The 130,526-nt window shown below is 39.4% G+C and overlaps 1 protein-coding gene across 1 annotated transcript; it reads left to right on the top strand.

The window, feature by feature from the left end:
• The first annotated feature begins 21,820 nt into the window (after window positions 1-21,820).
• On the top strand, window positions 21,821-122,784 carry ARFGEF3 (ARFGEF family member 3). The gene is made up of 34 exons (XM_062572483.1): window positions 21,821-21,905; window positions 22,960-23,011; window positions 41,573-41,654; window positions 45,022-45,153; window positions 61,287-61,355; window positions 66,146-66,268; window positions 67,806-67,848; window positions 68,874-68,952; window positions 72,353-72,457; window positions 75,101-75,425; window positions 76,790-76,902; window positions 77,645-78,555; window positions 83,578-83,744; window positions 85,010-85,175; window positions 87,729-87,836; window positions 88,079-88,294; window positions 88,542-88,652; window positions 90,015-90,165; window positions 90,809-91,123; window positions 92,655-92,788; window positions 94,335-94,480; window positions 96,020-96,199; window positions 96,856-97,000; window positions 98,049-98,171; window positions 100,280-100,383; window positions 102,236-102,380; window positions 104,849-104,977; window positions 105,583-105,759; window positions 106,289-106,403; window positions 107,048-107,150; window positions 107,775-107,906; window positions 109,355-109,485; window positions 113,100-114,330; window positions 114,984-122,784. The coding sequence occupies exons 1-34, from the start codon at window positions 21,821-21,823 to the stop codon at window positions 115,173-115,175; spliced, it is 6,540 nt and encodes a 2,179-aa protein (XP_062428467.1). The 3' UTR covers window positions 115,176-122,784.
• The last annotated feature ends 7,742 nt before the right edge of the window (window positions 122,785-130,526 follow it).

Genomic DNA, 130,526 nt, shown 5'->3' with positions numbered 1-130,526 from the left:
GCACTTAACTCCTTGCTAGCTGGCACCCGCCACCAGCACTTGCAGCCTCCCCTTTCCGCTCAAGGTGAGCGGTGGTGTCCTGGGTTCCCCTGCCTTGTGGCAAACTCAGCGTAGGGAAATCCAAAAAAACATCTGCGATATTTTAATCCCCAGAGATGTGCACTTCAAACAGATTCAGCAGGGGAGAAGACTGAAGCGCTCAATCTAAAAGTTGTTGTGCTAAAATGCGGAGCACTGAGTTTTGGCAAGCAACATATCCAGAAAGAAATTCTGCTTTTCTTCTGAAGTTTTCAGTATTCATAAGCATTGTTTCAGTCTCTATGTGGTTCTTCACTCACATATTACCTGTGTTGTTCCATGGATCACTTACATTACACCTGACTCAACAATTCCCAGGAATCGATCTGTCATTCTCTTATCTCTGTGGGAGTCTTGTTGGCAACTGTAATTAAGCAGAGCAAAAATGTTAGTTTCTTACGATGTTTCACGAGCCCTGCCCTCTTCCCTGGTATTTAAGTTCATTTTTTCCTCTCATAACCAGAAAAAGACAGATCAGACTTACGTAAAATTGATAATAATGTTAGTCACTTTGTGCACCGAAAGCTTATGACCTGTTGCTTTACAGTTGAAACGGTCAACTTCTTGCCCAGGTTTTGGACAATTTAATGCAAATGAAAAGGAGAAAAAAAAAAGCTGCTATTTGAAGATGGGAATATGACATTATTAACAAGGAAGCCAGCTCATTTTAACTATCACATCCAGCATTAAGCTTAGCCTTTCTAAGGGCTGTTTCCTAAGTGCTTGGTTGCAGTTGTGCTCAGACTTAACAGCCACCCTGGCCAGATACAGTCCAGGCATGGTACCCAGGAGTCACATGTCCTGACTTCTCTTATCCCATGTCAGGATATGCACCCCAAGAAGATCAGACTGAATGCTTTGCTGCCAAATAACGTGAATGCACGCCCAACAGTTTGGTCATAGGAGAAACACTTCTCCACGATAAGATCTACACATATCCCATCATGTCGCCCCATCACCCAGCACAAATGCAGACTCTCATCATAGGCACAGGCATGGGCCTATCACAGGACTAGGGACAAATGCATTTTGGGCATCTAATTTATATTTAGAGGAGTGTCAGAGGAGCTTCAAGGTCCTCAGCAAAGAGGTCAGTAGGAGAACATTTCTTTGAGGTCAGCACCTGCATGTGTCAGAAGGACTTTCAGGAGAGTGGATGTCAGGGAATAGACTGTGTTGCATCTAGCAAGGTGGATCCAGTTGGCTGGCCGTACATCAGAATCCCTGCTTTACTGGAAAACATGGCCAGGAGGATTTAACTCAGCACTTGGCCAAAATTCTTAAAACTCTGATGCTATATGGATGTTTTTTCAGAAGGGCTGGAAAAGAATTGCATAAGTTTCAAAGAGGAAGAGAAAGTATCATTTTTTACTGGATTCCACCAAATGAGATTTTGTTGCAGCTACCTCAAGCTGCTCAAAATGCGCCCTACATCAGTTCCGCAAGAAACACAGGGGCAGGTGTCTTGTGAGGAGGGATGGTCAACCTCATTTGAATAATGTTGCTGGCAAATGCCAGGGAATGAGTTGTGATGCTAAAAACAGAACAAGGTGATCTCACCATAAGCAAGTTGCAAAAATCTTGGATAGGTTACCTCAAACTATGGGAAGTTTTACTAACCCTCTCAATGTTCTCTTCAAAGATCTCACCAGAAAAATCTAGAAAGTTTGTATACTTGTCTAGAAAGTAAGTTCTACTTGTTAAATACCATTGTGAATGAAAAATTGAACAGTGAGAAGTAATAATTCCATCAATAATGATTAAAGTATATAATTCATATTACAAAGTAACCTTGAAACATTATTTGCATATTTGTTGCATAGCATGTGGCTTTTCTAAGAGTGCAAATGGAAAAAAGTAATCATGAATTATTGAAAACTGAAAAAAAAAAAGATATTCGTAAGTTGTTGCTTTTAAGAATTCCTATATTTGAATACTGAGGCACCACTTACCACTTAATTGTCTCAAGGGCTTTTACTGGCAAGCTCAAATTGGCAAAATAATGAAAGGCTAGTTATAAGATCTAATCTTACTTGAGGTCATCTATCTGGAAAAACTAATGGCCTGCTTATTATTGCATAGTAAGTTGTATTATGAAAAGGTATCAATTTACTATTTGATAACATACACACACATATATATACTTTTATATATATATACACACATATATATATGTATACACACATATCTTTTATTCATAACTCCTCCTCCACCCTTCAGTTCTTGCCACAGTTCCCTTACAATATTGGTTCAAATCATACCTCCTTTAGTATTATTCTTGCAGCCTTCACTACCACAACCTTGTCCCTCTCAGATCCATCCAAATCTTTGCTACCGTACTGCACCCAAAATAATCTTCCTTGTTCATTCCTTCTGGTCATGCCCACTGTTCAGATTTCATCCCAAATTCATAGTAAAATATAGCTGTAAATTAAGTTTGCTTGAACTGCTAGTATGCATAATTCTTCAGCACATAATTTTTGTGTAGAGAACAAGTAAGAGCAGAATGTGGCACCATGATTATCATCTTTTTTTTTCTCACTACAGTAGGACTTCTTTTGTTCATTGCTGACAAGTGATTTTCCATCAATCTCACTGTCAGCAGGAAAGTCACCTCAGAGGTAGATACAGAAGTTATTTTCTTCAGCACAAAAAGCAAGAGTTGTTTCCTATAGTCAGAAAAGAAGAGAGGTTAAATTTCATCCCTATTGTAAAAAATGAAGTAAAAGTTCATCACTCAGGTAGAAACTGTTAGCTTCATTACAAGGGTTAAAAGTTAGGGAATTTCCTCAGTTTTCAAAGGAGCATAGAGCTGGTTACCGTTTTTATGAGTTGCATTCACTGGTATCTGCGTGTGCCTGAGGTGCCTCAGCTCCCCAGAGCTGTAGTATTTTGGAGGAGCATGTCAAGTGCACTGGGGGGCTTTGGGCAGCAACTCCCCACTGTATTGCATTAAACCAGACCCCTCCAAGTTCACCTCTGGCAGCTGTCTTGGCCTACCCTGCTTCTCTCTAATAGAGAAATCTAATGTTCTCCTTTGTTTTTAAGCATCTGGCTTGCCACTGAAGACCAGAGTGCTGTCCTCCTATTCACTCACCTCATGCTTTACCTCTTCCCTCTTAGCAGTGCTACCTTCTGTATGTTAATAATGTTTGTATGGACTTTATGGAGAGGCAATAGCTTAAGATGAAAATTCCCCTTAAATTCTGCATTTCTGAATGTTACTTCTGGAAATTTCACTCAGTGTGAGGAGTTTCCACTATGCTATACAGGGAAAAGGAAAGTCAGCTGGGAAGTCTATCTAAAGCTGAAACATAATATGCTAAAAATTTAATTTTTCTGTGCTCAGGGGCCCACAACACAGTCAATGAAGTCATCTGCCTTCAGCTCTGGTGTTGCTTTGATCTAGTAGTAAGAAAACATATTAAACTAATGAAGTAGTGGTTCCTGTGGCAAAATAGACAGCTCCAATAGCATATGTAGCTTTTCTCACCTCCAGGTTGTGTAGCCAGCATATACAGAGATACCAGATGGTAGGAGTCACTTCTGTGGGACAGCAAAGATACATGCATGGAAAAACATAGTGATATGATCACGAGAAAAAGATGTCTGAACAAAATAAACTAGAGATTTGCTGCACTAAACTGCCAAAAATGCCTAGCCATCTGAATTTATCTGATATTTTGGATCAAATCTAAGCCTTTTTCCCAAATTATTATTTCATTTTGGAAAAGAAATCATAAATAACCTTTGACCACCACAATCTTTAATTATTTATTCTGTAAATAATCAGATAATTTAATATTCTTTCAGTAATCTTTTAGGTTCTATAGCTTATTTTTTCTTTGCAGCATAACAACTACCATTCAGATGGTGAAGTACACTCAGTAAATCATTTACCATTGTATATAATCATTTACCAAGCTATAAGAGAAAATCTGCTGGCCCTGAGTCAAGGTGTCAGCAATGCTGGCTAAGCCAAGCACTGAGCAGCCTCCTGGCACCAGAGAAAATCCTCCCGCCTGAGGGTGTTTGGGGCCTTTGTGGGCTTTGCTGCCTTTCCTTGCTATCTGCAGCAGCTCACACCAGCGCTTGCTGCTGTTGGCCCTGTGTAAGATCAAGAAACAGCAGGAAGAAGATGTTCCATCAAGATGGGGCTTCATCTTCATTTTCCATTTTATCTAAATATATTTCTCTAGCATATTTACTTCTCAAGTAAATTTTTTAGGAAAAAAATGTCTGCAGACTGAATACCTGTTGTAAAATCCAATTATTTATAACTCACGGGTGTTGGCCTTCAGCAGCGTTCTGTCCTTATTTTCCTCCATGTTGAAATGCCCTAATTCTACTTAATCTCTCTTGATGCATCACTGCCATAACACTAATGAGCATCACCAAAACAAGGTAGTCATTCAATAAAAAAACAGGATAGAAATAGGAGGTACTTGGTGTAACTCCCACCAACAATTCCAGCAGTCCTTCGAGATTAAATTTCTATTTCCATATCTGTGCTGAGAAATTGCCATTATCTGAAGTTAAACAAAGCAATTTTTCTGGCCAGCGTTTGTCAGTAGCGCTTGGCTGGATGTAGCTTGTGTAGAAACTCGTCTGGGGCTGACACACCTGAAATAAACTGGCTCTGTGTAGTTGATGCAGTGTTGAGACTGCTTCAAAAGCCAGGTGAAAATACTTGTTTGCAGGAAAAAGCAGCACAGAACACCTGCATGACCCACAGAGGCGTGGCTTTCTCTTTCCAGTGACTGACACCTTATGTGGCTCCATCTGCCTGAGATGACCTAAAAATCTGAAAAATAAAGACAACAAAAAGCCCTCCTCTTTCTCTACACACTGTCCCTGTGATTGCTGTACAGACAATAATGAAGGTGCATGTGTGGTCACTAACTCAACAGCTTAATTTTTCTGCATTTCTGTTATGGCAAAGACCTCTGCACTGTCTCAGAGATGCACTAGGTGAAATTCTGCCTCTATTAAAATACATGGCTAAATTCCTGGTGGCTGGGATTTACCCTAGAGCTTTATAGAGGAATTTGGCTCACTTAGATCATGCCCACACAATACCCAGAGATTCAGGACAATTAAGATCTACAGACACATTGTTGCAGCTTTTCCTCTCCTTACCTCTTCCTCTCACATTTTCAAAATGTAAGAAAGGAAAGCATCAAACAAATAACTGCATCGTCCTTGACATCCATATTAATTTTGCTTCTATCAAGAAGTCCAAGTCTGCAAAATGACCATCTGTATGTGTGATGCTAAAGAGCAGTCACAAAGTGCTAGGAGTTGCCTAGCTAAAACTGAGTTTTCTGCAAGAATGGAAGCTTGGTGCAGCATATGAACATTATTTCTTAGAATTGCTAATATTCCTTTTGAAAATGCCCCCAAAGAATACCCAAAGTGACAGTGTTTTCCAGTGCACAAGGGCTTGGAGTATTTGTTATTGTTGTGTTTGGGTTTTTCTTTATGTTCACCCAGAGGAACCAGAGAAGCTGACAAGTTCTTGCAGAGCAGGTTGGTTATATATATTCTGAGTTACACATTTGAGTAAGTTGAGAGAAGATGTGTTTTTGGAAAGAATCATATTTGTGCAATATCAGACAAAAATCTGGAAGTGTAAATATTGCAACTCTGCCTGATCTATAGGGGGTAGTTATTTTTTTCATGCCATTTTGAGAACTGGATTCAGATTTGAAACTCTGTTTTAGTGAGACCTGATGTTTCCCCTATGATTATACTATTTTTAAGAAAACAGGTGATGCATGTAAGTTCCATATTTGATGTTTACCTGGCATCCAGCCTGAAGGAATCTGGGCTCGCAGTTCAAGCTTCTGGGTATTAGCAAAATAATTCATAGCAGTCAGAGTACTTTGAGTCATGATAGCTTTCTGTCCTGCCCAGAAGACCCAGGAAGGTCGGTGAGATGGTACCACCAGAGGGCAGAAAGCACCTTAAAATGCTGCTGAGCTGGAAGAGCCCTGGAAAGTGGCCTCAGCCCAATGCCAAAATCCTCTCTGGGCAAAGAGGTTTATCCCTTCACAGCCCCTTCAGGTTGTGACATGGAGCCTCCCAAGCAGTTTTGTTTAGCTCGGTGGAGCCCTCTTAGTTTGGCTCATTGGCATAAAGACAATCATCCTTATTTCTACTGCTGAGAAATGAGACATTTATGTGCCTAATTCCTCCTGAAATTGCAGACCTGGAACCTAACATATCACTCAGCTATTTTAGACTTCTGCCTTAGGATGATAAGAGGAGAAATGTCTGTTTTTCTCCCTACAGATGATGGAAAGTCATTCAGTCTATGTGATTAGTTCATGGCTAAACACTTACACCAGAGCCAGGCATAAGGCAGACTCTCCTGCCTTTATGCTTTCCAGTGAGAGCTTGACACTCCCCTGCATTTGTGGATATGAATTTATTTGGGGTGCTGGAAGCTGCTGTCCTGCTGTCCATTCTTAACACTTATCTTTTTACAATATATCGTTTACTTGATATTTTCAAGTAAAGAAAGAGGAGTTTTTCATTCAAATATCTTGAGGAAAAAATGGCTAAATGGATTTACAGAAGCTTTCTTTTCCACTGATACTGACATTTCCTTGCATTAATCCATATTTCCTGTCTCATTTCCTCTTTCCCTTTTTAAAAGCATGCACATCTCAAACCTGCCCACAGAGCACTGTAGGAGAAGACCATCATCTCTTTTGTTCTTTTTCATCTCAGCACAGGCAGCTCCTCTAAAATGATGTCTTGGTTCCTAGCAGTGGTATCAGGAGTTTGTGGGATGAGTTTAAGCTTCACATGCATGTCTAGAACCAGACAGGGTTTCATTGCACAGTTCCACATTGTAGGCCCTGTTTATAAATGATTCATCCAATAGTTCAATATGCTGGGGCCTGACTTCAAAAAGGCAGTTTGATCTTTAAAGTAAATGCCTAAATGAGAGATCTCAATACTTTGATAGTCTTCCCTGGCACTGACCCTTTTCTTATTAAAAATATGTTCTTATTAAAAACAATAGTTACAAATAATGCTGGCCTCCTCTCCCTTAGCACTGGACAGAGTGGAGATATTTGTTCTGCAGCAGAAGACTCATCTTTCTTCAAATCAGCCTGATCATGCTAACAAGGTTAGCTTTCCTTTTCAGAAACAGTTCTGTGCCTCTACTTTAAAGATCGTCTCTTTCTTTAACAGCTTGCTGTGATAGAAACAGAAGTAGCTGAGTATAGGAAGATGAAGGAGGACTTTCCAGAAGATAGTGTCCATAAATACTTAAAAAATGGGACAAAAATAATTTAAAAAATACATACACACACACACACACACACATACACACACACACATGACTAAGAGCAACAGTGTTGGGAACAGTAGGAAAAGGCTGAGAAATGGAAGAGAAGGGAGAAAGGAGTAAATTAGTGGCACTGGACATGGGGAAAATGTTTCCATCTTGGTAGGGGTGCTGTAGAGAAACGTCACTTTAGTTCATGAAGTAAGACAGTATCCACACGTGTCTTTCAAGCATTGGAGGGCGTATTCTGTAAATACTTCTGTTATTTACACTAGTAAGCACTGAGATGGAAGCATCAGATCTGTGCAGAAAAGAGTGAAGATGAGGGATTTAGTTTAAATGTTGTCACTGATAATGAGTAAGCACTGAAGATCTCTGCTTACAAAAAAAGAAAAGGATAGACTGGGGAAAAATACTCTGCTCCTCTCTTCCTAGTTTATACATCATATGCTAAATAGTAAGTAAATTGAAATAGAATCTGTGGTACACTGTGATCAGTTGGGAAAGTGAGACCACAAGAGACTTCAAGTGAACACACAGAAACAGATGGGGTAATAAAACCTGGGACAATAAGGAATATTTGTGGAACAAATGAAAGATCAACCTCCCTTCTGTTGAAGAGGCAAGAAAATAGGCAAGTGTTAAAGAACATTCTAAAAGGCAAATTGATGAGGGAAGGAACATATGGCGAAGATGGAAAGTGTTAAATACACACAGAGGAAAATGTATGTTCTTAAACAGTCTTTACAGCATGCCTGTGTCTAGCCTTTGCATGCTTTTGCTTACCACCATTTGTGAAGGAGCAATTCCTTGGATCTCTGTGCTCAAAGCACAAAGGAACTAGGTCCAAAACATAGGTTCAGGAAAAGTTTAAAGAAAAGCACAATAGACTGAAGGAGGAGAAAATGAGGCTTTACCGCAACCAGTCTAAAGAAAAATACTATTGAGATCTTTTTTCCTACACCTATCATTTTAAAGGGGATTGTGCCATTCTATAGAAAGGTAATTAGAAATTGGCTCTATCTCGGCATTATGCTATACTTTTCAGTACCATATCTTGACAGCAATGTCCAGTGTACTCCATCATCCATAGTGCTGGGAAATGAAGAAACACCATACGCATGAGAAGCATTGATAAACTCCTTAAATACTGGAACCTCTTTCAGACTGTATTCAGAGTCTGTCAGCACAGCCTGTTGCAGGCCAGTAGAGTCTCGCAGGCAAAATTTGGTGCCCAAGCAGAGGAAAAGCCTGCATGGGCAACTCCAGGCACAGAGTTTGCTCATTTCCTCTGGAAAATGTAGCACAAAAGTGCAGCACAGACTGCCCAGCGCATCCAGCAACCCTGCAGTCGCCAAGCCATCTGCAGCCTCTTTGCGCTAGGCACCCAGCTCAGCATTGTGCTCACCACTGTCCTTAACACAACTCGTTCAGAGCAATGTGGATGCAGCCAGCAAGTCTCAGGCAACAGTGGCTGCTCCTGGGCCTGTCTGTGTGAGGTTCATCGCAGGCTCAGCACCAAGGAATAGAGTTCCTAAAATGTCTAAGTAATTTGCTTTTAAATGTATGACTGAGCAGCATATTTCAGTAAGTTAGACATGGCCCTGTTCTGCCATGCCTAACTCTTAGCTAGGAGAGTCCCTCAGACTTCAGTGGGACTCTTCTATACTTAAAAGATAGACCTGCTAGTTATCCGCCAGTTGCAGGATTACTCAGAGTGCCAGAGCTCTGCCTTACACATATGCACTCCTCACTCACGTATTGGGATAAGAAGAATGGATGTATAAACCCTCTCCAGTTCTCACAGCTGCATCTTGCCATCTGCAATTCTTTGCAAGATTGATAAGTACAGTTGAAATCAGAAGAAATTTTTTTCTGTACTTCTGTGGCTTATTTAAACAAGTAGCCCTTTTTCTTTATGCTGTAATTCCCCCATTTTAAGGTAGTATAAAAAAGCAAGTATAAGCAAATGAAAAGGAGAAGTCCCTACCAACAATTCCATTTGAATGTACCATAATGAATTTTGTCGTTCATGGTAATATGAGACTGGCAACATAGGTAACAGCAACACTGATGCTTATCACCTGGGCTATGCCGCAAAGCAGTGCGAGCTGTACTCTCAGCAGAGCTGTTTCTGGGTTATGACTCATGCAGATCCCTGCTTTGCTACTCTTCTCCCACCTACTCTGAAAAACAAGAGCTTTGCAAATTAATAAATAAATAATAAGCTATTATTGTCAACCAGAATTCAATAAAGATACCATCACATCTCTTGCATGCAAGAGATCCTGATCCTGGATCCTGAATCCAACGTCACAGCTGTATGCTGGCCTGGAGCCTTGCCCCTTCTATGCTGAAGCCTCAACCCAGGCTCCCCTGATTCAGGCCTTCCTTTCACTTAATGTCATTTATCTCTTATGGTAGGCCAGCGAAGAAGGGAGGTTGCAGAGGATTCTACAGCCAGGGAAGAGTAGGTGGAGAGGTGGGAGGAAGAGATGAAAAGCCTACGTGATGCAAGTAGGAGGGTAAATCAGAGACAAGTCTGGGCAGTGGGAGAGAGCTTGCTGACAGAATCTTTCTCTCTGCAACCTTGTTTAAGATTTTTTCTATGATGAAGATAGGGCTTGGGGATTATCTGCAAGGATTTCACTTTTCTCTCTTTTAAAGATGGACATGCCTACATGTCTCAGCATAGTTAAAGGTAATCAAAAGGAAGCTGCAAGAGTATAGAGAAGTGTATCTGAGATCAGTGGAGAGTATCCTTCACCATACTAATTCATGTGCTTGTAGAAGCAAAGCTGAGCCTGCAAAGGCTTCAGCGGCTGATCACCTCCTTATGGAACAAGTGGTCTTATACTGTCCAGTTAATTTAGACAAAGTTAGTAAGAATAGGAGGCATCTGCGCCTCTGGACCTCAGAGTATCTGTGCCCTGTGACTCATGCACATGTACCTGCTTTCTGTCTCAGTTGAGTCTCCACTGCACACCTTCTTTTTGTCAACTTAGTACGTCTTGACATAAGCCTAAAATCTTCAGTACCTGAGAGTAGGAACTGTCTTTATAAGGCCCACCAAAAAAAGGATCTCAATGTCTGCTTGAGATCTCTAGACACAATAGGAAGATATAATATTTCAGCTGTTCATGTAGGAAGCATTAGGACCCAATCAATTTGACAGCCAAGTGATTTAGCTTTGCATTAAGATACTTTTGTCGGGAGCCCATTAAAAATCAACTATAAATTCATTCTTTTGGCTGAAATGATGCCTTTGCACACTAAAATGTAGCTTAGTATGTTTCAGTTGAGTATAGCAACAGGTTTTCATTTTCTTGCATGTTAGGCTTTTGTGTTCATCTTTCTGAAATACTTACCCGTTTTCCACTCCTCCAGTCATTTTATGTTCCTCTTTTTTTTTTTTTTTTTTGGGGGGGGGGGGGGACTGTTTTTTTGTGTGTATGTGTGTGTGCTAATGTCACAACAGTGAAACTCTTCCCTCAGGCTGCTTTTAATTTATGAACATCTGAAACATTTGAGATCAGATTACATACTGGCAAGTAGGACAAAGGCATTGCCATAAAGAGCTGGAAGCTAATTTATAGGCTTTGCAGATGTGAATGCATTAGCATGCAAATCATGACCAGCCCCTGCCCATAAATAAAAGAACCTACCTTGCCAAGAGATCGCTGTCCCAAAAATATAATGAGTACTATAAATTATAGACATGTGCCAGATTTCAGCCTCCTTTGTGTTCTTCTCTGTAGTTCTCTAAAGGAGTATTTAAACATAAAATGTATAATACAATGCATGGCAGAGGCAGTTATAATCTTTGCTACCCAGTGCCATTATTACCTTTTGCCAGCTGCCACTCCTTTATTTGTAAGGAAAAGAGTTATTAAGGCTTGTCAGCAAGTTCAAATAATATGTTATTACATGGTAGCACTCTGAAAAGGAAAGATGAACTGTGGTTAATGCACTGAACTGTAACTCAAGAGACCTTATGTGTGGTCTTGGACAAGTCATTTAATTAGTCCATGTCACCATTTCTTTATTTAAGAAACAAGCAAAAATAAAGTTTGCTTAACCTGTGCTTTCTGTTTAGATAGTTACTGTTTTGGGGCAGGGCTTGTCTTTACTACCTAGCTATAGAGGGTTGGCACACTCTGGGCACTTCTGGCAGCAGATGGTGCTGTAATAGGAATTAACAGATCACTATCATCCTTAGACCTTAGTTATAATTTCAGAAGATATTTAAGAATTCACTTGAATCCCACGGGAACAAAAATCCTAGTTTTTCTTTTGATGAGAAGCACTTAATGAGACTGAACTTACATGATCGGCTCTGTCAAGTCATGAATGCATGCCGTGGTGACATTCCTATGACTTTGCCAGCTGCCTGCCACTCCCTACTTCCACTCCCAAATTTTAAATGACAGAAGAGTAGAAGCAGTAAAAATGAGGAAATTCTACAAAATTTGTCAAAACACGTTGCCTTGTCGAGGAGAATCCCCAAGTAGCACCTTCCTCCTCTAAGAGGGAAGCTCTATAGTTGAACTCAAACAGAACTGCAGAACTGTAAGTTTTGCTGCTCTTGGAACTACTTGTTTCTTCCCAACATCATAATTTTAGAGGTTCATTCCAATGGAAGAAAAGCCCTGCTGAAAGTGGAATAAACTCCTGTTGGAGAAAAGGCTCACTGACAGCTCTGTTTATTTTATGGACATGTTACATTAAGCTAACCCTTTGCCATCTGTTCTGCCCCGTGATTGTAAATGCAAAAAAAAAAAAAAAATCACAAGAGCATCAAGGAGATAAAAGTGATTTAACTGCCTATATATGCTCCTCCAACAATACAGCTTGCACTGAAGATTTTCTTTCTCATGATTCAGACACAAATCATGAGGAGAACAGTTCATACATGACAAAGTAAATTTTCAGCTGAGCTGGAATTTTCTTTAAGCAAACCTGATTCCACAAGGGGCTTCAGCCATACTTATATCAAATTATGTGAGCTTTATGTAAAGAGGGTCTTTAAATATCTTTTATATTGTTTGCTGCTCAAGCAGCAAGACATTGGGGTGTGAATTATTTAAGGGCTAATGCCCTTAAGAATATGTGGAAGAATATATGAGGTAATAAATGGCTTTTGTAGGTAGTTGAACACCACAGTAAGGCTGTGAGATAGCTGAGAAGCACAGAAGGCATTCATTGGAATTATGTCCAAGTGCCATGTTCAAAAAGAAAAAAAATAAACAAAAACAAATGTGAAGATTGTATGTTTCTGGCCTTTTGAGGATTTAGGAAACCTATGCAGCTACATTGCTAGAAGAATAACCTTCAGAAAGCATCGATGTGAATCGATGGGGCAAATAATTAGGAGTGCCTTTGTGGAAAGAGAGTGATGAGATTCAGTATACACAGGTGTCAAGAAAAATTCATCATCCATAGGAAGCTTGCATTATGCATTCTGTGATAAATCCTCATTGACATGCAGCTTGTACTAAAGTATTCTTGTAGCATTGTTACACACAAAGACAAAAGACATGAACCTTCCAACATGCCAATAATCACTTGTATTGCCCATTTAAGCATTTTCTCTTAAGAAATAAAATTACAGATCCAATGTGTTGTATTCATTTGTGATGAATAAAATCTATTGTATTCTTATATAAGTGAATACCTATTCATCTACAAATTCCTATAGAATTGCAAGAATAATGGCCAAAGATCATTCATCGACAGATTAATAAGGAGCATATCTATTCCTCGTATTTCTCTTTAAGTTAATTAAATTAATAAAATATTAGTATCAAAAGATGTTTACTTTTTTCTTTGACCAGATCATGAACTAGAGATTTTAAATTGTGGTTTAGATATGCTTCAGCATAGCAAATATATGTCTGCCTCTTCTGATGGTGTAACTACTGAACTATTTTCTGTGTGGACCTGTGTCAGCTCACAGCATCCAAGGAATTGATTGCTCATGATACAGTTCTGTGACATGCCTTGAATGTCTTTCTCAGAGCTGCATATTGATTGATGACAAGGCACATAGAAAATATACACAAACAGTCTTGCAAAAACGTTCAGTGTCTAACCTCTATTTACGGCAGTAGTCTTTAAGAACAGCAGTAGAGAATACAGGAATTACTGCCAACTTCCTCACGGACAGAACATACATACATTGAAGAATCTGGTGACTGCATGAAATACCTGAGATATGTTAACTCACATTTTTGGAGAGGGTTGTGATAACTACAGAACTCACTTCCGCTGCTGAAGAGAAATCCTATAAAAGTGATTGGTCTTCGCTGCAGAAAGGTGTGCCTGGATTCACTGGCCAATAACAGTTAAGGAGTTTACAACATCAGGCTGAATGGGAACAAGCAGAACTTGGGAGCTTAAGTTTTCAAAAAAAAAAAAAGATGATTTATATTTCATACACATTGTATTTATATATATGCTTAAGTGATATGACTAAATTCTCTTATTCTGATAGCTGTACTGCTGTTCATTCATGTGTCAATGATGGTCTGCTCTTCTGCACCATGAAGATCAAACTTACCTTTGAGATGGGCAGTTATTGGACTAATTTGTTCCTGGATGAAGAAATCATTCAAGTTAGACACTTGGTATTTAATAAAATGTTTTAATCTCTCACAGAAATCAGAAAAGGCACAGTAAATGAAAAGAATAAGATTCTGATCATTAATGTGATGTTGTGACTGTACAAAATAATGATTATTTCTGTGATATATTTGCAATTTATAAGGTTGGCTGGCACTATAGGTGAAATTTTTTTAAGATTACCTGGCAACTGCCACAGTACTATCTCATTTTCGCTTGCACTGCCAAATATTAACTGGGGCTGACATCTTCCATCTGGATGGGAGCAGGGGTGATTGCTTTATATTTCAACTAGATTAGTTTCACCATTTTCAGACAAAGGAGAGAAGATAATGTTTTGCCATTGTCCATACAATCTGATTACCTTTGAGAAACTGTACTGTCCATACGTCTTGCCATGGATAACTAAAATAAAGTGTAACAGTGGCTTGTGTATCAAGATTAAGCTTTCTGCTGCATTTCTGAAAACTAGTCCAAATCTGGCTAAATGTCAGAATATCAGTCTATATATGGGGGACCACTAAATTATATCAGCTAAAATCTCTGAAGAGTATCTTTATAATTATGTGCTAATGCTCTACACTGCAAGGGGCTGAATATGAGTTTTCCTGTATTTGTATTACACTGTACTTGTATTTGTACATGTACTGTAATATTGTCCATGTAATTTAGCAATGCCCAGCTTAGATGTAAATTGGTTACTTTGTCCTAAAAGGAGAGTGCTGTAGCAACACATAGCTCAGCCCAAGTTATTCTAATCTAATGTAAAGTAGAACTGCTCCACATGCAGGAATATGTCATCTAACACTAAAGATGATCTGTGAAGGGACAGATTTTTATTTTTTAAAGAAGAAAGGCATAGGTAGAAGAGCTGACTGAGGCTGGTTAGGCATTGGCAAGGGGTAAGAAAGACCAGTACTAGTACAATGGGGACTGTTCAAGAGGTCTGGGATAGGAAGATGGTCAAATTAGCTGAAAGAATTTACAGAAAGAGAGAAGAAGCACAGAAGAGCTGGGGCAGAACCAGGTCAATTGAACAAGGAGGATGGGACTCTGTGGAAGCAAGAGATTGGATGAGTATCTTGACTTTATCATAATGTATATGCGCAAAGTGAATCTCAATGTTCTTTTAATAATAGTGCTTTTGTGTGTATATGCTAACTAAATACTAGAACAGGAACTAGGAAGACAGAATACCAAAGACAGATGAGAAAGAAAAGAGGACAGAGCCATCACCTCTTGTAAAGCAGCTGTCAGGAAATCATGGCATCATTAATCCAGAAGATTGTTTATTCAAGCTAAACCTCAAATATTATTCTACACATCTGAACATACATTTGTGTTTAAATTTTACACAATAAAAAAACAATTGTTTTCAATCCAGAGAGTCTGGCTTCCTATTACTCCTATCTCCCTATCCCTTATGGGCCTAGGAGACAAAATGGCCTGTATAGAAACCCACAGACACCATAAAATCCATTTTGACTATTAGAAACTAGATGAATCTGCAGCCTTGATTATGAGATCCTTTTCCCTACACCTTTTTTCCCTTCATGTTTTTTCATTTATAGACCAAGTATTTTTGATCTGGAAGCTAGTAAAATTCAATCACAGAACTCTGCAATGCTGTTCTTTGAATTCTCTTTTCGAAATAGATATTGGGAAACACTGCGTCTTTCAGCTAGATTACCCATTTTAAATAAGAACAACTTCCAAATGAGGTCTTTAAAAATGTAAGTTTGAATATGAGAGCTCTCCTTCTACCCTACAAAAAGCTGTGTGCTTGGCAGAAAGATGATTACAGTGAACTCCTATTGCTGTAATAAGAGCTTTAGTGTGGTTCAGTATCCACTTAGCATTGGATTTTCAGACTATGACTTAAAGGCAATTACTGTCTACTCATAGCAAGTTGGAAGCTGAATGCTATATTGCCCAATTATTTCTCCAGAAAGGATATGCCGATAATAATCTGAGCACTGATTTCACATTGATTAATACTAGTAATAGAATATGAAAGGGCATCACTCAACGTGCAAGTTCATCGGTCAGTTCATAGCAGTGCTCTCGTGGAGAAGAATGCTCCAAACATGTGACCTTACCACAGGTCAGCTAACAATAAGGCTTTACTGTTAATTTGCAGATTTGCGGGGTCGAATTTAGGAATTCAATCCTGTGCCCAGTCAGATGGCGAGGTAAATATATATGCAACTGATAATCTCCTGACTCATGTTAGAAGCATTGAATATGTTTTACCTTTGAGATGATGAGAGGTAGTGCCTGGACAAAAGCACAGGGGTATGATAGATCATTATGGCCTTTCGAAGAGCTTCAGAAATTCAGGACTTACCTTTCTTGAAATAAGTTTCTACTTACTATTGTGAAGTAAAAACATACTAAATAGAAATCCAAGTATGTTCTGGAGCTAAGCTGACCTCTTAATTCAGAACATTTTCAAGTCTTCTAATTTAGTCTTTTACACTGGCAGAACAAGTACCACTGATTAGCAGAGTCAAACCATATCTCAGAGAATACTGGGGGTAGCACAGGGAAGGAAAAAGAGAAATTTTTCGATGTTTAATCTTTATTTGTGGATATTATATGAATGCATAAAAAGGAGGCTCAGATTTGAATTTTGTCACTTGCTCTGTAAAACTGACAACAATCCCCTAAAGCTAGGAGAGTCATTTCAGATTGATCTGTCTGGCAGATAAGAAACTTCAAATCAACAGTATTAAATAAACCTCCAGTTAACCTGTCTCCTTCTATTTCTGCTTACTTCTCACAATACTTAACAAATTTAGGCATCTAACTCAGAGGAGTGATGTATTAAAATTTGAAAGACTGGTAGGAAAATCTATTTTAAGAAGAACATATTAGGTCAAAACCTAATACAATTTCAGCTATTCTGGAAACATTTCTAGTATTTCATCCCATTTATTTATATGCTTAACACCAAACAGGATATGTAAATTACAATCCATTTCCTGGCTGGCAGAGATGTATTTAGTTAGGACTTGCTGACCTTTTCTTGACTGTGCTTTACTAGTAGCTGACAGCTGCAGATGCCACAATGTCCTTGTTTCCTCATAATGAGAGACATCTTTTCTCAGTTAAAGGCCACAACAGATTTCAAAGTAGTATATGGCCCTGCAAATTATGTATAATGCATTTGTAACTTTGAACGACCTACATTTTATACAGCAACAGTTCAGTCTCTTTCTAGACTCAGCTTCAGCCAGGTTGGTTTTGCCAATTTTTAGCTTTTCTAATATATCAGGCCAGATGGTATAATCCTTACTTTTGCATTCAGCTCTTGAAATTAACAACAATACTGGTGTTAGTTTTTAACTCTCTTTGCATAAATTAAGTCTATGAGAATCCTCTGGATATGCAGCCTAGAGCAGAAATATACTCTATATTTTCATTATATTGATTTATATCTATGTAGCAAAAATCGTATGAGTGAGGTAAACCTATGTGAAAAGGACACCAATAATAAAATCACACAAAAAAGCCAACCGGATGAATAAGGCAACTGCATCTTTAGAGGAAGGCAGCCATACTGATGCTTTTGTTCCCTGTTGGTCTTAATTTTTGAAGCAGACTAAAAGATTTCACTGGGAGAAAGGAGTTGAAGCATCATCATTCACCTTGTCCCAAAGGTAGTCAGAGACAGGCTTTGAAAGCTTTGTAGCTTTGTTGTTTGTTGTCTCATATGCCCAATCATTATAGGGAGAAAAGTGGATACAATCCTCTGAAGTTTAAATTTCTGGCCAACTTGGAGTTCTTGTGATATTAAGTCTAACTCCTTAGTTACTTCTGATTTCCCTTCCCCTTGAAGCCTTCACAGTAGAGTCTGACCAAAGAAAGAGAACTATCATAGTTCAAACCTTTGTGCTGTCTTTTTCGCTCTTCTTTTCCAAATTCTTTTATGTCAGAGTAGAAAAAGAACTGCAAATGGTACACAGAAGGGCAACCAGTATGACCAAAGATCATGTATGAAGAAAAGTTAAATAGACTGGTCATCTCTAGACTGGAACAAAAGTAGCTGAGGGAGAACATGCATGAACAGAATCATGAATGGTGTGAAGGATATGAATGGGGAACGCTTGTCCAGTGCTTCTCGCAATATAAGAGCGAGCAAATGTGTAATTAAGCTGTGGAAATTCTTGCCACAGGATGGTGGTGGAGGTCAAAAATATAAAAAGGTTCAGAAGGAATAAGACAAATTCATGGAAGAAAAATCTGCCAGGTATTATTGAATATATAAAAAGATACACTGCTGGCTCAGGAAATACTGAGCCTGCATATTAACAGAAATTGGGAGAGTTTAGCAGAGGAAGAGGCATTATATACTTTCTTTCTATCTTTAAAAATATTCAACCAACCTTTGTGGGTTGTAAGCTATTGGGCAAAAAGGACCTGTTCTTTCAGGCTCGGAATAGCCACTGTGTTCCTGATACTCTCTTTGATTATCTTTGCAATTCCTCAGGGTGACAAAAATATTAGATAGATTCAAGGTGGCTAAGGGGATTTTTGCTTTTCATCTCTCTTTGACTTTGCAGAAAATATGTCTTAGCACGGCCAGAAGATCTTGTCTCTTATTTCTATCCAGTCACGGATGTTACTAATTTACTTTTGCTTCAAGTGTTCTTTACAGAGCAAAAGAACTAAGGTAACGCTGAACAGACTGTGCTGAAAATATGCTAGTTATATTTGCAGCTCCCATCCCAAACAGTTTTTCTCCCCAAGTCTGCAATCCCTGCTCTCAGCACCACTATGTCACTGAGCTTTGCAATGCTTTGCCTTTGTTTAGCAAGGTCATGCTGGGAGTAGGGAGGAAGTGGGGAAAGCAGCAGCACTTGCTCAGGAACAACATTAAATGAACAGCATTCAGCTAGTCTCTGGTAACTTACTGTGTAATCAAGCAAAAAATTACAGATGCCACCCTATCATCAATGATGTGATTATAATCTAGAAAACCAAAACTGAAAGCAAACCCACTAAAGGTCCTACTTGCCAAAGTCTTGCTGCCTTCTCATCAAGGAATGGAAGGGACTCTCGTATCAGATGTCAGAAAGGTGCTGGTGAGCCCCTGTCCCGGGTATGGCTCCTTTCACTTCATGTTTTCTGAGCAGTTTGTCCTGCACAAGGAGAGCCAAATATACAGAGTTTTCTGAGGCAAATTGAGTACAGGATTCTTTTGCAAATCTGGTCAGTCCACTGACAGGGCAAGCTTCTGGGAGAAAAACAATTTTGAAAAAAATTGGCTCTACACTCTTTTTGAATCCTGGAACCAGGCATTTTCCCTGTCATTGAAGGGCATTTCTTAATATTTTCTAAATAGACTGGAAGTTCTTCGGGACATGGCCCATCTCTCCGATCTACATTCTCCAGTGTCAACAACGTACAGTGAAATCCTGACCCAGCACATTGTTAGTATGGCCAGAACACAGATAATACATTAATGGTAATGACAAACAGCAAATATATGATATTACCTTGCAGTATAACATGTCTCTCTTTCATACTTCTCCACTGCACATTTGGTTCCTTTTTAGGATCTTAAAGACTACAGTGACAGGAAAGGCATGTGGGTAGAGGGTATGACTATATGCTGTGGGAAGACATTTGAGCTGGTACCAAAAAGCCTTGCTTGGGTACTGAAAAGAGCAGAGCCACAGTAGTAATGAGATCCCTGAAGGCCAGCATATACTGCTCTTTAACTCTGTTTACTAGCCTACATGAAGAATTGGGTTCCTTGAATAGTTTGGCTTTGCTTACACACAGGTATAACCTGTGTTCAAAGCTGTGGATATATTCTGGGATATAATCTGCAAAAGATCAGTAGCACTGCCAGGTGAGAGTCCCCAAAACACCATGCACACCTGTCACTGTGAGTTAGTGGACATATAACAACTGTATCCTGCAGATACTAGGTCTGCATAGGATCCTTTAAACTCCCAATGGACAAGATTTGAGATGGTGTAAGCCATCAACTGGGATGAGTCCTCTCAGGTAGCCTCTATCGCCATATAAGTCTGCTGGTTTAGGACAGCAGAGATAGTTTTTTCATTAAAAATACCAGAAACATCATGAGTCCTTATTGTTGCTTGTCCTACAGGAAAAACATGAGAAGACCAGAGAAGCCAGAAATTGTTTCTCATGCTCATTCCACTAACTATATCACAGAATAAAGAGGAAATAGACAGGTTGGGAAAAATTCATCACCACTGCAATTTGAGCCTTGAATTACAGCATCATACTGCTCTGACCCCCTGGCTGAGAATACTGTTTCTAGCTACTGCCAGTAGCAGTTCATTCCAAAGAAGATAGATGGGCCTGATCAGAGAAAAGAAACTTTGGGTTTTCCAGGGTCTTGGAAGCTGGTTTATACCCTGGAATCTGAAGCTTAATGGTCTTTCTTTCAGAGCATTTGCTTTAATCCATATTATTGTGACTCTAGACATTTTCCATCCAGCGCCAGATCATTCTGGCATCATGCCAAATTGTTGTCTTCAGAGATGAGTTTTTACACTCTAGCTTTAAAACATAGCTACAGATTATGAACTCATTATATTTCCAAAATGCAAGCAGGATCAGCCCTGTCAAGTATTTGGATAAGGGATTGCCTCTGAAAGCCCCCAGTCCTCTGGGAAATGCTGCAGCTGATCCACTAGGTGCCAATGTAATGTCCAGTACCTCACAGCTGGTGCTCTTCCAACAAGCAATAGCAGACATCACCTCTAATACAGCCAGCTCCTACCTGGACTGCTTTTCTTATCTGTTGCCTTTCGGGTCCTATCCTATTTGTCCTCCCTTTCCTTTCCAGAGATAAGGTATATTCTACAACAAGACAACAGCGTTAATATGGTCAATTAACATTAACTGATAGAGTCACAAAAAGGGCAAGCAGCATTTCCCAGTGATAAGGCAAGGAGACAACAAACTGAAGGAGGCAGGCGTTTCAGTGGGCAGAAAGCGTAAGGACTCAGCGGCGCGAGATGGGGGGAGACCGGAGCCAGCTGAGGGACGGCTGCCTGTGCTGGGGGCGCACAGAGGGGCCCAGGTGGAGGGCCTGCGGCATGTCCCAGCTGGGAAGGAAGGTCTCGGGCCCACACTCCGTAGCCTCTCATCTCCCACCGTGTCAGGTGGAGGAACGGCCCCGGGGACACGCCAGCGGCCTGAATCGTGGTGCTCCCTCGGCAGGTAACTCTGCGGGAAGCCCAGGGAGACGGGGCCGCGGCGGAGGCGACCGCGGGGACCGCACCAAACCCAGGAAGCCCCTTAGCAGGAACTACTGGGCAACAAGCGCGGGCGAACCCCCCAGAGCCGCCCGCCGGGCCCTCCGCCGGCAGCCGGCGCAGCCGGGCCCCGGGGGCTCCGGCCCGGCGCCGCCCGCAGGCCGCGCCGCAGTCGCCATGGCGACCGCCCGAGCCCGGCCGGCCGCGCCGCCTCCAGCCGCGTCTCCCGCCGCAGCGCCGGGGAGAGGGGGGGGGTCGCGGCGGGCGCCGGCCGCGCTCCGCCGCCGCTGCCTCCCCGCGGCGCCGCCTGCGCCGGCGGCGGGCGGGGCGAGGCGGGGCGGCCCCCAGCCTGGCTGCGCCACAGGGGCCTGCCCGGGGTGGGAGCGCAGCGGGAGGAGGAGGAGGAGGAGGAGGGACTCCGCAGCGGCCACAACTGACGTGTCCCCGCCATGGAGCTTAGCGTGATTCATCAGCGGCGGCGGGGCGGCCGCGGGCTGCTGCGCACCGTGCCCGCGTAGGCTCGGCGGCGGCGCCAGCCCCGGCCCCGCTCTGCGCCGCCGCGGGGGGAGGCAAGATGGAAGAAATCCTGCGAAAGCTGCAGAAGGAGGCGTCGGGGAGCAAGCACCGGGCCATCAAGGAGAGCTGCACCGGGGCCATCGGTGAGCGGCGCCGGGGGCGGCGATGCGCGGCGAGGGCCGGGGGCGACCTCGGCAAACTTGCTGGGCGCCGCCGTGCCGCGGCCACCAGCGCCGGGGCGCTCGGCGCTGCGGGCGGGCGCTGGCGGCCCCCCGCCCCCACGTCCGGGGGTCGCGTCGCGGGTCTCCGGCCCCCCGGGACGGCGTTTGCGCCGCCGTGAGCGCGTCTCAAGGAGCTCCCCTCGGTCAGCTGAGTGAACGCCGCGCATTTAGCGCCGTTTCCGTGCCACGACTTCACAGCCAGTTTATCTTGGGGTGGCTGTTTTAAAGGCTGGATTATTTTTTTTTCTTTTCTTCCTTTTTTTTTTTTTTTCTTTTCTTCCTTTTTTTTTTTTTTTTTTTTTTTTTTTTTTTTTTTTTTGGATTCCATGAGCTCTTTTAGCCTTGCTGCATAATGGAATTAATAATTGATAAAATGAGGTTGTGTTTGAACTGAATATGAGCTTAGGTAAACTGGAGCGTCCACCCATTTTCAGAGAATGGCTGTGGCTTGAGATGCTTTTGGCACAAACTACCTAGGGTAGTACTAAGCATGACCCTTAATTTATGTCAAAGTAGCTGTAACACTTAAAATCACTTTAGTTTTTTTGAGCAACTACACATTTTTGGAGTCCATATGTGTTCTTACAAGGTTACAGCAGAGTCCCTTGTAGTTAATACCTGTTGCTGTCGCGTTCCCGGCTTTTCAGCTCGGTGTTCTCTGGATCTCTTCACGAATACGTGTGCCGTCCTTGCACGGCGGCCATGCTCCTCTCCCCTGTGTTGTTCCAGTCTTATGTATACATGGTACTGAAGTACTGGCCTAGGGGAGGGAGTTCATGGAGGAAAAGATGGTACCCAGTGCCCTGATAGATCCACGCAAACCTTTGGAGACTTGGAGCAGTTGTGGTTGTTGTTTTGTCAGCTGTCTCGGAGGTAAACTTTAGGATCATTGATGCAGAGGTTGCAGGCAGGTTTATTACTGTGGCTGAACTCAAAGTTATCTTAAAAGGTCTTACTGTTTCCTTTGATTATACAGAAACCTTGGATTCTCCCGATGCTGCTACCAAGATACCTCCATATCAGCTGAGGTAAGAATATATGATTTGAGTTCTGTAGAACAGTGCGTATTTGTAAAATCAAATTCAGAAATTGACTTACAAGTGAGGTAGAGGAAGGGACTAAATGTATGTATTTTCATTAGTTTTTATGTACATATATGTATATACAGAGAGAGGGAGAGAGGCTGGCAGTAAATGGATAATTTGCTGATATGCCCTCAGTCTCCAACCATGAATGAAATCTAAAGAAAAACATAAAAGTAGACAGAAGTATAATGCAGATATTTAGTTAGAAAGGAAATTTGTTTTATGATCTGGCAGACCATAAATTACATTCCAAATTACAGCCTTCAAAATGTAAGAGATGATGCTTCTTAGTGTTCTCAATGCATTTATTTACCTTGAAATTTAGATCAGTTTTTGTTTTACTGGAAATAAATATTCTAGAAACTGTAAAGTTATATCATTGTATTGCTGTGTGGGTAATGGAGTAGTAAAGTCTTTAGCCTGCTGGATTATTAATGAGTAAGCCTTGTTACTTCTTCCTACTTCCATTTGGCCATCTTGAAGGAAGGGAAGATGGTGCTGCCCCCATTTATAAGCCTATTTAAGATCTTGTTTTGGAAATTCTGACCGTTGTGGAGAAAGTAAATAGGTAAAATTGTTCACAGTCCCTTCTGAAAGAAGTGTTAGGAAACATGAAAAGAAACTAGCATGTGTAAAGTTCAAAACAAGAGGATACTACTTCACACGGCTTATAGTTAAGACATTAAATGCTTAGGCTTCCCTTGTTAGAGAATGTTGTGGATGGATTGAAAAAGCAACACAACAAATCATGGAAGAAGTTGGTTGAGATTGTTGGATACAAAAGTACCTCTTCTTAGTCAGAAATCTTTGAATCAGAGGTCATTGGGGCTGTAAGAGAACTTCTAGGAGTATTGTTGTAAATTTGTTGACAGAGACAACTTTTTTTTTTTTTTTAACTGCTGTAGGACCGTAGTACTTTCTGGGAATATTTTTACCACCTTATAACTCTCCACTGCTCCTCTTGGATGTGTTTGGTGCAGCTTTGTGCAAGGAAAATTAGGGGATGTGAGATCTAGTCACTCCAGAACAGCCATCAAATGGGAAGAGAATAAGAGCAGTTTCATTGCTGCTCTAAACTCCTGTCAGTTACAGTCCATGAGGGACTTCATGTCAGTAGGTAATGGCATGACATGACCAATCACGGATACATGCATTTCCAGACAAGGTTAAGCAGCTGAGAACAGCTGCATGGGTAATTCCCAATAGCTCCATTAGAATTAGATTATACTTACTTTGCACTGTGATTGTAGAAACTGGACTCTTTATCTTCCCATTTATCAGCCTTCATCTCTAATACAGTGTATATTGTCTTTGTTTGCTTTTAAGCACTGTTCTTATGCCCTGTGAAGTAGTGAGCTAGCTGTTAGCACATTTCTACCTTTTTGCCTACTGTCTCTTTAAAGATATGTCCTCCTTTTTCATTTCATTCCCCTATGTTATTAATATTGTGTTTGTTGAGTTGGCTTCTTCCACTGTAAATCCTAATTTTTTGAAATAAAGCTAATAGCTTGACAGATGTAGCTATGATGAAGTAAACTGTAATGTTAGATTTATCAGTAACAGTGCACTTAAAGTTACTAGGTTTTTACAAAATGAAGGGTGCATGAGAGAGTTTGAATGAAAGCTTTGGTTGTGGCCTCCTTGGTGTGGCATAAATACAGCCACACTGAATGTCGGAGAAGCAGTGTCTAGGAGATTTTGTTTTCACCAGTCGTCTTTACTGTGGGCTTACTCTTCATCTCTGCTAATAAACCACTGCCAAACTCCAGATCTGCCAATGGGACCACATCTTGGGCTATAGTTTGCCTGCATGACATATCAGTGCAGATTAGAAGAAAGCTCATCTTGGCTTGGTATTTGTTCAAGAGCAGCACTGTGAGAGCTGGTTCCTGACGCTGTAGAAGAATAGTCTTAGAAACAATGTGATGACAGTGATCAGAAACAGCCTGAGACAGGTGCAGCACAGAAAGATCCTGAACGCGCCCCTTCCTGCTTTCATGTATCAGCAGCAGATTGCATCATCTGATTTAACACAGAACAACCCCTGGCTGCTGATCCACATTGACGCTGCTCTTCACCCTTTCTGCTATATCATAGTTGAGTATAGAGCCTGGGGGTACAGTCTGGAATAGTCCATGGTACTCAAGTGAATTATGGATCTTTTTTCCATCAAGTGATGTTAGTCCAACTCAGATCTGAAATCTATAATGGCAACATATTGATAGCGTTAAAGGCAGTGTGGCAAATAGTTCGGTGGAAAAATATATTTGTGCAGTCTCCTCCAAGAACAGCAGCTAATGGAGTATTTTTAGTACTGTATGTGCAAGGAGAAATGCTCTAGTTTATTCACTAGGAAAATTTGGTGTGTTCTTAGAATAGATTGAACACAAGGAAAATACTTAAGCAATTCTCTACATTATATTTTGGCAAGTTCACAATCTAGGGCACACTTATACTGCATAAGAATGTGGGACAGAGAGATTCATGAGCTGTCACATCCTGTTGGGATGGATATTGGCTTGGTTCAGAAATAGCAAATCTAGTAAGTATCCCATCTGTACATCAGTATTGTTTCTGTTTTTTCAGAAGGCAGCACCTGGCTTCTAGTAGCAAGTTATGCTGCTGTTAGTGGCATTTAACAGGACAGCCATGCCCTTACTTAAGTCCCCTTTTCCCTTCTGGAGCTGAAGAATGATATCTGCTCCTGAAAAGAAGGAGATGTCATCTACTTACTGGCCATTTACTGGCCAACTGTTTTTAGACCATTTGCTGCTTTTGAAGCCATAGAAGCCCTTCATAATGCTTTCTTTTAAGGTCCTGGTGTGAGAATAGAGAGGACAATGTATTTCTTTCTATTCCCTCAAAGCATGACTGGTTGAGAGGGTTTTTTTTGTTTGTTTGTTTTGGTTTTTTTGCGTGTATCAGTGACATTTATGTACACCATACTATTGGGTTAAATTATTACTATGTTCTAGCTTGTTCTTGACCTATCCATAGCTTATTGAACACATGGCAGGTGAGGCAATATGGTTTTCTGAAGCCTCCACAATTAGGTAGTTCAGCTGTAGCATTTGTATGGTAGCTGTTTCCAGCATTCGTCTGGTAGCAGTTTAGATAGCACATGCCTGCTACATTTGGAAGCATCTGGGATACTTTTGCCCTGAGGGCCAGCAGTGATTGGACATTCAAACTGTAATGTTCTTCTTTAATTAGTTTAATAGAGAACGGTTGTGTGCATCTTCAGAGAACTAAATGGGGCTATTTTGCTGTTCAACTTCCTTTGATGTTAATTGGACTTATCCAAATCCTAGTTAATGACCTTGAATATTAATTCTAGGAGGGGGCATTATTTAAATCTCAATAGAGAAATACAAATCTCTGTAACAAATGTGGATTTCCCCACAGAGTCTTGACAGCTCTGCCTTGAGGTGGGAGTGTGTGTGTGCTTTTTCAGTACTTTATGATCAGAGTGTTGAGCTATGGTAGTAAATAGCAAAGAAGATGAAAATGACTAAACATGGAAATGACCGTAAGTCAGTTCAAGGTTTTGTCTCACATTGCCTCTGAAATCTTGGGAGAAGAATGTCTCATAAACCACCTGGGTCATTGCTGCCAGATAGTAAGATGGTGTATTTGTCTCTAAACGGGTGTTGTGAAGATTAAATATATAGTAAGTGCTTCAGGAGACTGGATGGATGCCTTATAAATAATGAATTAAATAAAAGGAATTGATGTGCTGATTTTTTGATTGATGAATTGATCAAATGGAAAATAGCTTAAGAAAACCTCATGCAGTCTGCCAGCAAGCTGGCAGATTGTGCTGGCTCTTATTTGCTACTAAGTTGGGCCACAGTATTTTCAAGATGAAAAGTTCTGTTTAATGCCAATCATTTACACTAAGCCAGTCTTTTTTTTTGGCTGATTCCTGGCCAGTTTGTCCAATGTGATTGTTGGAGGCTGAAATATGGTCTGTGAGATGTAACTGAATAGATGCAAGAAAGTAAGAGAATGAGGATTATATACTAGAGACTAAAATCAGAGGCTAGAGAGCATTTACAGGCCATACACAACCTTGAAAAGACTTGGTTATGTGAATTTTTGTTGGAATGCTCTGTGTAACTAAGTTATGCCTTACAGGCTGTATAAAACTTAGTGGATTTCAATCAATGTGGATGCTGTGCTGCAAAGAGGAGATTGACTGGGAATTTTGAGAGGTCTGTGGCTTGTTGGATAGTTTAGCTGTTGAGTTTTTGTGTTGCTGTTCTCACTGGAATCTGATCTCTTATATACAGAATTTCTTATCATGTAACATGTTTTTCTTTGTTGGGAAATATTTTTTGATAATCCTAGAGGGACCTTCTCATAGTTTTGAGACATTTGCTGCAATTTCTAGATCTTATTGCTACCCTGTTATCACATTTGTGATGGAAGAATGGCAAAATAAATTTTTTGCCTCTCTGTCAGTGTAGCAGAAGCATTACTGCAGACTTAACTTTGAACTGTTCTGTGGAGCTTGTGTCTGTTGTCTGTTTACTCCTAGAGAAATGTGATTGAGTGTAGAAAATGATGCAGAGGCAAGATTTTCAATGGTATGAATTACCATGCTGTTTTTTTTCACTCTGTTATTTCTGAAAAATTGTTCCTGCTATTAGAATCTACTACTTTGGGCCTAAATGTATTATTGGTGACATTATATCATTTGTTCTTTGCTAAAATACCTGAAATAACTTCTCCTTCTGTAGTGCTTATGCATCTGTGTATTTAAAGAGAACTTTGATATTTTAGCATTAGCCCAGCAAAGCTAAAACTTAAGTTCTTTTAAGCTCTTTCCAGAAACTAGACTGTCTATTCTCCTGTTCACCTAATTGACTTTTCTCAGACTCATTTTGTTTCATGTTGTGGTCAGACCAAATTGTATTGTATTTGGTTGTCCATTAAAGGTATGCAATATTCTGAGAATTTACAGGACTGACTTTGGAGAGCAGTCATTAGAATTAGCTTGGAAGCTTGCCGTATCCCCTTCATCAAATCTACCCTATAGAAGAAGGGGAATTGAAAGAAGAGACCTGAAAAAAATGATCTGCATTTATTTTCCCTTTTTTTTTCTTCCCCCTTCATTTGTTTAGAAGATTTTGTTTTATCAGCTTATTCCTCCTCGCCAAGAATTTTATGATTGCTGTGTATTTTCTTCAAGAGTTCTCTGTTTATTTCATTTTGAATTCTTCATTGTTAGGCGGGTGGCCAGGTTTGTAGTGACAAACAGTAAAGTAGATCTTGTCTTGGAAACTCATTCCAAGATGAAGAGGACTTAAAGTAAAAACCAAGCAGGCATGAGTTTTACAAAATGGAATGAGGCTGTGTAATAATGCTGTATAGCCATTTGGTGTTGAGAAACAGAACTGAGCGTGCTGAATCTCACTCATCAAAATTCCATGTTTGGCATAACTTAACAGGTTATTTCCTGTTCTGTTTCTTCTGTTTGTGTCCCAGTTCTGCCCCCCGCCCCCCGACACTCTCTGCTATAGTCTGGTGCCACTATGGAATATTGTTAAATCATAGACAACAGGAGACTAAACTTTCTACTGTTCAGAAGTTTTTTATGAATGTAACAGATCCCCTGCATCAAAAAGAAGGAATAGGGAGGAAGGAATAACTGTATCTGCCCTTTTTTGGGGGAGGTGTTTCGAGCATACCCCTTTCTGTATCTTTCACACTTGGCAAGATACTGTTAAAATAGTTTCCCTCCTGCTCTTGCTGCCACAGCCACCTGATATTAAGAGCTCTTGTGCTTTCCTCCTGAACTTGACTGCTGGATATGTGACTCATGCTGCACAACCATTACCCAGTCAGTCTCTGGCATTAAAGCAAGTGATTGATGAGTTGCCTGGGAGTCATCTGGCAATGCTGAGATCCTAGAGGCAGCGTGGAATTGCCGGGTAGTGTGCCCTATGTTGTCAGTGTACTGGCTGAATCCAGACTTTTGGGGGTGTTTATGTGGCCCATTTGGTGTACTTGAATGGCACCTGCCCTGATTTTGATTAAAATGCTGCATTCCTAATCCTAATATTTGGCATGGGATGGGAATCAGTGGCGAGCAAGGCAGTACAGAATTATCCGATACAGTGTTTGGATCTGTGTTTTATCTGATGTGTAACTGACTATATTTGTTGTCTGAGGGGCAGGCATTTTTTTTCTAAGCAGGGCTCTGTGTCCCTGAGATCACAAAAGATCATGGTGTTAGAGAGGATAGGGGTGTAGGGGGTCAGCCAGCAGTGTGCATACCTGAGTTCACACTATCTACTTAAGATTCTAAAAAAGGTCAAAGACTTCTTGGTCTTGGATTCCCTAAAAAGACAGTCAGAGCAGACTGGCTCTTGAAGGCTCTTGAAGGTATCAAAGAAGGTTTGGCAGTGTCATGGGAAAAACTGGACGATTTTTAAAAGAAGATTCTGTTACTCTTAGTTGTTGGGTTTTTAAATGAAACAGAGCCAGCTGTTTTGTCAAGTAGTGAGCCTTAAAATTCACCACTGCTTTTGGTTGCTTTGGTTTTGTGTGTGTGTGTGTGCGTGCGTGCGCACATGCCTTCTGTGGGTGTTTTTGGAAGTCTCTTCTAGATCTGTGAGTGTACATTTACAGTGGGACTATAATTCATTCCATTTAGGAATATCACCAATAAAAGATTAGAGCAGTCATACAATTTTTGAGTATTAATCTAGTTTCTAGCAACAAGTGCAACTGAAATATTGACCTCCAGAGAGGATGATTATTGAGTATCAGCAGTGAGTGTTTGTTTGTTTTATGTATCTGAACACTTTTAGTACTGCAAAGGAGAAGAAAATGAGAAAGTCAGGAGGCTATTGATGATTGCTTTAGAGAGTGAACTATAGGGAGGTAGGGAAGCAAGTGAATGGAAGAAGAAAAGCGGCACTGAAGCTGTGAGCTGTTTGCCTATTAAATGCTGCTTGAATCTGTTGTGGTCTTTGTGTAATGCTTTGCAAGTCATGGCAATTCTTTGTTTAAAAAATGAAGGGATGGGTGGGAATAATGAAACTGTCTTCTCACCATTTTTATTTACATTTTGTAAAAGGCAACAAAGCAGCAGGAAGTACACTACGGTGTTTGGTTTCTTTGAATTATTTTTTGTTCAAGAAATTGAGTATATTAAGGAGCAGCTAGTATAAAAAGCACAGTGCACTGCAAACATGGTGGTATTTTTAACAAACATCCCGTAGGTCTGTGAGGATTTAAGATTGCTCTACTTTGAAAGTTGAATGTAATTGCAGGTTGCAGCATTAACCTTTAGGCATAGCTAGTAATAACTAGAAATACACTTCATCCTCTTCTATTTCGTCATCAAGACCTTCTCTAAATTATAGAATCAGTAAGGTTGGAAGGGACCTCTGGAGATCATCTAGTCCAACCTCCCTACTCAGCAGGGTCACCTAGAGCATGTTAGAGAGGGTTGCATCCAGGCAAGCCTTGAAGATCTCCAGAGAAGGAGACTCCACAACCTCTCTGGGCAACCTGGTCCAGTGCTCCGTCACTCTCACAGGGAAGAAATTCCCCCTCACGGTCAGGCAGAACTTCCTGTGGTTCAATTTCTGCCCATTGCCTCTTGTCCTGTCACACGGAAAAACTGAAAAGAGTTTGTCCCTGTCCCCTTGACACCCTCCTTTCAGGTACTTAGACACATTGATAAGATCCCCCCCTCAGTCTTCTCTTCCCCAGGCTAAAGAGGCCCCGCTTTCGCAGCCGTTCCTCATAGGGCAGGTGCTCCAGCCCTCTGATCATCTTTGTAGGCCTACACTGGACTCTCTCCAGTACCTCCACGTCTCTCTTGGACTGGGGAGCCCAGAACTGGATGCAGGACTCCAGATGAAACCTCACCAGGCCTGAGTAGAGGGGCAGGATCACCTCCCTCGACCTGCTGGCCACACTCTTCCCAGTGCACCCCAAGATACCATTGGCCTTCCTGGCCACAAGGGCACATTGCTGGCTCATGGTCAACTTGTCATCCACCAGCACTCCCAGGTCCTTCTTTGCAGAGCTGCTCTCTAGAAAGTCATCCCTCAGCTTGTACTGGTGCCTGGGGTTATTTTTCCTTAGGTGCAGGACCCTGCACTTGCCTTTGTTGAACCTCAACAAGTTCCTCTCTGCCCAGCTCTCCAGCCTGTCCAGGTTTCTCTGAATGGCAGCACAGCCCTCAGGTGTGTCAGCCACTCCTCCCAGCTTGGTATCATCAGCAAACTTGCTGAGGAGGCACTCTGTCCCCTAATCCAGGTCATTGATGAAGAAGTTGAACAGGATGGGACCCAGCACTGAGCCCTGGGGGACGCCGCTAGCCACAGGCCTCCAACTGGACTCCACACCACTGATGATGACCATCTGAGCTCTGCCTTTCAGCCAGTTCTCAATCCACCTCACTGTCCAAAATAATAATTAAAAATAATAAATTAATATAAATTAATTTTAATAAAATAATTATTAATTAATTGTTAATATAATTATTAATTATATAATATAATTATTAATATTTGGAATAATTAAAATTAATAAAATTAAAATAATTAATTCCAGGCTATCCAGCTATAATGGACAAAATAAGGTAATCAGCGAGATGTCTATGCTATAGTACATTTGTGTCTCTTTTCTCTGTCACCACTGTCCCAACTATCTCCTCCCAGCCTTGTGCAACCTTTCCTGACAGGAAGTTTAGCTCTAATAAGATGTTTTATTTGTTATTTTCAAGGTAACTGAAATTTTCAAAAAAAAAATAGTTTCACTGGAAAATCCTCAACTTCACTTCCGGCTCACGAAGCATAGAAAAGAGAGGTTTCATGGAATAGGCCTGACTAAAAGCAGTGCTCTAAATTGGTATGGATTAAGTTGGAGGGTTTTCAAAGCTTAGCAAGTCCAGTGTGTACTATACCTAAGGCCAAGTACACAATGTACAGTAAGGATGGGTACTCTGAACCTTACTTCATCTTCATGCTGTGCTTCAAATAATCCCTTGAATGTTGCTCCTCTGCTTTTTCTTTTTTTTTTCTTTTTTGCTTTTGTTTTAAATTGCTAGGGCTATTGAGTAGTTGCAAATGATAAGCAATAAAATCACCCAAAAGATAGAATCATAGAATGGTGAGGTTGGAAGGGACCTCTGAAGATCATCTAGTCCAACCCTCAGCATAGCCCCATACAGGGACTGAACCCACAACCTTGGCATTAGCAGCACCATGCTCTGACCAAGTGAGCTAAACCTGCCAAGAATACAGATTGCTCTATAATGAAGATCTTAAGAGGTTTGCATGTGTTATCAAATTCCTTAAGAGCAGAGTTATCAAGAGGCTGTCATACCTTGTACTTACAGTACAAATACTGGGGTGGACATTTTAGGGAGGGTGATGGTTATGTATCACAAAGAGATTTGCACTAAAGAGAGATTTGCACTAAAGCTTTGGAGACTGAAAACATCCTGCTTATTATTTTGGCCTTGTCCACTTTAATATTGCTTAGTAGCTTTTCACTATCTCTATTTCTCTTCTCTCCAGCAAAGGCATGTAGTGTGCTTATGTTTGGGGGAGGGTGTGTGTGTGTGTGTGTGTGTGTGTGTTTGGGTTTTCTGTTGTATGGTGGGTTTTTTTCAAATCTTGACAACAGTATCAGGCTACTGTCTGGAAACTGTATTTGTAAAATCCAGGTGTTATTAGAAAGTATAGCAGGTAACAAATGACCTTAGAAGTGCTCTCTAGCTGAGCAACCGTTTTGAGATATTTAGTTGTGATAGCCTGCATGAATTCATAGAATCATAGAATCGGTAAGGTTGGAAGGGGCCTCTGGAGATCATCTAATCCAACCTCCCTGCTCAAGCAGCGTCACCTGGAGCATGTTAGACAGGGTTGCATCCAGGCGGGCTTTGAATATCTCCAGAGAAGGAGACTCCACAACCTCTCTGGGCAATTCTGTTGTCTCTGCTGCTTTGGACTGAATGGAAGATGAAGCAGTTTACATTTGCCTTTCCTATCATGCTGTTATGACAGATTCATTTCTCTTGGAAGGTACCTAAATCACAGAAGAACAGAAATATCACTGTCACTTTTTTAATACCAACTTGTTATTAATTGCCATGTCATTCAACAAAATTTCAGATTGAATAGTTGTTCTAGCTAACAAACTGTATGAAGTTACATTTAGATGTTATTCCTTTCTCACTGTCCCCACAGTTATAAAATTTCCTCATAGGAAATTTCAGTCATATGTTTTCCTCCAGAGGCAGATGCATTTTGGTGTTGGATGAAGTGATTACTCTGTGCCTTGGTTTGTAAATCAAAAGGATTCAAGAGAAGAGGAGACACATGAAGCAAGGAGGAAGGAAAAATTAAATACTGAGTTGGAGGAGAGAGACACAGGGAGAACTCCAGGGGAGAGCTGGCAGTGGAAGCAGAGGTGAGAGAGAAGATCAGACATGGAAAGAAAAGGAGAACTAAACCTCTTGTCAGATGAAAGAACCCTTTAGGTATCTAGATAAGTGGATAAAAGTAAAGAGAATTTTGCAGTGTATGGAGTGTAAAAGAATGAGATAAAAAGAAACTACAAGTGATGAGGAAGAAAAATGAAACTACTTCAGCCAAAAATCACTAACCTTTCAGTAATAGTAGAAATACAACTGGTTATGTGAGAGGCGTATCTCTTTGCAGGGGAAATGTGCTCCCAAGTGATGCTACAGTTTTGTGAGCATCTGGGGCAAAATCCTGGACCTGTTCAAGCTAGTCAAAATTTATGTCAAGTTCAATACAACAGCAGAGCTAGTTTTGTGTGTTTGTTTGCTCGCTTGTTTGTTTTTTTTTTTTTTTTTTTTTTTTTTAAGAAGCTGTAAATTGCGGCACTGGGTGTTCGTTATTTTTTATAGTGCTGTAACACTGAGTTTGTCTCATTGTCATCATGCAAAGATACAGGACCATAAAGATAATGCATGTAAACTTTTTTTCCCTTAGAAAGGATAGATTTTTGATGGAAACTTCAGCTCTTGTCCTTTGTACTGTTGTTCTAAGAGTTCTGTGCGTGTTACTTGCAAACTCTTATTTGCATGGAGATACAAATTTTAGTGCTGATGAGGAGCGGTCTGTTGTAGTCCTCTGGTCTTGACTTGCACTGCAGTGACTTGAGAACTTGCCTTAAATTCTTATGCTGCAAGCTCTAAATGTCCGTCTGAGCTAGACTATAATGCCCTTGATAAGTGGGAGATTCATAGACAAAATTAATCATTTATCTAGAATGTGAACAAAGATTAAAAATCTTTCTTCTTGAAGGGCTGTTACTTGAAAAAGGCTGTGTTTATTTCTCCTCCCTCCTCCATTTTTCTGTACTTTGATTTTCAATCATAAAGCTGCTAGTGGAGTTTGAGTGTTTCCTAAGCTAGGAAAAGAAGTATATGGATATTTCTACTTTTATATACATATGTGTTCGTGCTTACACTGTTGGAATTTGTTTTACACAGATTAAGTCTTCCCATTTGGGTGGGGAGAGTGTTAGCTTCTGTTGAGTTTATTTAATGGTAGCAGCTGGGAGTATATCAAGAATTTTGAGAGTTCATCTTTAGTATCTATTTTCTCTTGGTCAGCCAAATTTTCTGCTTCAGTAAGTGAAGCTAATGGAGTTACATGCTTGATAGTTTGTTCCTTTTAAACTGCCAAGGCTAAGAAGCTTTGCACAACTGTCAGTGTTACTCTGACCGAAAAATGTCAGACTCTCTTTGACTGTTTTTCCTTCTAACAAACAGCTTATCAGAAAATGGCAATAGCTGTGAATCAAATTCTTATCTGTTCTTTGGCTGGGCTGTGGATTATGCTATGGAATGCAAATTGTATGCTGATAAAGCCCTGAAGTTCAGAATTTTGCTTCTATGTAATTTTCAGGAGGAAGGAAATGCAGAGGGATGCCTTATTTTTAATATCTTTTTAATCCAGCTTATGAAAGTTAATTCAGTTATCACTATCTGCATGAAGGGAAATGGCAGTGACTTTTATGGCAGTGACAAGTATTTTGTTTAGAGTGCCCCTTTCCCTTGGCAGTATGGTGGAGTTGAAGGTGGGCAATGAGATTGTGTTCTAGACGCTAACAAGAAAGAATTAAGATTGTGCCATTTCTCATCTTCGTTACAATTTTCATCATGAGATTGAATTAATGAGCTGTTATTCTCATTTCACTAAAGGCTTTTTCCACTACAGTGAGGATAGAAAGGTTTTTATGATCTCATACTTAACAGTCATCTGTCTTGTTCTGACCTTTCTGGCGGTCTATTTTGACTGGCCTCTCATAGCATCCTTTGTGACAGACCTGCAGGGAAAGAACTAGGTTGATGAGCCACGGCAAATGCAGACTGTTAGAAAGGTCACTGTAACCCAGCGTGCTGAATGTAAAAGCTGTTTACATTCTCAGGACTTATTCTGCAATTGACAAAGATGAAAATAGTGGAGTGGGGTAGCTCAGGAAAGGCAACCTGTGCTTCTGAAAATAGTGGTCCTGAATTATGCCTTTGGTTCTTACACTGGCTTTTCTGCTTGACCTAGGGAAAGTTGCTTATGATTCATTCCAGATCCATGCAGGTCTAGCGACAAAACTCCAGATGGCCTCGATAGCAACAGGACTGAGTTGTCGTCCTTGGCTTTCTCTGCTTATTCTGTTTTGCACATAACAAAGTCCACACTTACGAGATGCTCTTTTCTCTGATAAGGAGTTCCTGTGAGTGTAAATAGCTGCTGGTTTTTAGTGACCCCTTGCATCTATACGTATATATGTGTGTGTGTGTGTGTGTGTATTTTTAGTCATTATGTATTTTAATTGGTCTTCACCATTCAAAGTCTGGGAGAAAGGTCGTTTGCATTTTTCGTCCTGAAGGAACAGGATTGCCAGCATATTATACTTGTTTGTTCAATGTGGTAGTGTTACCAGATTTGAATAGGAACACTGTGATTAGGAGTGCTGTTTCATGTCTCTGCAATACTTCCTGTGTTCTGTGTCGGAACACCGTTCTTCCAAATCCATGTTCTGCAGAGATTCTCTGTTGTTGGTCTCTCTTACTTTGTTTATATTTTTTCAAACTGAACTCTTTTTGCGGACACTGCTGGGTAGATATATGCAGTGTTTTCCAGAAAGTAGTGTAGATTCCAGCATAGGTAGACTATCTGTATAGGACCACATCTTCCCTTTCCATTCCTTGGTTCCATCTGTCTACGTCCAGGACACCTTATCCTTAATCTTTTGATAGATCCCCCTCCTTCAAGTCAAAGGTGCCCCTTCCCTTTAGTGATCCCTTTGTGTTGTACCTGACTCATCTCATTCACGTTAAGATAATCTTTGTGCCTAAAACTGTGTGTCTCTGTATGCATACACATGAATGTATGGAAATGAAAGCTAAGAAGTTCCAGTGTAAAACTAATTTCTGTACAGTAATGTAAATGGAAAACGCTATTATGCATGTGTTGAAGTATCAGTGTACACTAGCCTATTCTGAATACTCTGCATATGTAAAATATGTCTTATGTGTGTAACACAAGAGAGAGCACTGAACTTGAAAGAATTGTCACTTGACAGTATGGGAGTGCAGACAGGAACTAAGCAATGAGTTCTCAGGTTGTGAGACCACTCAAAACAGGGTGGAATTGTGAAAGGGCTGCAAAGTATAAGAGGAAACCTCAATCCCTTTTTTAATTATATTTCAAGGCCAAATTCTGATTTATAATATCTCCCATGCAGCCTTATTGAACCTGATTCTTGAATGTGGTAGACTTTAATAATGACCAACTGTGTTAATTTACATCATCCTCTCCCATTCTGCTTAAGGATTGTCTGCCTTGTCTTTCTGTGAACTCATACTAGCAGATGATACATGTAAATGGCAGATCTGAACTGAAGTGTGGAAGATGCTCAAGTTAATCAGCCATTGTGAGGTATCTTTACTGGTGCTTTGTAGCTGTAGCATGGAAATGATAAAGATTTAATTGACTGTGTGTGTAACAAGAGCAGGAAATGACACAATGGCAGTTCATTTTCTCAGAGAATACAGTGGGAACAGAGGCTCCAGCAAGCTTAATTAGATTTTCAGTTAAATGTTTTTAGCAAGGATGGGAAGTTCAGCTAATTGAATTTGTTCTAATTTCCATCCCTCTGCTTGTCATTTTTGCTCTTCATTTTGGGAGATATCTCAAGAAACAGTGCTCATTCTTCTCTGCTGATTACAGTATGTGACTGCAGATGGCAGGCAACATACTGATGCGCAGGGTAGCTACATGGAAGCCATAGGAGCTCCCACCTGAATCATTAAAATGAATCAGAACTGGATGCACTCCAGTGATTTATGGCTGCCTTCCCTTTCCACACTCTTCCCAGACTCTGTCCATTTCAATACAAGAGTAAGTCTACTGTGCGTTAGTAATACCTGAAATCTTTATGCGTTGTTGCAGTGAAGAGTGGAAAGTCTACAGGAAACATGGTGTTCAGCCTTGAAGAGATGCAGGCCTAAATAACTGGGACTCTTTAGCATACCTACAGTTAGTACTGTACACTACTGTGACGTGTCCCCATGCTTGTGACTAGTTGAATACCAGTTAATGCACAAGGACTTCACTTTGGCATTTGTTGATCTCCTAGTATCAAACATTGAGTTCATTCACAGAAAGAGATTGTGATTTTTTTTCTTTCTTTCTTTCTTTCTTTTTTTCTTTCTTTCTTTTTTTTTTTTTTTTTTATGAGAGAGAATGTCCAAGTCTCACTGTAAAAGTTAGCACTTAAGGCCACTTTATGTGCTAGAGATGTATTTCTCTGCCACTTTTCTGAACTTTTACAATGTCCTATCACAACTTACCTGCATAATACATGTGTTCCAGATGTGGGCTGGCAGTAGATAGAATCACAGAATGGGTAAGGTTGGAAGGGACCTCTGGAGATCATCTCGTCCAACCCCCCTGCTCAAGCAGGGTCACCTAGAGCATTTTAGACATTGATAAGACCCCCCCCTCGGTTTTCTTCTTCTCCAGGCTAAACAGACCCAGCTCGCATAGCCGTTCCTCATAGGGCAGATGCTCCAGTCCTCTAATCATCTTTGTAGCCCTACGCTGGACTTTCTCCAGTAGCTCCATGTCTCTCTTGTACTGGGGAGCAGAACTGGATGCAATACTCCAGATGAGGCCTCTCTAGGGCTGAGTAGAGGGGCAGGATCACCTCCCTCGACCTGCTGGCAATACTCTTACTAAGGCACTCCAGGATATCATTGACCTTCTTGGCCACAAGGGCACATTGCTGGCTCATGGTCAACTTGTCCAAATACAGCTTGTTGTCCAGATACGTAGAAGGTAGCCAGTTCTGTACTGGCTAAAGTTTATTGTCTGAACACTGGCTTAGATGTTTTGGCAGTTTTTGCCAAATAAACACTCTGAGGAAATATTTCCCAGATGCTTCATAGTTCAAGCTGTTTTGAATACTAAACTCACAGCTTGTAAAGGAGTGCTCCTAGCTGAATCTATTCCAAAAACATTCAAGAAAGGAGCTTTTGAAAAAAAATGAGCTTTTTCCCTGTCTGTTTCTCACAATATCTTAAATGAAGCAAATGGTTAGCTTTTAGTTAGAATCTTATTTTGAGAAACACATTTAGTCTACTTAAGGTTTCTTAGAAAGTATAATTCAGAATTTCTAAAAAAGTTGCATTTGGTCTAAAAAGGACCAAATGTCCTTTTACAAATTTCCATAACTTGGGAAGAAGGTACAGATTTGAAAAAACCTGCAGATTCTCAAGGGATCTTTGCCAAGTACAGAAGATTACTAGATATAGAAGCTTACTGGTTTGCTTCTTGCCATGCTTGTGACATTAAAATCCTTAATTTGTCATTAAAGAAAGGAGTTGTGTTCTGAAGAGCAGTTTTCAGTTGTGTGCCCCTTCAGGATAGCTTGTGATTTGTGTGTCCTGTTAGGAAGGGGTGGGTGGAGAGGAAGGAATACTCACTGAGCACACCTAAAAAAGAGCTGATTTTTCACAGAGTGAACATTGAGTCCCCTCTGCAAGTAGGATCCACTGAAGGAGTTTCAAGATAGTTTCCACAAAGTTGAGGTGACCATTGTAACTGGTTTGGTAATCTCAGCTTTATCTTTTAAAAAAGAAAATTCAAGTTATAGACTGCTGGTTTTGAAAGGAGGTCAGTCTGTGGCAAAGCATGACATTAGGTAGCTTTGGCAATAGATCTGAGCCACAAACTGCAGTAGCCCCTGCTGTGCCAAGATAGGGCTTCTGCTCAGCTAGTTACGAAGGGCGGATTTGTGAGAGGAGCAGGCTGGTCTACTGCCCTTGCTTTCATTTATGTCAGAACCTAGACTCAAGCCTGCAGAATTAAGCATGTGGCAGAGCTTGTCAAGACTTGTATTTTTTTCCATACACTTTTCAGTAAATAAACAATTTGTCATTGTGTCAACCAAGACTAAGTGAATTCAGATCAAATTCAGCTCACAGAAGTAGTATCAAGAGAATTAATTTCAATATTTTAAAATTTTAAAACATTTTTGACTTCTTTGAAAAGAAAGAGTTTTGTGTGAGTATTTATTTAAATGCTTGGAGACTTAACAAAGAAAAATACTCCAAATGGAATATGTCAGTGCTTTTTGGTTTCTACTTGGGTAAGAAAAGTTGTCTTCTGTGTCTTCTAGCTGTCTTCTGTTCATTTTTACCTCCCATACATTTGTTCCTATGGGGAGGGAATTCATGCAAGTGATTCCTGGTGGTGCCATGCAGATAGCTGGAGAGTAAGACTCTCAAGGTCTGACACAGAACGGTCTGCCTTCAGGAAGAATCTCTGTACAAATACGAAAAGGACTGTTTGTACAAGTGAGTGCATGTTATGATAGGTGACCTAATAGAATATTGCAAGTATCTTGGAAACTATGTAACCAGTGGGAAGACCACTTTGCTTGCTCCTTTTAGCTTAAATGGAGAAATGCAGTAAGATTGTCAACTCTGACAGACTCCAAAACTAAACTCCCTTTTTTTGTTGTGTTACAGAAGGCAAAAGTATTGTGATGGTGTTGGTTTATTGCACGTGTTTAGTATGAATGCAAAAGGTTCATACCTTTTGAATGACAGAACCAGGAAGAAGTCTTGCATAAAGTCAAATAGGAGGATTAGAGCAGAGTATCTGGAAGAAAAAGAGAGATGGAGAGGAAAATGATAGAGGAGGTTGTGGCTGTGAGCACAGATAGGGGTGTGCTGAAAGCTTCTGGCCCTAAAATAATTTTAGATGTTAATGTTTTGGTTACTACCTAATATGCTAGCAAAGTTATTTACTGCCTAAAGTATTAGCAGAGTTACTACTTTGAAGTAACATTCACATGGAATCCTACTAGCTAAGCTACATTCTTGGCTGGTATAGCCATTTGTGTGTCTGTGACAACTACCAAGAAAACTCAGTACAACATCTGGTAGTACCTGATGCTATCTTATGCTGTTTATGAAACTCAGTTCTGTCTCTGTAATCAAAACTCTTCCTATTTGCTTTTTTAGAATAAATAGATGTGCTAACCTTATAACTTACCTGATATTGAGCAAATCTAGCACATGCCAGAAACACAGCATAAGTACTATGCATAGATGACTAGATGACCCCTCCCCCAGCCTAATTGGACCTGGGCTGAGTATCTCTGATCAGGAAGGACTTTGATGCCAACTAGCAAGATTTACTTAAAGGTCTTGTTGCCAGGTGTTCTCTGGATGCTGCAAACCTTCTCTGATAAGGAGGGAGGAGTAATGAGAGGTCACAGGTCCAGGCGTTGTTTTGTTCAGTCAATAAATAAAAAATTCTAGGCCTGAGCTCTGAGTCTAATCAGTTACTATTCTAATTAGTTATGTCATTTTAATATGCAAAACCTGATGTTATTTTGTGATTAAAATACAACTTAGTCATAGCTGAGTTAGCATGTACTAGCACTATAAACCATAACCAAAGTGTACGTTTGCCTGTGTCTGCGCCATTTGTAGTTGGAGGGAGTTGACATGAGAGGACAGACTATATTGTAGAAGAAGTCGTAGAGCAAAACTCAGCCAACAGAAAATGGAATATGTGACCACTTTTCTGGCAGCCCCAATATTAAACAAATGTCTGAAGTACAATGCTTATGAGACTGAGGTGAAGGAACACTAGTGATTTGCAGATCCTGTCATTATGCTGTGCACATTCATGCACACACAGAGAGCAAACAGTTGGACAAGTATTTTGTGAAAATCTTCTTCAATTAAAAGGCTACTCTTAAAAATAAAATGTGAAGAATAATACTAGCTTTCTTAAGAGGGGAAGAGTGCCTCTTAGAGTTGTCAAATTTTCCTTGATTCCAGTATGCAAGCATAATCTTATTGAATGTGATACAGCCTTTCTGGAACTTGATTCCTGTGAATGCTGATTTTTTAGTGTCATTTTTCTCTCTCTCTCTTTAATTATTTTTTTTTAATTTTTCTTCTTTCCCATCTTTGTTTAGGGAGAAGTGTCTCCTTCCTCTCCAACTGGCTCTGGAATCAAAGAGCGTGAAGTTGGCCCAGCAGGCTCTTGCAGGGATGCAGGTATGGCTTGAGAGTGGGATATGCTAGTAGGTAGCAGATGGCATGGTAGAAGGCTCTTGTACCTTTGACATGTCAAGGAAATCTAGGCTTTTCTTCTGAAAAATACTGCAGAAAAAGCCTCTAGCCCTCAGTGGTGGACCTAACAATAGTGTTCATGTTTTTGTGGTATCGGTCAGGAGTAGAGGTAAAGGCTGGCGATTCTGTAGAAGCTAAAAATGTTTTGAAAATAGGTGGAATTCCCGACTTTGCGTATTGTGATGAAGATGGAGAGGTACTCTTCCTCATGTGGCCCTGTGCTCATGCGGGCACATATATATCAGTAAGCTTTACCACTGCTAAACTTCAAGAAACTAAACTAACTGAAGTCGTACTGATTTCTTTGATTAGATGAGAGGGCTGCAGTGTTTGAAAGATGGTTAATAGAGGGTCTGGGAGCTGCATTCTGCATGTATGGGTGTTTTCCAGGGTTTTTTTGCATGCAGAAAAGAATAGGAGCACCATGTGATTAGGAGGCTTATGAAATTGCAAAAGAAAGCAGCAGTGCAACACAAACAGTAAAGAAAGGCTTTCTTTTGCTTGATAGTAGAAAAACAAAAAATGTTTACCTGTCTTTTAATGGGGCAAATGAATATGTATCGATAAATGCACTAGGGGGATGTTAGTTATGAAAAAGGCAGTATGCTGCTGGTGTGTTCATAGCATGCCAAAAAGAAAAACATTTTCCCCAAATTTTTGGAATTTTCTCTTTCCAGGAAAGAAATGTCTCCCCTCAAAGAAAAGGTATGAGGGGTTTCTTAGAATATAAGGCCATAAATGGGATCATTCAAATTCACTTAACTTAGCAAATGAGATGTCAGGCATTTGGTTAGAAAGAGTGCCCCATATTCGGGCACTGTATGGGCGAGAGGCAGTGGTAGAAGGCTGTAGCTAGGGGAGGGCTTTTGTCCCAGAACAGCAGTGAAGTCAGAACGTTGTGAGTCATGGTGGCTTCAACACAGGGAGCAAATTGGATGGAAACCTCGAGCAGAAGAATTGATATTTCTGACTGCTTTGATCATTGCACCAGGGCTCACTTCCTGCATTTTAGAGCTAGAAGAGTGTGATGTTGCATATGTGGGTTTTTTGTTTGTTTGTTTTAAGTAAAAGTAACAGCAAGCCAGTGAGACGTGGAACATATATCTGCTCTTGAACCAATGCAAGAACAATAGAACAATATTATAGATCAATGATCAGCCAAGTGTAGTGGAGGAATTTGGAATCAATCACTCTCCACTGTAGTACGACTTCCTTGGGAACACTCAGTCAAGATAAAATTTGCTATCTTTTTACTCTTCTAATTTGCTATGCATATACTTGAGTTTTGCAAGAACTGAAGTTACAAAGTTACAGACTTTGAGCGTGGTGCCTTAAATAGTGGCATTACCTGCTATCTAGAAGCATAAAAAAGAAAACCAGGCAACAATAGAATCCGTCATCTGCATTTATGATCTGTGAGGTTTTATGAAGAATTTTTAAAAAAACAAACACCTGGTGCTGTGGGGATAGATTATAAGTACGGTAAAAGTGAGATGAAATGTAACTTGAATTTACCAAAAGTAGGTCGTACTAGACTAAGGAGAATCTCTCTCTCTCTTTCTTTTCTTTTTTTTTTTTTTTTTTTTTTTATATAGAATAAAACATTTTCCTTGTAAAGTGAGTTAAATGTCATCAGGGTGGATACTGATAAAACACTTGAGATGATGTTATGTGAAAGAATTCTTTAAAACCTAAGAAAATATGAAGTTAGAATAGCCAATGAAATGTGCAGCAGGCTGAAAGCTGTGAAGCGACGTGAGTACAGAAATGTTGCAGAATGTACAGGGTGAAGTGGACTGCTCAGAATTGGGGCAGGGCAAGGTCACCTTCCTGAGAACTAAAACAAGATGTTTTCACTCCATGGTGGGAGTTTCTAAGATGACTGGAGCTGGAAAAAGACTTGGGTGGGTATATCTGCTGCAGGATGACTGCCACTAATAATAACATGCGGCCATGAAGCCGTGAATGTGGCTGCAGAGGCATGAGAAAATAGTGCCAGTGGGCATGTCCCTGTGAGAGCGTTGTCTGTACATGATTCTGATTTAATTCTTTATTCTTCTATAACTGCCCACTGAAAATAGTCTGGAAAAGACCTGTTAAGTGTTTGAGACAGTGAGTTTGCCTTCCCAGAGAACACTAATAGAGCATGGCTTGTTCAGCTGAGTGAATTAAAGCAAGAGATGTGGCTATTCTTTTTGGAGGGAAAGAAAGAAACTTACAGGTTAGCTATGGAGGAAATACTCAGGAAAAGTAGTATGTAGCATTTTGTATTGGTAGATGATAATTTGTGAAAGAGCTTATGGGTATGAACTGGCTGTAAATAAGTTGAGGCTGGAATGTTAGAGGAAGTTTTTCAGAAATGTGTTGTTCTTTGTGGGAGAAGTGTGGAAAAATAACTGGAATCTTGAAGTGCCACCTGGTCAGCTCAGGGAGGCGAGAACCTGACATGGTAAGCTGTAGTAAGAGATGCTGTCCATCAGTTATGTATTCAAGAGTGAAAATAGACTCCAATAAAAAACTAGTGACAATCTTTTTGATTCAACTAATACTTTCATGCCAGTCCCTCAAGTTAACCTTCAATCTAACATAAATACGCTTGTTGAGAGATATATATGTAATATTAGCTTTTTCCAGGCAAATGGAGTCTGATCAGTCTAAAAAAAAATCAGTCTAAGTTCAGTCTGTATTAAGCCCACCCTTGGGTACCCTTGCAGATATGTTTGTGGTCCTCCCATCAGATGCTCATTAACAGTATTCATCCTTTCTGAGGACCTGATGACACCTCTGATTAATCAGCTTCTTAGTGACATAAGACTGCATCCCGCCAGGGATCAAAAATGCTGCTTCCAGATACCTGCCAGGCAGGGCAAGTGCTAGCATTAGTTTGAGGTCAGGACTGTAGCCTGAGGTTTTGAGATTTTCCCCCCGACACACACTTCTAAAATAATGAGAGGTTTTGCTGAGGCCATTGTTTGGAGTAGTTTGCAATCTCTCACATCAGTTTCCAAAGACTGCTTTCTTCTGGATGCTGGAATAAATGAAAGGCTGGAGTGGGAAAAGAGAATACCAGAACGGCAGATGACTCAGAAGATTTTAACTTTCTTTGTATAGGGGCACGAATTCCCCAGTTTTTGCTATAATTTCTTAATTCATATTAGTGGATCACTCTGAAATTCTGACATAACATCCAGCCAGTATGCTACCAAAATAATAGCTTTGGGTATGGTATTTTACAGTAGGGTTAGGCAGAGGCATTTTTACCTCAACCTGTCCATTTCCATTGTGTCTGCAGAAGCTGCTGTCTGATGAGAGGTTTGTATCCGTGGAAACAGACTCCGATGAGAAGCAGTTGCTAAATCAGATGCTGAATGCCGTCAAAGTGACTCCCTCGCTCAATGAAGACCTGCAAGTTGAAGTGATGAAGGTTAGTGTTTGATGCACGTCAGTGCTTGCAACAGAGGTTGTTTGACTGAATAGCTGGGATTTTGCAAATAAATTAGCTGTTGTCTTAGAAATCTTCAGCTTAGGACAATACATAATTCTCTCCTTCCTGTTGGCAGATGTCAGTTGTTTTCTTTGCTACTTGGCTTGTATTTCCTCAGGTTAAATAGGAGATAGTTTATATAGAGAGTCAGTACCCTGATGGTCCCAGTTTTAGCAAACTGAAATAGGACAAACCATTCACTCCCCTGGAGCGCACAGATGAGTAACTTGTAGGCTGAGAAGTTTGTGTTTGGTATTGAGCATGAGCACTCATGAATTGGGTTATACAACCTTGAATTATGTGTGCCTAAGTATGTGTATGGATGTTTGAGTGTAAACTTTGTATTGAGGGTGTGTTGTGCTGTAGCCGATCGCTGGTGGAAGCTCGTTTTAAACAAACCTAGTGGTCTTTTCTCTGTGTTCGCTGTACCTAATATTATGTGTTTGGGCCAACTTACTTGAATGTCCTTTGCTTCTAACCATGCAGATCAGAAACTTTCCTGCTTTCCTGTGGCTGGCACCTTCTCTTGGTGAATATATGTTGCCCTCTCTGAAACTGCTGGGTATTGGTCAGAGGTATAAATTGTTTCTTTTCTTGGTTTTGGCTCAAAGCCAAAACAAAGCCTCTTTGCCCTGCAGCTGACATTGCTTGTGTGGAGCATGCATTTTGCACCAGAGCATTCAAAAGATTGAGCCAAGCAACAGGCAGAAGGGATGAGCATTGTGGGTGAACTGATCCCCAATTTATGGGAGCAGGCCTTTGCCCAGCTGTAGGTGTTACTGTGACACAGATCTGCAGCACCCCCTCAGCATGCTTCTTTCCTGCCTCTTTTGTCCCTGCAGTGAGAGAAGACAGGGCTAAAAATGCAGAGCTAAAACTGAGCGCTGCTAAACCAGCAGGCTGTCTTGGTACAGAGGACTTCTTTGCTAGTCTTTTTCAGCCTCCCGAGTATTCCAGATTCAGAATCTCCACATGCCAGGTTTCTTTGAAAACTGTGGCATGCATTTGTAACAGATTGTCCTCCACACTGTCCAAGAAGAAAATGAACACTATATTTCACCAGGATTATAAGTGAATATCTTTTCTTGAGTTGTCTTGATGGGTAAGAAATAAAGAAGCATACCAGTGAATGCCAGAACTAAAATTGGACTTATACTAGATTCTTAACATGTTCACTTCGGCGCCAATTCAGGGCAAAATGTAAAGAGTGTAAAAACATTCTTGTTGTCAGTGCACTGAGTGGAATTTTGATGTAGAAATGCCTTTTTTTTTTTTTTTTTAAGGTTCTGGTTAAAAGAATGGCAAAGTTGGGTGTAGAACTCTGGCTTTATCTTTACATTCTGAGAACAAACAAGACTTCTATTTTGATTTGAACATTTGTAGCTGATCAGAGGACCAAAAGGGATCATGAACAGGGCAGTTAAAACTCAAGAGGTATTCAATCTGAGCCTTGCCTAAAAACCCATTGAAGCAGCAATCTTTTTACATTGTAACCTGAAGGTTACAGATGCAGTTGCAATAGTGGAAGTTGTTGCAGAGAACTCAGGTTTGGCTGAGTAGTGTTGGAGCCTCCAGGGAGATTTCAGGCAGCTCAGCAACGCATCCCTTTTCCTGAATGTGCGGAAGCGTGGCCTCAAGGCAGCACATGATTGTGAACAAGATTGGGTTTTTCCATCCAGAGGAAGTTAAATACATCTTTATCCAGGGCTGATGTTAGACATTCCTGAGTGTCAGCATATTGGTGTGAAACTGGGTCAGCAATGGTACTGCTGCATGGTTGTTCCAGTCTCCCAGGTGTTAGAAATGCAGTTATCAAAGGTTCCACAAAAGCTTTAAGTTATGCAAAACAGGTGTGAAAAATAGAGGGTGCAGGAGTAGAGTCTTCACTGAGAGCTGCTGGCATGTAAGCTCCTAAGTCACTTGCATGCTTTCTTCAAGGTCCTATCCAAACTATCTCCTGCTGTTCCTAACAAGCATCTCCCAGAAAGTCCATCAAGCACCTACTAGAAATCAGAAGTTCACCCTTCACGGTTTATCCAAAGTAAAGGAGCCGAATGTTTATTTTGATGGTTCTTTGTCATGTACCTGCATGGCAGAGGTGAGCGTGAAGAGATCTCATTAGCTGAGGGGAGCATTCTGACAAGCTTTTTACGTTCAGGTGACTGCAAGCTGGGGTTAGTATTGAAAGAAGGAATGAGGCAGTAAGACATGGGTACAGCTAGCTGCCTTGTTTACTGTGCTTTTGGGAACAGTCGGTTATAAAGGGGCAATGTTAGAGGGAGTAGAAGAACTGCAATGGTTGCAGCAAATGAATGGAGGGGCGTGCTAGCTGGATCTGTGCTGGCACTTCACTGAAGAAAGGGAGCAGGTGGGGCCACGGCTGTGACGGTGGAACAACACTTATTTATTGCAAAGTACCTGATACTTCTTATTCTTAAGACTGAGCGCCATGGCATACTCTTTATACGGCCGGACTGGAGGATCACAACAACAGCACTTTGATGATGTTCAGACTTCAGGGTTTGGGCTTGGCCTTGGGCTGAGGCTGATGCTGGAACATGTGCTGGGCAGTCAGGGAAGCTCTGGACTGTCCGAATCCAGCTGCCAAGATGAACTCAAAACCTTAATCTCTCAAAATACCTCTGTCCTCTGCAATATGTGGCATATCTCTTACCCTTTCTGTAAACTTAAATGTCCTGCTTAAACTTCCAGAGAAGTGATATGCTGAACTCCTTGTTTATCTTTCTGCAAGAGACCCCATGATGTCAGTGCTACAAAGCACTGGGTAATTCCTATGTGAACAGCAGCTGGGTGCCCAAGTGGAGGCTCTGATCTTTCCAGTGAGAAGCAAAAAAGCCTATGAATTCTCTGTGACGCCAACGAGCACCTACCCACAAATAAAAGTGTACTAGCTGCATTTGATTTCCTACATATACACTGCAGCGCCTTTAACAAATTTTGTGTTCAGACTTGCATGTTAGTTAATTAGTATTTTAGTATTTCTTCAGAATATCTCAATACCATCTGTGTGTTCTCTGTAACTCTAATACGTTTAATGATTTGTTAGTATTTTCACATTGGGTACTAAACTGGGGTTACTTAGGTGCTTTTACTCATGTAAAAGGATACTGAGAAACCAGGTAATCCGGAAACTGTAAGCAGAGGGAGCAGTGTATCTGATGCAAGGCTGGCTTAGCATTCACTTTGCTGTTGCCACGATACTTTGTTATCACATTGAAAAGTCTTCTAACATATGTAGTATGTTTGTGCTTTTATGCTTAACTGGCTGCGTCAAGGGAATGCAGAATCATACCATCATTCAGTGACTTATTGATCTCCCTGTAATACAGCTGTAGCTTAATTGCAGTTTCAAATGGAATAATATACATATTTTTATTTGTATACTTACATCACAGTATCCATTTAAATTGGGAAGGAAGCAATATATTGATCACTAATCATATTCCATATTTCGTCAGTGATGCACCAGAATAACCCATTAGTCTATTTACACAGCTGCAGATTTATAGAAAAAGTAAGGGAAGATGTCATTCAGCATTTAACTTCTATCTACACAGTCATGGAATATGGCTATCTCAGAAGTGGGAAAAATTTTTGTGTGATATGGAATCAAGTTAAAATTGAGTGAAATGCAAAGGTGTATCTTATGCGGAATAGGGCTAGTTTTGGTTGGCCTTAGCACTAGAAGAGCAAACAGATGAATAGGCTGGAGCAGACAGGGATACTGGACAAGCTCTTCATTAGTTGAAGATGATCATTATATTTGGTTTTGTTCTGGAGTGGGTTTTCTTTAGTGTTTTGATCCTTTTCTTGATCTGATACTTCTAATTTCTTGCTTTAGATACTGACCAAAGGTTTTTTTGCTTTGTGTAATCAGACCTCTTTAGTTGTAGGAGCACATATGGTGTTGATAAAAGCACTATCAGATACAGTCAGATCAGAAGTGGAAAGGAAGCTCATCTATAACCAAGCATTTTGTTTTCTGTCTTTGATTTTGGTAATTTCTAAACTGTAACCCTGACTGTCTGTCTTAGAGGAACTAGAATTTAGCTCTGAACATAAATCTGGTGCCAAGGCAAGTGTAACCACATATGACCCAAGTGGGTAGGGTGGAAAGAACACAAAATTGCAAGGACTTCTTCTCTCTCTCACTCTCTCTCTCTCTCTCTCTTTTTTTTTTTTTTTTTTTTTTTTTTTTTTTTGTGACTTCCATTTATAAATTGACAGCCTTCTTAATAATGCAGTACCTCTTTCTGTCTTTTTATTCTTTTTATCTCTGTGGTAGCATTATTCTCAAATAACAACAAAAAAAAGTTTAATGAGCAATCTCAAATTAGCAAATGAGTCGTCACTCAGAGATCAGCTCTACAGATAAGCTGGACACACCATAATGAATGCAACTGTCATTGACAGTAAACCACCCCTTATTAGAAAGACATGGTTAGTATTTACAATTTGTCTTTCTCCTGTATCCTTTTGTTCTTTTTAGTTACAGACAAAATCACGTCATGTAATCCTATGCATGTCATTTCAATCTGTGCTTGGATTTTTCAAGAACTTCAGTGGGAAACAGAAGGTGAAATGGAAAATTAAAGTTAGATACAGACATTTCAAAGCAAATTGAGAATAATGACCATTTCTGAAGGAAACTCTGTTGTCCTTTTTGAGCTTTTTAATATTTGGTCTTTGTTTCACTATTTCTAATTAATAGTGTTATTATATGCTGGACATATGATAGGAATATGTATTACAATTCTGTCAATGGGACTTCCTATCTTTGTTTCTTACAGGCTCTGAGAAGATTTATTTACATGGTATTTGTGGCCACTGTACTGTGCTGTGCTTTGAAACAGATTTGAGTTTTGTCTGGAATAAAGAGATATTCTTTCAAAGTGATTTGAGAAGGAAAATCCCCATATTTACTGGTTGCTCATGGTGACCAGCTGTTTAGTTTAGGAAATGTTAATTTATTTCCAGAGACTGCAAGGTGAGTTTGTTAGTAGATTAGGTGTAGTGCTTGCTGGTGGGCATAAATTTTCCTGTCCTGTTCTGTAGGCTTTCAGTGAGGAGTCAGCCAAAACTATTTATTTGTAAGAGAAGTTTAATGAACCCTTGCTAAATCTGGTATGTTAAGGCAATCTTTTGTCTGTATCTCTTCACTGCTCCATTAACACAGCACTTGGGAACTCTCCAGCAATAATGCCAGGCAATCTTTTTTGTGATTTCAATTTTCATTCTGACTATGTCCATGCAGGATATGAATTATGAATTAGAGCTCTGTGGTAAAAATTGGCTTCTGTAGCAACAGGCAGAATGGAGCCAATAACTCTGCCTCTGAGATACTGTCTTTAGGTCAGGCATTCATAACTGTTCTAAGGTTGCTACTATAATGCTCTAAAGAAAAGCTATGTGAAACTTCGAATGACAAGAGGCATCTTCTAGTCCTTTGTCATGAATGTTTTATCTGTAATGACTAAATTCATTGGCAAGGCCCTGATAACGAAGTCACATTAGTCCTTGAGAAGATCCCTATTGAAGATGCATAAGAAACAGTAAGAAGTTTGGGGCCTATTTTTTTTTTTCTTTAGGTGTTTATTTTTGTTTTGTTTTACTGTTTTGACAATCATAGCTGGCCTATTTTTGGTTAAATACTACTATGTGGTTACATATCTGGGGAGGCAGTCCTGGTCTAATGCAAATGTTGGACTGACGTGGATTGTGTTTGAGCAGTGGAGCAAAACTTAGGGTTAGCTTTTTCAGCAAACTTGGCAGGAACTTTGTCACTGTTAAATAAGAAGCCTAACTTAAAAAAAGAAAAAAACAAAAAAACCCAAAAAACCCATTTTTTTTTTTTAAGACTTGGAGGGACTAGTCACATTTTTTTTTTTTTTTTTTTGGTTTTGCCCTCTGTGGCAGTGAACAAATTAGATTATAACTATTTTTCAGATACACAAATTATTTGATCTGAAATTTTGTCAGAATACAGCTGTAAAATCTCAGCCTCTGTGGGAGATTAAATTCCACACCCTGTTATATATTGGTAAACAAGCTGATCAGCAAAATAGAAGTGTGCATCTTCCCATTGTTTTAAGGTTAGTGTTTATGAAATGCATCTTCCTAGCACATACAACTTGCTTATGCTTAATAGGATGTCATTTGCAACTATTCTGCTTTGCCTTGAGCTGTAAAATAAAAATGAAGAGGAGGTTGATGGAAATGACATGGATTTAAAAGTATTTGTAAACTGTGTTATTCTGTATGATGCCTCTCTGAGATAAAGCATGTGTATCAGTTTTATTACAGGAGTAAAAAGAGTGATTTCACTGCCCATCAGAAATAAGAATTCATTAGTGCAACAATAAAAATGTAACTGGTAAGCGGAGGTAGAGAAGAGAGGAGCTGTGAGGAAGTCCCAATTACGTATATGAGAATCAGCAACACAATTACTGGTATCTGCTGTTAATATACACATTTTAATTAATATATAATTTTGGAATAATCACTTTTTCCTCTCAATATAGAAATACTATGTTTTAAGGAAAAAGCCAAAACAAAACTAATCCTCGGTTCCTGATGTAAATAGAATATAGCACAGAAGCCTATAGATGGGCCACTTGTATTTTGGGAAGAGGAATAATCCTTCTTACGCTGAAGATCAGTTATGAGAAAAATACTGTTCAGTTTTTCCTTTTCTGCAATTCATTATTGCCAACTTTTCCCAAAGTCACTTTACATTAAGTGCGTTCCAGCGAGAACAAGTCCCTTTCTGAATAGAGAAGGACCTGTTTCAAATAAAGTAATATAAAAAAATTCAATATTCAACCTTATTTGCATGCTTTAATGCAAAACTGGTTTAAAATTCGTACTAATAGTGAATATTTAACAGATGAAAGTTTCACCTGAGTGTATTCATTGTATCTTGTAGTGATGGTGCCTGATATGATCTGTGATAATAAATGATTTCTAACCAGTCTGTATTTGAGAGATGTATTTGCACTGTCAAAGAAGACGTAAAGACTTGCGCAATGTAATGCAAATAGCACTCTTTTGAGATCAGTCCTATCTAGGAATGCTATCTGGAGTTCTTAATGGCTCGTCAGCCTGACCTTTCAGTAAGTTTAATTGTTTTAATGTAGGCTAACTACAAATCCAGACTCTTGAGTTTATTTTTCTCTTTTTTTGCTTGTTCTTAAATGGAAGCATTTGTCTTGAATTAGAAACTAAGCCATTTTATTTATGTAGCTTTAACCAGGTTAACTCCAGTGGATTGAGTCACCTTGTGTGCTTCAAGATAAGGACATCCTTTCCTGAATCAATTGGGACGATGATATATGTCTGGTTTCCATACGTGAGACTGTGATATTCCTATGTAATTTAGAAAGAAACTCCCCAAAGAAGTTTGAATATATATTATTATATTTATTATATAAATAAATACCCGAGCTTCCTCCCCAATGGGTACAAAAGGATAAATATGGTAACGGCCTGGATGGGAGCTGCCTAAAGTAATCAACTGCCTAAAGTAATCAGCTTGGTATCTCCAAAAGCCACATTCTGGAACTAAAAAAAAAAAAAAAGAAAAAAGAAAAAAAAAAAATGTCTTTTAAAACATTTCAGCTGTAGATAAGTAAGCTTATTTCTCCCTTGCCTGAAGAAATTATTACCCACAACTTTTAGTTTTCCCAAAATTGCCACATTTGTGAGATTATAAGGCTGTTTTGGCTTGACGAACACGTTCATTCTGTCATGTGTAGGAACTGTTCCAGTTTGTGTATAATTGAAATCATTGGGATCAAGGGGAAAAAAAAGCGGAAATTAGAGGAATAATCTACCCAGGGGGCTGAGAGAATGGTGGGACAGGTAAGAGCGTAGGATTCCTGTCCTTGGTCCTTTATGGTCATTGCTCTTGCAGTCTCTAGCCTGAATGAGAGAAATGTTCTTTCTTCCAGGCTTACTTAGCAGTGGGATTCTTTCCAGGTTAGCTGATGAAGGAATGGTCTGTGAGGAGATTTATTTTTTATTGCCCATGATCCACTGTGATCAAATATTACCTTATAGTATATGCGCTCAGAGATAGAGGTAATACTACCCAGCTTTGTATGTTCATGTAGAGGTTTTTTGTTATTTTTGAGTGCTTGCAGCCAGCATGGTTTTTGTAACAGTGCAGATTTTCATACAGAAAAACTCTAGCTCAAAAAAGAGAAATGAGGAAACTTGAGCAAGGACTTTTATCTGAGAACTGTTCTGTGCTGTGCAGCATGTGAAAGCAATGAATCATGGGACTGTACCTGCAGATTTTCATATACCGTGTGGAAAGTGTCAGGCTCTGAAACATATAATGCCTACCTGGTGTGGAGGGGAACCAGGTGTTCTTGCGCATTTTCTTTAGTCATAGACATATACCAAGAACCTAGAGATCACTTAACATTGAAGAAATTAAGCTGGCAAGACACTGTATGGGGACATAAATGGATATAAAAACTCTAACCTTCATAAAACCCCATTTCATCTTTTCACTGCTGTCAGACATTATTTCTTATTGGTGGCAACAGTGCCAAATCAGGCCAGAAAAGTGGGCGATGTAACTCAGCACAGTGGCAGGGAAGGGTCACTTCCCAAAGCTTTTAGGCACAGTTGTACATGTACTGCAGATGTGCCACAGGCCATGTGCACGCAGCTTAGGCCATCTCCACTGATGGGCTTCTCAATGGATGGAGGCTCCTAGGCAAGGGCTTCTGCCACCACAGCTGTTATCATAGCTTGGTCCTGGGCACCCACATGCTGGAGCAGCTGAGAAGCAAGCTATTGCCCAAATGGGCTATACTGATGCCAGCTGAGGCATCTTCTCTGGGGCTGCTCATGTGTCCCTCTCACAAAGGGCAAAAAAACCTGGAAACTTAAGTTGCTATGGTGGCTGACATTACTACTAGAAAAATGGTTTGTCTTGCTTCTTTCAGTGTCAGTTTTCTGGATGCATATCAGGGGAGAGCCAGGGGCAGGCTGAAAGGCTCCATCTGAACAGCCTGTGGGACATGGTTTCTTAGATTGTCTCCAGACTATCTTCTTGGCAGTTAAACTGTTGTCTTCAAAAAGCAATCTTAATTTGTTTGTCTGTAAGTATGTTACTGTGCAAGAAGTTTCCTAAATGTAGTTTTCATGCAATCTTATGTGTATTTGAGAGCAAGGAAGTTCCTTTCCCTCTCTTCCACTCAACAAATTCATGTGTCAGGAGAAAATGGCAGCATTTTGTATCCAGAGATAAAGTACTGAAAAGTTGTATCTCTCAGAAATGATCTATGTTTTTAAACAGTTCTTAAAGAACATTTTATCTCTGAGAAACTAAAAAATACTGAGCAGTGTTTTTAACAGTTGTACTTTTTCATAGAGTTTTAACAGTCATACTTTTTCTCCTAAACCAGATAATGAATATGTTGTCTCTATATCAAGTCTGATAGTAACATGGTTTATGGTCGGGGGATATGCTTTTGAGATGTTGCTGTAGATTTTATGGTTCAGATACTCTATTGGCCTTGGAGAGTAATTCTAAATATAGTCATTTTCTTCCAGGATCCCAGAGAACCATTTCAAGCAAAATACCTAGAGACTCCCCAGCACCAGCAACTTTCCTTCCAGTATTCAGAATCCCTTTTCCTAGCTAAATGGCAATAGATGCTGCAGAGGGGTAGAGCAGGCTTAAGGGAGCTGGGGAGGACAGATGTGGAGGACTGGGAGCATGGGGACAAATGGGGCATTTTGCCTCCTCTGGGGACAGAAGAAGGGAGAATGAGGGAATACACTGGCTCCTGTTCCATATCAGCTCTGCTTCTACTTACAGATCAGTGTGTTGTCTTCCTTTCTGATCATTTTAACAGTGGATGCATGTAACTTCACTTTCCTTTGAGAAGCAAGTTCAAAGGGATGGGGCTGCAGCAGAGAAGCAGGGGCTTTGATGTATTGCTTTTCGTTGCCTGAGCAACGCTTAGGGCTCTTGGTATAAATTGCTGAGTGATTGAACAAACTAATCTAATACAGAAAGGAAAGCTTCAGCTAATGTCAGAAAATAGTGAAATTTATATCATACACACATGCAACCTGCATTAGTCACTGTGAATGGGTGGGCACTAATTTCCTTCTTTACTTGGCCTTTTTCTATAATTTCTTCTCTATTATCCTGTCACTTTTTTAAACCAACATAATTTGTGCTATGGAAACAATGAAGAAAACCCAATTGCTTATGCTTACCTGTATCTGAAATGATTGCCTTAAACAAAGAAACAAAACTTTCTTTTTTTCTTTTATATAGTCAGTAAATAGATCTATGTTTTGAGGTTTGTTTGGTTTTTTTGTTTTTTAAAGATTATCAGCTTAAAGATTCTTTCTGTTGGGTTTTACTGATCTCCTAATTAAATTTTTTTTATGGTGATAGGCTTTCTCTTCTTTGCATTTTCTATTCTTTACCTCACACATAATAATACTGTCTGCTCCAGTTTTAGGGGAAGTTCCAAGCACCCTGAGCAAACTGAATAGCACTTTATTTCATGACTGATCTATATAAATCTCTCTTAAAAGTGATATTCTTCCTTAACAAGAAAAGTAACATTAGAGCTGTATTTTTTTACACTTTTTTTGAGTTTTGTATTTCTTCTGTTTCAGTTTCATTCTGCTGATAGTTTAACTGTCTTCTGTTTGATAGAATAATGTGATATGCCCAAATATGCTGTAATCTGTGAAATGGGAAACTTGATCCCAGCTTTGCTGGTCAGCCTTTTTTTAATCTTCCATGCTTTTAAGTATTATAATTCAAAAGACAAAAGCCACTGCCAGAGCTGTTGAGCAAATCTGTTAAATTTCTATTAAGCAATTGCCTTAAATCATTTCTTTTCCCTTTTACAACTGTCCTACATAAGCAGAGGTTTCGCTTGGTTTCAAACCGCCATAAATAGTGTTCAGCAGTAGTTCTGTTTTAGTCTCGTGAATTAATGAGTATGATCTTCTGGGAATGTTCAGCATGTCACCACTGATAATTTGTGAGATTATTCTATAGCAGATACGATTCTTTTGTTTGAAGCTCTGGTGCACTCATAATGCTGAGTACCAGTTGCTTATGATAGCAAGGCCTTTTTGGGTTCACTGGTTCATGGAAGACACTGTCTCCTTTCTCCTCTTAACGAAAATCTGCTGTGTTTTACAGTGATACACAGTGGCACAGTATATCTCAGTTTATTAATGCTCTTCATTTCTTTTGTTCTTGTTTTCCTTTAAGGCCAAGGGATGCAATATGACCAGGTTACTCTATATTCTGCTTACTATGAAAACATCTCCTGTCCAAATTATTTTGCAGAAACACTGAATGTTTACTGTAAATGTTGAATTGAATGAGAACAAAAGGGTAGTCCTACTGTCTCTCCTGGGTGTGTTTTCTTTTTTTTTTCTGAGGGATGGAGGAAGTTTGAGGGGGTCCCCTCTCACACATATCACACAAGCGTACTAGCCCAAAAGTAAAATAAGCCATTAAGCACTCTCAGAGCTGAAGTGGCTGTGTGCATCCCAGCTAGGAGAGAAATGGATGCTCAGAGGATTTTGCCAGTGGGACTTTGAGTGCTGGACTAGATGCAGGATGGCAGTAGTGTGTGGATGTTGTACTTGGGCATTTAAACACACTGAAGTGCTGAAGTATCCTCAGGTGATGATAGATTAAAATTGCTTTCAAAAGTATTATACCTTATTCCTCCTTCTCATTTTTGAGGGAATATTGCTTAATTTCTTAAATACCATATTTATCTGATGTGACCCCCACCATAAGCTCTTCAATGTGTGAATGACCTTTTACTTCAAATAGGTACTAAGCACTTGGCTGACGACACTTAGCACTCTTATAACCTAGAAAGGTTCCCTCTTTTACAGAGCTTTTTACAATTATGGAGTAGGCATTGTAATGTCAATTAAATTCTGTTGAAGTTGGAATACTACACAATCATCTGATGTCAACTAACTTACAGTGTATTATCAAAAACACATATTTTTTTTCATGTTACCCACTGTGAAAACTCTGTGCGTGCAGTGTTGTACTGCTATTGGTATCCTAGGACTCTAGAGAATAGAATTTGTATTTTTTTTTCCATGACAAGCGTAGCCTCACCAGTAACTAAAATGTTTTCATGATGGATAAGTCATTTGTGGAAATTTGATCTCATCCACGCATTTACAAGACAGCACAAGCCAATTAAAGCATCCTGGAGGTTGTATGACTTTGAAGCAATCTCTACTGTCGTACAGGTCCATCCTTAAGAAACTTTAGACACTGTAGCAATGAAGATCTTGTCACAGTAACACATGGAGGAAGTTGATTTTCAATTATGTTTTGTACTGGAGGTGCTACTGGGAATTGCTTTGTAATTTTTTTTCCTGTTTCTGCTACCGGTGATTACCAAAGTAAAATGTCATTGCACAATAAAAACTATCTCCCCCCTCCCCCCCAGCCAGCCCCAGTACAGACTGCTTGAGTTACTGTGTACTTAAGCAGCCTATGAATTGTACTGTCTAGAGACTTGGTGTTTTTAGTAGATTTAAACACTTAAGTTGTTTTTCTATCCCACCTTTCACCCAGTAATCTCAAACGGAAGACTGAGGGAAGGCTGCCATCTCCCTGTTTGTTCTGTATAAAATGTGGAGACACACAAGTTAAAATGTCTGAAACATGGTCAGAGCTGTAAGTGAACCCTGCAGCAGCGCTGGTGCTGCTGGGAGCAGTCTTGTGCATTGGTCAAGGAGCATCTTTTTGATCTTAGGAGTGATTTGTTAAAGGAGACTTTTTTTTTCCTCTCTCTGAGATTTAAGTCAGCTTGCATTGTTTAGCTGTTGGAGCAAGCCAGGAATATGCAGGGAGTCTAACTGATGACTTGAATGTTTCTGTGATGTGATCAGGTCAGAGCATATGTCCTTTCTGTAGCTAGCAGGTTCCCTGCCCTCCTCTTAGACAAACAGTAGCATTCAGAACTTTGCAGACTTTTTGCTGAAATTCCCTTTTGCTTCAAAGTAAGATTTTTCACTGTCACTTCCTTATTGCCTTTGTACATGATGCAAGACTTTTCTATCATTCACCTGTTACAAACAGGTTATTAGTACATGTGACAGAAAAGGTTAGGTATATATCCTAACTGCTTGTGCTGCAGTTCCATAAAGATAGCAGATTTATTTATTTTCAAAGTGAGAGGAAAATAGATAGGGATTGTCACTTCGAAAGCAAAGGCTTATAAGAGTGCCTGTACTGGTTTTGTACTCCCCTGTACCATAGTGTATGGCTTCAAATTTTTGATCTGTGGAAAGCATTAAGCATTAAAAAGCTATACAAAGTAGAGATTGTGTAAGAGAGCAGAAAGTCACAAGAAGCAAGCAAATGTTGCCCAGTGAAGAAAATCAAGATGTGCAAACTGCCAAATTAGGTTCGTCATGGTTCTGGCTGTCCATCTTGTCTTTTAGTATGACAGCACAATATTCATCAGTGGAGGTGATATTGTTGTCTGTCTGGCTGATGAGTTGTATGCTATGCCTGTGTTTTACACAACATCGTAAGTAGAAAACAAATTGGAGGCTGTCATTACCATTTTTTTTTGACAGATGTTGAGCTCTCACAGTTTAATTAGTAATGTCAATAAAATAGTAGTCAAGCCCATAGTTGGATGCAACGCTGGCCAGTAGCTTAGAAATCACTCATTGCCAAATTAAATTGCTCATTTTTCAAGTTTTTAATGTTGCTGGTGTGAACTGAGCACTAAGTAAAAATGACAACCCTGAGCTTTTTATAATTAGCTGTTTACTTCCAAGCTGTTCTGTAGGTTTTGTCCTGTGGGTAGAAGAACAGCTATCATTTTTCCTCTTTGTTGGCATTCATCCATGTCCCAGCATTCAGAATTTCAGAGAAATTTGCTGAGTTTATATCAAGAAACCCAAACTGTAACAGTCTTAATCATTTATAATGAGAAAGAGATTTCCTTTTCTGGCAGTTTCAGGAGTTAGTGCTCAGGGACTTTTATCTTTCCTCCTACTAGGGAGATAGGATCTGTAACACTTAAAGATTAGAAAATCCATTTTGCCCGTTTTACAGGAAAAGGAAACTATGAAGAAGAAACTTACTTTCCTCTAATGCTAAATGTCCAAAGATCAGTCGGTAGTGAAATGCAGTTCTGCTGAGTAAAATATTTGTAAAGATGCAGTGCATTTCAGTGCATAGAAACTTTTCCAGCTGACTGTCAAAATACTGGAGAAGCATATAAATGTTTTCCTTCACAAAGTGGGACGTTCTTCTATGGACAGACTGTTTCATCTGAATTGCAAGAGCAAGTAGCCAATGTCCAAAGCCCCTCTTGTACTGAGTTCAAACTCCCCTAGTTATTGAATGCTTGCTTCCCAGTAATGGATTTTCCTCCCTGCTCTCTGGAGCAAAAGAACTGTGCAGAGGAGTCATTTTTCGAGAAAAAGATGCCATAGTAATGATCAGTGCTCAGTGGCTGTATGCTAAGCAGTACTATACTAAGGAATTGCCTCTTTCTCTTAACCCATAAATCAGCTTTTCTTTTTTCCCCATGAAGGCTCTAATGCAGTTTTGGAAATGGTCACTACCAAGTAAGATGATCCAGCTTGTGGATGCAGTCTGATCTAGTCTGCTGCTTCAAGTTGTTAAATTATAATTTTTTTACCATTTCACTGTAATGTGCAAACTGCACAACACAATAAAAGGTCAGAACAAATCATTCTTTAAAGAGACCTACAGGCAATAATCTTCCCAAACATACATCCCTTCACCTTTTGTTCATTTGTTTGTTTGCAAGTTCTGGTCTGACAAAGTTGTTTATTTGTTCTTCTTTCTAGGCTAAGGAGATTACCTGGGGTGGCATGCATCAGTAGCCATCAAGGAACCTACCTATAATATAAAAACCTATTACCACTGAGTGGCCTGTAATAAATAAGAGAAATAATTAACAATCAGTAACATTAAGCTGATGCCTCAAATTTCCTTGTGAAGCAGAGAACTGGAGGTTCTTGGGGCTGAGGAAGTTGCAGGAACCTCTACTTTAGTATTAATGTGATTGATATTTTCCTGGTATACTTATCCCAAGAAACTCAGGCTATATCCAGCAAGGCATAAATTCCCACACTGAGAGAATTTTATTCTTTGAAGTGGAGGGGATGGTAACTCAGACTCTGACAGTCTCCCTTCGTGTTGGAGGGCTTAGAAGGGGGGACCACAGTGTTGGAGGGAGAATATCTGCAGACATTGGCAGTATCACCCCACAGCACTCGTCACCACACCACCCTGTTTACCTTCCACACTACTCACCCTTAGATCACAGCACATCCCTACTCCTCTTCAAAGTAAAATGTTGGACAGGGCTTTTAGTCCTTATTCCCACTGCTGGGTTCAAGGTGGGTGAAACCTTCTATCATGGTTCTATTAACATTCTATCAACGCAGTGGTTTATGAACTATTTTTTAGATATTCTTTATCAGGTAACTGTAAAACACTGGAAACAATCTAGACTTAGAAATTCAGTCCATGCTGAGCAGTGAGCAATGGTTAGTTTCACATAATATGTTTCACATATGTATGTACCCATGTCATGTGAGTAATAATTTGTATTTTATGCATTTTTTTTCCTCCTTCATTTGTAAGACTAATAAAAAGAAATAGAAGGACTGATCATGAATTGTGCAAAGCTCATGGATAAAATATGATCTGATTTTGTCTGTCAAATCTAAGAGTAGAGTTGGTCTCTGAACTATCTTTTCTTGGCTAGATATAAGAGACAGCAAGTAATAATCCATTGAGTTGCCCTTCTGGGGCTAACAGTTACAACTTCTCAGGAGGAGGCAACTCCTTACTCCTGACTGTGCCATCTCCTTCATCCCAGTAACATGTGATACCAGAAGGCATCTGATGTCTGCTCTAAGAATGGAAAAGCTGTGGCTAAAGCACATGGGTAGGGAAGGAAATTGAGGCAATAACAGAAGAAATTTAAATTTTGTGCCTTTCGTCTCTCTCTCTTTGGTTCAAGGTCTTGCTCTGTATAACATACACCTCCACATTTGAGCTGAATGGGAGTTCAGTGTTGAAGATTGCTGAGGTGAGTGCCTTCATCCTGACATTGCTTAATGTGTCACCACTAGCTAGAGTGTGTCTTCCATACATATACTGAAATTGAACTAGTCCAAGTCACAACTACTTTCTTAAGGACCGGTATTACTTTGTTACTCATGTCTAGTATGATGAAATAGCTGTAAATTGAACAAGGCTGTTGGCTTGCATTGGAAGGCACACTTTTGGAAACTGAGTGACAATTGTATGCTGTAGTGTTGCATTTTTACAGTTGCTCATGTTTATTTTACTTTACCTTTCAGAATAGGAAAATGCTGTCTTTGGGTTCTTTATAACATAGCGCTATGATGATTCTTTACCTGGTGCAACATTAAAATTAACATATTAACATATTGATGAAATTAACAATTTCATCAAGAGAGGTGTGTAGGTTGTAATATGCCTTGTTAACATGCATCTTTTTCCTAATGCTTCTAAGGAAAGGATTTACTGTACCTCCAGATATATGGTGTTGTCCTGGTGCCACTAGTCACCCTTTTTTTCCCATTAGATTTTAGTCTGAATTAGATTTTAAAGGAGCTTTTGGTATAGGAAAACATACCTGCTAAGGGCAGGTTATTAAGCAAGAGTTTGTAGAAGTGTGATATCTTCAGTACAGCTGCAAATTACTATGCTGTTTATCCAGGTGAGAGATGTTATTGTTAACACGGTAAAGGGGAGAGGTAATACCTGTAGAGCAACATAAAGGTTATATAAAAATATCACTGACCTTTCAGGCACCATCCCTTTACCCCCAACATATATTGTGTTCTTTTAAAAGTAATGTGCATATAGCTAGTTTTACCAGGAAGTTCAAAAATTTCTAAGTTTAGAAATAAAATAGATCTTGCATTGTGCTATTGCAAGCTGAAAACAGGGTATGGGAATAAAAGGGAACTGAACAAAACTGGTTCACTACTGTCCTAATTGATTGCCAAGATACTGACTTTAAAAGGTGGGAATGCAACATAAATGGCTTGTGTATAATGCGTGTGGGGTAAAAAGTAGTATTCATTACATATGTCCTGCACAATTTAGAATGTTTTTCCTCTTGTGCTATGTGAGACTCAAATTCATGATGGGTGACTTTTTTGGAGGTTCTTATGAGCCCCATCAGTAGAGGCTGCAGCAGGAATGAGCTGAATTAGTATTCGTAGCAAGCCACTGTTTTTTCAGTTGTGCTAAATCCCAAACTGGAGAAAATGTGGATAATTTCTCCTGCTGCGGTTTTATGCAGCAGACTTTCTAACATGGAAGGCAAAAAGTTGGTGAAACCAGCTTAGTACCTGTCTGTGTACAGATACATGCTGGGAAAAAACATGCTGGGAAAATCATAGCTCTAAACCCTTCAGACTTCAGTCTTTCAGAGCACTACCTAAAACTGGGGAAAAGCGATCAAGCAGCCACACTTTTCTGCTGTAGACTGTATTAGAAATCATGATTTCTGTTCTGTCTGTGAACATGGATAATAATGTTCCTGTTATTCATTTAAAGCATCCTTAAAATTGGCAGTTTGGTTTCATAGGAGGAGTTAAATCCTACTGTTGGTAGTTGCACCACGCTGATTCTCAAAAGGCCAGGCTTGCTCTTAAAAAATCTTTGCTAGTAAAATAACATCAGTTAGTGCAATGATAGGTTGTCCTATCTCTTTAAAAGGAGCAAGAGCCCCAATGTAGATACAGTAATACTGACAAGATATGCCAGCAAAACCAATAAAACTTTTATTTCCTTCAAGAAATTTGGATAAGCAATCCATATAGAGCAAGTGTGTTTCCTTTGTGAATATTTGCAGGTATATCTGTTTTTTCCCACAGTCCTCAAGAAAATTCTGCCGTAGTGAATGCCTCGCTCCTCCTGTTTTGCAAATTCCTCTAGGCACATACATGCTTCCTCAAGTGCCTCCTGGCTAGGTTTTAGATAAGGCAAAGGCTTTAAAAATTGTGCTTAATTCTCCTTTGCATCTGAATTCTGCCATCTGTAAGCAGTAGGGAACAGAAAATGATTTTCAAGTCCAGCACTTTCTTGACTTCAGCATTTATTGTCTGTCTTGCTGTAATGGAAGGATGACAGAGAGGAGCTCTTTAGCTGCTATGCCCCTACTACTCAGTATTTCTTTCCAAGTAAGCCACTTACTTTCTCTAGCCTGCCCTACACAGCAGATTGGAGTCACTGCAGAATGAGAAAGCTGCTGCCTGTGCATTGGTGGGGTTACCTCTCTGAGGACTCTCCCTGACAGACACCGCTAAAGTCTGGCTGTTTTGCACATTCTCAGTTTGTGGATACAAAGTATTTCTGAATATTTTTAGCCTCATGTTAGTGAAGTACCCAATATGAAGAGTACTATATTTAGTAGCTTGAATATTGCTAGTATTGAAAATGGAGTAAATCTTGCTGTGTGCAACCTCTCACACTTGCCTGCACCCCTGCAAGAAAGTGTAATTCATGCTCTGACTGTCGTTTATTTTTATGTGTATATTTGTTATTCCCATCTACCTCTTGGTAGTTTGTTTTTGTGACTCTTTTGTATTGCATTTGCTAACCCTTCTGTGTTTTGCTCTTAGTTGTGTTTTGCATGCTATAGAGCTGGAAGTCCCCGAATGCATGAAATGATCAAAATGTCCATTGCACACCTCTTTGGGGTCCTGTGCTCTCGTATTTTTACTGGTGCTTCTTCATCAGTGGCTTTTCAAAAGGTATCTTGGTGTTTTTGAACACAGGCCTTCTGTCAGATTGGAGCTCAAATGGATAGTACTGGTGCCCATTAGTGGACATGGGAAGGGGAGAGAAAAAGGAGGTATCAACCATGCTCTTTCCAGAAAGTCAGCCTGCCTCTAAGAATGATATTTCATCAATTCTTTCAGTAACTCAGAAAAAGACATACAGCTAAAGAGTACGATTACGCAGCCTTTGCAGTGGGCTCCACAGCACTGGAATGGTTTGGCTCTTCCAGCTATGAGGTGAAGTCACTGTGGTCACTGAGCTTCAGGATTCTCTGTCCACTGGACTTCAGGTGATAACTGAAAGATGGGAACAGTTGCTAATAACAGCTAGTTATTAGCTAGTTGCTAATAATCTCTAGATTTAGTTGACTACTTTAAGGGAAGATATAAGTCATAATGTAGGTAACTCACTTAAAATATCATTATATCCAAGAAATTCAGTCATGCTTTCTTGTGCTCATGGCCCAACATAAAAAGGTCAAAAGAATCTTAATTGTTCTTCATTCTGTTTTAACAAATACAGAAGTGTGCCAGCAGTATGTCCATCTTCAACTTCATAGCCTTGAACTCTCAGCCCCTCTCTCTTAGTCAGTGCTCTAGCTTTGTTTCCTTTCAGTAGGAGTTGGAAACAATCAAGAGTCTTGTCCAAGCCTGTATCGATAAGGATTAGCCTATATAATCAGGTCACTTTCATGTTCCCCTCTTAAAACCTCATCCTCATTGGGGAACTGCAAAAATGATTTTACGTTGTATAATAACCTTCTCATTCAAGAACATCTGTACACCAGACACATTTATACATACTCCTCCTGCATATCATTGATAACATTATATGTATTTCACAGATAATTTAATCTTTAGTCATGATCCTTCTTGCTACAAATACATTTGAATGATGGCAAAGTGAAAGCGTAAAGCTATATGTATACGAGCATATATATGTACATATGTACATATATTTGTATATGAACAGTTTTCTGGTTATTGTCGATCATAAAGGTTGGTGTAGGCCAAAGGGACCAAAACTGCTTTTTCAGATCACAGTTTGAGAAGATTGTATTTTGCAGTTCTGTCTGAAACCCACTAAGCTGCATCAAGACTGTTACCTGCGTGGTAGTTACTGAGCAGTAGGTATAATGGTTACTAGTACTTACAGTGGTTCTTCCAGAGGCCATCACCTCCCGCAGCAAACCTGAAAAGGGATAGCACACTGCCAGCTGCAGTTTCTATCCCCAGGATCCTAGCTGCATTAGGCTTTGGTAACTGATTGCCTAAGGTCATCTTGGGGCAAAGGTCAAGAAGGATTCCCGTTGCAGCACAGTGTAAAAAATCTGGAAGCAGCTAAGGGTCAGCAAGAACCTGTGAGCAATGGATTGATGTCCTTTCAATGCGACCTTGGCACCTCGCTCATCTCCAATCTGAGAAATCCTCTGGTTGACTGCCAGTTGTTAGAAGGCAGTCAGCATCTGTACCATTTATGATAAATTGTGATTGTATTTGCTATGTTTGGAAAGGCTTTCAGGTGCAGGTATGTATCTTGTAGTATATAATAATATATGCTATTCTATATATAATACTATATACTATACTACATATGTGTATATACGAATACGCTACAGTATTTAGAAAAAGTGGTAAATATAGCAGAAGCAATGGCCTGTAAGAATTGGAAGATACTTACATCAGAGGTACAGAATTGCAGAATTATGATTTCAGATAAATATCTAGAAATAAACAATTGAAACAACATCTAAAGAATTATCTACAGCAGAAGGCATATGCCAAAATCACTTGGATTTGACAGCAGGGGAAGAATTTGCCAATTTTGCCTAACTGTTCCATCAGCTTTGAGACTTATTAACTGGTAAACTGAATGCTGCTTCTGGATGCTACTTACTCAGTTATTCATATCACTGAAAAAAATTTATGTGCTTATAAAACTGTGGAGCAGTAGAGAAGGCTGGCTTTCTGCACAAAAGAGACTTTGGTATCCTCCTAAAATGTGTTACTGGTAAGTTACAGCTCATATTTGTATACTGCTATCTCGTTTCTTCATCAGGTTTGCATTGAGACATATATATCTAGCTGTCACCAGCGGAGCATTAACACCGCTGTGCGGGCAACCCTCAGCCAAATGTTGAGTGACTTGACTTTACAGTTACGGCAAAAGCAAGAAAATATGGTGAGCCTTCTGGCATCAACAAATGGTTCCACATCCTTGACTGTGTACCTTTTTGTTTCTCTGAATGCAGTGTGTTGTAGTGGCTTGTTGTGCCGATGGCTTTTATTTGAGACTTCCACAATTAATCCTATTTTAAAGCTTTTTTGAGCTTTGATTCAGTGCCTGCCTCAGAGCAGTCTATCAGAAACACAGCTCGCCAATTGTCAGCTATACTTGGCTGATTTTTTCCTCTTTCCATAAACAAAAAAGGCTTTGTTCTGAGGTCAGACTGCCCTAACCTTTTTCTTTTTTTTACTTGTTTTCCTGAGATTTACTGAAATCCTTTTGCCAAAATGTTTTCATGACAAATATTTACATAAACCGAAAACACTCTTTAATGTTGAAAGTTTAACTAAGGTGGATTTTTTGGTTTTTTTAAAAAAAAAGGTAATTTAAGCAAGTGAAGCAACTTGGCCCATGGAATTATTTGTCTGCTTAATTATTAGCAAAAAAAAAAAAAAATACTTATTGCCTTTATTGCATTATTAAAGTCTATGAAAGCAGTTTGTGGTAAGTCTCAGCAATTTGTCAGTGAAGCTGTACTATAAATGGTCTCAGCAAATGTGAAATGACTTTGGCTTCATGTATTTAATCATGCTGCTTTGGATATTATCAAAAAAGTATGATTCATAAGGACCATAGTTACGTAGATTTTTTTCCTTATGTCCGTTTTGAGTTAAGACTGCTTCAATTTGGGGTTTTTTAATAAAACAGTGTAATTGTTATCCTTATAAGCAACTACAAAACAGAATTCTTAGGTTTACACATGCTCATACTCTGTCTGTGTCAAGTGGCTTTGTTTTACTAGACAAAACATTTAGAAAAAAGAAAATGCAGTTTTGAAATTTTGCTTTCAAATGAAAAGGTCTAAAGATTGAATTTTGTTAGTTCTGGTCTTAATCTGCCAAATAGGTGAGAATATATAGGAGCTGCATTTAATTTAGTATGTTGTTGATACTCGGGAAGAGAATTCAGCTTGATCTTGTCCGTGGTTTGTGCATTGATAGGAAGAGGCCTATCCTGCAGCTGAACTAACTGGCCTAAGAGGTCATTTCCATTTCCTGACTGCCACAATTGTCTTGGCTCTCTAACGTTAGTGATGAGGTTGTGATAAACTATACTCGAATGACTCTAGTTTCTAAGCACTTTGTGAGTCTAGACTATACTTTCAACTCAGTTCCTTTCAATGAACCTGCATGCCTAGTCGTTACTGTGTTCTCGCAGGTATATGAATTCCCTTAAGGACTTGAGAATTCTAGTCCAACTCAGTGAGAAGCAAATGCCTCCAATCTCAAAGACTGTTTGAAACAGGTTTTAGTATTTTTGAGAACATGTTGCAGAAGCCTCACTTAAAAACCAAAAAACAAAAAAACAACAAAATAGAACAGATAGAGGGAATGAATTTGTTGAGGAAGAAAGCTTTGCTCTTAAAGTTTTGCTTTAACAGTGTTTTTCTACCACTTGTATTGATTATACCACATTTGTCTCTCTTCAACAGACAATTGAGAACCATGATGCCCTGCAGAAATTCAAGAGTCAAGGTATCTGTACCACATTTTTAGTGATTCCTTCTAATCCATTTTTTTTATTCTTCACATTCCTTTCATCAGCTACTACTGCTGACTTCACAGGAATTGCATCTTCAGCTTTTTTTACTTCTTCATACCTTGATGCTATCTGTGGTAAGAACTGAGACAGCCCTGTTAGCTCCTGATATTTTCAATTGTGTCTTCATCTGAATCATGTTAACAGCATTGCCTAGCATAGTAATAGTAATTTCGAGGTGCTACTCCTATATTTAAGGAGTTTCAGTGCCTTAGACAAAGTTTAAATGAAGTAGATTTGCTTCCTAAAATTGAAACAGATTTGTTGAGCAGGATGTGGAGCCTGGAGATGACTGTTGTATTTTAGGTGAGAGATGCCATTTGTATAATGAGAGGTTTTTGAAGTGCATCACTATGTTCACACTTCTCATGCTATTGTTTTACAAGAGACATTTTTCTTCTTCTCTTCTGGCTTAACTTCCGCAGCCTTGCTTGATAGTTAAAAACAACTCCTGCTTTTGATTTTCTTATTGGATTTCTGCAGGAGGACTTGTGTGGGTGCGGCCAGAAATCTTTAAAGTACACAAGCATTCCCTTTCAAGATCAGGACTTGACCAGGCATTAGAACCTGTAGCAGAGAGAAACTGCAGGGACAGCCACATACGTGCTTGAGCCAGTGTGTGTCTCCCTTTCTCTCCCCACTCCCTCTTTCTCCCCCCTCCCTCCCTCTTCCCCTTCCCTCTCTCTCTTCTTCTTACCTGAATCCAATTTTAAATCTGTAAATGCAAGTAGGCAGTCAGCACTCTCTCTGGGTTTAATACTACTGTTTATTCGTTGTGCAGAAATCACTTTCCAGTTTAGAACTTTCTGCTGTATCTGTGAATTTTGGCAGCCCCTCCTCATCATTAAGAAGCACAGATCTGTGTCACTGGGGCTAGGGGAATTCTGAAAGTCCATGTGGTGACTTGAGGATGTAATTCAGCTGCACATATGTAATTCCACTGATCTTTGTCCTTTTGGAGGTACTTCTGCTGAATCTCTTAGTGATGATGTTGTATCTGTCCTCACTGTGCTCTGTGAGAAGCTCCAGGCTGTCATAAAGTGAGTTATTTCAGTTTATAATTTGAATTTGTTGTCTGGGAGATTGGGAGTTTCACTGACATATGTGATTGTTCTGTACTAGTTCTGAGATCATGGAGTAAAACTGTCCATTACATTAAAAATATAATGATTATCAAAGAAAGCATTGTTCATGATGCATTTATTTAATCCTCACTTAAGATGAAAAACAAATTTATTTTCTCTGTACACTGTTTAGCTTTAAAGAGCCTCCAATAAATCACAGTGACTCCAATCTGTAAGTAACTTCTCTGTCTTGCTGGATTTCATGAAAGCTGTCACTGTAGAAGGAAGAATAATTATAAGAGATAAGGGAAAATATAATAGAAATACTTAATATGCGGAATGAATTAATATGTCCTTCTTAAAAAGCATCTATCAGACTGAAATAATTTGCATTACCAAAGTATTCCTTAAATTTAGGAATATCATATAGTCTAAATACTTGCTAATGCATGAGCCTAATTTTTAAATTGCCATTCTATGCAGTCATAGGGTGTTAAATTGTATCAAAATACTGCAGTCTCTTGTTGGCCAATACTCTTTAACAGTAACTACTTGTAAGTTTAAGGATTATTCCCTGTGACATTTTAGCATAGTTCTACTAATGGTCTATTAAGAAATAAGACAGAAGAAACCTTAAGTGGCAGAGAGGAGACTGACCAAAAGCAATATAAAACATTATTTCAGAAGTATAAATATAGCAAGCTAGAAATAATTTTAAGATTTTAAGTTAAAAGCAAGTTTTCGCTTGACAACATCAGTTTTGTATTAATAAATTAAGATATAACTTGCTACTATTGCCAGTTGCAAAGAGTATCACCTGAATGGTAGTGAAAAGGGTGATCTCAAGCTGTTTAATTTGTAGCAAAAGATTGTCTCTGTGGTTGGACCACCAAGCTCAGTACATCTGTGATATTAGCCTATGTGACAGACTTATGACAGACTTATGGATATCTCTGACAGTAGCCTATGGTGCATTCAGGGAAAGGGGAGAAATACAGAACACACATACACTGGTACTTCTTTATATGTTCTACCATATTCAGGAAAACTATGGCTTAAGAACAGTCAGAGCCAAAGATTGCACTTGTGTCTTTTTGTGTGATTTCTTGGTAGATTTTTTTCTCCCATGAGTGTCTCTAATTAGCGCATTGCTTAATCGATATCCAGATTCATGAAGATCAGTATGTTTTGGGGATATCAAGAGCATGTTTCTGAATCTTCTAACAGAATGTTTTTGGAACTGTGTACAAAGTTACAGGGTAATAGTAAGAGATCTGCAAAAGTGTATGTCTGAAAATAGCAAGTGGGGAAAAGAGATGAAACATTTGTTCTTTGTATCAAACTGGAATTTTGCCCATGTATGAAGCTGTAAATAGCCATTGTCTGATAACTATTGTCCACAAAGTGATAACATTTTGAATTAATGGATATGAAATAATTAAACTACCTGACAGGATCTTTCAAAATCACTTCAAAGGCTTAAAAAAATCCCAGTTCCCCATGAAACTGTACAGAACACATTGAAGCATGCTGTAGTTAAAGCACAATAAGAGATTCGTAGGACTTGAAAATACTCACAAACCGTGGTTTACTGCATGCTTGTAATTATGCATCTAGATTGTTTGGGTCTCTAATTAACAGCAAAACATAATGAAGGATTCTAATTGAATGTGCATATAATAAATTTAATTAGAATTACTCTCCTGAAGAATTTAATTCCATGAGTTTCCAAGGGAAGGAAAGAACGAAGAGCCTTTATTTCCTTAACCCTGCTGGGTCAATGAAGTGAGGTTTTGATATGTTATACTGCCATTCTAATCTCTTAGTTTGAAGACCAGTGTATCTCCCTCTCCTAAATTTCAGGTTTACTGGAATTTTGTTTTAAGGGAGGCCCAACTATGAGTGATGAGGAAGAGTGCAGGGAGATGAGGAAGAGTGCAGGGAGATGAGGAAGAGTGCAGGGAGATGCATTTTGTCTCAGGACTGCAGGAATCCTTGGGACTCTGGAATTTGCAATAGTAGTGATGCGAACAGAACAGCTACACTGAGGTGTGCAGGACTGCAATGTATTAGTCCATTATACATGAATTTCTTACCTGCAAGAAAATGGTTTGATGGTGAGTGGGATCAAAGCAGTCTGTGAGAGCACGATGCTCTATGCGCTCTTATGCAGGTATGAACTGCAACATGTTGATAATATACTTTAAGACATATATGAAAAACTGTCAGAAAAGAAGGCCTGGAATGTGTGCATCCCCTTTCAGATAGGTATGGACAGTTGTAAGGAAAAAGCTATCACCTTTAAAAAAAGATATAGGTCAGCACTTATAAAACTTTTAAAACTGCCATATCATAGAATTAGGAACCTAATTTCAGAGGCTCCATGTGGTGTGTGAAATGGACACTGTTCTGCTCAGAGGAAAATTCAGCTAGGTGAACAAAAGGCAATCAGAAAAGCAGAGATTTCTCATTCTTTAGTTTCAGCTAAGATAAATCTGTTCTTTTTAGTTTTCTTTACCTACCATTGTACATCAGCAAACATATTCATCCAGCACTCGTTGGGCACCAAAAGAGAATGGAAAAATCCTAGTCTTTTTGGAAAGGAAAAGTAGAATGTGAGTGCTTTTAGGATGGGGAGCTACCTTCATAAGGCAGATGTCAGACTGGCTTGTCACTTGAATCCTGCAGCTAATTCTGAAAATCGGTGCAAGTACATTGTACGTGAACAAGTACATTGATTCTGAGTGTTCACACTGTCTTTCCTGTTCTTCCTCCAGAAGCTCACTTTGTTGTTCATTATTTTGACAGAGTAACTGACAAGGCCCCAAGAGTAGCCTTGTAATCATGCAACTTTCTGCCTATAGACATTGACTTTTGACCATTTTGACTGTCATCAAGAAAGCATAAAAGATAATCAGAAAAGAGTGTCCTTATGCCCTTCGGTTTGCCTGAAGGGACTAGGAAACTATCTTATATCCCCAGATCCTCTGGTATCTCCTTTTCCTCTGCCTAAGGGTTCCTTCTTCCTCAGGTTTTCAGACTGAATAGTTATCTCTATTTTCTTCCTCTTCTTTCACATATGTTTCTTTTCTTATTCCTCACTTTTGAATTTAATGAACTAAATCTATTTTTATTACCTTTAAATAGTAGTAGGTCACTGCATATGATCAGTATGAAATAAATGGGATGATACACATGGATCACAGATGGAAATCCACAGGCAGATGCAAAATACGTCAATGTTATAAATTATATATATATTTATATATATATATAAATTATAGTATAATTTTCAAGTGAACTAATGTAGTTCTTTTTAAAAATTAAATAATCTTTGTTTCAATGTGACATGAACAGTGTTTTTTCTCTTTGTCAGTGATAATCGACAACTTCAGCTTCTTTACTTGGAGTGCATCCTCTCCATGTTAAATAGCTCCTCTCCCAACATGCACCAGCACAAAGGATTCACTGATCTCATATGGTGAGTACATCTGAAGAGTGGCAGAAGTATTCAGGACTTTCCCTGCCTCCCTTGCAAACAAAGCTGTAATAAATCACCAATATGAGGGGAACTCACAGTTTACCTAATATCAGTTCATTCCATCCTTCATGTAAGATTGATTTAGATGTCATGTTCAACTGGCACATTAAATCCTATAACAAGTTATCACTGTCATGGAGTCTAATGTATTTAGTCAGAACAAGGCCTTACTCATAATCTCTTATACTTTCTGCAATAGTTCCAATTTGTGTGTGTTGTTAAACACATAAGTATTCTGTTTGTTTTAGAAGAGTGTTGTTGAGATCCTGGTTTAATGCAGTAATACAGGATGATAAGCTGGATTACTGTAAGATGATGTGCTAGAGACCAGAAATGCTTATGACCTGGGTTATGTAAGGGTTCAAGCTATGTGATCTTAATAGTGCTTCCACTTTATCAAGAAATACTCTTTTTAATACACTTCACCAGAAGAATTTCACTTCTTTAGTGTTTACTTCTACCTTTACACTGTTTGGTTGCCATCATCTTGGAGCAGCTGAAATAATTCTTATCCCTCTTTCTGTTTGCAGTAGTGCTTTATTGTTTGTTTGTTTTTGTAGCATGTGGATAATTGACTCATAGTGATAAAGCAAAAATGAAATTAACATACAGCTCCTTGCAGTCTATGCAGAATGAGGATGTCCATCCTGACTGTGGAGGACAATCGTGTTAATAGAAGATATATGTGACTGTTAACTGCAAATGTGTTTCTTGTACTTTTACTCTGTGATTTTGAAATAGAAGTGTTTGACTCGGGTCCATTTCTGAGGACAGAAGATGCAGGGGTAGCTATTGTTCCCCTTGCCATTCTGAGAAAATCAGAGAAGTTAATACTCACTGGCAACAGCAGTAAGAGGTCTCCCAGGTTAGTAACACTTGTTGGCTTCATACAGGGACCCTATGCTGAGGCCTCTGGGAGCTCTAATATAGGAGCAAAGTCAGAGAATTCTCTCCTTCATGGCAAAACCTTTCCAAAGCTTCTACCCTTGAATTTCATTCACCCCTTCATGCTTATGTGACTGTTGTGGGGCCAGCCAGTAAGCAAGGTCACTGAAATTGTCTGTGTTAAAAGAAAATTCTTTCTGTTTTATTCTAAGTTCACATCCAGCTTACACTGTAAATCTACAGGTGTTTGTACAGGTACAAGTGTATCATAGGGACAAGCCATTAGAGGCAGAACTTCTTAAGCAAGCATGGCTGCCAAAGATCATACCTCCTCGAGCTACATGCATAAGATGAAGGTGAAAAAAACACAAGGAAGACATGAAACAGTTTACATTCAAAATTACATTTTTAGTTTATAGCATGTATAAGTATACACTAATCTATTAGCTGTCTAACGATGTTGTAAAACAGACTGATGATCATCTTTGTTCTTTAAGGAGCTATTGCCTACACGCACACAACTCTGTAGATAGTCGTCATGTGGAAGATAAAGAAGGAGCAGATAGAGGAGATTAGCTCTGTGTTTTTCTGATCCGTGGTTGGGTACTGAAGCACTTGGATGGGACTAAATTGTGTGGGGAATGTGTTGTTGTTGCAAGCTGTGTTTATGCCTGTTCTGATAAACAGCCTTGTTTTCTAATGGAACCAGGCAGACACCTTTCTTAAGAAGTGAATTCATATGTTTTCAAAAGTACCTGACTGGAGAAATAAACAGATTCAGTCATTATCTGATGTCAGATTAGAAGCTGTCTTACTGTGACTTCAGGATGCCTGGCTGTTTTAGCAAGCACTTTAAGAGAAACAATGAAAATTCTGGGTTGACATGAAAATCTTAAGAAAATACAGGTGAAGATCAAAGTTGAGATTGCATTACCATGCAGCACTTGGCTTTTTAAATTAGAGTCTTCTGAGCTAAAATAAGATGGCAAGTACAGGAGGGCAAAGATGAAGTAACAACTGATGGAGCAAAGTGCTCAGTTGGTTTTGGCTCTGCTTCCACCATACTGGTGAGGAAGAGGAATGAGGAGCTGGAGTGGAATCACTTAACTTGAATGCTCCTGTTCAATGACAGTTTAAGAAAGGACAGTGTGTTTAGTGCACAGCAGCATATGAGGAGTTACACTGCATGCTTTACGTTATTGTGAAAAGCTTTAATTATGTTCTTGAAAGCGAGCAAAACTAAAGCTCACAACCAAGGATGCTTACTAAAATATATGCTATGTGCAGTTGAATTATGGAACATCAGACCTTCTACTCAGTAGAGATTGTCTTTTATTTGATCTTTTTAAAAAAAAAAAAACTCACAAGTTGGATAGAAGAAGAAACACCTGGCAGTAAAAACCTAGAGTTACTACTTTTGTGACAGGTTGTGGCCAATGAAAGAAGCAGATGGAGGGAAGCATGGTGCTTGCATATCAGTACCATGTTTAAAAAGCATCCAAATATATTTCCATATGTACTAATATGCTGATGCTTGGAAGATTAAAAAAGCCTGGCGTAGTGTGTTTCTCTATGTAGCTAATGCTGTTGACTGATCATTAAAACAAGAAGCTTGTATCTGATTTAACTGTGGGCTATTTTCAAGCTGTTCCTGTGAGTGTTTTTTTTCCAGTTACCATCTGCTCCTTTTTTTCTCAGGAAGCAACTTTGTCCAGCCCTAGTAGTAATCCTGGGAAATCCAATCCATGACAAAACTATCACCTCTGCCCACAGCAGCATCTGTCTTGAGACTGATTCACCGTCCTCAGGGGTCTCTGATCATGGCCGGGGTTCTGGGTGCTCGTCCACAGCACCTGCCCTTAGTGGGCCTGTTGCACGGACCATATATTACATTGCAGCAGAACTGGTTCGACTGGTGGGATCAGTCGAATCCATGAAGCCTGTGCTGCAGTCTCTCTATCACCGGATACTGCTTTATCCACCACCGCAGCACCGAGTAGAAGCCATCAAGATTATGAAAGAGGTAGGATAATTGCAGGTGCAAATCCTGGCAAGTAAAGCAAAATGTTCACTTAACAGTAAATGTTTCTAAGATGTACATAGCAATCCATTTCTGTACCTTACGCTAGGGATGTTGAAATCCCCCTTTCTGAGCACAGCTGCTACATTGAAGCCACTCTGACAAAAACTTTTACAAAGTCATAATAATATTGTCTCCAACACACCAGCTGCTATGGCAATGCTGTTAGTGTTCATGCAGTGGTACTGCATGGAGCAGTCATGACTGCTTTTTGGGGTGACATACAGTATAGTGATCCTGTTCTCAGCTTCTTTGGCATCTTTGCTTGCTAGAAGGAGTCACTCATTTTCACAGTGTAGTATTCTGAACATTAAGCTCAATATATACTTTGATTGTGCGCCAGGTTTTTGAAATACAGTTTCCTTAAGGTTTATTACAGTAGTCACAGGGAAGATGCCAATGTCTTGAGCAGCCAGATCTAGTCCATTCTGGCTTCTCGCCCAGTTCTAGTGACAACACTAGAATTGTGGGACTTCTCTGAGCAGCAGCTAACATCATGGGGTCTTCTGTTTCATATGTGCAGCTTTCTTCCCATGTTGTGTAATGCAAGGCAGCTTGCATTGTTTGCAGGAACAGTGATCTCCTTTGAGGATTTTTTTTTATCTTGTACATGCGCAGGTGGTTGTATGTCTGAAGATCTCTTAACAGCACATAGCCACCTGTTGGGTTGCTCCCTGAATTCACAGTCATCTTAGAGTTTACCTTCCTTTGGTTTTAAAAAGTAGCAAGAAAACAGCCTTTGCAACAGTTAGGCAAAACTCAGACTGAGGTTATTTCCAGCAGGATGTATCTGTTCTCTCTTTCTGCTCATTAACCTTTCTCCTTGTATTTCCTGCTGGGCATTGTTAACAGGACTTGCCACGCAGCAGGCTGAGTTGGAGGGAATCACTTTGCATCTCTGTGTCCAATTCTAGCATTGGGTAGCTAGGTGACTCAACAGAAGGGCTCCCTTCCAACCAGTATTTAATGTAATGCAAGATATTTGCCCCATATTGAGTCATCAAGATTGTCTTGCATGTAGAATCAGTTGAAACACATTTCAGTCAAAAATGTTGAAGAAAGTGGAGAACATTCTGCATGTAATTTATGTTGTGTATATAGGTTTTTTTTCTCCCTTTCTGCTTTTAAAAAGAGGTAAGGTAGCTTTAATATATTATGTAGATCATTAGTGTACTGTTTTCCTTTCCTGTGACAATTTATCATGATAGTACCTCAGGTTTCAGGATTTGACAAATCTACGACTCATTTAATGTGTTTGAACAATGCTTAGATCACTCTCCAATAACTTCTGTTCCCTCTTCTTTCAGATACTTGGAAGTCCTCGAAGGCTTTGTGATTTGGCAGGGCCCTGCTCCTCTGAGCCAGAATCCAGGAAGAGGTCAATTTCTAAAAGGAAATCCCATCTGGATCTTCTCAAACTGTACGCTTTGTTTCCTCTTTTATCCTTTTCTCACTTAACCAGTGCCCATGTGACACTTAAACAGCTGTACTTTCAGAACCATACCCACAATAAGAGCCAGGGTATCTACATGGTTAAATAAGCTGTGAAAATGGAAGAGGGGTAAAAGCTGGTACTGGTTTTTAGTAAGTCTGAGCTTGTTTTTAAAGGTACAGATAACCACTTAGTGAAGTTTACCAAAATACCCAAATATGTTAGGTTACAGCTGAAAATTCTTGCTTTGGGGCCCTAACCTTGCAACTAGGTAACTTGTTTGCTTATTTGGAGATACATTTCCCAGATGAGGTCAAAGGAGCTATTCCAGAACTTAAACATTGACAGATTGGGCAAGTGGTATTTTTAGTTCTTAAAAATTTCGGATCTAATAGGTAAGATGATTTTGGGGACATAGATGGCTTTATCTTCAAAGATGCTGGTTTTTTCAGTGCAAGTGCTTGTCTATAGAGGGAGACATGGTATATGCTGTTACAAATGCACACTAGCTATTTCCCTGGTTGCTGCTCCCCTTACAGAATGGCCATATCCACGTAGGAAGTGTCATCCTTTGTTCTAATTCTAGTTGTTTTTCTCAGGAATACTCCTACTGGATAATTTCTCTTCTGTTTTTTTTTCTTGATTTTGGAGGGATGGAGTTGGATGATAGCCACATGGGCTTGCCGTTGGAAGAGACTGCATAACTTAAGCTGTTTTGTTTTAATTGTAGTGTCATGGATGGGATGACAGAAGCTTGCATCAAAGGTGGTATTGAAGCATGTTATGCTTCAGTGTCCTGCGTCTTTGCCTTGCTTGGAGCATTAGATGAGCTAAGCCAAGGGAGGGGTCTTAGTGAGGAGCAGATACACCTGCTGCTCCGGCGCCTGGAAGAATTGAAGGATGGGACTGAGACAAGTAGAGACTCTATGGAGATCAATGATGCTGATTTCAGGTGGCAGAGGCGCATTCTGTCCTCAGAACATCCTGCCTGGGAATCAGGAAATGAGAAGAGTCCTGATATTAGCATTAGTGTTACCACAGACACTGGTCAGACCACTTTGGAGGGGGATATGGGACAGACAACTCCAGAGGATAATCTGGAAAGTCAAAAAAACTCACTGCCATCTCCAGCTGGACATGAAAACAAAGAGATTCATTACGGAGAAGCAGAGTCAGAAACCATTGACCAGCCAGATGTTGTTCAGAGAAGCCACACCATAGTCTATCCAGACATAACAAACTTTTTATCAGTTGACTGCAAGACCCGGTCCTATGGATCCAGATACAGTGAAAGTAACTTCAGTGTAGATGACCAGGATCTCTCTAGGACTGAGTTTGATTCATGTGACCAGTATTCCATGGCAGCAGAGAAAGACTCTGGCAGATCAGATGTCTCAGACATAGGCTCTGACAATTGTTCTTTGGCTGATGAGGAGCAAACACCAAGGGACTGTCCAGGTCACAAGTCCTTACGTACTGCTGCTCTCTCTCTGAAATTGCTGAAAAACCAGGAAGCAGATCAGCACAGCGCACGGTTGTTTATTCAGTCACTTGAAGCTCTTCTTCCTCGGCTTATAGCTCTCCCCAGCATAGAGGAGGTGGATGAAGCACTGCAGAGCTTTTCTTCAACCTTCTGCTCAGGTTTGCAAGCAGATATTTACTGTTAACCAAAATGCACACTGTAACAGCACTGTACACAGCCTCTCTTGTAGGAGCTAATCCTCAGAGATCACATCCAGGATAAGGAGGTTTGTGCTCTACAAAGCACGTTCCACTACAGCAGTACCCATTCCATTTAGGATGAAGCAAAATGAACATGTGGACCGTGATCCAAATGGATGTCAATCCATTGACTCTGATAGACTCTGGATTATGTCTTCAGAGGCATAATGTGCTGGAGAGAGAAGGCAAGTTTTCTATAGTGAGGTACCTCTTCATAGGTTTGTGAAGCTCTTTTGAGAAGTTTTGCATGTCCTGTCATTAAGGACGGGCTGAGGTCACCTCCCAGTGTGAAGACTCGGGAGGGGTTGGCATCAACTGTTTTAAAAGAGGTTCAGGTAGCTTAGTACTTTACTATTAGTAATGCCAAGCCTTGCAAAGATGACCAAAAATAATCCCACAGCTATAAACTCTTGAAAGGATAAGAAAAGAGGAAGGACTCCACTCCTTTTCGTTCATTTCTATATTGCTAACTATCATGACAGGAAATCTCAAGTTCAAAACTCAGACCAAGTGGAAAAGAGTTAACGATCCCACATTTTTAAGGGTTTAAATACTTACAATTCTCTCAGATCTTTGGGATCTTGACTTGGTCAACTGAACAAAAAAGAAGTAATTGAAAGCTAGTTTGTCCTGTTGATAGCATATTTAAAATGTATACAAGTATATATATATATTTATAGAAGGACTCTGTTTTCCTGACAATGTCCAAGGTGAAAATGCTCATGAAATGTATTTCTCTGTTTCTTTAACTTAATTCACCACAATTGCCTTTCCCATCACTCATTTTCATTGCTTCATTCATTTTGTGCTCTCTCACCACACACATTAAAATCATACAGAGTCAGAAAGGATGCCTCCTGTCATCATACAGCATAATTTAGATATGAAAGCTGCATAAATGTCCTAACACCACACACGTAGACTGATTCTTCTGATATTCGTAGTTTAAATGCTGCCCAAATAAGCCCTAATTCAGGAAGATGTTAAACAGTGTTCTCAAGAAACAGAGTGGCCTTTTCATATCACAGAAAGGAGATTTCTTAAAGAAGATTTTAGTATTAATTAGATTCCTAAAGTAGGCTCTCAAAAGCATCCTACCTCTCGCAGAGGAAGTTTTTTTTTTTTTGAAAAAGAAAGAATGATCTTGAGGTTTTAACAAAAGATTAGGACTAGAATTCTAGGTCTAATTTTTTGTGTGCCTGTTCTCTCATACATAGATAAACGTACTATTTCTTTTATCTTAGCCTTTTGCATATGAAGTCTTTTTAGCATGTTTTACAGTGTTGGATTTCTAGATCTTAAGGCTAAAAGGGGCTGTTACAATAATAAGATTAATACAAGGAGAAAGGTGGAAGGATATAACTCAATTTCTCCAGAAGCCCCAAATTTTTGATTTTGTGTCTCTTTTAAAAAGGTACACAATCTTGAACTTAAGTTATTGAGTTGAGGAGTGAGCCTTCACATTTCTAAGAAAGCCGTTTCTGTGGTTAACTCTGTACTTGAGAATGTGCACGATGTTTCCAATCTGATTTGGTCAGATATTTTTAGAAGATGTCAATCAGTAAGAAATCATGCAAAAATATGGCAGCAACTTACTCTATTATAATAGTCTGGAAGATTGTGTCCTAGTATTTTCCTAGTGATACAGCTCTTACTGAGATGTGATTTTTGTATCCTTACAAGATCTAGGCAGTTCATGTTTCAACTGGATACGTATGATGGGATCCAGTCCAGCTAAAAAAGTCTCATAACTTGTACCTCCGATATTAAACAAAAGTCCATGAGTCCTCCTGAGGTAAGAACTTGTGTTCCTACATAGGTGAGAGAGTCTGAAGACTTGTAGAGAGACACCTGATAAAGTTGAAATACATGTGTCTGAGGGTAAGAACTTCCCCTGGAGACTTTCTGAAACACCGGTGTTTTGCTGGTGTAAGGGACATTAAGAGCTTACTTCAGGACTGCTTCATTAACACCAAAAATTCAGGACATTAATTAACTGTGTTAAAGGAACTGGGCCTACTTCTAGTATCTATAACATCTATTCATGCATCATTCCTGAAAAATACACTTGGAGATATGAGTATCAGTTAAGAACTTAGTCAAGAAAAGAAACAAATGGATATCTGAGATGAGCCAATACAGAAAAATTATCTTTGTGTTTCTGCTGAGATTCCTCATATAAATGCTTTGTTTTGACAATTTTTCTGGCATTTTCCGTGGGGAAAATACATTAGCCTACAATTTCATAGTCTTTCTTACAATCTAGGTTCTTAAATAGTCTTGTAACACTATTATGTATCCATAGGATTGAAAAACAGTGAAAGGAGGCAGGAATTTGAGGCCCTGGCGCAAGAATATCAGCATGGTTCTCAGATGATATTTGGAGAGGAAAAAAAAAAATGAAGTCAGCTACCTAGAGTTACAGGAAAGTAAGATCTTGCAAGTCAGTTGATTTAAAAAAAAAGAGTAAAAAAAAGAAAAAAAAAAGCTATCTTCCTAACTAAAGTTTTAATTTTTCCTCAGAAAGTTCCTCCTTACTTGTTGCTGGATAAAAATAATGCCAAAAAAATCCTTAGGACACAGGAATGTGGTGTTTTATCTAAAAATTACTGAGTTATCTAAAAAGTCTCAATTTTATCATCTGCATTAAGTTTGTAGTTTACACAGATCATCTTTGACCTTGCCAATGTAAGTGAACTGTTGTTTCCATTAAGACAGTATGCTAACCTCATTTTTCTTTACAGTTAGCAGATTTTTATGATTAAAGTTGGTAACCAGTATTCACTTAATGCAGGAATAGTTATTCTCATGAATTACAGTACCAAGGAGTTAGTTCTAACAATTGCCTGCCATTGTGTGAATGGTCATAGCAAACATTTTTAGTACCTTTTTCAATTTCTTTCTCCATATCCTTTGGTGGCAAGGCTTTTATGTTGATAAGCATTAATGTAAGTTTACACGTTAGCTACTTTTCTGCTTTTTGAGAGCTGAGCATCTGTCAAATATACTTGGAGGAAATTGTTTTTTTCTCATATTTTAGACAAAATTAGAGACCAGGTTTTTCCAAATGCTTTTGAGTGATCAAATGCACACTCAATTTGAATATGCTAGTAGCCACTTCTACATGCAATTGTAAAACTTGCTTTTTAATTGCAATAGTATTGTAGAGGATATTGCACAATTTTCTAATATTTTAAATACAAAATTAAGGTTTTGGGGGTTTTTTTTGTTTGTTTTTGATCCACATTTCCTTAAATATCTCTCTGCCCTGGGTTTTTTATTCCTCTAGTCCATTCTAGTTCCTGAGGTGGTACTTCAAGAGATATCAGGCCTCAAATCAATATGTTCTAGGTATCAGATATTCTGAATATCATGATCTCTATCCAGCAAAATGTTAAGTTATATCATTACCTTCCGTGATGGAGTCACTGGACCAGTGACTTAGTAAGACGTAGGCTTACATGTTAAGTTATGGTTGAGGTTTTGAAAAGAGGTGAAGATTTTCTGCTATCATTCACCACGAGAAAATCTACCACAAACATATGGAACTCCACGTGGCTATAAAGTGTGGCCAGCCCTATCACCCCTCTTCCGCACAGGTAGCTCCCTTGAACAGTTATGCATTTTTTAGACCCACCCTGGAACAGTTACTCTCTTTCTAAATCGCCCTCAAACAGTTATTCACCTTATCCACGCCCCCAAAGTGACGTCAATGGAAAGTCCGAGAAGGCAGCAGCACAGAGCTTTCAAACCCTCACGAGGCAAGAAAAACATTTGTTTTTTTTTCTGTGTGTGGCTTTTTTTTTTTTTTTTTAATGTTAATGATTTGCTGTATTTTGTCTAAGAACAGGCATGAGCTTTATGGTGGGAGGAATATATTCACAAGAAACCACTTCAGCCGTTAACAATTGACACAGCTTTACTTTATCATGTAACTAACCTTAGAAGCTGGTTTTTTGTTTTATTTCAAATGTACCTTTGTGATAAATCTTACTCCTTAATCTTCCTTAATTGATGTTCTGTAAATTTATTTCACAGTTCATGTGACAACCCTGAAATATTGTGGGTCATGGGGGTTTTTGAATATTTCTGTTTTTTTCTATTTTTTATGGCTTAAACTACAGGGGTTCAGTATTGCTCCTACTTGATTTATGTGTTTCTACCAGTAGGTCAGCTAACTCAGAGAATTGTATATGCGATTTGATTTACCTGGGAAGAAGGGATCATGCCATTAAGCATGGCTGTAGGGGCTATTTTCCTACAAACAGTATTTTTAGGAGTACTGAGCACTTACAGAGGCAATGTGGGTCTGCCAGAGCTGTGAGTGCTCAGCATATCTACAAAGCAGGACTTGCATGAACTAAACAGGGCTCGGACTTGTAAAAAGTTCCAGCCAGTTTGACACCAAATATTTGTCCACATAAGTCTAGGCTATCACCTAATGGTGGTCAGAGCCTGATCCTGCAAGGTGCTGAGCACTCCAGTCCCCATCCAGCAATGATTTACTGGGAGATTAAAAGGCCTGTGTCCCTCTCTAGCACCATCTGGTGCACTATATGCTCTGCTTCACATAAGTACACGGGCTTTGCCTCTGCCTATTCTCAGCTTCACAGTTAGCATCACAGATGCATCCTGCCCTTTGTTTTAAGCCTGGCAGTCATCCCACTGAATCCTGCAACTCCATGTGTATTTAAAATTAATCATGTTGCTTTGCTGGACTGTGGATGGAGTGTTCATTCTGCCTTGCAGCACTGCATTCTAAACGGACTATTTATTTTTCTCTTCCCTATTCCAATACATTTAATAGAGTCACTTTGATTAACGATATGTTAACTATTCTAGCAATCTGTTGCTGCTGAAATGCTAGGGTTAGTTTCTGATTTCTTTTTTTCCAGGAAATATCCGTGTAAAATGTGAAAGCTCACACTGTGTTTTTGTTAGGTATGATGCACTCACCAGGATTTGAGGGAAACCCAAATTTCAGCTTCCAGACGCTGATGAATGCAGACAGTCTCTACATGGTCTCACATTACACTCTGCTGCTCAACCTAAAATTGTCTAACTCGGATTACTACAGAAAGAAGCCTGCCCAAGCGCCTGTGTTGCTGGTGAGTTGGGGAATACAGGAAAACTGTTTTAAAAAAAAATGTTTTGCTTTCTTTCAGATAAAACACCCACACATAAATGTCCTACATGCGCCTCATTAAGTGGAGAAATAATAATTGCAAATGAAACATTCTCAAAGCTGCTTATGAATCTTGCATAATAAATATCATGCATCTGAATTACATAGCTCCCCTGTAGTTCAGGGAAGAATGAATACTGCTTACTCATCATCAGTATGATAGTAGTCATTCAGATGGGTATTACATCTTCAAAATAAATCCTTATTTGTATCAGTTGATGCAGGAAGTATTCTTAGGGCACATGTTACCAAAGCAACATACCTTCATCTTGCAACCACTTTGGAGCATAATGACAAATTCCTTGCTTAATCTCGGTTTGTCTTTATAGAGATGAAGAAGACATGAGAAGTTTTAGTAGAATCTGAATGAAAAATAATTATGGTTTAGTCATATGAATTGATGAGTTTTGTAGCACCTGGAATTTCTCAACTACTTGGGCTTTAAAAAAAATTTTTTTTTGCAGGCTGCAGCAGTTACAAAAATTGAAGCTGAGCTCTTCAACTAAATTGCCCAAGATGAGTAATATCAAAGGTTTCCTTGAAATAAAAGTTGATGATACACTGTGGAACAAAAAAGTCAAGAACATAAGAAAAACAATCTGCCAAAATGTATCATCACTGCTGAGTTTCTCATATACAAGAATTCAGTTTCTAGCACATACCAAAAACAATTGGTTTTTAACATCATCATCAGTTCCAACATGCTCTTAAGCAACTATAAGAGTGAATCTGTAACTCAAAATCTTCTCTAGGGTTGGCAGTGTGTGCAACAGATCTGAGCATAAACTAACTATTGTCGAAAATAGTTCGGCTATTTCACTGGACCCCAGTTCATCTGAGCATTCTGCCGGAGGGCTTAATTACTAAACAGAAAACAGTTAGGTGCTACCAATTCTTTTTGTTGGAGCTAAGATCCTACCCCCAGTTTCTGGAAATAGAGATAAAGGTGTCCCATTGTCACTGTGCAAAAACTGTCATTCAGATTAGCATCTTGCATGAGCTCTGAAAAGAGAAAGGAAAACTCCTTTGTTCATTTCATTCTTCACCATATATACACATTGTGATCCTAAGCTAATTCTTGTTCTTGCACTGCTGCTCTTCCTTAGGCTCAGGAGTGAATCTGTAGGCTGAGGCTTACGCTGTAAGACTTACTAGCTTCTTATATCTAGTTTTTTTGCTTCTCTGCAGAAGGAGTTCATGAAGCAGGTCCAGTCCAGTGGAGTGTTGATGGTGTTTTCCCAGACGTGGGTTGAAGAACTGTACCACCAGGTATTGGAAAGAAACATGCTGGGGGAAGCTGGATACTGGGGAAGCCCTGAAGAGCACAGCCTTCCACTTATAACCATGCTGACTGGTCAGTACCATGTTGTAGTGGCAAGACTAACTTCCAAATGCATGCCTCTAAAACAGGCTATGATAACATGCTTTTTGACTCCATTACATACAGAAAAGCATGTCATCATGCAGCATGTGGTGTTTCACTGAACTACTAGTGAAGAAGGAATCAATTTTAATTGTGGGAGGTTTGTTCTGGATTGGACAGAAACCCTTTGAAGCCTGGGTACAAACCTTCTGAAACTTAATAGTAGTCTTGATTCTCTATGGCCAGTGTGTCCAAAAGCTGAATAGACTGAAATATCCTGTTTGCATGATGCATATGTTCTTATCTTTGTTATAGCAGAGTCCCAAAGTCACACTTAAATCAGGGTCCAAATTGAGCAGAACTTCTTCCGTATCCGCCATGGAGAAACGCTTGCTAATTGAGGTGAATGATCAGGGTATGGCCAAAATAGCTCTGTCACTAAATCAGAAAGAGTGCTGCCCCAAACCTTGGGAGGTACAGATGGACTTCAGGCATTTCAGGAAATAATATACCTCCTTTGATGGTTTTGGATTCATTAACTTACCTATACTCCTAAAAACCTATCTGTAAAGATACAAATTTTAGTTGCCTTTAGGCATACTGTATTTTAAATGATTTGCAGTGTAGGACCCTGATGTTTATAGGGAACACATAATGGACATGGCTGAAGCACACTGCTCTAGGCTAGCACTTCCCTCTCTAGTCATTTATATGCTAAGTGACTCGCTGAACTCAGCTGAACTATTTCAGTTTACACAAAATTAAGATGTGTTCTGTAGCTTTTGAGTTCCACAGCATGCCCTCAGCAGTGCTGCTGTCTTTGAGAAAGATGCAGTTTTTAAAAGCTGCCCAAGTATACATTAAAATGTATGTGTGGAGGGGAATTTTACATATTCTGGTCAGATGACTACAGAAGAAAGCTGGCCAGAATTTGATGGATTTTTAAAAGTATGGTTCGTTCTTTCTTTCTTTCGTCAAAGTTTTTTGTCACTATGTGCCTATTGGGGAGCATATTTTGAAGAGGGAAGTACATTCCAGTAGATTAGATAAAATGTTTAATTTAAATAATGTATTCTTTTGAAAAATGTGGTTTGGCATAGATATGTAATGTTCACAGTATTGTGTTGACCAGCAAATTGTCTGAAATAAATAAAACAAAACTTTGACTCCCATTTCACACTGGCACTTGAGAGATGTACCTATTTTGCAACAAGGAAAAAACATCATTTAATTCTCTCAGCTTCAGTTCTGGCAAATGTGGTATCTGTTAGTGATAGTGGTTAGGCTGCTGCTTTCTTGATATCATAGCAAAGCCGTTTCATTATGCCTGTGGTGGAATACAAATATAAATAGTGGAGGTTGATCCTGGAAACCTTCCACTGATTGGACTCCCATTGGTTCAGATTTGTGCTATGCCAGGGATATGCCAAAGGGTGCTACTGAGAAGCTGAAAGCCTGGAGCATCCGTGAAAAATGCTTTGAAACAATCTTTACCTTCCTTTGAGGGAAGAATCAGATGGGATCTGCTGAAAGGCAGATGGATGCCTGTAGTGCTATATTGATTCAAAATGCTTTGTCTGCCTGAATGTTGTTTACTTTATGATTACAAGGAGATAATTAAAGCAGGATATGCATGGAGAACACTAGCTTCAGCTAAGGCATTAACTGGTAATGAAAAGGCACTAGTCTGAAATTTTTTTACTGATTGCATTGAGGTCAGTGTTGGTCTTAGTGATGGAGTGATAAGTAGTTGGGAAGCTGAGAGAAAGACTTTGGAAAAACAACAGCCCTGAAGTATGTGGAGAAGAGAGACTGACAGCAGCTGCTAGAAAATAGCTGCAGAAATCAGCCTGCTGTTGCCAACATTGAAACTCCTGTGAGAAGCTAGGGCTAATTAAGCCTTACCAGTAAAAGATTCTCATGTAGGTCTTTTGTTGGGTTGGAGAAAAGAATTATGTTTCTTTTGTTGAGAATGAACCCACATAGGCTTACTAAAAAAATTGCAGTTTGGACATAACGTACTGTTGCATCTGGGGGATCAAACTGAAATCTGGAAACATCTGGATACAGGATTTGGCAAAATATGAAAGGCTATACTCAGAAACCTGGAGATTCAAGGATCCAAGAAGTCCTGAACTGTAAGAAATCAGGAAACAGGAAATCTTTGCCAAGAGTTCTGCTGACTATGTAAGTTCCAGGATGTTTGGGAGTGGGCTATTTCCCCTCTTCAAGAAAAAGTTGGTTATACCGGGCAAAGCATCTGATGCCACAGCTCATGTCTGCACCAAGGTTTCACAAGACTGCCAGAAAAGATAACTAAAAAGTGTACCAAAGAAGTCAGGAGCACTAGAACTTACTTAAACAAGGACTCAGTAGGAGATACTTTCTAAGGAAAAGTGCTGTCTGTTTGTTGATTAGTAATCCGTTGGGATTTTTTTCTTTTCTTTTCTTTTTTCTTTTGTTTTGTTTTTTTGTTTTGTTTTGTTTTTTCTCTCCTTTTTTTTTGTTGTTTTTTTTTTGTTTGTTTGGTTTTTGTTCTGGCAGACATTGATGGCTTGGGAAGCAGTGCAATTGGTGGCCAATTGATGGCATCAGCTTCAGCACAATCCCCTCTTTCCCAAAACCGGAAGACAGATGATTCGGTTGTTGCAGGTACTAAGATTGTATTATAAGCACAAGTAACTGCAGTGAGTTACTATATACCATAAATGTATTTAGATAAATTGAGTTTTAGAACAGCGGTTTAAAGGTTGAGGGAAATACATCAGTGCATCCTATGCATTAATTGGATGGTCCAGCATGCAGAGGACAATTAGGACTTGGGTTTTTTTCCACTGATGATAAAGTTGCTGTTTTGTCATTTTCCAGAAGTAGTAACACATTTCTTACCCCAGGAGTTGCTTTTGCCCGATACCTTTTAATTGGCTGTTGGAAAAACATGATCGACACCTTGTCCACACCACTGACTGGCCGCATGGCAGGCAGCTCCAAAGGCCTGGCGTTCATCCTGGGAGCAGAAGGAGCCAAGGAGCAGAACCAGAAGGAGAAAGACTCCATCTGTGTGAGCCTGGATGGACTGAGGAAGGCAGCCCGACTGAGCTGCGCTTTAGGTACTGTTGCACATGATATGTCATGACAGACTTATAAGATAGGGTGGTAACTTTCCTTGAGGAATTTGGGAAAGGAAAAAAGCAGCATCATGTGCTTGTCTTGGGATGGCAGGACTTCTTGTGGAGCACACTTACTCCGCAGCATGGGCGCATCCAGCCATCTTTCACTTGATGGCACCTGTTGCTGAGATTGCACGTGATTGGGGAGGAAAGCTGGTTTAACAGTAGTTGTGTTGTTGCTTCACAGGGGTTGCTGCCAACTGCGCATCTGCTCTTGCCCAAATGGCTGCTGCCTCCTGTGTCCAAGAAGAGAAAGAGGAAAAAGAAATCCAGGAGCCTAGTGATGCTATAACTCAAGGTAGTTATGTGGTTAAATGGTCTACCTTATCTCATTGTGCCCACAGAGGTGCAACTGAAAGGTATCTAGCTACACATAGAAGAAAGGAGGAAAAAGTCACTTCTGTGCATCACTCACTTGTAGGCATATGGGGTGGATGTCTAGAGACTTCAGTACAGGTCTCACACTCCTCAGTTCTTAGTATTATATCACTGTAATTCTGTATGGAACTGAAATTGGTTGAACAGCAGGTAAGGACAACTGCATTTTCAAAATGTGCATTTTTTAAGCTTCATGATGCTAATGCAACCAGAGAGCATCAGAAAAATAATACTTTTTAAAATGTGTTGTGTGACAATAATATAAACTGAGCTTCTGTCCCTATTTGTGGCTTGTGTATGCATCCTCAATCGTCTTTTGTCATCATCAGATACTTTAAACTGTTTCTGAACTGTGCTAAACGAAGCTGACATGGAAAAAAAAAGTTACCTGTATATCAGCTGAAAAGTTCAGCATCTCTCTAACACTACTTCAAACCCTGTGGAAGTTAGTAAAGTCTCTTGTTATCGCATGAAGATGTACATAGAATGAGGCTGATAACATCTGGTTGCTAGTAGCTAGAAACCCGTAACAAAGCATAGCATTTCAGAAGTGGCCCTCTTTGGTACTCTTATTCAGTGTCTCTGTAGGGAAAGCAAAACTGAGCAGGCCTGAACATGAAATAGCTTTTGACTGTTCTGCTACATACAACTGAAACAAGTTGGCCAGGCCACACTGAGGCAAAGAGGAGGTAGTAGTGGTGGCCCGTCACCAACAGTTCTGTTTTATGAAAGTTTGCAAAACTTCAGAATTTATTTCCATTCTAATACAGAATGAAAATTAAGCTTTTCAAAGATTGTCACGAAAAAGAATGACATTCAAATGTTGTAGTTAAGATCAGGATTAATTTTGCTTGACAAGAGTATCTATTATCAAAAGTTTTTTGATGAAATTCTTTTATTGAAAAAATATGAAATCCACAAAAACTTTTTTCCTTAGCAAAAAGATTTTGTTTTAAAAAAAATCTAGCCAGCTTCACAGGGAAGTTTGTAATATCAATGGGAATGCTGTGTCTGTTCTGTGGGCAACGAGATGTGACTCTAGGGGGACGGAGGAGTGTCAATCTGACATTGATTTTTTTTTTAATGCATATGTAATTAAGCAGAAGGAATTTTTATTTGTGAACATGGAAAGATGGAAATCTCTGGGGGTGTTTTTGACTAAAATCTCCATTCCTTTATAGCTGTCTTTGAGGCTGTACACCTTTGCTACCACAATATATACCATCATCTCTTTGTTTAAATGCCGGAGAAGACAATGTTCTTCTTATTTTTCATGTTGCAGTGAAACAGAAAGTCGAGCAGAAACTGGAGCAGATGGGGAAAGTGCAGGGAGTCTGCCTACACACCGCTCACGTTTTGTGTATGGATGCAGTCCTCAACGTGGGCCTGGAAATGGGGAGCCACAATCCGGACTGTTGGCCTCACGTGTTCAGGTACTCACAGTTTTCCCAAAACAGAAACAGAATTTATACTCTGTTGCCAAAGGGACAGACTGAGAGTAAGGGCTTTATGTACTCTGGGACCAGGCTGTATAAAAAGTAGCAGAGTGAATAAACTGTCAGTATCTGTAAGAGAAAAGACAGTACTGTTTTTCCACCACTGTTCAGAGACAAAATCAAAGCTTAGAAACTCAAAGTTGCTGGAAGATTGTGGCAGAACTAGGAACCTACATGGGCCTTTCAGGCTGCTGGGCTGGTGTCTAAAATATTTGCTATCTAGGCATGTGAGAGGGATGTAAGAACACAGATTATTTGTATGCTGTCTGAAAGTCAGAGATGATCTGTTTTGCAGTCTGAGAAAAATGTCTTGTGTGTTTTATCTGGTTCACATGTAGAAATCAGTGTCTGTGAATTGACAGTGGCTTTCCATGTAACCTGGCTTCTTACAGTGATGTAACTTTGAAGTAAAACTCTCAGCTGCTTATACTGTGCTTCTGACTCATCCCTAAGTAAGAGTATGGAGTACAGACCCAAGCATTTTTTTTTTTAGCAAGCCCTGTGATTCAGGGGAGGAGGAGTTGTTTCATGGGGATTTTTTGTTTGTTTTTCATCTTTAGCTTCTCCTGTTTGTTCTCAGGGTGTGTGAGTACATCAGCATGCTCGAGCACACTCACTTCAGCGATGGCGCTTCCCAGCCCGCTCTGACCATCACCCAGCCCCAGCAGGCCCCCAGCAGCCTGCATCTGGACTCTGAGTCTGGGGACTCTCCTCAGGAACTGACCCCTGAGCAGGAGACCACCCTCAGCAGCAATCCTGTCATTCAGCCAGTTTCCATCCAGGAACTTATCAAGGAAGGCAGCAAGGGCAGAGCTTTTGACTTCCGTGGAGGCAGCCTGCTGTGTGGGACCAGTGCTGCCAAGGCTGTTCTTATGCTCTCCACACAAGCTGACAGGTAGGAGCAGCACTGTCAAGAACCAGAGTCCCTGTTCCCCAAACCTCTAGTGCAGTGGGGCTTGATCTTTTTGGCTGGTGCAGTCACTTGGTTCAGTTGAGTTTCACAACAGAGCTACGTATACAGCACAACCACTGGTTCCTAAAAGAGGTGGTTTTCTGCACTTTTACAGTGCCTACCCTGCTTTTTCGAAACACTGGGCTGTTTGCGTCTATGCACAACCATGCATACACCAACTAAATGACGTGTGTCCTGCTCACACATAAACTGACATTATTTAACTATTGTGTTCATTCATTAAGGCAGGCAAAATAAGTGGGTGTCGTGTCCTGACAGGAGGGGACTGAGTGACGAGGCCAGTGTCAGTCAGAAAGCAGTTGCTGTCAGCCTGTCCCAAGGTGTCTGGAGGAGGAAGGGCTACGAGGCATGTTCAGTGGCTGGATTGAACACCCCTACAGCGGAATCTGCAGACTGATGTGTCACAGACTTTCTCACTAATTGTGCTATTTATTTGGCAGTCCAGGCTACAGTTGAAAATGTCCTGTTTTTTGCATCTTGTAATACCTTTTTCTCAAGCTGATATCTTGCCCTCTGCCCACAGGAGGGATTTATAAATAAAATTCAGCAGAAAAAGTAATGCATACTGACTGTGCTTAAGAGTGTGTTATTCTATGCTTGAACAGTACATTTATTCATTAAGCTCATGATATAGCACAGTTCTGAGTATTAAAGAATAATAATGGTACTGTAGTTTTAAGGATGCAGGTTTGATTTCTGCAGTGTTACTTCAATAAGGACTTTGTTAGGACTCAGTCACCAATTGTTCAAGACAATGAAAAATTGTTCATTAATCATAATGCCAGGAAATTGTAGTTGTGTCAACTTGTGGCTACACCAGCTGAAATTTCATCATGGTGTCTGTGGAAATCTGTCCTTTACATAAGCATGATTTTACTGCTTTAAGGATACTGATGTTAACCCTTAAATTTTAAGGCCTCGTTGCAACTGAAAATAACACCTCTTCTTTATATTCCTAAATAGCAGTTCAGGTGTGAAAACCTAAGGTCTGAGATTTAAGTTGATTCATTGTACAAGTAAATTTCATTTTGCTCAAACTTCAGATGAGGGCAAACTGCTGTAACTCTAAAGTCAGTGAAGCCATGATGATCTGTATCATGAAGACTGGTCATATGCTCACTGTTTTTGAATTACAAGTTCATGAACTGCTTGTGGCATTAAGGTACTGTAAATGTGAAGGGGTGATTCATTGAAAAAATTACTTTTTGCTTTGGTGCTGCATTTGAATCTTGGAAGGCTGGCTGTTGAATACTACTTCTTACCCTCCAAATAATAAAGCTGCTGGATCAAAGTCTTCTATAGCACTACATAAATGAAAAAGTCCTCAATAAACCGGTTTGTTGCCAAAGGAAACATATATCAGCTGTATACAGTTAAGGCTTCTCCTCCTACATACATATTTAAGCTACCATATGATTAATTTTTCAGTTAGACTCTGCTGTTTTGCTTACAGACTCTTTGAAGATGCTACTGACAAGTTAAACTTGATGGCCCTGGCAAGCTTCCTGTACCAGCTCAAGAAGGCTTCTCAATCCCAGCTTTTCCATTCAGTCACAGATACAGTTGATTACTCCCTAGCAATGCCAGGTAAATTACCTGAAGATCTATTACAGAGTTCTATGTTTCATATGCATCTGTATTGCTTAGAGAATTTGCTTTGTATTCATGCAGTTTTAATTTTTCTAGTGAAAATTTCAAGGATTTCAATAAAACATATTTAATGTAATAAAAGCTCTCCGTAGGAAAAATCCAAAGTCTTTAGAAAAGGTTGAAAGCATTTTTTTGGACAGGAACCACATGCTGTCATGAAAAACAACAGTGGGTATTCATTTGATTCTTGCGCTTAGGAGATCTTAGTTATCCGCAGATACTTAATTGTAGATTCATTTTGGAGCCTAATCTGGTAAGGAAACTCAGGTTGAATGTGGACCTAAGATAGCAGAATTTAGCTTAGATGTTTGAAAAGTGATAAAAGCCTCAGAAATATTCACTGAATGAGTGGTAGCAAACAAAGCATACAACTGAAGAATGTAAAATAAAGCAGTGGTATCTATCCTGCATGCTCTTCCCTAGTGAAGTGGAACATATCCTGTACAATATAAAGCCCATGAAATGTAGTTTCCATGACAATCTCAAATAGAGCAGAAGGACCAAACCCAAAAGAAAATATTCCACTTAAATTTGAACTGTACCTTTAATAGTTATATCAGCTGCACAGATTTGATGCTGTCCTGTAGCAGAGGTGAATTTGATCTGGTGTATGTCCAAATTTAATACATTTCCCCCCTCCTTGAAGAGCTACTTGTCATTTTCCCAATGTCACACTTCAGTTTGTTGCTTTTTTCCCCCTGCTGACTATGTCTCTAGGTCTCGGCATTCATCACTTCATTTTTAGTAAATTTCTTTTGTATATGGTAGTCAATCAACAGTGGTTAGTAATAATATTAAAATTCTTATAGAGCAAATAATTATGTATATATTTTTATATTAAAAGTAGTATGCTCTCTGATTAGGTCTTTCGTCAGAGATAAAAGCACTAGTATATTTTAAGTGAGTCAGAGAAGTGGAATTCCAAATGCTGTAAGAGCAAAGGAAGATGAATCCCTTTCAATAGGAAATTAAGAATATTACTGGATGGGGAGCAGAAGATCATTTTCCCAAATTCTCTGCTTGCATCCTTTGCCTTGGTTTAAAAAAAAAAAAAACAGGACAGACTAAAACTAAATACAATTCATATTCTTTCCTGTAGATGTCACCAAAGGTTTTTGCAGCTACCTCTGGTTCTCAGTGTGAATTATCTAATTTTTTGCTTAACTTGTCTGCACTTTCCTGTACTGTTTATCATAATTGAATTATAATATATTAGTTTCCCCAAGTTTTTTGTCTTAAAAATTTTGAAAAAAAATGGATCACTTAAATAAAATGAAATGCATTTAATAAGTTTTTCTTAAAACTTGGAGTCATCTGCTGCGCTTTTGTCTCCAAAAGCGCAGACTGTCTTATGCTGATTTCTTCCTGGCTTTGTACCCAGTAATTTCTAACCTGATTTTTATTGCAATTTAGCCGTCTAGAGATGAAGGAACTCATCTTGTTGTTGCTTAGCTCCCATGTATTTTCTTTTTCTTCTTTGTAGGTGAAGTAAAATCTACACAGGACAGGAGAAGTGCACTTCATTTGTTCCGGCTTGGTGATGCCATGCTTAGAATTGTCCGGAGCAAATCGCGCCCGCTGCTCCATCTCATGCGCTGCTGGAGTGTGGTAGCACCTCACCTTGTAGAGGTAGGAGGTGGGGAGGAAATGAGAATGTGGGCAAGAAATGAGGAAGCTGAAATAACTGGAGAAGACTTTATGGCTCTTAAAATATGTCAGTCTTCCACACTCAGTCAGATTTGGTCACAAGCAGTCTCCTGTTCGAGTATTGCACACAGTGTACAGTATCTCATATTGTGGTACTGCCACTGAGAAGTGCACCTTTAAGTAACTGAAACTGTCTGCCATGATACAGGTAACACCCCCATCTATCCACTTTCCCAGTCAAGAAGTTCTATATCTGTGCAGCAACTTTTCTGATAAAAGTGTACAGATTGTATTTTCCCAAACAAAACCAGCAGGAGGGGAAGATGATAATGTTTTTTTCCGATTCATTCTTCCTTGTGAACCGTAGTCAGTAGCACAGCAATGATAGCCACATAATCTGACAGATGGATCGTATGAAATCAGACTGGAAGTTTGTCTGAGAGAAGGTTGTCTGGTGAAATGCTGGTGCCTTGACTTCTCACAGCTTTTTGATTTGTATCGTTTGTGTGAATAAATGTATAGTACTTGCTTTCTTTCTGTCAGTGAGATATGTGATGTCATGTGTGCAGGTGTACTGGGAACATGTTTCTCTGCAGTTAAAATGAGAATTAAGTAAATTACTACAGCAGTTTGTTTCACTGATTTATGAAAATGTCTGAAATACCTTACAACAGAGTTCACCTGTTGGGGAAGCTCAGTGGAATACCATCAGGTGAAGTAAAAATAACAGAGGATAGTTTATTTGCATGTTTTAACAGCCTTTTATCTTGAAAACTAAAATCTTATTTGGTTTTGGATGCCAGCTTGAGAACACTTTAAATATCTTTCATTTTTTGAATACTTTCAAACCTTTTAAGATCTCAAACCGTTTTGAATGCCTCAAATCTTTTCCACGTTTTTATAATGACATACTGGTCTGACTTTTTGTTTGACTTCAGTGCAGATGAGGTGTTGCAGGGAAGGAGCAACGTGAGGGAAAGGACTGAATTCAGCACAACCTGCATAGTTACTCAAAACAGGGTAACTTTATATCCAGCTACACTGGCCTTTCTTTTAAATAGCTCTTCCAGAAAAAACAGATACTCATTACTTTTCAGTTCTGTAAAAAGCCAAATAAAAACCAAATTTGGTAATGCAAATATCATGTTGTATATATGCAGAAACTACCCTTTTGAAGGGAAAAATGTTTACACAGTGAAGACGAAGACGGTAATAAGCACCTCACATGAAATCTATTCTGTGAGATCTATTGTTAAATCTATTTATGTTTAGCTCCGTGATTTTCTGAATTTTCAGTAAACCTTCATTCAGCTCTGGGAGTCCAAGCAGCTCAAAGTCTCAGTGACCCATTTCCATACCAGTAGTCTCCCCTTTTTCATGTAATGGAGTCCTTAGTCATGTTACTGATGAAGCAATTTTTAGGGTTCAGCACCATCAAGTGCCTGTTTCCCTTAAAACTGTCTCAGTAAAAGGCAATTTTTTTTGCTTGGGTGAATTCTCATGCTCCTCCTTTCCATGCAGGCTGCCTGTCATAAGGAGAGGCATGTGTCTCGGAAGGCTGTCTCCTTCATCCATGACATCCTCACCGAAGTGCTGACAGACTGGAATGAACCTTCTCATTTTCACTTTAACGAGGCGCTGTTCCGCCCCTTTGAGCGTATTATGCAGCTAGAGTTGTGTGATGAGGATGTCCAAGACCAGGTAAGTCAACCCTGGTTAGGGTGTCTGTACTATAATAAGGATGATCTCCAGAGTATACTTAGTCACTTGAATGTTTCACTGGCTGTCTTCAAATGGTACCTCTTAATCATCCTCAAGGAATCAGGCAGCCTCTTCTACCTAAGCAAGAAACACAGGCTTTGGTAAGCAGTTGTCTTTTGTCTACTGCAAAGGAGTGCAGACACGTTATTCCAGTACAGTGTAACCTGATGGATTTTCAATTAAGTAGGATGGTTGAATGGATCTTTTGTTGGATCTTTCCTCAGAGACACACCCCAAAGTGATATTTTTATCTGCCAAGTTATTGCTTTTTGTTAGATTTTAATACAGCAGGCATTAGAACTGTACTTTCAAAGAGCTGATGATACCCAGTTGTGGAAGCATTTTGCTTTCAGAACCCTATACCTGTTTATTTACCTGCTCTTCCTTAGACCTACTCGTAAAGTAATATAATAAAACTTTTTCTGTTAGCTATTAAAAAATTAATTTATATTTTAAAAATCTAGATAAAACAGATTGAAATCTATAAATGTGTTCAGAGCCATTCTCATTCCTTCTGTGGTCCAGCAAGGTGTGAGTTTTGTTGTTTGGAGCTCTTTTTTTTTTTTTTTTTTTAAGTTCTCCTATGTTGTCTGCAGGTGGTCACTTCTATAGGAGAGTTAGTGGAAGTGTGTTCTACACAGATCCAGTCAGGATGGAGACCCCTGTTCAGCGCTCTGGAAACAGTGCACAGCAGCAGCAGGTCAGAGGTTAAAGAGTACCTTGTAGGAGAATACTGCATGGGTAAGGACTTATTGCATTGTCTGTTTTGTGTATGCATTTGTTTCCCTGTCTCATATCTTTGGAACATAAAAAATAACTCAATACATTTAAAATGCCCTACCTGAACTGATACTCTAAAACAGTACAGCCCACCAGTTTGCAGTGGCACTGAAATGTTCTAGAACTTCTAGACTGAAGTATCTAGTTTATTGGTTGGGATTGGGAGAAGCAGATGTAATGTTCTGACATTTTGTCCTCTAGATCCTGGCAGATGAATAGAATGAGACAGAAATCCTTCAAACTTACTTGAGTATTTTTGAGCAAAATAGTAGTGCACACTGGGGTTGGCCAGGCCATCAGCGTTGCCCTACTTGAGAAAACAAAGCATGCTGCGTATGGCTGCTACTTCTAGTATGGATTGTCCTGTATATTTTCTTATTGTGTGAAACATATTGCTCTTACACATTACGGTGAGTTAGTATGATTGTCCAGGCAGGTGCTTGTCCAGGCCCTTAGTCACAAGGAGTCAAATTGCTATTGCTCATACAAATTGTTTGCCATATTAACAATTCTACATCTCTCCCAGACAGAGATGGTTGTTTGTAGGGTTGTTCATTTGCCCCATTCAAATGTTTTTTTTTTTTTAATGTTTGAAGTCATGTATGAGAGAAATGATTTGCTTCCTAAAACTTTATCAGATCTCTTATGTTTGGTGGCAGAATGCAAGTGTATGTAGCTTTTAAAAACTGATAATCTACCTAGGAAAAATAAGGCTATTTTGGCACTGTATCAGAAGAGTCAAAGTTTTCTATGAGACTGCTGTCATATTGACAGTTCTCAAGATCTAAACCATAGCTTCATACCTTCGCTTCATGTGAAGGGTTACATGAGTTCCTTCAGGAGCTAAGAGAGAAAACATATTAGGCTTTGTTGCTGAGATTATCAGAACATTTCTGTCTCTCTTTGCCTAGAATATAAGAGATTCTACAGATTCAGCTAAATTGTTGAAAAACAGTGGGAAAACCATATTTGTTGGAAATGAAGAAAAATTCTCACTTTATTTCCACAGGGAAACGCCAGGCTCCGGTGTTTGATGTCTTTGAAGCATTTCTAAATACAGACAGCATCCAGGTCTTTGCCAATGCTGCCACCAGTTACATTATGTGCCTTATGAAGTTTGTCAAAGGACTGGGTAAATATTTGTATTTTTCCTTTTATTCTATTATGGTATGTCAAACTCGATTCTGCAGAAAAAAAAGAATCCTGCTATGTAGTACAGAGCACAGTAGGGAGGAGAGACTGTGAAGACTCTGAGCCCAGAATGCTTTAAAAGAATCAGGATCAAGGGATAATTTCAGAAATACTTTTAATGCTATCAAGTTTTCAAGTTGCCATGTCAGCAAAGATTCATATCATTATTAAACATCTGCTTCATTTGGTGTTACTTGCACCAGAAGTTGATTACATTCTTTAAAAAAACAAAACAAAACCAAAAAACGAACACTGCAGAATGTTGCAAAAATGGTCCAGAGTTGCAGCATGGATTGTCTGCAACAGAACAGAGACTGTTTTGCAATCAGTGATCAAAGCCACATGGCTCCTCCTTGCTCTTACCCACTTCAGCAGCAGTAGTGTTTGGTACAGACAGTGCCAAAAACCTGCTGAACCTTCAGTGAGAACATGAGCATTGCAGATAACAGTCTGTTCCCACGATTAATCTTTCCATTGTATTACTGAGGGCGGCAGAGATCAGGAGTGTTAAGTCAAGGTGGCCCTGCAAAGGAATTACAGTGCTTCACCAAACTTCAGAATAAAGGTGAATGTTGTTGGGTCATTCGGCCCTGTGTTCACACTCCCTTACTTGCCTTATCATTAGAATTTGACACTTTTTCTTAAGGAGAAAATTGATGACAATGTTTGTGTAAATTGCAAAATTTCTAATGAACAGTAAAATGAGATTTTTTTTTTTTTGGTGTGTATATTATTACAACTTAGATTGAAGATCCACAGAGGTATTTAGATTTGCAAACAACTTCCTTTGATTTAAGTGAAGTACCTAACTGCAGTAGGATCTGATCATTATCATTAATCCTGTCCCATTACATTATTTCACCATTAATTTCAGCAGGGACAGAATTCAACTTGTGATGACGGACAGAAATTGTAATTATTACCACTTTATGAAAGAAATAAAACTGCGCGTGCAGAACTGGTAGAGGAAACTTATGTCCCTTCACGGGACTTAAAAGCTAGTCTTATACTTGTTTAGGTTTCTTATTTTCATGAGGTAAGTCTGTTGCCTTTGTGATTACAGGTCCAACAACAAGGACTTTTTTGTGTTCAAGGTATCAGGACAGTAGGACTTTAGTACTGAAACATAGCAAATATACTACTGTCTAGGTGCTTTTTAAGGAAAATCAGAAGGATTCAAACTATAGTTGCTGATTTGACTAATCTCAGTAGGAGAGATGTCTATAAAATATATTATAGAGAGAGTAATTAAGGGCATGGAAAATGCAAAGAAATGAAGGGAAAGAAGAATAAAGATACAATAAAAGTAGAGCATATTAATCTTGTGTTTCTTGTCAGAGGAGTAGATTATTTAGGCAGTAAAATTTTAATGCATGCAGACATTTAGTAAAGCTTCAGATTTGGCACTAAATGGGAAGTATGTGGTTAAACATGGATAAATGGGTATGAGCCAAGAATTCCGGGTTGGACAAAACATTGGCTGAGATGAGAGGAAAGCAGATAGTACTGAAAGGGAAAATGCCAAAGTGAATGGAATTATCTAAGGAGGAGCTCTGCAACAGAAGGTCTTGGAACTGATCCATTTATTTAACATGCCTGCTGAAGTTGACCTAAAAGTAGGAGTTTGCTGATACCACAGTGTTGAAGTACCTGTGTTATTGACACCCTAAATCCTGAGGATGTATTTTACAGTTGAAACTGTGTGACACTTGAAATGGATCCAGACCTGGATTAAAAACAGTGAAAGGAGATTTTGCAGTACAAAATATGAAGTCATGTATTTAAGGAGTAAAAGGAAGGACTTCCGCTAGAATAAATTTCGAGGGCAAGGGAATACAAGTAAGTGGAAAACCCTGGGTATAAACTGTGACCAATATTAATGTAGTATTTGTATGAGTATCATCTAGTTACCATTTAATAAGATCAGACAAAGGATATTTCTGGTCTCTCTCTTCAGATGTTAGAGTATAACTGAATGAAAAAGAGCTATTAATTCTGTGTTTGTTTCTCTTCTTCTGTCCGTCTTGATGCTACCTTTCCCATCACCAGGGGAAGCTGATTGCAAGGAGATGGGTGACTGTGTGCCAGGATCAGGATCCACATCTACAGACTTGTGCCTTCCTGCTCTTGATTACCTCAGGAGATGTTCCCAGGTACACTGAATGAGTACAGGTACTAATGTGGCCTAGAAAACAGTGCTGACCCTGAGGCTTTGCACTGATGGTTAGATAGTTTGTGTGAACACAGCAAATATGCAGTAAGCCTAATGGTAATATCCTGTACTACCAGATGGAAAATGGCAGCCTGAGGGAATATCATACTCACCAGGCAAGCTAACAGTAGGAAAACTCAGGAGATAAAAGCATTCAGACCTGAGGAGCATGTGGAAAAAGCAGGCCATAAACAATGTGAATGTTCAAAACTTGATACTTGCAGATTCAGAGTTGAATTAATTCTTACTTAAACATTTTCTGTAAACAGTGCTAGGAATTCTGGAAGGAAAACAGAAAAGGTTATGAGAATTGTCATTTTTTTAAGGAGAGCAATGGGTTGCACCTTCTGAAACACAGCAGCATCGTATCTGTACCACAAAAATATATCTGAAATACAGGGCAAATCTCTAACAATTAGAATGCTGACATGTTTCCTGTAACATCCATGCTAGCAGCACAGATTATTTTCCAGGGTTTTTAGAATATTTTTGTCTGACTTTTATCATAAGGTTTTTTGTATTTCTGTAGTACCTGCAGGTCTTTGTGTTGGATCCAGGCCATGTTTTTTCTAGGTACTATACAAAGGCATAACAAAGGATGTTCCCATAGCAGAAAAGACTTACTGTCTCAAACAGAGATAACAGGTGGATTTGGTACACAGACTGGGAAAGAAGAAAAGAATAAGTATCACTCAGCAAAATAAGCAGAAGACATAACACACTGTACTTGCTATCCTCACCCTAAAGCATTTAGTATGATGTATATCCTGTGCATACGTTATGTGTATTACGTTACCCTTCCTTGATCTTACAAACCAGTGGAAGAGAATATGTTCTCCTTTTTAAATGAAGCCATATTTATCTTGTTAAATGTTTTAATTTATCTGTAGAAGAAAAGAGATGACTTAAAAAGAAATTGTACCTGTATATTGCAAATACGTGGTTTACCTTAAAAAGGCTTGCTTAAGAAATAAAGTACTGAGCTCATCTCCATTTGTAGCTCAGAATTTAGACTGTAATTCTGCTATGCTCAAAAGATTATACATTTTGCTATATAAATTGTTTCATTCACCCTGGAGGATTTAAATGCAGGCTAAAACAGTCTTTAGGGTAAGGATGGTGATCGTACCTTGTTCTTGTCAGTGATACACAATGTGTTGGGGGAAAAAAAAATTCTGGAGGTACTCTTTGCAAAGTTTAAAATGCTATTTCAGAGGAGCAGATATTACAGGATATAAAGGAGGGACTGAAAATATCAGTGCTCTATTACAGAGCCCCTAGTAAACCTAGCATTAGATTACTGATTCGAATGTCAGGGTAGAAAAGGTGCTACTTTGGTCATCCAGGCTACCCAGTAACAAGCTAAGCACTGAAGAACCTTTCTGAACTGGCTACATACTAAATCGTTAAGGCACGAGAAAGATAGCATCCTAGCTTACCAAACATGCAAGGTATTAACTCAGCTGCAGTGTAATTTTGCAAAGTTTGCACTTATTGTCTACTGGACAACCCAGGTACTGAAGCCCTGAAATAGACCTGTATGGATCCTTTTATCAGTATTTACTTAGTCCTTCAGAGCTCCATCATGTTCTGTGTACGGACCTTTGTAATTCATGGATGCTATCAATACATAGTATTTGGGGAACGACGCTCCTTTCCCAAAATCTATTATTTGTGAGGATTGTAATAGTGCTTTCATAGCTTTTATTTTCATTTTATTTTATTTTACATACTTATGTAGGATGTTACAGCCTTTGCACGTTTTCCCCATATTTTTTTCTCTTTTTTTTCAGTTGTTAGCCAGAATCTATAAAATGCCCTTGAAACCCATCTTCCTCAGTGGCCGGTTGGCTAACTTGCCCCGAAGAGTGCAGGAACAATCAGCCAGCAGTGAGGATGGTGTTGAGTGCATCCTTTCTGACTTTGATGATGACACTGGTAAGTGCGTGGAGAGCAGTAACTGTGACTACATGAGGTGACACAGGAATTAATCAATTACTTTTTTCACACATCACTGTAAATTTTGACGATTACTGAAAGCAAACAAAGATGGGAAAAACTTTTTATTGCCTCTCTGTTGTCTGCAAATATGCACAGCTTGGAAGATGTGTATGGTAAGGTGTTTCCTGTCTTAGCAGCAGCAGTTACAGTGTTTGCAGCCTAACTTTAAATAAGCCAATTAGCAGTAGATGAGCATGTGTGTTCAAGTCATTTCACCTCCTTTATGTTAAAAGTTGCAGCTTATGTATAAGAAATACACACATATATATATATATATATATATTGTGTGTGTGTGTATGTGTATACTGACACACACAAACACCCCTACAAGCGTATCTATGTCATAATATGTTTACATGTTGGATATGTAATCTTGATCTTCAGATTACCATGTTTCGTCTCAGGTTATTTTAGGACTAGTCAGTTTTACAAAATTTAAAACAAATTTTGACTTTCTTCCTTTTCTTTTGAATTTTGTTTGTTTGTTTTTTTGTTTTTCTCTCTCTCGGAAGTTTTAGGATGTTCGCCTGGCATGTGGGAGACACAAGTCACTTGAAGTCTCTGCTTTGAGTCAGGCTTGATACTTGATCTAAGGTCTCCTCACTTGAGGTGAGCTTCACTCACCTACTAATCTGGAGTGGCTCTGGCCATCAGCCTCTTTCTGACTGCAACTACAGATGCCACCCTGCAGCAAAGAAACTTTCCTGATCTGGTTCTTATGAGAACTAAACACTGAAACTTCCCCATTCTTATTTAGCTGGTAAAGATGACAAATCAGTGCTGTGTAAACTAACTTTACAGTGACAAATTATAGTGCTCCCCCTGGCACTTCAGTCTTGAAAGTCACTATCAAGATTGGGCAAAATGTTCTACCCTACTTTGCCACACAGTGGTGCAGTGTATTTTCATAGTATATTTGGTTCCATGCCACAGCACTCATACAGATGTTTCTAAAAGATAATCAGTTCTTCCAGATTTGAAGATACTCAGATTTAGTGCTGAGTAGGTAATATTTTTTACTTATTTAAAAGGATAATTGAAGTCTCTGTGACTCTAAACTCTAAATGGTACAGTACCTACTGAATATACCCTGTGGAAGTGATGTGAATAAATAAATCATCGACTCAGTCAGGGAATCACTCTGTTTTCTGTGGTTCCCAGAAAGACTCTTGTCTTGCAGACTGTAAATTCTGTCTTTCAGTACATCTTAAACAAAGCTGCCTCACAGCTGTTTTTTTTTAATTGCTTTTGAAATGTAATTAACCAGCAAGCATCATGCAGACACAACCTACATCAGCATGGCTACAAGTGGCAGAGAAGATGGGCTTATTAGTGAACCCAAGTAAAATGCTTTCTAGCCTAATAAAGCCATAACTTTCTAAGGAGACATATCTCAAGAACACCACTGTACATTGCAGGAGTATTGCAAGTTTAATATGCAACATCATTGTAGTCATTGATGATATCGTGGGAAACTAGCAAGTACTTAATGATCTGTAAAAAATCAGATGGCAGCAGTTCCTAATTACTTTCAAAATTGTATTGAAAAATAGCTGTATCTCATAATACTTTAGGGCTTTGGTAATATATAAACTGTCAGTACCACCTCTGTCCAAATTGCTGTTCTGATAGTTGTGCATCTCTTACAATATTCATGTTTAACACTCTTCTTTCTGTGACCTTCTACACATCTAAAGATGACATGAGAGGCGGTCTGGTGATAGCTTTTGAGGTATTAATACTGTTTCACCCATGAGGCTCACTGGGTCTGCAGTCCATTCACAGAGAACAAGACTGAGGTCATAGAATTGTAAGGTTGGAAGGGACCTCTGGAGATCATCTAGTCCAACTCTCAGTGTAGCCCGTACGGGGATTGAACCTGCAACCTTGGCATTAGCAGCACCACACTCTAACCAACTGAGCTAAACCTGCCCCCTAAAGGTGCTGAGTATCATTAGTTGAATTATGGCTACTCACCTTAAAATCGCTGTCTAAGAGCATGATCAAAGCGGGTACAAACCACCCTGGGCAAAATTTATAATACTAGTGAGATGCGTAATATGGCCATTAAAAAAGAAAAGAGAGAGAGAGCACACAAGGTTAAAAAGACTGGACTACTGCAACTGGAAAACTAGGAAAGAGAAAAGATACCAGAACAAGGTGTTTGCAGAAGAAAAGGATGACATGAAACTCAAGGGAGAAAAAAGGAGGTCATCCTTTCAAAAATTATTATTGCTGTCCCCTACTACGCAGCAATAATGAATGTGGATGAATTAAGAGCAAGCACCCATAACCTTTAATCAACTAATTTCTTAGCCTTGCTCACTTTCTGAAGGCAAGTTCCACCTGTGGTCAATGCAGTATTCTCACTTGTGCTTTTTTAATCTTTGTTTCCTTCGTTGTAGGCCTTATCAATGTCTGGATTATTCTGCTGGAAGAATTAACAACTGCTATATCCAACTGTCCCCGCCAGCACCAGCCTCCCACTCTGGATCTGCTCTTTGAATTGCTGAGGGACGTTGCTAAGACACCTGGTAATGAAAGGACTAGATAAAATTTGAGCTAGCAGAGCTCTGATTGACTCTCTTAGAATCCAAAATCATTTCTGTAAACTGCACTACCCGTGCTGGAGCTGCACAGAGACATCCTCAAATAGAAACAGATCCTCTTGGAGCAGGGTGTGGAGTTACAGTTAGCCCATTCTTTTATGTTGACAAAAGACATCTTGCACATTGGAGTCCTAGAGGGACAAAAAAATAAGTGCAGTACTCTATCAATGCCCTAGCCACAGAAAATGTTTTTGTGTATCCAGGAAATCCTAAAAGAAAGTGATACACACTTGTAGTACCCCAGGCGACACAGTAGGTAAATAATTAGGTAAATGTTCATATACTAGCTCATAATCAAGTAAATTCAAAATTACTCTTCCTCTCTCATCCTGCAAAAAGGGTCTCAAAACCTGCTTTCTTTAGCATCACATAACCCCTGGCCTCAAGCCTGGAACAGCTTATCAAATTTACTTTACATGTAGGCTTTACAAGCAAAGATATGCAGCCTTCACTGTGTTTTTTTTTTTGTTTGTTTGTTTTGTTTGTTTGTTTTGTGTGTGTGTGTTTTTGTTTTTTTGTTTTTTTTTAAGGCCCAGGATTTGGCATTTATGCAGTTGTACATCTTCTTCTTCCTACGATGTCCCTTTGGCTCCATCGCAGTCATGGTGACCATTCTTACTGGGATGTGGCATCTGCTAATTTCAAGCATGCCATTGGCCTTTCCTGTGAACTAGTAGTGGAGCACATTCAAAGTTTCATACACTCAGGTGTGTCATCTCACTATCATTTCTAATGACAGTCATCAGTGGTATGTTTCTGAACAGCTACTTGGGGAGATGGTTTCAGTGCTTTTTGGTTGCTTGAGCATTTAAAGAGGGTTGAGAATTTTCATTTGGTGCTTTTTTTTACTAGATTTAGAGGAGTTTAAAATCATGAAAAGAATTAACTTGGAAAGGACATGTGGATGTTTTTTAGTCCATTCTCCTCTTCGTTTATATTATACTTTCCAAAAGAATGTTAGGAGGACTTTGATGATGAAGAACTAGAGTAGTAGTCAGAAACAGGATCTAATAGAATTTCTCCAGTAAGTGCAAACATTTTATAATGGTAACCTCAAAAGGACTGTTCTCATTTCAATTTGATGCACATTTCAAAACTGAACTGTAGCAGTAGTTGCATAAAAACAGATGTTTTAGCAAAGTCCCTGAATAGCAGTAAGTATAGCAAGAACGTTTGTCTCTAAATAATAATGCAAAGGCAATGATGTTAAAATCAGTCCTTATCTTTTCCTTATAGACATTGGTTATGAAAATATGATAAATACTATGCTAAAAGATCTTTTCAAGTTGCTGGTGGCCTGTGTAGCAGAACCAACAGAAATAATTTCCAGAGTTGGCTGCTCCTGCATCAGGTAACAATCTCTTTACTCTATTAGCATATTCAAAGAAGATTTCTTTCCATCCCAAATCTTTGAAGAACTAGTGGACTGATTAAGTTGGCTAACATCTCAAAAGAATTCTGCAATGTATAAGCCTCCTGTTATTTGAATGCTGAGTTTTACACTTATCAGCCTTTTCTCATTGTTTTCTGCCAGCCTCAGAAGCTGTAATTTTAGGAACTCCTCTGTATCGTTCCCATAAAACACATTTGTACATTACCTAAATACAGTTAGTAAACAAGTAATCCTTAAGAAAAGTAAACAAGGGACTTTCTGTGGGAATTCATAGGTGTTTAGTTGTAATTAATCCCTTTCACACTCTTCAGGTTGCTATTACAATCACAATAAAAAATAAGTACTGTATTATACTTCTATAATGTTTGGTTCTTTTCCTTGAGAGATGATACTTAAGGAGAAAAAGGAAAAAAGTTCTGTCAAAAAATACAGTGAAATTACAAAAAAAGAGGTTAGAGTAACAACTGACAAGTTTTGAGGAGAGAGGAGATAACTACTAAGTGGCTTCTTTGTCTTCTGTTTTCAACCTTCTCCCATTACAAATGAGAACTGTCTAGCTCTTTCTTGAATACGGTAATGTTTTTCTGTATCCTTGTCTGCAGGTATGTGTTAGTAACAGCAGGACCTGTTTTCACTGAAGAGATGTGGAGGCTTGCATGTTGTGCCTTGCAGGATGCATTCTCTGCCACTCTGGAGCCAGTAAAGGTAAACTGCCTTTCTCCTGAGATTCAGAATGTAATCACACTGATTAGACTCACTAACATTTGACAAGTTGCTTTTTTAAGACAAGCTTTGGGGTACACAGCCAGGAAGAAAAGGAGACTAAGGAATATGTGATAGTTTTCATTATTTTGTCAGCTTACTTGCAACAAATGGTGTTGTATCAACAACGGTACTGAAATCTGTTTTTCTAAGCGTGTACAGACAACACTAGTCAGTAACAGTCCTGACTTTTTCAAATTGTCCTGTCAGCATGAAATCAAGAGGGTTAAATAGGTGAAAACTTACCTTTTGATCCAATTCTACCTTTGGATTGACTAAAGCTAGACAGAAGATCAACAGTTGCTTACTTGATCATGTTACTGCATAGTCTATATAGATTATTTCTCAGCTCTTCTCATATCTTTCTCATAATAAAAAAATCCTTATATAGCCAGGCAATATCAGAAATTGTAATGTATTTGCATCAAATGCTAAATAGCAGGAGACAGGGTGATAATAGGACAGATCACTCTGAGTCTTGTAATACATGTGAACAGGATGGACAACTCTACAGGTGCTGACTTAATTTAACACACGGTGAAAGTCTGATGTTGTGTCTCTCTATAGAACCTGTTGGGCTATTTCCACAGTGGTTCTGAAAGCTTTAGTGGAGACGCCTGTGAAGTGAAGGTGGCAGCGCCCTCCCTCTCGCCCAGTGCTGAAGCTGAATACTGGAGAATCAGAGCAATGGCACAGCAGGTACTGACTGCTTTAAGGGAAGGCCAGAGCAGCTTGCTTCCTTGTTAGTATTGTAAGCAAGGAGCTAAACAAACTTGGGGCTTCTCCTTGTGGAGTGGGCTTCCTGATCACCAGACTAACATTTTTTATCTAATGGTTATAGTAGGAAAAAGTAATAAACTAGAAAAATCCTTAGAAGTGTTATCCTCTACAGTAGGAATTAAGCCTAAGGGAGGAAGAAAGATTAATATGTTACCTGATCAGACTGATTATAAGCTTATGAGGTAATACAGCTTAAAAGGAAATAAGCAACATTAGCATACATCAGCAGAGAGACTTCAGATCGAGAAAGGAGAGTCTTAGTGTCACTGAGAGTCCTCATCTAGAATATCATACATTTCTGATTACTCTGTTCAAGAAAGGTAAATTTGAAGGGCAAAAAAAATGCACTAGAACAGAGACTGCTAGGAAACTAGAAAGACTATATTTACTCAGCCTATCAAAGCAGAGTTTGAGGGGAAATGCAGTTTTCTGTAAATACCTGGGTATATATAACAGAGAAGGAAAAGAGTTATTGAGAACTAGAGGATAATCTTGATATTGAACAACTGACATAAAACTGACCACTAACTCCTAATCAGCAAAGCAAGCCCTGAGATGGCTTTCTCAGGGTTCCTTTGGTACTGTATTATTAACTGCAGTGGAATTTGGTCAGGTTGTGAAAATAGTTTTATAAAACAAATTCCTTGAAAGCAGCAAGTCTGATGACCTGCAGCATACCTTAAAACTGCAAATACTATGCGACCATTTCAGCATGGGAAAGTGGTTGGATTAAAAGAACTAATAGATGTTTGGTGTCAGTTTCTGACTTAATCGTACTCTGATGCTGCTTGAAAATCCTGGAGATACAAACTAGGATTTGTGAACACCTCAGTGGAATCCTTCTCAGTGGGAATTTGACACAACTGTTAAGTTAGAAAAAAAGAAGCCATGGCAACAGAGAGTTGTTTCCCCATTTGCCTCTCAAATAATTGCAAGTTAGGTGTCTGCTGTCTCTTTATGACTGAAAATAATCCTTCCTACAACCATCCTTTCTAGGTAGAACAGGCTAACCATGCAAACAGCTCCTTGTCTTCGCTATACATGATATTTTCAGACAGTAGCATAAAGTCTGCAGAGAGCTTGTTTTGACATTTGGTATTATGACTTACACATGTTCAAAGAGAGAGATGTCTGTCCTTCCTGCTGTGTTCCATTGGGTATCTGGAGGTAGTCCAGAGATCTGAGGCTGTTTACCAAAGCAGCCTTCTCCTAGGAAGGTTTGCCTGGAGATACCTTAATTCCCTCTGGCACTGTAAATTAAGTCATGGTAACAGGAGATCTTCCACAGAAATCCTACTGTTGGGCCTTACTTAGGATTTGGTGCAAGTGCTAACGTGATTGTTCTGTGTGCTGTGATTTTTTTCCAGGTCTTCATGTTGGAAACCCAGTGCTCCCCAAAGACTCCTAGCAACAAAGAAGGATTTGAACATGCCCAGTCTTGTGTGCTTATCATTGACCTGCCGCCGGATAAGAAACCAAATGGACATACCCAGAGAAGGTAAAATACTTCCCAGGAAAATACTGTGTAGTTAAAAGCAAGATAAAAATGCCATCAGGCTGACAGAGATGTGAGCAGAGCATGGCAAACCATGCCTCTCCACAGGTTTCACTATAAGAATGGAATGTACAGGTCAAATAAAATTGTGATATAGGAGACATCAGTTTGCCTATCATCTGCTGTCCGGATGTTCTGTTCATCATACACTGGTGAACTGGCATGTTCAAGAGCTATTCCAGTTACAGACAGGCCATTTCTACAGATTGTCTGTGTCATGGTCCATAATGTGGACAAATACCTGATGGTAGGTATAGGGTCATACAAAGCCTTTGAGTAAAGGAAATACAGATGAAATTAAGAAAACAGTTTTTCATTGGAAATATCAGGAAAATCTTTCCAATATTGATATTCTTTTCTTTAAGAAATATAGCACAAATATCAGTTTAAAGAAAGCTTTGGAAATATTGTTATGTTTGGAATGATATCTGGCAGATAAAATAATGTCTGCTTCAGGAATGGTGTTTTAAATTCAGTGTTACTAAGGAGGTAGATAAAAGGTAAACTGGAACAGTATAAATTGAAGAGACCACATCCAAAGCTACAAAATCGTCAAGATGCTGACCTAAGGCACTTTCTTATTGTGTGGTATTTATTTATTTTTATGGAAATCCTTCTCTGTTACCACCTCAGAAGCCTCTATGTTTGCATGACACTTAGTCTGATCCTATCAAAGAATATTTCTTTTTGCTTACACTTGTTGTTTGACCAACTACTATAACATGAACAGAGCCAAGAACTGGAGTTCTGCGTTCAGGGCTTGTTTTTGTATTGCAGGATATGTGATACAGGGCATGAAATGATCTTTTATTAGATACCAAACCTGCTTTTGTATCACTTTAGATCTCCTCATTCAAAGTTAAATATTGCATGCAAGAAGGAGCCAAAATTTGGTGGTCCTTTTTTTGGATGGACAGGAAGAAGGACCGAGCAAGAAAGTCTCTCTTCTTATACAGCTGTGCAGAAGTTTTCCCCAAGAGCAGGTGCTCTGTTGTCTTGCTTTCAGAGAACAGGCTCTTGAACAGGGGCCAGGAAAGGCTGGGATCCCAGTGTCACCCTTTCTTTCTTGGTGGGAAAAAATCTGCTCTGTCCTAAAGGTTCACAAGTCTCCTTCTTTGTCATAACAAAGGCAAAGGAAAAGACCGGAGTACTCCCCTCTGTGGCTCATATGCCATGAAGTCAAACAGGTTGCATTTGTAAAGGCAGCATGGGTCATGTTTTTCTTTAAACAAATAAAGAAAGCATGCTTGCAATTAATAGAAATTCTGAATGCTCTCACAGTGCTGTTCTTGCTCTTTGTCTAAACAACTGAAAAAAGTGTACTTACTGATAGGGAAATATTTCTCCAACAATATTCGTATTTTACCGAAACAGGGCTCAAAATTTGACTGTGCAACTGTTTTTAAAATTATTTGCTATGGCAGTGCAGCACTGCATGTCAGGCTTGCATGCCAATAACTATAGCCTTTCAAGGGTTTGCTTTAACATTAGTAGGGTTTCACCTTTCCCTTTTTGCTTTTGTTTCCTTAATGCTGCATCGTTTCACAGGAAGCTGGGGTAAGGGAGCTTTTCTTCTTTCTACAACATAATCGTATTTTCAGTTTCAAACTAATAAATAATAAATAAGAAAATAATTAAGAAAATATTATCCTTAACCAGCACTAGCATCCTGCATTTTCAGCTATAGTTTCTTGCTAGTTTCTTTTGGAACTGAGCAGTACTTTAAACTGTTTTTGTGAATTGCCTTCATAGCTATTACAAGGAAAGCAGATCTCCCTCATTGTGATCCTGTTTTTGGAACAGGATCAGTCTCTTAAAATCAATGCAAGAACTCTTTTAACTTTCTACATGCTCTTAAGTGGTTTTCTGAGTCATGGCCTCTAATGATTTTTACATCAGGCATCCCCAGTAAGAAGCTCCAATGTATGTATTAATCATCAAGTTTTTACTATTGTCAGCTAATAAGACTATAAATTTTATTGATATATTGGCACTGATAGCTAGTGTCATGGTAAGTGAACTGGTGTGGATAAGTTCAGGGCTTCCTTTTTTTATTTATTTTTTTTAATCAAGACCATTTATGTGGTTTTAGAAGCCAGTTAGCATAGAGCAACATCCTGAGTTAAAAATATCTTTTTTTCTGGATTATTTTTTAGTAAATATCAATGTTACAGTCTCAAAATAGATTTTCAATAGAATTTCTCAGAAAAAATCCAGAAAAATGATTAGACATTGTTTTTGCATGTTGAAAAGACTTAAAATTTGTTTAATAAAAGTAGAATATTTTTTGCAACAAAAAAAATTAAATGTCTACACCTGAACATCTCATGTTCATGAAGGTTTACTTTCATTTAAACCTAAAACTTCAGTATTGCAATCAAGCTGAAAAGTCTCTTCCTCACTTGGTAGTAGTGCTAATTTAAATCTGTGACCTATCATAGTTCCCTAGAATCAAAACAACTATTACTATGTGTACCAGAGCATCCACTTACCACAACTATCTTACGATTTTTTAAAATGTCTTGAGATAAGTTTCACAATTTATAATTTTTAATCCATGAGATACCAGTATCTTGCTTTAATAGCAATCCTATCTACTCCTTCTTTCTAGCATCCCTTCCTGTATGTCTCTCAATATTACTTACTAGTGAACTATCTTAAAGCCTTGGCTGGGGGAATTTGACATTCCTGGTTTCCCTGTACAAATCAGAAGTCAGTGAAATCTAAAATAATTTGCAACACATTTCTTAACAGGAGCAGGGCTAAGATCACCTAATATCTTATGTGAGAAACAGTGTTAGGAATAGGTATTTCCACACTAGAATCTCAGTTTTCAAGCCCAAGTCTTAAGAGAAACAATGAAATATGCCTTCATTAGGACTTTAGCTTCTTTGCATGCTCCATTGCATTGCTGGTGTTTTTGTTCATGGGTTTTATTTGGTTGGTTCATTGGCATTTTGTATTTTAGTTTTAAGTGAAGCCACTGATGTTACAGGAAATGGGAACCAAGTTGTACACCAGCTTTGGCCTGAATAGGAAAGTTAAGGTTTGCTGAAAAAACAGTGGAGGAGTTTCAAGGATGTTTAACACAGCCAAAGTTTAGCAACAACAAAAAAAGAAAATATAGTCAGGGATCAATGGCGGAAGTGCTGCATAACTTGTGTATAAACAAATGCCTTGATTACAGCAGTCTGAAATATTGAGAGTGCATGCATCTGCCATGAAACTGAAAGAGAATATTTAATCCATCCATGTTTGTCATCTCTGGAGAAGAGGAGTAGAATTATTGGTTTTCATAACTCCTCTGATCAAGTTCCATTGGTATGCTTGCTATGGAGTTAACTATTCTTAACTCATAGAAGTGTCTTCCCGCATAGGAAAGTATTTGAAAGAGTAGCCCAAGGACTTTGTTTTTCTCTACTTTTTTGAAACAGGACCAGAAAGATTGAGTCTTTCGTTTGCTGTCTTGCATGTAAGATTCAAAAATATGAAGTATTCTTCTGGTAAAATCATAACATAAAATTTTATTTTTTCTCCCCCATGCTTGTTTTATCAAGTATTCCTTTCAGGACAATAGTTGTGAGCTTGTTGTCCCACCAAGTACTGCTCCAGAATTTATATGACATCTTACTGGAAGAATTTGTGAAAGGCCCTTCTCACTTGGAGGAAAAAATGACAATACAAATACCAGAAAACAAGTTGGCTGGTTTTCTCAGGTACATCTCCATGCAAAACTTGGCTGTCATCTTTGACTTACTGTTGGACTCATATCGAACAGCCAGAGAGTTTGACACCAGACCTGGGTTGAAATGTTTGCTGAAAAAAGTGTCTGGCATTAGCGGAGCTGCCAACCTGTATCGCCAGTCAGCAATGAGCTTCAACATCTACTTCCATGCTTTGGTTTGTGCAATCTTGACAAACCAGGAGAATATCACTGCAGACCAAGTGAAGAAGATCCTGTTTGAAGATGATGAGAGAAGCACAGACTCCTCACAGCAGTGTTCTTCAGAAGATGAAGACATTTTTGAAGAAACTGCTCAAGTTAGTCCTCCCCGAGGGAAGGAGAAGAGACAGTGGAGGGCTCGAATACCATCCCTGAGTGTACAACCTGTCAGCAACGCAGACTGGGGCTGGCTGATCAAGCGTCTTCATAAGCTGTGCATGGAACTGTGCAACAACTACATCCAGATGCATCTGGATCTGGAGAATAGTGTAGAGGAACCTCCAGTGTTCAAAGGTGACCCTTTCTTCATTTTACCATCCTTTCACTCGGAAGCTTCCACCCCATCAACGGGAGGGCAATCTGGGAAAGACACACCCTCTGAAGATGACAGGAGTCAAATCAGGGACCAGCTGGGAGACATCCTGACACCCAGAGGAGGGAATGGAGATATGCTGCTGCTACCTCCACCCCTAAGTCCTAAACTGGAGAAAAAAGAGCAAACCAGGAAAAAAGAATGGTGGGAAAGTGCTGGCAACAAGATCTACACCATAGCCACTGACAAAACCATCTCTAAGCTCATGACGGAATACAAGAAAAGAAAGCAGCAACAGACCATGACATCCTTCACTAAAGAGGTCAAAGTGGAAAAGAAAGGGGAGCTCCTGGGCTCAAGAGGGCAGGACTCACCCATACTCCAGCGGCCCCAACATCTTATAGACCAGGGTCAAATGAGGCATTCCTTCAGTGCTGGCCCAGAGATCCTGAGACAAGAGAAGCGACCACGCTCAGGATCCACAGTCAGCTCCTTGAATATATCTATTCGAGATGCTGAGGCCCAGATACAGGTAAAACATGCTTGTGCAATGATAATAATAATTAAAAAGTTGCTTGTAAATGTTTTTCTATTTCTTTGATTAGAATGATTATAATCTCTTTGTTAAAACACTACCCTCATGATCAAGATTAAGTATTTCCAGAAGCTGGCACTGATAAAAGCCTAAGTCTGTCATATTAAAAAGCAGCCTTCGGGAAAATGTTATGAGGTGCATACAGCTTTGAAAAGTGCTTCTGTGACTGGAGCCAAAGCTGCATTTTTCTAAGAACTAACAACCTACAGTGACACTGATTGCTTACTTTTAAGGGCTCTATCGCACTTAAACGTCTTTGAAACCATGAGGGCACTTTTCATAGTGCTTTTGTATTTAAGTTTTCTATTAATACTGTAGCAGAAATACTGGATTCTGTTGCTAAACATACTCAATACTTAAATGTCCAAGTGAACAAATCAGTGAAAGCACCAAACTTTGAAAGCTTTGTTCACGGCCGGATTAAGCAATAGGCAGAGAAAGATGAGCATGATACCTGCGATATAAATTCAGGCAGTGACTTAAAGTACTGAATGTGAACTAAAATGCAGTAAAAATAAAATGAATATGCAAGCATTACTCCGTCCTGAGGCTGTAACAGCAAGATATCATAATATCTTACCTTTATTTAGGCATGGACCAACATGGTGCTGACAGTTCTCAACCAGATCCAGGCCCTGCCAGACCAAATGTTCACAGCCCTCCAGCCAGCAGTGTTCCCCTGCATCAGTCAGCTGACTTGCCATGTGACAGATATCCGCGTCCGCCAGGCCGTGCGGGAATGGCTGGGAAGAGTGGGCCGGGTTTACGATATCATCATTTAAATTAGCTGTGTTCTCTTGCAAAGGGAAGAAGACATCAAAGGTACACAGCAAAGAAGTATTTGGGGTTCGTTAGTTGCCTAATTGTTGGTGATAAATTATGAAACAATAAGCTTGTCAATGTATATCCTCTATCCACGTGAGACCATGTCAGTCACTCGCACTAGCACAGAAGGCGAAGCAGGAGTGTGTTCATGGGGTTTTGCAGTGGCCCGGAAACTGCAGGTAAAACAGGCTGGTTCCTAAAATAGTATAGTTCAATAACCTTCATTTTAATTCGAATTTGTAATAGTGGGAGCCACATTACAATGCCGGTGAAGTTTCACATTTGCACTTAGCTGTTGATTATCTGGATATCAAACCTATGTAAAAGGCAAGAAAAAGGTGAGGCTATAGCAGAAATAAAAAGCATTACATTTGCTTAGTGTAAATTTTCCCCTCTGAAATTAGCATGAGAAAGGAAATCCAAATAAAGGTTATTGTAATAACTATACACCTTGCTCACTAGAGAAAGTGGAAATGTATATTGCTCTGAGAAGAGCCTTTGAAGTCTGATCACACACAGGGAGGCTTGTGAGCTACTAATGAAATATCCCAGGTCTAAACCACAGCCAACCACAGGCTATGTGAATAGCCTTTTATTGCCCTTGTGGAGTATTGCTTGAAGAAAAATGACACTATCAAGCTTTCCTCTCTACAACACTACCCTGGCTACCTGCTCAGCTACACTTACAGCTGATCATCTTTCCATGTGTATATAATTCCGCCTGAGAGCAACAGGGAAGTTTTGTTTTGCTGTTGCCTGTGAAGCTGAGGGAAAGGCACAGCAGCAAGCAAAGCTACAATCAGGCTGTGTGCCTATATCCAGTGATCAGCTAAACAGAGAGGAAACTTAATGTTCCAGTTCAAGCAACACTACCACTATGTTGGCTTATACTTTTATTGGAAATCTGTATTTTTGCTGATGTAGGGCTTCTGTAGCCAGGAGGCCCCTCATCAGCTACACTAAACTTATCACTCCACAATGAGCTGAATCAAGATGGAAACCGATCTGACAAGAAGGAATCTTTCCTGTTTCTCTCTAAGTTCTGGCCTGCTGCTGTAAATAGAGAGGGACAGATTCTCATGTAGGGATATCTCCCTCTGTGCAACACTTTGATGAGGGCTGCTGCAGTTTGGTGGCTACCTTTGGATGTGAGGGGAAGGAGAAGGATTGACTAATACCATCAGATATGAAGGGGACACTAATCACATTAGATAGAGTGAAGGTTACTTTGCCACACAAATTATGTCACAGCCCCAGGGATATTCATACTCCCATACTAAACAATTTAGTATTTGTTTTTAGTCTTGGGAGAACCCTTGATGATGTTCTCCCAAAGTTTTTTAAAATGCGCACACCAACTAAATATACAGCTTCAGTTTCTGTTCTAAAGCATCTTCAGAAATAGCATTTCATTATGTTAGGCTCAAACTTTGCACAATTAACTGTTTTGGGGATCTCAAACTGGAAAAAGTGAGAGGGTTGGTCCAAGAGGATCCACTGAACAGCCATCACCTAAGTTGATATGTCCACTAAGAGTCTGCCCAGATTTCTGTCTCTTCTATCCATCCCTGACTCCCCATTTGCCAACTGCTAGACTAGGGCAAAGAATACTTTGTCCTATAACTTTCTGTGGGGTCTATCACAGTTCCTCTTTCTTTCAAAATTTTTGACCCATTGCCAAATTGTTCCTTAAAAACCACCTCTTTCTTATCACCCGTTTTGCCTTTATAGTTGATACAATTGTTAAATTACTCATTTAAAAAAATTCTCTGACAGATTTACTTATTCCTTGGGGACAAGTGAGATTAGCCCTTGGAATATGGGAGAGTGGTGGTGTGATTTGATTTCTGTTTCTATGTCTTTCCTTCTGAACTTTAGGCAGAGTAAAGAGATGAATATATTTTTGTTCTGAAAGTTTTTATTGGGTATATATACAGAACTGCTTTTAAAGTAGTGGATTAAGTAGGAGCAATAATAGAAATCAGAATAACCAAACTGTATTGAAAACATCCTACTCTGCTGGTTTTTGTTATAGTTTGCATTGATTAGATTCAGATGCTGGCTGTGCTTATCTTGATTTATATTGGAGAAGTAAAAATTTATAGCAGTGTCAATCAAATCAATCAGATTCCAGAAGAAGGCCTAGTATCCAGGAAACACTATGATTATGTGTTGCAGTTACAATACAAAAGTGCTACAGAAAGAAAAGCCCTAGGAGAGACGATACCCAAAAGAAATGCACATGGACATGATATAGCCTAATGCTACTTGCTTAGCCAGCTTCTTTACCCAAACTATTGTTTCATTTCCACTTTTTATACCTCAACCTCCACACTGGAATTGACTAGGAGCAAATCTACTGTATACTTCTTGCCCATATTTTACCCCCACCATGCTCCAGATTATGCACTAAGTGCCCATTGTCACCCTCAGTGCCTCTGTTCATTAATATCCCTCCCCCAGAGAACCATAAGAGGGCATGAGTAACTGAGTAATTACAGAAATCTCATGTAAAAGTAGAGAAAAAGAGCGAAATGAATCTGTGAAATAGCACAGTTTAATGTATGTTGCTCTTCATTTCATTTATATGTAAAATGGGAAGCAGATTGAGAGGGCAGGCCACGGCCACTTCATGACCCATCAATCTGATGTGCGGAATTGTTTCTGATACATTCTGAAATTAAAAATATATGAACTTGGTCACATTCTCAACCATTTTTGATAGTTTAAGTATAGACATCAGAGAGCTCCAAATAAGTAAATAATAAATGAGTAAAGTCACCATCTCAGACCTGTGCAATGTGTTTCATGCATACTTTGGCTTGTTTGGCTTAAGGCTGCCAACATACTATGCTCAGGTCTCACAAAGCAAGCTTTTAGCCCAAAGAAGGAGCCTGCTCAAAATAGTCCCAGGAGAGGGTGCTTGTGCCAACCAGTCACAAGCTTGCAGAAGGGACTCTCCAGTTCTACAAACGCTGATCATGTCCATCTGCCCTACACAGCAGCTGCCTTTCTGCTTCCAACTTGTGAGTGGGGAGTACCTCAGACAGTAGCACAAATAGCCCTTGTCTCTATACATATAAGTCTTCTCCACATAACCATTCAAATCCTTACTTATGGCCCCAGTATAAAGTAACGCGTGAGGTACCAGGAGCCTATTAACAGCTCTGCCGTTGAATCAGAAAATTCGTTTGAGCCTTGAAAAATACAGTCTGTGCAGTATGGACTGAGCTTAGCCTGGCTCTTCTCTTCACTGTGGTTAATAGCTACAGTCTCTCTTTACTCCTGCCTGTTTCTTTGTGTCACGCAAATTTCTATGTGAGTTGGTTTTGTTGTTATGTAACTGGCCAAAAAACAGTGAGTTTACTAATTCTGTCAGTTCCAGTTTTGCTGATTCTCCAAATTCTTCTGAATAACTTTGCAGTAAGTTTTAAGATATTTTCCCTCTCTCCTGTTCAGTGAAAGAGACTGCTCTTGGGCTGTAATGTGTCACCTGTGCTCTTCTGTTGTTCAAGGACTCTGAATTGCACAAGTAGTGTTTTAAGTCCAAGGTGGACTGGCACAGCATTCTTGGACATTATTTATTAACTAGAATTTTGTTCTACCCTGTCAGATTTGAAATTTACTCCTGTTGTTAAATAGAGGAAGGAACTGGCATCCCTCTCCCTCTCTTCTATGCTTTCTAGCTAGGGAAACAACCTTGAAATTGCAAATGCAGCTTTTTACTCAAACATATCAGAATAGTTTGATTTGTAGGCCACTAGTTTTAGGTAAATAAATCAAAAACCTCTGCTTTAGTAAGGATACAAGCCAGATAACTTGTTTATAAGAGGGCACGAAACTATGTAATAAATCATATGATCATTTTTGACCTTTGTTGTATTACCTGCTGATTTTAAAATTAGAGAATACAACTTAAACAGTAGAACTTATAATTGTATAATAATTCTTATAATGTGATATGATAATTTAGACACTATGGCTATAAGCCCATCCAAACTAATAGTACATTAACAGATGCTGATTTATACAAATGAAATGTGAAGAGATATATTACAGTTATTCCTATGTACAGTAAACTGGTATCAGAAATGCATAAGACCCCATTAAAGCTTTAAGTGTTACTGCCTTAAAAAAAATAAAAAAAATGTGGCCATCAGGAATAAAACTCAGGTAACAGACCTGCATTTTAGCTATGCTGCCCTTGGACTATTTCACACTGCCTCCATCAGGCCATTACCGGTGGAGGGTCACTACAGAAATAGATGCAACATTCTTTCTTTTTAAAAATATTTCTGTCAGCCACTGACAGAAAAAATTGCTATAGGCCAGAATCACATATCCTTGCTCTTATGAAATTGCTCTTTACCATAAAAATATTTAAAGCTAAAAAAAGGGGGGAGGGGAGAGAGAGAGAAAGCATACATACATGTATGCTTGTACAGCATATAGGTTTGCATGTTACTTTGTAGTGCAATGATATGCAGAAATATGAAAACATTGATCTGTTTATATGTAGATTCCTGTAGCTCCAGTCACTGTCATACTCTGAGCACTCTGCATGTTTACAGAGTGATACCCATATTAGTAATATATTTATCACGTTCTCTGGGCGTATTTGTCACATTAGCAATGGTTAATACAGTTCTTCTAGTAACTTCACTAAAGTAGTTTTTTATGAACATTCAGCAGCCTTAGAATTAATGCCACCATCTTCTGGTGAACATGAATACTTCTAAGATATTAAGATACAGATATAGTTCTCTCCCAATACTCACTTTAGCAAAATTAACTTATTTCAATATACTTAAAATTTATTAGGGGAAGATTTGCTCTTGTAAATTTTTCCTTTGTAAAACTCAAACACAGGGAACACATTTTAGCTGTGATGAGACACAGACTAAAAAATTCATGCCCTCTAGAGTATAGCTGACTTACAGTATAATTTCATGTCAAGGTTAGAAACTTAAACCTTACCATAAAATTCACTGGAAAGTCTTCACCTGCCAAGGAGATTAGCACCACTGTAAATGCTATGTGTTTCCACAGCCCTAATCGCCATCTGCACTTGATACAGTAGCATCTCTAAGTTAGTATCTCCACTGTGAAGCTAGTTGCAGGATCCATGTGCAATTGAATAATAGAGAAACTAGTAAGTACCAACATCCAGCTGTGCACGCTACCTGCAGTTTGTACCTCTCTCTGAAACTTAGGCCGACGTTCAAAGTGCCAAAGCCTGTTGAAATCAATGTACCTGGAGTTACGTACCTGGATACCTTTAATACTGTGGACGTAATCCTTGAATCCTTCAATCCCTGTGTACAGGTTCACAAATTCTCAGGAAGGGGAGAGTCCTATACAACTGATGTCAGCTTCTCTGTTGCTGTCTCCTATGCGCCTCCCCCCCTTGAAAGTCCACAAGAACCAGCGCTTATTTCTGTGCATCCCAGTATCTGAAGCTAGAACCTTCACTTCTGCACAGGCCCAATTTTAATGTGTAGGAGGCTAACCATAGATAGTAGTCCAAAGTAATTTATTTCTACCTAGCTCTTCTGTGTAGAAACTTCTTCCAAAATTTAGCATGTGGTTTAGCTGTTTATTCCTTTAGCAATGCTTTCTAGAAATGCTATTATTCAGTGGTTAATTCTTTTTAATTGAAAAGAAACTTCCTTTCTTCCCTAATCCTTGTTTTTGTGTGGGTATGATGAGATTATGCTTAAGCAAACCATTTAATCATTATTCTGGTTATAGCCATTTCTGGGAAGAGCTATGTGTAGTGCTGATTGTGGCATGTGACAGGGAATACAGGTAGGGTCTGGGATTTTTTTTTTTTTTTCATTTCTGATCATTCCACAGTAGTTTGAAGAAATCATGCAACACCATAATTTTTTATTAAAAATTAGTAGTTTGTTGTCTTGCTTAGTATAAAAGGACCAAGTTACATAGCAAAGAAGCACAAATGTTGGATTTTATGCAACAAAGATGACATCCGGCAGCTAGAAATCCCTCTTCTCTGAGTCTCCCTGTTCTAAGTAGTGCTTCTGCAGGGACACGACATAAGGCGCCATTAGCAGCCCTCACCAACAGCACACCTGGGACTCCAGGAAGTTATATTGGTGCAAGGAGTAACTCGTATCTCCTCTTTCTGTTTTTTCCACTAATCCCCATTAGAACATATACTTTAACCTAGCTATATTACATACTAAACAAGCATTTTTGGCCAAACATGGTTGGGCTGGTTATTTAAAAAGAAAATAAAAACACTGCAGAAATATGCATCATTCTTCTCACTTAATGCTCAGAAGTTCAAATTAAGAACTAAAAGCAAAGGGAAGAGGCGATGTCCTAATTCTGTGGATATCAGTGGAACTACACTGTGTGATCCTGGATTAGTGCAATAATGAGCTCGTCTGTGGGGCCACATTCCTCAAATCCTCTTTATTTTAGGCAAATTCACAAGCTGAGGTTTGCTTACTTTCCACTGCCAGTGATTCACAGGACAGAGCTTATTGAGAGCACCATTTGTTAAGAAGCGTGACAATAGGATCTCTTTCAACTTTTTTTGCCCTATGGTCCCACTCATCAGAAGGTAGTTATGTACTTCAATTAATTTCGTCTGAATGCCATGGAGCGCTAGGGTCCGATTTCCAATTGGCTTGTTGGGTTAATCTGGGCTGTAGTGTAGTGAGTGTCAGCATGAGGAAACAAGAAGCAAGCTGAACCTGAAGAGAGCTGAGCTAGTGGAGAGGCACAGGCACAGGTATGCAAGCTCAGCAAGGGACAAATATCACCTCCATAATCACCGGAGACCTCAGCTCTGCAGAGGAAAGCAAGATTTGATACCAAGGGAGAGCAGTCAGGAAGGGCAGAGCACTGTTGTACCAGAGCCATGACCTGCAAGCAGGTGCGAGGAAAAGATTTAAAGGTATGCAATGACAGCAGCAAGCACCTTTCTTCAGTTCTCATTCCCTTTCCCCAATTTTATCATTATTTATGATACTGTAAGCATACTTACTTGGGCCGTGATTCAATTTTCAGTTCTGGCTGAAGGGAAAAAATAAAAAGAAAAAAAAAGAGCCAAAGGGAGTGGACATTCCATTTTGCCAAAGACCAACGAAAATCAAATTTTCAGTATTCCCATGATGAGGCTGCCATAAGAAGCATTTTACTACACGACATTATTCCCAGGATTTCATCTCTATAGCTGTATATTCAGAAGGAGCCACTAATATTTTTAGAAAAGACTGTAAATGACCTTTGTCAAGAGAGTTCATTCTCGGAGTTTACCTTCTGCAGATTTCATGTCTAGCTACAATTCCCCAGTTTCATTTATTTCCTCCCTCTGTCTTTTGGCCCTTATTTAAAGAAACACCTCCCCATATCTGCTGCGATTTTTCGTGCTGCTAGCTTTGTTTGGTTCTTAGGTGTCCATTGTTCAGGCAGTCACTGTAAGCTGGCTTGCAAATTGTATTTTGTGTATATTTTATTCAGACTGAATTCTGAAATGGAAATATTTTAAAACAAAAAAAATTATAAACTATTTATGTTGCTTGTGTTGTAGAATAAAGGAGCAAATGCAAAATAAATCTTGCTTTTGTTTTGTCTAAAGATAGTTATTTCAGTTATTGAGTAAGCAAAAGAACAGAACTGAGATGATCTGAAATACTTGTTATGTACCAGTACAGACTACAGTTTTCACAGATGATCTATGGAGTTTAGCCACTTGAACTGCTGTTTTTTTCAGTAGAAGCAGAAATGAAATATTAGAAAGCATGAACCCTACATCACTTCAAGCTCAAGCTGGGGCTTTTATTTATTTATTTATTTGGAAGGGGAGGGGTTGATTAAGCTATTGAGAAGACTAAAGATTGCAGACTCACGCAAACAGTATGCAGAATTTTAGATGAATCTAAACAGGTGAAGCATTTCTTTCCCCTCCCCCAAATAAGCAAAATGCTTGTGGCTCTGATTTCACTCAAGATTATGTTTTTTTGAAAGTGCCATGGCAGGAAAGGCACCCACTTTCAGTTACCTAAATATCTTTGAAAATTGTCCTAAAAGGGAAATCGGGGATTGAACTCTAAAATTCCACTTAAGTGGAAGTACCCTGCTTTAGTGTCAGTGAAATCCAGGCAGTGCCCATCTCCCATCCATCCACAGCTGGCGCAGAGTTCCTCAGAGTGCTATTTTGTGGCCAAACTTTGGGGGAGGGGGGGTTAAGCTAGGCATTCCTCAACCTTACTTGCCAACCGCACTGAGTTTAGCTAGCACCTAAAAAGTACTCCCAGTCTGTAGGTGCATGCAAACAGCAAGAGTGATGCAATGTTTCATTTCTCCTGTTGGACAAAACCCCAACATTTCATGGAAATAGTCAACATCTCTCTCACAGCTAGCACACACTTTGTTTTTTTTTTTTTATTTTTAATATCTGGATTCTGTTTGTATTTCAAGTTGTTCAGCAGTACTGTGAAGAGAATTGTTATAGCACTCCCTGAAAGCAGGAGTTTATTTCAGCAACAAGGCATAGCAGCATACAGTGATGTTCAGGGCATGGCACATGCCTTCATGGCTGCACCTGCAGCTTGACCAGCCATACGCTCCTTCAGGCACACTTTCTCCATAATCCCAGGAGTGAAAAATGCTGCAGCCAGCCTTTCTCTCTGGGCTCCAGAATATCACTAGGCTCTCAGGACACAGGTAGTCAGACTTTCAAGCTGCACTGCCAGGTTTTTACTAATATTCTTTCCTACTAGCTAAATTAAAACTAGTAGGAGCACCACTACGCATGCAAACACCTCACCATCATTCTTCTGAGAAGGTATTTCCCTTGACTATTCCCATCATCATATTGACCCCAGCAAATGTTTCAAGCACTGAAGCAACACAAGATCTGGGGGAAATAATAAAAATAATCAAGTAAACAAGCAGTTTATAGGAGGGATAATAGCAAGGCAAGCTAATCATTTTGCTGTCCTGAACCCCCTGAGGGAAATTCAGATTTTCCTAATTAGGCTGATATTCTACCCTTTTAAACCACAATGCTTTTCAGAGATTATTATCATACTTTGATGGGGGGGGTAACAAAGGAGTGGGTGAATTACAACATCAAGAAAAAGGCTAGAGAGAGGCCGAGCAGTCTAGCCAGGTACAGCACTACCTAAATAATAGTGGTACTCTAGGCACAACACAAAAGAGAAGGGAAACCGGCTTTGGCTGCAAGAGATAAGACACAGTAGCATTGCATAGAACACCACTGGCATACCTAAACTCTCAAACACTTGAGACCAGTGATAATGGGAAAATATTTTCACCATTCTTGCTGAAAGCATGCTCTCTCAAGATATATGTTGCTTTATCCATATTTTATAGAGGGAGAAGCCTTTCTTTTGGTCCACTGGATGAGCTATGACAGAAGTGCAAGTAAGAGGTAGAACCAGGCTTAGGTTCAGCTAAGCCACGTGAAACAGGATGATCTGCTATTTCTGAGCTTTTGGCAAAGAAACCAGCATCAAGATAAACCTCTTACATCCAAAAACACTGTGAAAAAACACAAGTTGAACTCTTCATTGAATGCATGATACAATGTTCTAGAATAGTGCATTCAGCATGCAGGTTTCAAAACAAATCAGAGTCCTCAATACATCAAATAAAATTAAATATTAAACATGTGCTAATTAGCCTTAACCATATACTGAAAAAACTGTTAGTCTGGTTGGCTAGTAGTCAACATCTCTGACTCCTGATAGAAATCTGTGGTAGTAAATCTAATTGATTTTTTTTTAAGTTGCACCTTTGCCTGCACTATATTTGCTAGAAGATCTGCATCCATAAAGCAGAGCCAATACTTTGTTTTCCAGCTCTAAGGAAATATGTACAAACCATTTATTTTTGTTTGGTCTGGTTAGTATGACCATTTTTCAGGAGGTCTCTCTCATCACCCTCATTCCTTAGTGCAATCTAATGCAATGATTTAACATTAAAATAATTTAACTTATTCTCCTGCATGGCATTTCTTCATTATTTTCTTTACTATATTTTCAAATGCAATGTTACAGTTCTGGGACATTTCTTTGTTCTTCAAATCAAGTTCTCCTTTGTCCCAGCAACTCAACAGATCAAAATAAAAATGGATGAGACACTATGTTGAAAACTAATCCTCTAAATATGCCCAGAAGGTCAGATACGGACAAATCTTCATGCTTGACAAACAAGAATGTCAAGCATAATGGGAAAAATGATTTTGTATTACAGTAACTCACACAGAGGAGAGAAAGGTGACAATGCTTTTTTGCACTAAAAGTGTTTCAGACCAACAAAGAAATTCACCTTCCCTTGGGAAAACAGGGGAATCAGCTTCTGGGTAGAATTACAATGGTTGCACTATAAGAGCAAGAAGGTTTGTGCGCTCCAATAAAAATGTGCATTTAAAGTTCCAGTTACAGGGATGGTCATCAGAGCGAATCTTACATCTCTCTAGCATACATTACCTTTTCTTTCAAAAGGGACACTAAATAATTGAATATCTCAATGTAGGTTCTTGTTACAAGAGAATAGAGATTATTAGTTTGCAAAGCCAACCATGAAAAAAGTGGAAGTTTAAATATAGTTTGCTAATAATTTTTTCTTACAAGTTCTCAATCAAATCGCCTCTTGCATTTTGGGACAGCAGGAGCAGCAAGACCAACGGAACGAAACTGCAGTGTAACAGCTTGCCACCAAATTTTTTAGCCAGAGCTGTACAAAGTGTAGACCATGAAGACTGATCAACATTAAGTGTCCATAAGGGGATGGCAGGGGTATTGAAACAGGAAAAATATCTCCCAGCCCTCCCTGCTGTGCCATCCTAGAAGACAAGACAAATGTGCAATGGCTGCTAAAAAGATGGAGTGAGAAAGAAGAGGATAGGGTAGGGTATACTGGGTGCCAGACTATGTCACTCAGCTCTACTTCTGGTGTTTCTTTTGGACCACATCCTGCTTGAGCCTGAGCCTTCAAAATCAGGAGTTTAGGCTGGGCAGGCATCCTTTTCAAAAAGGCATCACAGCTTGGAAAGCATTGTTGAGAGCCAAACAGGAAAAAGAAAATGTGAACAGCAGTAGCAAAACACAAAAAAATGCCTCTCATCAGTCAGGCCTAGTTCTGTCCCCACAACCTGGGCCCACTGCAGCGACTGGCCTGTGCAGTCGTCATCATTACCCCATAGCAGAGACCCAGCTCCTCCTGCCGTAGTACACCATGTGACTGGACCTCGAAAGATTGAGGCTACTCCTGGAAATGAGGTGAGAGGCTCCCAACCTTGCAGCAGAAATCAAAACAAATAACTGCCCAAGCTGGTCTGTTCACAGCTGATTCTGTTTGTACAACACTATCCCAAGCAAAGTTTAATTATCCTTTAAAAAGCAAATCCACATATAATCAGCCTGCACCCAAACCTTCCCCATTATACAAATCTGTTTCCATAGAGCTTCACACACCAACAAAACACATGCAGACTGAACTGGAACCCACAATAATGCCAGCTCGTCTCACTCCTGCAATATCCAGGAGAAGGTCCCTGCAGTTGGTATTTTCCCAGTGTCCTTTCACATGATGATGATCAGTCTTCTGGATTTAGGGCATGCCGAATTGTGCCTATGAAAGGCCAAAGAGCTGTTCAGATCACCCATTCTACCTCCCTGAGCCCCAGAGGAGAATTTTCTCTACAATACATTTACTGCTGTTTTGTCCCACCTACTTTTGCAAGTCCCTTCACTGGCAGTTTCTCCCAGGAGACATCACATAACTCAATACAGCTCATTATCAGAAAAATCCTTCTTGGTCTGCAGCTTGAATTCCCTAGACTAAAACGTAGCCTCTTAGTTATAAGATTATCCACACTGAATAATAATTCTCAGCAGCTTATGTTCTTGAAATATTTGTAACTCTCCTCCAGCCACTCACAGATCCTCACTCAGATATATTTCATTCATAATCTTGTGTTTCCAATGCTACACCCAACTGACAGCAAGGAATTGCTTAAGCCTGTCATTTTTTAAAACCTCACGCCTCAAATTTTCCTTTTTAATCTATGTTTTTCCTCCAAAGGGCATTGCATGGGGCCTTAACTTTTTTTTAGTACTGCGGGCTTTCTATTTTCAATTCTGTAGCTTGCTTTTCACTTGCAGCTCTGTAACTTCTGCCCATGTCAAGGAGGCTGAGGCAGTGCCTGTACCCTGGAGGCCCAAGCACTCCTACCCTCCTGGCCTTGCACTGATCGATTCTGAAACTTTTCTGCATCTGGTATGCTGAGGTTCTCACAGAAAATGTTTGTCTTTGATGTCGACATCACTCTCTTCTTCCTCTCAGCACCTTTCATCTTTCAGCTTTTGCTCTATAGCTCCATGCTAAGATCTCCTCCTCCTTCCCCTGGTAGCTTTTAGTTTGTAATTTTAAAGCCTAGTGGGTAACAATCATTTACATATCAATAAGTATTGCTCAGTAATGCACAGGCAAAATTGAACAACCAGTGTGCGTGCAGCACCTGCATCGCACCAAGCGTGCTGCCACTGCCACTAGCAGCGTTATACACTAAAACAGCCAACAGGGTCTGATGGAAACGATATAGTTGCACTGGGAAGAGTGTTGGTGGTACCTGCTGCGCTGAGAGGACACTTCAAGGAAGATGTTTATCTTTCTCTTCCCAGCTGGCTGGTGGGATTTTTCCCTTCTCTTTTCTTTTTCTTTTCTTTTTTTCTCCCTTCAGGTAACTTTGAAGTCAACCTGTGCTACCAGCTATGAGCTCTGCTGATAAAGTTTTGTGTGTGTAAGGCTGTCTCACCTCTCTTTGGGCAGTATGGGTCATATCCTAGAATCTAAATTTGGCTGCCATTTTGCTGACAAAATGAACTATTAACAAGTTCACCAGAGAAAATAAAGTTCTTGCCATGTCTGCAGACCTGGGGCCTTTTTGTGTGCAAGACTTTCTTCATGTGCGTCACTTCTATAGCAAACTTCATTTTACATGTGAGGGAGGATGTGCATTTTCTCCATAAATTGTAAAAAAGTAGGAATCTTTACATTTAACTGGAGCTATGACTGTAATTGTAGAACGTGAACCCTGAACTGAATCGGTACACAAAATGCATATTATTTCAAGCAAAAAGTAATGTTCCAGTTCAGCTAAATTAAAATGGCATAAAATTGCCAGTAGCCTCTCATCCAATGCTCTGTTAAATAATGCACATTTCAATTCAGAAAGTTTCATTTGGGCTTAGAAGCCCATGGATTAGAGTAATTTTCTCATTCCTGAAGGAGAGCCTTTCTTTCTCCTTCCTGCAAGGGGCCTTTCCGTGGCATCTGAGCACAAAACGGGAGGAGTGTCTTCAGATTTACAGCCCCAGGCATGATCTGGTTGCATTCTGCAGCTTTGGGAAAGCTACTGAACCAGTAATAGAAAGGGGTAAAGGAAAAGTAAGTAAACTGCCTGTTCAGTGTTACAGACCAGATGATGAAAACTGAGTGATCTCCATTATCTGAGCTTATCCTCCAGTATACAGCACTTTTCGTCATGTTTTCTCTCCCATTTCTCAGATAGATCATTCTAGGAGCTTGTGGACCCCCAATATCATTTTCGATCACGTTTGTCATACACCTGTTCCTCACACACCTGGGCAACTGCAACCCACCTAGCCCTGCAAGCCGAAATGCTATGTCAGTTCTTTGCACAGATAATCATTAATTCACTGATTCTTACTATTATGTATGTAGAAAATATATTTCAAAAGCCATATTCCTCAGGCTCTCAGATGTTTCATCCATGTTAACAAAGGCAGATAAAGGCTTACAGATTAATGACAACAACCAGGCTATCGGGGCTTCTCTAATTCTGTAAAAAGGAGGATGTTACTATCCACAGTTCTGCTGCTCCAGAACTGCACCCAACCTTAAAGCAATGGCAAAGGTAAAACTTGAAGTCACTTGCAGCTATTATTTTTTCCACTCTAGAGAAGAACTGAGCTAGTTTTAGTAGACAGAAGAGGATACATGTGTTCCCCTCTCAAACAGGGCTCTCCTGGCTATAATAGCTCTAAGCTTTTAGTGTCAGTTAGTAGCAAACAATATTAAAAAAACTGTAATTCATTTGGCACCTAGATGCGACAAGAATTTTGGCGATAAATGACATCATTGACCAAATCATGCTAAGAAAATATAATAATGTTTTTGTATCAGTTTTACTGTGCAAGTAACAAAAAAAAAAAAAAAAAAAAAAAAAACTAAGCAAATATAGAAGGCAGCTACAGAGCAAGAAACAAGAACTTCAACAATATTCATGAAAGATACCTGGAGCTACTGGGATATTAGGGCAGGGGAGCCGACCAGATGACTGGCGGTCATACCACATCCCAAACATTCCTGGCTGGGAAAGGAGAGAATTCGTCAGTGACGTCTCCCTTTCTAATTTCCTTTTCTGCCATGATGGTACTAATAGAGATTGTGGGTTGCTGTGGTTTTATTTTTTTAATCTTCCAAACATGTTGCAAGACAGGCTGAAGTCTGAACAATCTAAGTTTTGCAGATTTTTCCACCGTAATTCATTATTTCCTCAGTTCCTAATTTACTGAATAAACACAGCACAAGAATCTACAAACCGCTTGCAAGGTCTATACCTAAAACCAATACCAGCATTACACGAACAACCAGGGCATGTAACAAGATACAATGAACAATACCATATTATAAAAACAAATAGTATTTGTCAAATGCAGACAAATCTCAAAAGCTTACTTAAAAAAACTCAGTTGAAGGTTGACCAGACATTTATATGTTCTCCTTAAAAATATATTTCCAAATATTGGCATGCAGTACTGGAAGACACCAGCAAAAGAAATAAAGTATGGATAAAAGATGATAGAAAAAAAAGCGTGTGTCACCCTATAATATCAATGGTAATAAACACATCTGTTCTGCTTCCTGAAACATTGTGAAAGTGGAGCTATGGCTATCATTACAGACTCTGTAAATATTACAGCTTGTAATGATGCCCATAGTTGTAGTTAAATATAGACAAATTTTGCAGTTGCATTAGACAATATCTGTTGAGACTATATCTCCCAGAATATGTTTTTTAATGAAAAGAGCAATAGTTCTGTCTTGTTGGTTTAACTTAGGTTATATTCCTGGAGACAGATGGTATAGACTTCTATTAAAAAAAGGAAAACAGAGTGGAAATATTTTATTGCTACTAAATGACTATCTTCTGTAAGAAACCTCAATGAGCTTTTTTCAAGGATATTTAAGGAATTACTGGTTTTGACTGAAGGGTACTTCAT

The sequence above is a fragment of the Rhea pennata genome, chromosome 3, assembly GCF_028389875.1.
Source record: "Rhea pennata isolate bPtePen1 chromosome 3, bPtePen1.pri, whole genome shotgun sequence".
In the NCBI taxonomy this organism is placed as follows: domain Eukaryota; kingdom Metazoa; phylum Chordata; class Aves; order Rheiformes; family Rheidae; genus Rhea; species Rhea pennata.
Note: the sequence above shows the minus strand (reverse complement) of the source record. Positions and strands in the feature narration are given on the sequence as shown.

What these genes read in the sequence shown, in the direction of transcription:
- ARFGEF3 (XM_062572483.1), top strand. Translation starts at nt 21,821, where the DNA reads ATGGAAGAAATCCTGCGAAAGCTGCAGAAGGAGGCGTCGGGGAGCAAG. An exon ending in CTCTCCACACAAGCTGACAG is followed by an intron (nt 91,124 to 92,654) that starts GTAGGAGCAGCA and finishes TTTTGCTTACAG; the next exon opens with ACTCTTTGAAGATGCTACTG. An exon ending in TGACTTTGATGATGACACTG is followed by an intron (nt 102,381 to 104,848) that starts GTAAGTGCGTGG and finishes CCTTCGTTGTAG; the next exon opens with GCCTTATCAATGTCTGGATT.